This window comes from Salminus brasiliensis, chromosome 19 (assembly GCF_030463535.1).
Source record: "Salminus brasiliensis chromosome 19, fSalBra1.hap2, whole genome shotgun sequence".
NCBI lineage: Eukaryota > Metazoa > Chordata > Actinopteri > Characiformes > Bryconidae > Salminus > Salminus brasiliensis.
The window spans coordinates 25,432,207-25,555,257 of NC_132896.1; the positions used below are offsets into that span (position 1 = coordinate 25,432,207).

At 41.3% G+C, this 123,051-nt stretch overlaps 3 protein-coding genes across 7 annotated transcripts; all 3 read right to left on the reverse strand.

Annotated features, from left to right (window-relative positions):
• Positions 1 to 11,229: 11,229 nt before the first annotated feature.
• Positions 11,230 to 18,418, reverse strand: glod5 (glyoxalase domain containing 5). The gene is made up of 4 exons (XM_072664056.1): positions 18,286 to 18,418; positions 17,731 to 17,886; positions 16,690 to 16,845; positions 11,230 to 15,658 (listed from the first exon to the last, which is right to left on the reverse strand). The coding sequence occupies exons 1-4, from the start codon at positions 18,331 to 18,333 to the stop codon at positions 15,536 to 15,538; spliced, it is 483 nt and encodes a 160-aa protein (XP_072520157.1). The 5' UTR covers positions 18,334 to 18,418; the 3' UTR covers positions 11,230 to 15,535.
• A 2,511-nt stretch (positions 18,419 to 20,929) lies between these two features.
• On the reverse strand, positions 20,930 to 28,582 carry rlim (ring finger protein, LIM domain interacting). 4 transcript variants are annotated; one of them, XM_072663507.1, is made up of 4 exons: positions 28,427 to 28,582; positions 26,931 to 27,132; positions 24,830 to 25,021; positions 20,930 to 24,714 (listed from the first exon to the last, which is right to left on the reverse strand). In XM_072663507.1, exons 2-4 carry the CDS (start codon positions 27,097 to 27,099, stop codon positions 23,078 to 23,080), a joined length of 1,998 nt encoding a protein of 665 aa, XP_072519608.1. In that variant the 5' UTR covers positions 27,100 to 27,132; positions 28,427 to 28,582; the 3' UTR covers positions 20,930 to 23,077. The 4 variants fall into 4 exon arrangements, with proteins under 4 accessions (XP_072519608.1, XP_072519609.1, XP_072519611.1 ...); XM_072663508.1 differs by lacking the exon at positions 28,427 to 28,582 and adding an exon at positions 27,344 to 27,604; XM_072663510.1 differs by lacking the exon at positions 28,427 to 28,582 and having other exon boundaries at positions 25,104 to 27,023.
• A 2,815-nt stretch (positions 28,583 to 31,397) lies between these two features.
• nexmifb (neurite extension and migration factor b) lies at positions 31,398 to 111,170 on the reverse strand. Of its 2 annotated transcripts, XR_011977911.1 has the most exons (4): positions 110,519 to 111,170; positions 44,925 to 45,046; positions 33,101 to 38,381; positions 31,398 to 32,335 (listed from the first exon to the last, which is right to left on the reverse strand). XR_011977911.1 is itself a non-coding variant. In XM_072663766.1 (3 exons), exons 2-3 carry the CDS (start codon positions 44,998 to 45,000, stop codon positions 34,354 to 34,356), a joined length of 4,104 nt encoding a protein of 1,367 aa, XP_072519867.1. In that variant the 5' UTR covers positions 45,001 to 45,046; positions 110,519 to 111,170; the 3' UTR covers positions 31,398 to 34,353. The 2 variants fall into 2 exon arrangements, 1 of the variants encoding a protein (XP_072519867.1); XM_072663766.1 differs by having other exon boundaries at positions 31,398 to 38,381.
• Positions 111,171 to 123,051: the final 11,881 nt, after the last annotated feature.

Below are 123,051 nucleotides of genomic sequence, written 5' to 3' on the forward strand. Positions count from 1 at the left end.
TTAAACAGCTACACAAAAGACTTATCTCACATGCAATGCCTTATCAAAACCAAACCCATATAGGCAGGGTACAAGCCAAAAGGAAAAGGGATGCATGGGGATGCCCCTTGCTGTTGCCAAAAATAAATAAATAAAATAAAAATGATGATACAATGCAGCTCTTTACTCTGTCCACTTAAAAATTCTGTTACAAGTAATATGATTTGAGATGTCGATATGTTCTACCCATATTTAAGATTTAAACACCAAGTTTTCTTGGACAAACAAGGAGTTGCTATTGTAAAACCCACAAGTTACTTTAAAGGCCATAGAAAGAGGGCAGTAAAAAGTGTAAGAAGAAAAATCTATACTATACTTTCCCCATTATATATATATATACACTATACTATACTATACTAATAAATGTAAAATGTACAGTCCTGTGAAAAATGTAAGACAAAAAAACTTTTGTTCTTTTTATTATATTTAAACATAAATATTTGATTTTCATTTAAACAGTATTGAGAGATGGAGGTGATGCAACTAAATGCATACAACTGAAGAAATAATTCGTAAAATGTAACTTAGTAACATTTTTAGTAACTAAAAAGACACCTCCACAATTATTACTATGTAAAACTCCATAAAATTAGACTCAGGAGCACCACATCTCTACAATTATTACTATGCAAAACTCAGGACTCAGGAGCACCATACATCCACATAGATTACTATGTAAAATTCCATAAAATTAGACTCAGGTGCACCACACTTCCGTATTTATTACTTTGTGAATGTCCATAAAAGTTTGTTCTTATTTGTTAAAGTGAGTGGTATCCCCATGGTCAGATCCAAGGAGCTTTCTAAAGCCTTCAGAAAGAAAGTTGAAGATGCATATAAGTCTGGGAAGGGATTTAAAAAGATCTCAACTTAAAACTCAAATTTACAAAACTGCCATTTTTTTCTTTACTGTACTTAGAGTACTTTGATTGGTTGAATATTTTCAATGCATTATACATGTGTCCAAATAATTTATAGTTGGGCTGTCACATAGACACACAGATAAAGAGATTTGTATCTGTCTTTTCTGTCTTTTAATGCAACTACTTTTGTTTATTTGTTTGTAGAATTAAGAAATTACCATAGCTCATGACTCCTCATGAGACTGCTGATGACTCACCGAGACTCATGAAACCAAATGTTGTCTGTACACTTCTATCTCATAAAACTATGAAACAGATGGCATTACACACACACAAACAAAACAAATCCCTTACAGTTGGGCTGTCCAATCTTATCCGCAAAGGTGTGCCTGTAGGCTTTCATTCCCACCAAGCAGGAGCACATCTCCTATAATTAATTAGGTGTTTGACGATTGACTGATCAAACAAGTGGAATCAGATTGCTTCTGTTTGATTGGAAACAAGCTGCAGCCACACCAGCCTTTTTGTGGATAATAACAGTGCAAGCGGACGTCATTCCTCCTGCAGCCAGAAAAAAAGGTTATGAATAATAAGGACCATACCTGAACTCCAAGTCCTGAACTTCTTACGCAATTCACCCACCTCATGAAAAGCATCAGGAAATCCATCAATCAAATCCACAACAGAAATGTCACCAGCTATTCTTCAGATGCATACACACAGTCTGTATAATCTCCATAGAACAGCATTATCTATGGGAAACTTTAAAGCAACTGGATGTGAGCCTAAGGTCAACTTGCCCAATGCAGAGGCATAAAGCATTCCAGTGCTACATTCTCTGCAGTGATGGAGAATCATAGAATATCTTTGGGATCAATTTAAGTGAGGTTAGAGATACAAAACCAGCTATCCAACATCAGTACCTATCTTCATCATTTTTTGTAAGTGAATGCAATCAAATCATTATAGCAATGTTCCATCTTGTGTGTGAGAACTAGAACTAGAAATGCACTTTACAGCCACTGCACTCCAGTACAGTACAACTGAACTGACCCTCTGCAATTAACCCATACATGGACAGTGAACTTCAGCTGTGACGGATGAGGGAAGAGAAGGCATTGTTTCTTCACTCTTCCAGCTTCCCACTTCCTGCCATTCCTGTGGATTGAACATGCAACCTTCTGGTCCCAAGCCACTTCTCTAACCTTTACTCTACATCTGCCCCCAGAAGAACATGCATATTTGATATTTTGTGAGGACCAAATGGTAGTTCAATTAAATAGCCATTATGAGTCAACAGTTCTTAGAAGTACCTGATCTTGGGTCTGCATGTGTTTGGAGGTTTGCAGTTGACAAATGAGACGCATGCCAAACAACTCCTTATAACAACAGAACCTTTCCCAACAAATGAAGAACAATGCTTCATTTTTTTAGAGGTACAGGCCTGTAAACTTGAAAAATAATGAAATACATATCTGTATAGGCATAGGAATTTGTAGTTGGGCCGTCATACAGGCCGATAAAGAGATTTGTATCTTACATAACGACTTTTGTTATAAGTTTGATCCTAGATCAATACTCTACCTGTTCTGCACACTATCTTTATCTGTAATGAACTTGTATTGAATCATCTTATCCACAAAGCCCTGGTGTGGTTGCAGAAGCTTTTCATTCCAATCAAGCAGATGCAAACCTGTTTTTGCTTGTTTAATCAGTTAGTCTCAGTCTTTAAACAGTTAAATAGTTATATGAGGTGAGCCCTTGCTTGATTGAATTGAGCACCTGCTGCCACACCAGCACTCCGGAGATAAGATGATGACCCCTGCCATACTTTCAAGGCCCAGTTAAAGCAGCAGTATGTACATGTTTTACCTTAAAAGCATCTCAATCATTGCTACTCTTTTTTAAAAGACTAAAGTCTAACAAGACTTCTATAAAATTGCAAGACTGCAAATCAATCCTTTTTGAGATTATTTACTATTTATCATGCGCCTGTTGGAAATTTACAAAAAGAGAAACTGTTGAACAGTGGAGCAGAAGCAGAAGTAGCTTTTGACCACAGCTGCCCTTGTATGTACAGTAGTTTGTTTGGAACAAAGTGTAAAAACCATAAGGACATGACCTGTTTGGTGCTGGAGAGAGCTCACCTATTGGTTATTCACAATGTTCACATCACGATTTGCCTAAGCCAAGACCTAAAAGGTTGTTTTTATCAGAGCCTGCTGCAACTGTAGCACTGAGACTAGTGGTTTTATTAACACAGAAACTTTGGTGTTAGGCCATCATTAGAGATTGCAAGAGTACTGATATTTACTATAGTAAGAAACCATATAAGGTCTGTTTTTAAAGCCCACTGGTTACTTGGCTTGTAGAATAATTAATTTATAATTCTCCTCAAGAGAAATGTTTTAGGCATTTGTTGGCATTTGTGCCTGATCTTCTCTTTCATTTTAGAAAATGAACCCTCCTGGAGTTTCCCACCCCAGAATTATAGTTATTGAATATTAGATTAGAATATTGGATATTTTAAAATATGTAGTTAAATCTATCTATCTGTTGGTCTGCCTATCTGTTTCCATGGCCTCAAAACAGCTAAAGTACAAAGAAACTACTGTTCGTTATTATGAATACTCTGTACTCTGAAAGCTCTGTAATTCTCTTTCAGATCATGAGAGAAAAATCTAAGGTCACTAGACTGTGGCCCAGTGGAACTGCATTCTTTAGAGTCATGGAGTTTCATTCAATATCTCTAGGATGAGCTGGAGTGGCATTTAAGATCCAGAATATATCATCCAACACTAGTACTTGACTTCACAAATACTCTAGTAGCTAAATGCTAAGTCCTCACAGCAATATTTCAACATCTAGACTTGCCATAAAAGTTTACTGTGGTGGTTGGTGTGGTGCAACAGATAACACCACTACCTGCCAATGAGCTGCTACACCATGTGGGAGGCTGGGGTTCGATTCCTGGACTATGCTGTGCTACATCAAGAAGAGTCCTTGGGCAAGACTCCTAACACTACATTGGCCCACCTCTGTAATATGAGTAACCTTGTAAGTCGCTCTGGATAAGAGCGTCAGCTAAATGCCGTAGATGTAAATTGCTATCAACACTTTTAGTTTCAGAAGAAACAGTGGATATGCAAGTGTCTGCAAACTTTTGGACATGTGGTGTATGATTTTCCAGGATGCGCACTAAAGTTTAGGTCATTAAGGAAGGATCTTAAGTGTGTGTGCAGGTTTTGTACAAATTATAGGAATTTGCACATTTGGTGTTTTTGAACCAAATGCTAGAGCTAGTTGAATAGCTGCCTTGAGCCAGCAGTTCCTAGAAGTGTCTGATCTTGGGCCTGTAGTGTGTTTTGGGGGTTGCAGTTAACAAAGGAGGCACCTGGTAAACAGGGGTTACCGTACCGGACAAACAATGCCAGTTAATTAAGAATTGTACTTCATTTTAAACACACAGGCATGTAAATCTGAAAAAACAAAGAAATGCAATTAGATACATACACATGTCAAAGGAATTCATAGGTGGACCATAATACATACACATAAAGAGATTTGTACCTGTCTTATGTAACCACTTTGTACAGACGTTTGTACAGTGAAGGTTGAAAACAATCAATAGATCAATAATCTACCTCCTCTGCACACACAATTTTGTTATCTTTAGTGAACTTATATTGAGTGTAAACAAAGACGGAATATTGACAGTACACTTCTTTCTCATTGAACAATAGAACTGATGACTAATGACGTATCACGCACGCAATTACATACACCAAACATAGAGGTGGACACCAACCCTAATTCCAAAGGGCTGATTTGGCTGCAGGTTTTCATTCCAATCAAGCAGAGTCTTCTAAGGTGAGCTCCGGCTCTGTATGACTGAACACCTGCAGTCACACAAGGCTACTTCACATTCAGTTAAAAAGGGAGAAGACCTGAATGCTTCTATTGTACACCCTACTATAGAAGTATCCAGGCCTTCTCCTAAAAATGGATGTTTCCACCCTTATCTAATATTCTAATCCAGGATTGGGGAACTCTGGATGTTGACACTGAAATGGGTATAAAATATGTATTTGTGTCTGTCCTTCTGTCTCCATGGCCTTATCCCAGTGGTATGACTGTCAAATATGCTTCAGCTAGATCACTGTAATCATTCAATTTGAACTAGCTGGTCATCCTGGTCATCAACAGAAAAAGCACAAGGAGACTAATTTCTCATTTTTAATTTCTACTAATAATTTTTAGTAGAAAGGAATTTCAAGTGGATATTGAATACAGTCCAAATTTTAAGTATTCTGTTTTAATATTACTCAAGTAAAGTATCAATCATCCCAAAAAAAACTTCAGTTCAATGTGTAAACAATGTACAATGTCCGAAGTAACTCTTTATAGAAGTATACACCTTTCTTACTGATTGTTTGAATCCGCCACCTCCTTTGACTATGAACTCAATGTCCTGCTCTTTTCACTTAGGATCTCCTGCTCCTAAGTAAAAGGCATCTGAAAATAAATCCACAACAGAAATGTAACCAGCTGTTGCATAAGAATTCTGCGCAGCTGCTCATGCACAGCTTTATGATTCCCATAGATTAGCATTGTAAATAGAATAGAATGACATGGAGCCATGCTCAAGGTCACCATGGCAAAAGTCACTATGTCCAGTGTCAAGCACTGGTTAGAGGGGTATAAAGCCCTCCCGCTTTGGGCTGTGGAGCAAAGGAAATACCTCTGGGATGAGCTGGAGCAGCATTTAAGATTCAAAACTAATTAACCAACACCAATACCTGACCTTACCAATGCTCTGGTACCTGAATGCAATCAAATCCTTTCAGCAATGTTCCACTGTTTGTCAAGAAAATCTTTTTTGACTGCAAAAAACCTCAGGAACATTAAGCAGATTCTGGAGTGGTGGTGCACTGGTGGTGCACTATGCATAACCTTCTTTAAAGATTCATTCCTGTCTCCTCACCAATACAGCATCAAACCTTTTCTGAAATAAAAAATTTGTTCACAATTTGAGCAAAACAGGTGTAGATTATAATGAAAAAACACTTGTGCAGAAGGTCCTGCTTTGGCCTTGTTTAGAATTAGTGTGGAACACACTTACAGGACAGTACAACACAATTTAACCTCCACATAACCTCCACATGAATAGTGGCAGAGAGCACACAGTAAACCCACTTCTCTAAACGTAGGGTCATGGCTGCTCCCATGTTGTGTTGCAGCTTACATTTCAAAGCGGATGCTTGACAAACAGGGTGTTACTAAGTACTAACCATAAGGGTGCTCAAATACTTACTCTGGGCCCTTTTAGAGTTTTCTTGTAATTTTGAAACTGTAAAAGATGGAAATAATATCATAGTGTGTGTTTACTGCATGGGTGGGTTAGAGGTGGATGTCGAATTCCATTCATGCAACTTAACAAAAATTTTCATAAACAATAAACCTGCCTAACACACAAGATGAATGACCTTTTGGGAGTAATCACTAACTATAATGATGAAAGTTGCTATTTGAAGGATGGGTTTGTTCAACAGCAGCTTGTTTCATTTCTTACCAGCCAGTTTCTGTTTCTTAGAAATACAGTTTCGGTGTTGCACACCCATTCACATCTACCAGCCTAAAAGGATCTTGTGTAATTCTCTATGACAACATTTCCATAACCCCACCATCCTAAAACAGGAAAATAGGACTGCAAGATCGACTTAAAAAAATGCAGTAGACTGTGTTAACCCCTTAATGCAGAAATGCTTATTACACATTATTACTAACTACAGGGACTTCTGTACAAACTGGTGGCACTATTCTTTGGTAATAGAAGTTTGTAATGACACTTTTGGCCAGTGCCCAACACAAAGGGTAGTTGTAGATGTCTGGTCTTACTGTAATCTTGCTTAAAACATATATAACAAAATGTTATATCTTTACCTTTATGCCTTTTGGAATTCAGGACATCTTTTACTTACTTAACTATTCCCAGCAACATACATTTGGATCAGTTTGCATGCCACTGTACATGTGTCATAGGAATATGCAGCAGGGCCATCACATGGGAAGATAGAGAGATTTGTTGTTTGAACTGTGTTTCAACATAAATACTTTTATATATTTTATTGAGCACTGAAGGCTAAAAATTACCCCAAATCAAGACTGCGACACACCCCAATCTCTTAATCTCCACCATGGCATCATATCAATTAAATAAATATGTGCAGAGTGTAAATAATACATGAAATATTTGCAGTACATCGTTTTCTCATTAAGCGATTAAACAGATGACTTCACAAACACGCAACGACTTAGCACAGTCAGTCCACAGCTTAATGTGACCAGTTTACATAAGAACTGCGTAGTTGCGGTCAATTCCACACGCACAGCTTGTACGATGTCCATGTGAAGGCACTGCGCGCATGAGCACATGCAAAGCATATCTATCTATGCATGATATTGAAAAGTTCTAATTATGACAATAAGAAAAGCTGTGTAATATTGACCTCACCCTTAGAGTAAAATTTTTTTTCACTTTAATATGTCATACAGAATCATTCATGCCATCATCAGATAGCACTGGATGTTTTGTTCAGTGTATATGGATCCTCCTCTGCCATTAATCATGGTTGGTGTGGTGCAACAGATAACACCACTCAGCTACCACACCATGTGGGAGACTGGAGTTCGATTCCTGGTCTGGGTGACTATGCTGCGCTACACCAATAAGAGTCCTTGGGCAAGACTCCTAACACTACACTGACCCACCTCTGTAAGTCGCTCTGGATAAGGGCGTCTGCTAAATGCCATAAATGTAAATGTAAATAATCAGATTGATCCAACTATTCTGGCCTTAGATATTTGCAATCTGTGGAAAGATTAAAAGGAAGCCTTCATGAAATGGTTAAAGCAACATTATGCAGCATTTCTATCTTAAAATAACAGCTTCAAAATCATGACTGTAATATTACTGACTGCAAGAATAGAAGGAGGGGAGATTATAGGGAGAATAGAAGAATAGAGTCTCAGCTGTACTCCAGGCTCCGCACACTGCTAACTGCACTATGTAACTTTGGAGAAATTGGCAGAACAACGCTCACGAGAACTGCTTAATCTTTTTTGTGTAAAATCTTGTAATATTAATTAGCTACATCCGTCCACATGCGTCTTTCAGCTCTTAAAGGTCCAGAAATGCATCTGGACATGTACTTCTTAAGGGGTGACTCAAAGCACGAATTAGTCTGCTCAATTGCAGGGGAACCCTCATTTTTGCATAACGCTGCTTTAAAATTCTTTTAAATGTACAGTCATTGGCCATAAGACACCTTGTTGATACATCTTGCAGGTAGACAATTAAAGACTGTAGCTCATCTATTGGTGCACAGTATAAGTCACTTATCTTGTTCATCAGGGGTCAGTTTCTGACCACAAGACCGCAGTTGGCTGTGATGGACTGTGTTTAACCCGCTAGTGACACTAACGTGTATATAATGCCTGGTCCACACTACAGGAAAAAAATTCTAAAAGGTGAGAGACCTCGCACACCTTGGTTGTTGTTGGTTATGCAAGTGAACAAGAGTCCTGACCAATGGCTCTGAAGCTCAAACACTCACTGGAGTTTCTCACAAAATGCTACATCACACAGGCAAAGACAAACTTCTACCGTAGATTAATATTTATCTAAAAATAAGAAGAAGATTTCATAAGAGTTTATAGGAAGTTTTATTTTAGTGCTTTAATGCAATGTAAGTATGTATGTATGCATGTATGTATGTGTTCCAGCTCTAAGAAAAAGGAAGTTCTTAAAATACCCCATGTGACCTTTACCTTATGCACCAATCCTAGATACTACCTGTAATGCAGCTGTAGATGTAATATTACATGCAGATGATCACTAGAGTCAATCATATTGCACTTTAACAAGAGTTGTTCTTACTGCTTATAAATAATAAACCTGCCTAACATATGAGATGAGTGTTCTTTTGGGTGTAATCACTGACTATGAAGGATGGTGATTCAGCCAGATTCTGTTTTTGCAGAATTACAGTTTTGGTGCTACCCTGCCCTTTTGCGAGGTAAGAGTTCTTCCCTGCCCTTTCGCGAGATAAGAGTTCTTCCCTGCCCTTTCGCGAGATAAGAATTCTTCCCTGCCCTTTTCGCGAGAAAAGAGTTCTTCCCTGCCCTTTCGCGAGAAAAGAGTCCAATGTTGGAATGTCTGAGGTCCTTCATCTTCCTGGTCTTTGTTCAGCACCACTCGCTGTAGATAGTCTACAAGTCAGTGAGCTTGGCCCTGATGTTGCGATACCTGGTCGTACCGAAAGCTTGTCTCTCCTGTTTGATGCAGTCCACAAACTAAGCTGTGATGTCCCCCACAAGGATGCTTTCAGTGGTGAAGGCGTAGAAGTTCCGTAGCAATTACAAGGGAAGTTTGAAGTCCCTCAAGTGTCAGAGGGGTATAGAACCTTATTAAGAAGAAAACATAGAAATATAGATTTTAGTAGACCATTAAAGTACTATTTCATTAAGGTGCTATTTATGATTACTCATCATATTCTGTATTAGACTGGCCCCAGGTGAACTCTCTATGTGATTGTGTGAGCTCATGCATGAGTGTATGACCCTGAAGTTTGGCTCTAAAGAAGAAGAAGGTGCCTCATCACACAATTATGGTACCAGGTGTATTAAGGGCACATTAGTACACACGTGCACTATCAGCACAGTTAAGGTCCTAATCCAAGAAACAGAAGTGCTAGGAGGAGTCAAGAGCCTTGACCTGGCCGAAACTCATGAGGAGATTTTCCTAGAAATAAAGTAGTCACACGGTTCACTGGATCATTGGAAGGAGAAGTTAAAAAAATAAAAATAAAAAAAAAGACAAATAAATTTTTCTAAATTAATATGTATAACATTTTTATGATTCTGACAAAATTCATGCAATAAACTAGACTACACTAGTACTAAGAACTTCGAATACGGAACAATTAAGGTGCACTCGCATGCATTGTCTGGACAGCTTAGATCAGGTCATTTAACAGTGTCCTATTTTCATTACCGGTATCTGTTCTGAGAGATGCAAACATGTTTAATGTCAAGACAGTTTATGTCACATGCTAATATAAAGTAATGACATCAAACATCATAGTATCTGTCATGATAGTTACCAGTAATGGTACCACTGGACATAATCTTCCTGCAAGAAAAAACTCAGGTACAAGATCAGCTTTTGCTGTTAGCTGGTTCCAGATGGTCCAACCTGGTATTTCAAGTCAAGTCAAGTCAAGTCAAGTCAAGTGGGTTTATTGTCATTTCAACTACATACAGAGTACACAGTGAAACGAAACAACATTCCTCCAGGACCATGGTGCAACATAGACAGTGCATACAAGACACAAGTGCAACACAAACAAACAAGTGCGGACAGACAACACAACACAGTACAGACAGAGGATAATAAATAATGACGGTTGCTCATCCAGAAGAAAACATGTTTGACCAGCTTAGCTCTTAAAGCAGCATATCATATGTTTTCTTTTGTGTAGCAAATAGTTTTGTTGGTTTATCAGCATGACCAATTGACCAAGCCGGTTGTCAAGCAGATCTTACTGGTTAACTAGTTTGGTCAAGCTGGTCAAACTACTGTGCCAGCATTGTGAGGCTGGTCATGCTGGTCAACCAGCTGGTCATGTTTAGCAGACAGAGGATTCTCCTCTCATAAGGGCACTGTTAGTCCTTCAATTGTTTTTGGTGCTTTGTATTAACATTTGGTATTTGTATTAATTAATTATTATTTTACATTATTTTACAATTAATTATTATTTTTATTTTACATTATTTTACAAGTTAAGAACATTTTTGCCTTCTACTTTTCTGCAGTTTTCTTTGTTTTTATGTCATTTTTAACATAAAGAGTGAAAAATCTCGATGAAAAAATGATGTGAATAAAACTCAAAGCACTTTCCTTCCTAAGGACATGACAATGTAACATCAGTGCCATCAGGGAAAGGAAAATGTTTATCTAATGAATGTGCAACATGAATGTTTGTCCTGGCCCAAGATGAACAATGAACCAAATATAAAGTAAATATGTTTGACAAGACTTGACACAATGAGGTGACACATGTGAGCAGAAGTCATTTATCAGGAATCAGGAAACTATCAAATGGAAAAATATGTACTGTAAGTTAAATTATGAAATACGTCAACAGGAAAGATGAGGCAGCTGATATCTGTGTTTGCAGACATAAAATGAGGCTCAAGCGCACTGAAAATTACACAACATCATTTAAATTACACCACTCTACATAACAATGGCAGTAACTAATAATTTTATTTAGGTCAATGGAAAAAGTTTTTATTCCAAGTCATTTGTGGAACATTTCTTTGGGGCCTGAAATCACAAAATGTTGACACAATGTAAAAAAAAAAACGTGTAAAGCTGTGTTCTCATGATAGTGATGACATGCAGTTTACTGCTAGGTTTTGTTGTTTAGCAGTAAAATATCACATGTATCTGACTCACTTACTGACTCAGGTTTACAAAGCTTTCCAAGACTAAAGCTCAAATTGCTATTGGTGGTTCGCATGGATCAGCCAAATATTGTAAAAACCTTTCTCTTTACCCTAAATGTAGTTTAAATATGTTATTTGTGGTGTCAAAGTTTGTTTCTTTAGTGTTGAAAAGGAGCTATACTAATGTACATGTTAATGTACATATGGATACTTGCAAAATGGGATACATATAGCCACCAGTTAGCCTCATAATAACTGCATATTTTAAACGCAAACCACATTATGTTAAAAAATCTTAAAATGACTTGCCTTAAAGGTTTCTGACAGTGTATTATATACTGTACCAAAAAATGGACATAATCACATCTCACATCTAAAATCCAATAGTAGCAGTATTTTAAAGCCCTTATAGCTAACCATAGTTTTGTAAGTGTCAGAAAAAGCATAATCACACAGACTAGTGCAAAAAAGGTTTCTGTTAGGTAAGCTACATTAGTACTGTAGCTTCACTTTAAAACTAAAGAAGAAAACAGGGCAGAAAGGGTGTCTAGACATGTTGGACAATTTGTGTTTTTTGTGGTGGCAGATTAAGATTGTTTTAAACAAGCGAAAATGTTATGGTCTACTGTAGAATTTACTTTAAATGTAAATACTTTCGGGTTTCCTAGTTTTTAACAGATACAAAGCACAGCATGGATCTACCTTAATTCACTCACTTTATCACACTCATGTTTAGCAGACAGTAGATTCTGTACCACGAGGGACACTATTTGTATTTTGTATTAACAACAGTTTAGAGTACAGCTTTTTAGTGATCTTAATAAAAACAGCATTGCACTATTAAACAACTACACCAAACTTTTTAGCAGTCACATGCACTCATGCCAGTCTTTAAGATCACACTGCTGGTAGTAAACAAAACATATACTACACAAAGACAATATTGTTGCTGTTCAATGCAAAACATGTTTTTAGTTTTCTCCTTCGTTTGAACCCCGTAGTTGCTCTGTACACTGTGAACATACTTGTGGATGAATCATTAGAAATTCTCTAAATCCCTTCTAAAGATTCTATTCAAAGTTAAGAACATTTTTGCCTTCTCCTGTAAACTCACCATTTTGAAGATACATGTTTTTATATTGGACAGCGACGATATGCTGAAAGGCAAATGCCAAAGGCAAATGCCAACAAGGTTTTTACTGTTTTCAAATGGAAAATGCATTTAAAATATTTGAAGCTAAGAATGAGAAGTTAAATAACATAACAAACATAAAAGAGACTAAACTGTTCTTCTCAAAACTGTGTGTCATGTCATAAAAACACTAATCTTAGATTGCTGCAGTGTACCAAGGTTTCCCATTACAATGGTTTGCGCTGTGTGACAATCAAGGCCTTGGCATCTGGGCAAACAACTGATACATTGACAGCTAATGACAGGTAACGATAAGAATGGGGAAAGCAGTGTCCATGCTTTCCAGTGCATGACACATTGGACATGTCTTCCAAAAATAGCCTTGGGGTAAGAGGAAATGCAAGGTTAAGGAAAAAATGTCTGATTAGTTTTCTCAAAAACAGCATCAGGAAAATGCCACACAATGAAGTGCAGGAACACTACTGCACGGGAAATACGGGACTATGAGGTCCAGAGTTTAGGATATATTGTGGATTAGGATAAATCTGCAGTATTCTTTGTTTTTATGTCATTTATAACTTAAAAAGAGAAAATCAAACATCTCTAAATGGATGTTCTGAAATAAAACTGAAAGCACCTTCCTGAGGATATGATAATACATGTGACTTACAAATTACATATTGGCCTTAAGTGCCATCACTGATCTGATGAATGTGCAGCATGAATGTTTGTTCTGGCCCAAGAGAAAATCAATAAACCAAACATAAAGTAATATGTTTGACAAGACTTGACAATGGGGTGACAAATGTGAGCAGAAGTCATTTATAAAAGACATTAGAAATGTAGATTTTACCATTTTAACATGTTAAAACATGTTAAAAACTAAAATAATTATATAATAAGCAATTAACACAGCTCCAGCATGGTTGACCAGCATACCATCATTCCAAAGGATGCCAATGTATTACATACTGTATCTAAAATATATGGACAAAAGCTTGTCATGGCTAAAAAAACAAAAACTAAATACCCTATACTGGTAAGCCGGCTGGTTAACCAGCTCTCGGCCAACATAGTGTATGTAGTCATAATGGTCAAGCAGTGTCGTCAGCTTGGTGATGCTGGTCTACCAGCTTCTTGACAAGTTTGGACATGCTGATCATGCCGATAGGCCAGCTTCGTCTTGCTTGGTCAAGCTTGGTCATACTGGTTGTCTCGCTTGATTAGGTTGATCATGCTTTTTTATCATAGCTATGTAAATTAAATGATTTGGGTAAACTTTTTTTTAAAGTTTTTATTCTGCAAGTTTCATTTCTATTCTGGACCTAAAGGCTCTTTTGTGTATGTGCTGTTCTGTTCCACAGTAGCGACTGCCAGCATTCCAGGCATGTGTGCTGTTCACTCTCAATCCACATAGTGGAAGACATAATGTGGCCCTGGGTAGCAAACAGTGTTTGACAGAAACATAACATGGCAACATGAGACATGCACTGGCACAGGGCGTCGCTGAGTGACTCAGTGTCCAGTATCCTTTCGCTTCTCTTCAGAGCCTGAGGATGATGCCTAGAACTGCACGTCCACGTTGCCTAGCACAAAAACACACACTAGGGTGAAACCAATATATACAGTTTTGTCACTGATACTGACATGAAGGAACGTAAAGTCAACAGACTTTCATACTGTCTGATAAGATTATCAACTAAGTGGTCAACTGGGACTATTTTTAGCTTATTGGGCAAATAGAAACCCGAAACTCCCAAAGTCTTAATCTGACATTTCAAAATACAGAAGTTTGATGCAATATATGAACATTGTTAAAGCTTCAAAGCATATCATTCATTTCCCAGTCCATATTTTCTTAATAAAAGCCTGTTTTTAATTAATAATATCACAAAAACAGTGCATACAGGTCCATAAACTTCCTACCTGTTGCAAAAGGTATAGCTTTGAGGATTAATCATGTTTATAAACTAGTAAAATGTAACTAATAGAAATGCCATTATCTTATGAGGAACAAGTTAAAACACCCAACGTGGTATTACTACTTAGCATGCCTAAAATTAGAATCAGGTACAGCACATTAGCTGCAGATGCTTAGAACATGTTTAGAGAAGATTCTGTGACATTTAGTTTGGTTTGCTCTTGATAGTTTCACCATGGCAAGACCCAAAGTGCTCTCTGAGGCCTTTAGGAAGACGGTTGTAGATGCATACATGTCTGAGAAGAAGTTTAAAAAGATCTCAGAACAATTAGAAATCAGCCATTCCACTGTCCAGAAAACAATCTGCAAGTGGAACAACTGCTAACATGGCCAGGTCAGCCCAAGAGCAGACCACAAAATGCATAAAGGTAGTCGCCAACAAACCTACAACGTCATCGCGGGACCTATAGGTAGATCTCACCACAGTTGATGTCAAGGTACAGCATCTACCATCAGAAAGAGACTGCACAAGTTTGATGTTCATAGGACGTGTTCCATTGCAGAGAACATCTAGACAAGGACCAGGACCTTGAACGATGTGCATTTGAATCAAGCTAAATATATTCATAATTCATCCCATCCTCCGTTTACTCACACTCACCCTAACACCTCATGCCTTCACACCAAATTCTCTCAAACTACACTTTATGAGGATGTGATAAGACAAGCACATGTTGTTGGAGAAAAGTGCTTCTTATGCATCATCAGAAATAACACTCAAACTGTTGACTTTACCCAAAGAGTCATTACGTCCTGGCACATGTGACCGATTCTATCTGCCTGAGAAGGCTAGTTTTGTTTTCACCAAAGTTGCGTGAGAAGCAAAGAACCACCCAAAACGCACGTAGACGGCAATGCTGAGTTCGGGAGAAAGGTTTCTTTAATGTAACCCGAATGACCTTCTTCCTTTCATTTACAGTTAAGAACGTGTGTTTATAAATGTTCTAGTCAGCACAGATTCAGCAGCACAGACCACGCCAAGAAAGGTCAACAGCTCCCCCCTCTGGTCTAGTGGTTGTAGTTGGAGACTTCGATCAGGTTGTTGTCAGGATCTCTGAAGTAAAGAGAGGTGATAGGACCAGCTGCTCCTGTCCTCTCGACCGGTCCCTCCTCAATACTCACACCACATTCCTGGACACAGTGACAATAAGATGTGCTTCACTAGAAAGTCAGTTCTTGATCTGCTGATGTGTCTTTGTTCACATTTACATTTATATGTACATTAAAGGCGTTTAGCAGACGCTCTTATCCAGAGTGATTAACAAAAGCGCTTCGCTGTTTACTCAGAAAAATTGTAGACAGCGAGCAACGTTTAGTCCAGTCAGGTAAGGATTATACCAGGCTCTTTAGTTTCTGTCCATTCAGGTCCACTATTCCACAAACTGGGTGCACATTTAGCTGCTGATCCATTTTACTGGCCAGTCAAAGGGTTCCAGAGTTTCACTGTTTTAAGAGACTGGTGTAATCCTTACCTGACAGGACTGATGATCTTATTATGGCAAAGGAACACATAACCAAAGCATCTGATAAGAAATAATGCATGTGATGTTTGCAAATTATTTGTAGTTTTTGTACACTTTTATAAACTAAGGTTCTTAAAGCAGCTTTATGACATTTTTTTACCTTAAAATAACAGCTTCAAAATCATTGTGATGTCCCACTGACCCGTAATAGGGACAACAGTATCTCTAGCAACTTTGGAGAATTGGGCAGGACAATGCTTGCGAGAACTGCATTTTGCTGCATAACCCGAGTCACATTTGTGCAGAATCCTGTAATATTCCTCTGCCGCCTCAGTCCACATGCTTCTTTCACTTCTAGTGACAGTTCTGTATCTCTCAGCTCGTCCAGAAACATGCGTCCTTTTGGGTTGGCTCAAAGTGTGAATTACACTTCCTGACTTTAGGAGAGCCAAGGAGCAAGAAATAATAATTCTCCATAATGCTGCTTTAAATATTTCTTGGCCTGCATGTACAACTCTGGGGGAAGGGGAAGTTCCTAACACTTCAGAAAACCCTTCATACTCACATATCACATGAACAAAAATTCAAAGAACCCTTTCTTTCTTTCTTGACTCTTTTCTTTATTTTTAAGAGCCCTGCCTACATTTACACACTAGAAATGCTTGACTATGTTTGGTTAAACGAACGATGATGAGTTACCTTTAAATGAGCAGCAACTGATGCCAATGGTGTCTTCGTTATAAGGCAAAGGTCTGCTGAGCCTGGCATAGGAGTTCTGGCTTTTGGCTCAAATTCCTTGCCAGCTTCATGCAAGTTGAATTTCTGACTTCCAAAACTCAAAGCTTTGCGGTCTCCCTACAAGAGACAGGTGGGCAGTAAGTGTTTTTGTATGACATGCTGGACAGACACATGTTGCAGAGTAAAGTAATGAGAACATAATGATGACTGACTTCTGAACAATTCCCGAACTAGATCATTCAAGAAGCTAAAAGTCCTGTATGCGTACTTGCCTGTATGAGAGTTACAGAACCTTTCAAAAGTATTCAACCTCTTTAAAGAGACACCAGATTCTTCTGGATAATTACAAATCATAGTTTGATTTTTGTCCTGTGTCACATTATATTTCAGAGTTGATAAATGTGATGTTGGTTTTGTGTAATAAAATAAAATTCATTAAATAAATAAATTAATTTATTTATTTATTTATTTATTTTAATTCATTAGAAATACAGGTTTTTTAATAAATGCTGTGTTGTGGAAGCTTGGCTTAACAAGGACACAATTGGATTACAATTTGCCTCTACTTGTAAAAGTCCCAAACTCATGAAACCAAACTGGATAAAATACTGTTAATAATTGCAGTTAATTTTTTTACACTACAGGACTGTAATTTTCCTAAACAGTTTCATAAATGTAGCTTATATATATATATATATATATATATATATATATATATATATATATATATATATATATATATATATATGTATATATATATATATATATTTACTGTATTTTCCTTCATCTCACCGTTAGCCTGAGCATGAGCTTGGTTTTATTCAGAAGCTAATTTGTTGGGGTTTCTTGTGCAAGAGCGCCACCGTGTGGCACGTTTGTAGCGCATGAACCTCCAATAATAAACAGATGTAAACAGCTCAAACTTCTTCCATAAACATTACCATTAACAACACTGCATATTTGTTGGGTGAAGGGTGATCTGGTGGGGCTTGGGCTAGCTACCTTAAAAGTGACCACTTCCATTCCCAAGACGGAGGAGTAGAAATGAGTGGTTTTCTTCAAATCCCGAACCGTCAGAACCAGATGGTCCAAATGACTGATTTCAACTGGACATGAGCTTTTGAGGCGGGCTGCAGATGGAGCCCTGAAGACGGCCGACTTTATGAGGGGAAAAGGACACATCCAAGAGAGGAAGTGTTGTTATAAGGTTAGTTCAATCACAAACCCACATGCTTAGCAGTGGCTCTGTTTGACGCAACGCAGTACGGCTAGGCTAGAAGTTATGTGACGCCTTATTCGAGTAATTACGGTACAAGGAAATTCGCCCGTTCAGGAAGGTAATAAGTACCAAGTATATACTTTTATCTATAGAGACTAAGTAGCTAACTACTGTTAATAAGACCCATTTAATTACTATATCTGTACACAAGTAAACCAACCAACCCATGACTTGAAACGTGAAGGCATTCGCTTTTGGAGGGTCAGGGTTCTGCTTATCGTAGCTCCTCATTAATCGTAATGGAGAAATGAATAAAAGCACATGTTGCGATACGTTACCGTGAGAGAGAGCGCATGGCGAAAAACACCGGGGATTCTCAGGGTCATTGCACGTCTAGATGGCCAGACTACACTATAAATGTAACCTACTCCACAGTGCTGTAGGACTAACGAATCGTGAGTGTTTCCAGTGTTGATTCGTTTGCAGTGTTGCGCTATGCCTTACCGTAATCACTCGACTCCTACCTGTTGCTTTAATGAACGTGGAAAAGTTTTGGGACACCTGCTCATTTACTGGTTTTATTCTTTCCAAATCAAAAGTATTTCAAAACGTTTATGCTGCTTTAGTTGGAGTAGCTGTCTCTACTGCCTTAGCCTCATTTTCACCCCCCCATCCCAAAAGTATCGGATTCAGAACACAGTCCCACTGCCCCAGAGCTCAATGCTGAGGGGGGCTTTATATGGGTCCAATGGGTTCATGCCTATCTGCTTATATGTCCTATTCTATTGGCAGGACAGGGACAGGGCAAGCTATATGTGTGTGTGTGTGTGTGTGTGTGCATTTGTATATCTATGTCAGCAGTGGTTGCAACTTGAAGTAGCTGAATGCATTCATTAGAAGGGGTGTCCACAAACATTTGGACATGTAGTGTAATTCTTCAAATCCAGGCCTGAAGGCACAGTGTCCCACAGTTTGGTGATTTTCCTGCTCAAACACACCAAGTACACCTAGTAATTAACAGACCGTTTGATCCAGGTGTGTCCAACTGGAGAAATCACCAAACCGTGTTGGACCCTGGTCCTCCAGAGCTGGATCTGAAAAACACTGAACTACAGCAACCGCGACCAGTAAATACTACTGAAGCTAAGTAACTAAAAACTAGTAAAGCTCACTGTAACTGTAACTAACAACTGTGTCTATTAAAGATAACTAACTTTTGAAGCCTACCGACAGTATGTAGTAAATGTCACTAGAGGTAACTATAGCCAACCTGAAAAGTCAATGAATTGTAATGAATACACTATTAGCATTTATTAAATGTAACTAGTAAAGGCTACTAAAGGTAAGTCATTTTAACTAATGACCAATAGTAAGGTTTTCGTATGCTGTAGCGTTCACTGTGGTTAGGATGTTGTGGCCTGGAAGCTTCAAAAAGCAGGCCAACAGGTGCAGAACTGTGGCAGTGTGAAGTTGGGAAAGTGTTAAATACCTCCAAAACCATTTATGAACATTAATACATTTAATAAACATCTATTAATTGATCAGGACTGATAAATAGCATTAATAACTTCTAAAAACTTCTATTATTAAAAAAAATAATAAAAATAAAATAAAAACTTTTTATTTATGTAACTCCTCTGTCTTACAAGTAAAATAAAAATAACAATAAAAACATATACATACTGCTGTACTGCTGTTTAATGTTCATGCAAAATAGAAAAAAAGAATAAAAAAGAAACATAAATAAAATAATGTCAGTTTCCATAATAATCCACTAGCCTGCTACATTAGACACAGTTTAGTCCTCCGGGTGTTTCTGATTGGCTATAACTGTGTTTGACACAAATGAATTGATGTCTGATTTGCAACTTCTTTTTTTCTTTTACATTAATCTTTTTTACTCCTGTTAACCAGCTCTCTCTCTTTCTGGGAAGCAGTTTAATGAACTGGCAATCCTGGTCAAGATACGGGATATAGATTTTAAGTGCACGTCTTCTACGGAGAGCACACTTCAATACATTTTACAGCATAATTCATGTTGGTCTAATTGCAAAATAAATAAATACATAAATGTGGTGTATGAAAAATAAATACAAACACGTTATGTTTTTTTCTTTCAGTGGGTTACGTTTAGAAAATAAACTGGAAGTGTGTCTAAAATGTGCAGAAAACATTTTGGTGCCCAAACGTTTGCATATGACAACATATAAGGTTAAAGGAAAAGACCTGTCTGAATTAACGGTAGATTCATATGCAGGTGTTTAAAACAGGCAATTCCTGCATATGGTACTAAGCCACTGTGTAAAGTTTTGTGTAATGCATTTCTATCCTAAATATTCCAGAATAACAAAGGTCCCATCCACAAACCATTGCTCACATCTCTACCTCAAATACAGACAGTATGTGTTTCAGTGTTTCTGTAATGGCAAAGACACCCATTCTCAAAATCCCTGTTCCACAAGGTATTCCACCAGTTGTAATCTTTTGATAACACACACTGACCCACAGGTTCATAAATTAAGCTGCAGAAAAAGCGTTGCATGTTTACTGTTTGTATGTGTGTTCCTATATTGCAAGTTAAAGTAACACTTATAAGCGACAGGCTTGCTTATCTGGCTTCTTACACTGCAGGACATAATTTTATGACTTTTATCTATTAAAAATGACAACAGTCGTCCCACATAAATGGACACCTCGTACATCCTGAACGTTTTTTTTTTTATGTCAAACACCACATTGGCTGATTAGTCTGATTAATAATAATTCTTCATTAGCTACATTAGCCTCGTAGCTCCAGTGCAGTCCTAAAGAAGCAAACGTAAGGCACCAAATGCTTCTAAGCTAATAGCCTGATTATTGCCAGTATTCAATTTTCAGAGAAAATCTGGCCAAATTCTCCCTGTTGCTGAGATCAGCCATCCAGGGTTGGGTAACATATGCAGCTCCCAACAGTGTCATATTCCATAGAGACAATTAGGCCACTGTGGTTGCACATATCTTTATTGTAATATACAAATAACATTGTGGCTTGATGAAGCCAGAACAGACTAGTTTGTAGCTGGTTCTCAGCTCAGCAGACTGCAGAAATGTCCAAACGAATGTGGAGAAAACAGGTGGTGCAAAACAGATCCCCCAGAAGAACTTAGTGGCAATGAACACAAAGTCAACATAAAAGTCACAGCCCCCTGAAACTGCTACTCCAGGAACAGTGTATTGATGAAAACCCACCTCTAAAACTCATGCTTAAGCTTGATTTAAGACAGTGCTCCAAGCCCACACACTGTCTCCTGAGGTTTAGAAGATCACAGCATGACTCATTTGGGTTAATAATAGAGCAAACTGAACACAAGGTGAAAAAACATGAGAAAATACTGACAACGTGCAGAGCTAGAAACCATTTCATGATGATGGGTGGAAGGAGCCCTGCTTTGTAAATTGTTAAATGTCACCACTGCAAATTAACACCTAAGAAAGGATGTAATATTGGATTCAATTTGCACAAAACACTGGTCTGTGGTGCATAGTTAAAGTGGTCAGTTGGTGAGCAGGTAATTGATATTCATCCCTTCCCACACACACACACACACCTGAACGTGGAACAATACAGATAATGCAAACAGGGGGGGAAGAATGAGACCCTAACATTTAATTTTAAATGGGTGGAGTGGAAATATTTGAACAGGAAGCCAATGAACAAAAATGCAACTATGCCACCATATTAACTGGAATGCGATTAATATGTAACTTGCATTTAGAAAACCATCTTAATTGAACTATATTAAGGACATCTGGACTAGAGGTCGCATGCCAACAGTGCAAAATACAAAATGTTTCATCCTGCTGTGAACAGTTAAGATATTATACTCCGAGTTGGGCTCCAGTTGAGAAGCACTGATGTGTTGTTATTAATCTATATAATAATTATAATAGTAGTAGTAATAATAATAATAATAATAATAGCTCTTCAACCACAAACTTTTTTTTATTGTCTTGAGAGAAAATTCATACACATAAAAACCCTACTATTTGGATAATATGACAATTCTGATACTCTTCTAAGTGTCTGAGTTCGGCACAAGAGTGTAGTGCTATTGCAATGTACAGAACCTGTAGAGAAGCTTTGTTTATCAGGCGACAATGTCTTCATTTTAAACGTGAATATTCACAGTCTACCACAAGTTTGACAAATTCATACAGGTCAAATTCTTTACAGTCTTCCCCATTCGTAAATATTGCACCAACATCTGTGATATGTAGGCAAGTCTCCTCATGTCTGCAGTGAATGAAATGGTACAGAAGTCAGTATCTTTGTATACCACCGTCAAAGCTGATAAGCCTCAGAAGCGAATGCATTTCAATGGCAACATAATGCTTCGCCCCTTAAATTTGTAAATAATTGTCGAATTCACAACACATCCTCAGTTGCTTTTTAACCCTGAGGAATGTTTTTTTTCAGCAGAGATTTAAGCAGGAGGAGCAAGAGGTTGAGTCTAAAAATGAAATTTTCCCTTGACCGCTCCATTAAACTGGGTGTAATCTGGAAACCCAATCCAAATCTGAAGGAAAGGTTTTTATTATGCCAAACCCAAACCTAGCCTATATAAAAGCATTTAATAACATTACGTTTTCTACATTTGTGTATACTTAAGTAATAATGATGCTGGTTAATGTTTGAGAACCTAACATTGTGGACAGTGGGATCCACAATGGATCCAGACAACGCTTTTGATAGTCCAAAGGGAAGGGGGAAGAAAAAAAAAAAAAGAAAAAAAAAAGTATATAAATAGATCCTTCAAACATCAAAATGCCATCTAAACATTGCACTTGAACTCATTTATGAGCACAAATGATTAGTTCTTAATTCTTGATGTAATTAAACTGTTACCTTTTTGGATAACATAATATTCAATGGACTCTGTGTATGAGTCAATGCAAGCAAAAGAAAGAATATTATAAGAACACGTCAAAGTATGCCACTGCAAATATACTCTGCACATCTGGTAAAACTTTCCAATGGCTTCAGATAGGTTGGGTTTGACAGTGTCTATGAGACACCTCACATCACAAGGTACCAAATGCTATAGTAAGGCGAAAGAATAGTTGCTAATGTGATGGGAGGCTCTGCTGCGGCTAGACAACACTCTCACGATTGGCGGAAACGAGGACCGCCCTGCGGCAAATCGGGCATGTAGAGTTCTCCGAAAGCCAGCGGTCAATACAGTGCACATGGTATTCGTGCGAGCAGGGCAACTTCCGGAGCTTGTTACCCTCCGCGTACTCCGTGATGCAGACGCTACAGGTCTTGAGCGCATCACTCTCGCCAAAGTTACGCATTGAGAGGTTGTCGATCTGCTCTTTGGTGAGGCCCCTGGGCTGGTCATCATCTTCATCGTTGAGTAAGAAGAAATGTGCAAGTCGCAAGAAGGGCAGAGAGGCAGTCTCCTCCAAACTAATAGGAGCCCGCGGCCTTGGCCTGCTCTCTCGTGCCTGGGTGGGAGCTGTGCTTCCCTCCCTTTCCTCTGTCCGTGTTTCTGAGGCACCACCCTCACTTGGGGATCCAACAACATTGGTATTGGAAGGCTCTGCCACAGGGGCACTGGCAGTGCCAGGATTTCCTGGCGTGTCAGCAAGATCTACGGAGGGATTGGACCCGCGGTTTGAGTCCGAAGAGTCCGAATCAGAGTCCATGAAGTAGCTGAGCTCGCCAAAGCCAGTCATGATCTGCCGAATCATGGACTGCAGAGCAAGGGAGGTAGCCTCACCAAGACCAGCATCAGAGATCCTTCTTATGGGGATGCGGATAGTGCTGACATATGTCCTCACTCCTGCCCGCTCGGAACGGGAGAAGGTCCTGCGGAAGCCTCCGCGCTCTGTTTCATACAAGAAAGTGTTGTTGGAGGTCTGAGAGCGGGAGCGGGTGCGGTTAGCAATGCTGTCCCTCTCGCGGTATTCACCTGGTCGCACCCTACGTACCTGCAAGTCCAGCATTATGGTCGGAGGGCGCCTGCCTGAAGCACCTGCTTCTCCAGCAGGCACATCCCCTTGCTGTGGTGCTGCCGGTGCCTCTGGTGCCTCAGCAGCTTCTATAGACTCCTGGCTTTCTGCTTGGACGTTGCTCTGCCTAGACAAAACATGTAATCGAGTCCTGGAACTGCCCTCTACCTGAGCTTCTGGGACAGGCTCATGACTGTGAGAGGGTAGGCCACTGTGGACCTGAGGAAGCCCATCCAACTGATCAAGGTTGAGAGGTAAGCGACTCCTAGCTGTACGGGCCCTGGTCCTGCGCTGTTCTGGGCTTGGGCTACGTGCTCTAATCTGGCCTCTACGTGGGGGCACGTTGGTCTCTACCGGGGTCACACTTGGGGGGGATGGAACTGGATTCGGCGGGCTAGGCTGGCTGGTTATAGGTGGAACTTCAGGAACAGGCAGTTCAGGCTCTACTATAACGGCCATTTCCTCGACCACAGGTTCCTCAACCACCTCAGCTGCCTCCATCGGCGTCTCAGGCTCAGAAACAGCAGCATCTGGAGGGACTTGGTCTCCTTCCAGTCGCTCAGCTTCAGTCTGTGTTTGCTGCTCGACTATGTTGCGATTGACGTTGATCTCCAAGCTGAAGCGAAAGTCTCCGCTGCTTGGGTTGGTTCGGCTCACCGCCCGCCACGACTGGTTTCCCCGGTGACCACTTCTTGTGGTGTTGCCCGTCTGACGCACAGTGTTGAGCCAGTCAAGGAGTGTGTCTCCATTAGATGCTTCTTCCTGTTCTGGGACTAAAGACAACAACTATTTTAATAACTGAATTCTCCAGAGAAATGCAACAGACAGCAAGTCTCATATGTAACCAAGCGATTTACAAATGATTGGAAAAATACAAGGCCAACATACCTCTGGGCTGGTCACTACTGTTTTCAGGGCTGGTGCTGTTACTGTTACTGTTGTTGTTACTGTTGTTGTTGTTGCTGCTGCTGCTGCTGCTGCTGCTGCTGCTGCTTCCGCTTCCGCTTCCATTGTGTGGCTGCTCAGGGCCATCTTTGATTTGCTGAAGGCGGTTCGACAACTCTTCCTCGGTAAGCTCGCCTAATAAAAGAAAAATATGTTGACAGTTAAAAGTGTTGATCTTTAACAGACTCAAGGTTTTCATGTCTGTTATGAGTGTTACATTGAGACCGCATGTCTGCTGGGACAGCTGACGGCTGTAGACAGATGCATTGGCTGCTGAGGCAAGTTGTCCACTTTATTCAACGGCACTCCATACGAATTTTCATGAGGCAAGAATAAAAAAATAAAGTAATTAAGCATGAAATCTTTATTTACAAATACATAATAACAATCCTCTATTTACTGTATAAGCTGATATACAAAATATTGTGAATCATTATATGAAGTCTGGTAAAGCCTCATTTAGACAGGATCAGTTTTACATGAGGATGTGGGGTAGAGTATGTTTCTCAGTGATTTTAGTCCCATCTGACTACACACTCCTGCATCACTAAAGATTCCAGTACCTTTTACCTATTGTAAAATTAGCCATAAAAATATATATATAGCCATTTAATTTTTTCTGTTTTTGATGTTTGTTTTTCTCAAGTAAGGAGACACTCCAGGATGCCCAGAGTTCCGTCATGCATGGCACAGATACTTTGGGTTGTACAAGCCTGTAGGAAACATCAGACAAATCCAGAAGATGAGCCTGAAGTACTCCTCAGAGCCCTGAGGATGCTGGCAGCTTTAGGCCATTAGGTCATTGTTAGCATAGCTCATAGCCTACATGTGTTATGAACATGTGTGTAGGTTATAACTTCCAAACTACAATTTCATTACTATTAGTGCGATATAAGATCACATGTTTTTTGGAGTGCGTATATGGAGTATCCACTCCCATCTCAGTCATTTGTGCCGAAATTTCTTATCCCGTGCGAATCAGTCATAAATTTCCAAGACATCCCGTAGGAAAAATACTCCAAGTACTCCAACTCCCCTTGTAAAAATCATCACGTCCAAACAGGGCTAAAGACTTCCAACATTTACAATCACAATACAGGCAAAATATCTAAGATTCTTGTGAACACCACAAGTATGTGGACAGTCATTTCCTAGAGACCATCTATTTGATGTATTAGTCTGATAATATAATAAAACATAATACATTACCTATGCTTGACTATTCCATGTTTAACTTCTCAAAACACAGTCAAATATGCATAATTTACCCTATGAATAGGTCACCCCCTACTAAAGTACTGTTTAACCGCTGCCAATCTCATGAAACAGCAACAAGACAGTACTAAATGCCACCAGACTTACCAGGACAGGAACTGTCCATTCAATGCCATCTCCTGGCAGGTGCCTCGGCTAAAGGATGCTCCAAAATAACTGTCCTTTCCACTGTCCTGGGACAGAAGTTGATCCGGCGTCTTCAGAGGTCCACAAAATTGTTTGGCAGTTTTAAGTGCATAAACAGAATTTAAACGATTAAAATAATACAAATCACAAGAACACTTGTTTCTTGAGGATGGAGGGCCCAGGTGAAGTGTGTGGACTGTAAGGAACTGTCCGGTGCTCGAAGTGCGGTATTACACTTGAAGGTCTTTGGTTTGAATAGTATCCTCTGTAATTGGCATCTCAAATAACCACAATACAGAAAGGTGAACATCTCAAGAAAGCCGTAAGTAATCAATGTGTACACACGGGCGCACAATTAGCCAAGCGGACTGCCAGTCAGCCTCACGTTATAGCTTCTGCATCACCTAGTTCTGTACGGTGGGACGAAGAAGAACTCACTGCAAGTCGCAAAAGTTCTCGCACCTACAAAGTAACATGCTATTAAAGGAAAAGGAGGTGTGTAATTGTTTGCTCACCTTTCCGGGCCACAAAACAACGCATCCAACTCGAAAGGACATCATTAACAGTCAACATTAGCAATGGCTGACGGCACAATAACATGAACAAGTTTCGTTGGCAGAGCCAATCATGACAGCTTAGTTACCTGGGGTGCCAAGCAGATGGTTGTCTCTCATCAACCTGTAATCTTCCTCACTCAGGTTGTTAACAAACTGGTAGAAAGCCTCTTCTCGGTCCAGTCTATCCAGCTGCTGTCTGCGTTGTGAATCTGTCTGCTCGCTGCCCCCTTGTTCTGCATTGTCTGAGCTCTCCATGGCTGTTAAAGCCAAAATGACTGTCAGCACCACCTGGAGACAGAGGATCAAAGATTTACATCGCAAAGGTGCTTGTCAAGAGAAGCACAAAGGGCAAAGCTTGTATAGCAAAACACAGCATTTGAATGATGACTAAAACAGGACAGTGGTTGTATCTCCAGGCTGCACGAACACATTACGAATACTGTCGAGCTGCTTTAGGAAGGCCTATAGGTTTAAAATGCCATCAAAAATGGATACTAACCGTGAACTACTGCGCCTGCGGGACCGAAGACAAAATGGCATCACGAAAAAAGGCTCCTATCATCAACGCTACCGGTTCCTTTTAAAAGTTGGACTCCTAATAAAATGTTTAAGATGTGTTTTAGGATGTAGCTTCAAAAAATGGACACTAATTGTACGGCACTGCGCCAGCGGGCGAGAAAACAAAATGGCATCAAGAAAGAAGGCCGACACACAGGCTAATCTAGCCCGCTAGCTCGGCTAGCTCCACAGACCGCTCGCTAAGGTAGCTAGCTAGATAGTTAGCTAGCTAGCTAGCCAGCCAGCTACCTGCCGCTAGCTTAGCTTAGCTTAGCCGACCAGAGGTGAAAAGCAACTGTCCAAGACAGTTGATCCAATTAGCTAAGCAGCTAGCAAGCAAGCTAGCTAATTAACCAACAAGAACAACTTCGGGTCAAAGTCATTTAGCTAGTACCTCCACAAGCTGGCCAGCTATTTCTACAGCCCAATTAGCCAAGTTAGCCAGCTAGCATTTTCCCCTTTCACACAATAATCTGGAAATCAGAACTTGGTGCCATTCCTGTTGTCATACATAACGAGCCGCTATCGCTAGCTGTGCTTATTTCAGACAACTGTAAGGGGTTAACGTTAGTGTCTTCTACAGCCAGGTTAATATCCTGGACATGTCATTTCAGCCATTTCAGCCGGTCAGCGGTCCAACACCGCGCCTTGCTGCTGATCCGCCGCTCACTGCGAGTCGCTCCTCCGGTCAGAAGAGAACAGCTGAACGTTTACTGGGAGCTGTTGTTAGCCTCGTTAGCCAGCACTAGCTAGCTAAGGGACTGCGTTTAAGGCCTCCAGCTTTCTTAGAAACCAGACAATATTAACAAGGGACTTCGCGGCCTTTTAAAACACGTGATCTTATTTGATCAAATATTAAACGAACGCCGTTTTAACGAGCCACCAAAAAACCCAACAGTACCTTTCTAAACGTATAGCGCATTTAGCCAAAGCATAGCTGGCTAACCTAGCTAGCGCTAGCAAACTGAGCTAGCCACCGTTTCTAAACCCACACCGTTAAAGTCGATCAATGACAGGGTCGTACCTTTTCTAAGCCGCTGATTTCTTCTACTAATCGCCGAACTGTGCTCCGTAGCTGCGTCTTAATAAAATAAAATACCAGTGATCTGCTTTATCCAAGTATTACAAATCTGTTCTCCCCAGCATCGGTTTGTCTGCCCGTCTGTTATCACAGTCCAGATTCCGGTGAACCGGAGTTGTGGGAATACACAAGGCAAGACAAAAGTCGCATTGAGAGGCAAAATGCTTAAAAAAAAATTAAAATGCAGCACTAACTTGTAAATGTCAGATTTTATTGTCTGTCTTAAGACACCGTTCAATAAATATTTGAATCATGTTTAAATAGATTTAAACAGACTGGTGTTACGACGCTAACAGATGCACAGATGCAGAATTACAGATTGTAGCTAGATGGTCCACGACTTAGGTCAAAATACATTACTGAAGCATGGACGACTGGAGGTCAACGTTAGGTCCAAAATTTATATATAAAAAAAAATCAAGTCTGTAAGACTTGATGTAAGATGTAAGAACTGACATGTCTATAACTGCTTCAACAGGGGTCCCCTCCCAAACCAGAATTAATTCCTTAAATATATTTGGTGGAAACTTAACCGAAGAGAAAGGCAACTGATGATTCAGGAGAAAATAGCAGGTCTAAATATCAGGTGAGCCATTAGTTGTCCAAAACCTGGGCGGTGCTGACGGTGTCTTATGGTCAGCAGAAAATTATAAGGTGAAAATTATAAGGCGAATCAATTTTATTTTATATTACTTTATTGATTAAGCAACACAAAAGCCTCGATTAAATGCAATTACAGAAAAACAAAGTACAACTTCTAAAAATACACTGTTCATGTAATTGACTTGCGTTTAATTAATGACTAAGAAGCTTTATTTTTGCTTTTTTATGTTAGGTGTGTGTCATATTAAGGGCACAGCGTGTATCGATTTCTCTATTAATTAATGACGTTCATTTTTAAGTGTTTATTATTTTGCGCTGTGTTGCGGTGAAACTTTTATTTTGAAACGCAAAGATGTTGCAACAGGAAGTCAGCTTCCGCCTTCAACATTTGCTAGTCCGTTGTTGATGTTTTTGTGCTTCTGCGGCGCAAAAGCAAACAAATACTCTCACAGACCTCATCGCAGCCACATGGCCGTCAATTCAGCCTTTATATTCCTGTTTACTGCTGATTCTTAAGGCTGTTTAACTTAGTTAGCCGCTTAATCAGAGAGGAAGAGGAGTCGTCTTATAAAAGCTGCTGATCGAAACATGCGGGAAATCGCCCATAATCTGAGCTTCAGAAAACCAGATTTACTTTATAAGCACATCCTTTAACCAGTAAACCCAGCGTTTAAACCAAACAAGGTCATTGGGCATTCTCATGAAACTGCCTTAAATCATTATAAATGAGTGTCAGAGTAATCGTACAGATGTGTGGTAATTACGAACAGCGTCCATGTAGTAGATCAACTGAAGCTCGGTGTGGGACAAAATTACTAGCTACCTTATAAGGGGTTTTATTTTCAGAACTTTGGTAGGAACATAAAGCTTTTACGATGCATAAAATAACCTATTTACACTATATTTAGAATTATTGTTGATAAGGTACATGGGGAGAATGGATGTAATTTCTACCTTATTCACACTCTGGTACTGGTTGCCAGTGTTTGAGGGAAATCATGCTTTTTTAAAAATGTCATGTTGAATAAATATACATACTCTGTATTCTAATTAATGCCAGTTTCCTAATTCTCAATCTTACGGCCAAATATCTTTTTACAATCCTCTCAACTTTATTTTTATTTGTTTATATTTACAAATCTGTTTATTCCAGGTTGGATACCAGTATTCGTAATGTTTAGTGTGGACAACTCATAAACAAACTCATTTCTTATCAACAACAAAAATGTAAAATAAGAGCTACAAAAGTCTTTCTTCTACTTCTACATTTTGCTGAGCTGGTATTCAGAGAGCCTACTGAGCCACATCTGTGCATTTGGATGTTTTTATTGATTTGATATGTTCCTGATGATTAAAGTGTCTGATCTTGATGTCTGTGTCTGTTGTAACATTTACAGTATTTTTTTTTTCTTTTCTTGCGAACCCCTGTTCTAGATAGATCTTACATACCCATATGGATTTTGGAAGTGAGGCTATGCGTGCTACGTGATAAACTAACAAATAAAATGTGAAACTGAATCTTTCAACCCCTTTATTTTGCTTCAAGTAGAACATGTTGCAGGTTGGTGGAAGTAATACTGAGTAGTTCTGACCGAAGGCTTAAGCATATTAGTTATGAATGTCATTCTTATGCAGTGTTTGCATTTGTCAAGAGTTAATCCATCAAAAAAAAAAAAAGGAAAAAGTAGCCTTAGAGCTCCCCCACATGGCAGTGGTGGCTTGGTGGTAAGAGCACTTGGCTTTTGATCATAGGGTTATGGGATCAGTATCTGCATTTGCTAAGCTGCCACTGTTGGGCCCTTGAGCACCCCCTCCAGGGGTGCCGTAGTATAGCTTTCCAAGCTGGGATATGCTTATGAATAGAAGGATTTGTTTGTTCTGTCCATGTAAAGACAATAAAGCTAATTAATTAACAAATGAACCACCTAACAAATGTTAATTAGGCTTGCACTTAAAATGCCCATATCATGCAAAAATGCAAATTTTCCTTTCCTTACAGTTGATGTGGTTTATGAACATTGTTAATGTTTCATTAAAAGATTAAACCCAATGCATTTACATATATATGCCTATTTAACCAATAGCAGTTTAGCCCCACACATTCACACTAAAGTACAGCCTGTTGAATTTTAAGAGATGAAGAAATAATGGTCATGAAACTGGTCAAAAGAAACACACACAAATGTCATATGTTTACCTCAGGGAAATAAACAAAATAGTAGAAAATGTAGAATATGGGCTTAGCTTAGCACATGGAAGTCAAGTAAGCCATCAAAAACAGTGACAGAAGAAAACCGACAATTTCCAAAAGCAGCATTCAAAATCTCATTTTAATTTGTATATTTACTCCATAAACATTATTACAAAACTCAGCAAATTACCAATATTACATTATCACCATACAGGCGGGTTCACAAATATTTAAAACCTTTGCAACAGTTACAACATAAACAAAATAATACTAGAATAATTTACATGAAAAATCTATAAAACAGCAAGTAGTTCACAAATTTAATGGGTTTGTTTTTTTCGTCATTTTTCTTTGTTTGCCTATTTGTGTTTTCCACATTAACACAATACTCCCACAACAAGGTCAATTTTCTCGTACAAAACTCCCAACAAAAATGTAGATTTTTTTTGTGTTACTTAATGGTTTGGTTTTTAAAACCAGAAACTTTTTCGTTATACATCCTTTTCACTGCCTACAGAGGCGCAAAAAAGGTTACTCACACACACTAATACTTCACAGCACTTTCTAAGAAAAATATACACTTACAAAATATGTTACAAATTGGCACAGAGAAAAATATACAGTATTTTTTGTCATGTCAAGAGTTCATTAAGAATCCCTCTGGTATCAACTCTAGACAATATTTATAAAGCTCAATACTCTTTTCAACAAAAAGGCAAAAAGTAATAATCCCAATTAATGTCAAATAATTATGGCGTGAATACATCAAACATAACCATATATTATACATTCATAAAGAGAGGATTAGGGCTTTGTATTCTATATTTTCTCTTTTTTTACTTTCTTTCTTTTTTTTGTCATATCTGGGAAGGAACAAAAAAAAAGTTTGCTTTCTTAGCACCAGTATAAGGAGGCAGCTCAACAGTGGCACACTGTACAAATCTTGAAGAAGTACATTCAATTGAAAATAGGCAGAAACAAGAAGGCAGGCAAGTGGGCGTGATGGCCCGTGTGCGGTTTCCCCATCACCAGCGTGTCCTGGTCCTTTACATGGCAAGCTAGACAGAACAAAGAGAGGCAGAAGGATACAGAGCAGAACTATGTTATGGTAACATTCGGGAGTAAGGAACGAATGCACCTGAGGCATCAAACCACTCGAGATGTTTTTTTTTTTTTTGCTAACTCTGTTGTAGAATATCACATTTTTCATATTTTGAGAAAATACTAGCCTACTGGAGACTACTGTTATTAATGTTTAGTGTCATGTGCAAAACGTTTGGATAGCCAATAAGGAAGAGAACCAAAGCATCAAATATATCATCCTCCTTCATAACAAGCAAATGTCTAAATGGTTAAGGATGTTTGCAAGTCCACAAACTTATGGTCCACGACTCTCTGTTCTCTGTATACACAGAGATAAACTACAAGTACCACAGTCCATGACCATATACCTGGTAATCTGAGGGCCTGGTAATCTGTTAAACTACAACAGGAAACCTGGATAGTTCTAGTGTAAATGTCTTGATGCTGAAAATCACCAAAGAGTTGGATCATGTTGGTGCTCTTTTGCAAGTAATACGCTAGTTGTTCTCATGAGAGACAAAGCACCTCATGGACCTGGCTTGTAACTCCGTCACAGACACACTCACTCATTCTCTCATTCGCGTTCACCAAGGCAAAGATTTTCCACAAGGTGGTGCTATTGGTACTCGAGTAGCTTTTGGTGCTTTGCATCAATGACACTGTGTGTCCGTGTTGTTGTTTTTATGTCACTGGATTAACCTGACAAACTTTTCCACAAACATGCTCATGACAGTGCTTACCATCCGATGGCAGACGTTGTTCCCTATCCAGAAAGAACACTGTCCGCATCTTCTTCCGTGCTTTTTCGCTAAGAAGCGTCTCCACTTTTTTGTCTTTTTTAATCTCATAGCCAAGTGATTCTGAGGTAAACTGAATTTGGCGAGGAGGTGGAAAAAGGAGGAAAGTTCAGAGCAAGTGTTGTTTTGGTTAAGTGAGTGGTTATGTACCACTGTCAGCTGCAGGGTGCTCTTCACCATATAGGGTCCCAAAAGAAAAACTGGGGTCCGGAATGTCAACTCTTGCAGAGTCTTATAACAGAAAGGCCATAATGCCATAATTCATATGGACAGTAAAAGGAACAGCCAGTATTCAGTATTCATTGATAATAATTTTGCACAGTTTACATTTGGCACACTGATTTTTAGAATTCACGTTTTCATTAAATAGTGCATTTTTGTACAGGGACACTGCCAAAAAAAGAAAAAAAAATTGAAGCATTTTGGATTTCCATGGCTTAGAATTGTCCCTCTAAGATAAGTTCCAGTAAAACTCCTGTAAAAGCATAGTAAAAGCATAGGAAGAAAATGATTAAGAAAAAAAAGGACAATACGTTAATCTGATATGTCTTAAATACAAAACGGTCCCATTATGTGCTATTGGTGTTTTGGGGCCTGCTAAGGATGTTGAGTATCCTAGATAGGAGGCTCTGCATTTCTCACTTTAAAAAGTCAGGCAGTACGGAGAGGTTATCCTGTTCTGCATATAAAACCTAATGGGGGACCTTCCTTTCCACGAGCATTTTTATCCAAGTAGCTACATGTTTCCAGCGAGGAGTATAGTTACATAAGTTCAGGGCAGCAAAATTCACTTTTTAAAAAACAAAAAATATATATCATTAAAAAAAGTCTCCCCCCGAAACAAAAAACAAAAAAACATGTATTTATCAAGGCTTTGTTTTCTCTTCAGACATAAAGAACCAAAACAACTACAAGGAAAAAACAGCAAAAGCAAGAGGAAAATGCAGCCATCGTAGTTTAAATCTCAATCAAGCCGTACACAATCACTCAATAGGTAGTTTGCAAGTACAAGAAGTTTCTCATGCAAGATATCTATATCTTCTTCAGGGGGGCAAAAATAAGGAGGGTGGGTCAGGGGTAGTGTGATTTCCATGCATCTCTGGCATTGAGTCAGTGCAGGTATGTCAGGGACTAAGGGCTGAGCAGGAAGTGGGGGGGAAAGTGAGGAACGTGCATCAGCAGCTAGTTACAAAATATTACCTCAGTTTTTCAAAAGAGGTCATCAGTGCTATGTCCTTATTTGGGTCTCGCTCAGCCAGCTTGCCCTTAAGGTTTTCGATCCGGGGGAATTTTGCACTGGTTTTGTGGCGATACATCTTTTTGTGCGCAGGCCCGTTTATGCCATGGACGCCAAGGTTCGGCTTGTCGAACATGTTACAACCCAGGGCCAACTGGGGGAAAAAGGGATGAGTGGCATTGAACTTGGCCTGATTTTTGCCACCTTTCCCTCCCGCTTTCCTTCCTTTTGCGCCCCCGGCAGAGGCTGCACCTTTCTTCTTGGGGTCAGACGAGGTCCCTGCCAGGATTTTCAGAGTCTTTAACTTCAGGCTGTTTGCCTCCGAGGGCAAACAGATGTTTGCTGCAGGGCCCCATATCGGCTCAATAGAGGCCATCATGAAACGCTGCACTTCGGCCATCCCTGATACTATGTTTGAAAGGATGTTCGACGGCTCTTCAAACTCTCGCTGGTCGTCAGCCTGACTGTTGCCCTCCGACAAGCCCATTCCTGGCCAGTCTTCAGAGCCGCTATCTGCCGGCTGGTGTGTTGTACACTTGGAGCCCCCAAGCTGGCCTTTACCACCCTTTTCATCCAATAAGGCCTTTAGCTTTTTGGACGCTCGTGAATTCTGTCGTGGGGTCTTGGCCTTTTCCCCCTTCACAGCTTTTGGTGCTTTGCTTTTTTTAGTGCCCTGACCTGCAGTTTGCTTGTTGCTACTTTTCCTCTTTGACTTTGAACCTTTTGCCCCACCGTTCGCGTCAGCAGCTGGCTCCTCAAAGTCTGCTTGATTTGCGGCCTTCTTTTCCAAGCTTAAGCGGTCGCCCTCATTAAAGCTGTGCGACGGATACTGGTGACTATCTACTGCGAATCCAGTCAGATGCTCTTGCTGCTCTATCATGTTGCAGTTCCATTTCATTTCTTGAGTGCCCTCCAGGGTCATCTCAGACCCATTCTGGAGATCCTTGGCTTTCCACACTATCTTCATCTCTCGGCCCATGACCTGGGGGGATAAATTGGGCGTCTCAGGGGGCGAGAGCTCCGACAGTGATGTGTGTCGGAATTTATCCGGAGTGAAGTTGGAGATATCCAGCAAGTCTGTGGATTCCCGCAGGGGGGTGATTGCGTCGATACTCTGCTGAATCACCAGTTTGGGACTGCAGTGGGCCAGAAAGTTCTCGTTCACATCATCCTCACCACCACCATCCTTCTCACAGGACTTGAGACTCAGAGAGCTGTAATTGCTGGAAGTAGCTGACAGCGAGCCAACTGAGTCGAAACTGATGAGCCTGCCGTTGTCAGTGTGCAGTGTGCTTCTTTGAAACTGTAGCTGGCCCTCCACGCAGGGAACCTGACATGCTTGAAATTCCGCATCAGGCGGCAGTGCCTGCTCAGGCATGTAATTTTTTTCATAAAGCATTCTGTTGCTCTCCAGCCCCAGCTGGCTGTACCCTGGCACTGGCAGGCTCTCTGACATTGGCATGGGCACGGTGCTAGTGAAGTTGTTAGGCAAGATGGCCGTCTCAGGGATATCGGCGGCAAACTGCTGGTTTGGGCCAAGCTGGGAGTGCCACATCTGGGTGAGACTGGGACAATTCTGGGGCGACTGCTGGAGCTCTGATTCAGAAGGTGGGGAAAGTACACAGCTCTGGGCCAGCTGAAGAGAAGCAAATTGTTGCTCTTCCAACGAGAGACCTAGCGAGTGTTGCCTGGGGGTCTGCTGAGGGAAAAAAGAGCCACCAGAGCCACCAGAGGAATCTGAGGCATCTAACAATGTCTGTAAGTAGCCCCCGGGGATAACGGCCACATTTGCAGCCACATCCTCAGATGACGTAGCATTGTTAGGGGAGCAGGTGGCGGGCATGAAAGCAAATTTTTCAGTGGCCTCGGCTGTTTGACTCTCACACAACTGGGGACTGGAAGCAGCGGCGTTGATCTCTGTTTCTTTCCCGCCCCCTGCCGTGTCCTTGTTTTCTAGCCCAGCGCAAGCATCGGTCAGGTTTGTCATGCCTTCACCACTCTCCTCGAGCTCTTTCATTTTCTTGCTTCTTAGCCTAGCTTCGCTTTTGAATTTACGTATTCTGACCATTTTATTCCCCATTCTGCTCTCCTCCCTTACTTGTGATCTGCTCTTTTTGGTAGTGCTGTGTATGATGTCACTTGGGTCTAATGCGCTTGCACAGCTGGGGGCTGCTATTGTTAATGGCCTTGCCATGGGGGCAGCCTCTTCTTTAGAATCCGCTTCCTGCTTAGGATCAGAGGGAGAGGGGCTCTGCTTGTGGGGTACGTGCTCCACAGTTTGAATCCTCTGAATCCTAAGTCTGTTCGCTAGCTTGTATTTCCTTTTGGGAGGACTGGAACTAAAGGGTCGATGGCGGCCGTTAAGATGGAAACTGTGGTTATCTCCGGCAGCCAGCCTAAGCTGTTCCTCTTGCTCCCTCTGTTTCTCCTGCCAGAAATCCTTCAGAGGAGCCAGCTTTTCATATTCACTGATGGTGTCCTTGTTTAAGCTTACAGTCGTGACTGCTGGATCAATTTTGCTGAGCTTCACACACATGTGCTTTTCTCCTTTGAACCTGTTTATAATAATATATTTGATTATCACGGGTGGCTCCTTGCGGGAAGATTTTCTTCTCTTTTTAGGACACCAGTCGTCGTCCTGTTCTTCTTTTGGATCGGAAGGTGCTTTTTCTCGCTTTTCGTTGTTTCGTTCGCTTTCTATGGAGTCAACATCGTAAAGGTAGTCGTCACTGAACCTGGCTTTTCTTTTTGCTCGCAGTCCATAGTTTAGTGGGCTGGAGGAGCATACATTCTTTCGGGAAAATGAGTTTCTATGTTTATCCATATGGAAGGTGTCAATGAAGGAACCATTACTTGAGCTGTCATCACTGTACTCCCCTGAGTCTTCAGCTGAGTTGCTGTAATCAACGAAGTAGTTCATTTTTGGACTGTAATCGAGTGTCCTGTCTAAGGAACTGTCACTGATATCTTCTTTACTTTCATTTTCGAGTCCAAGTTCTTCAGGTTTGGTTATGAGTCCATCCGCACTTCTCCTGACCACGCTGCTTTCTTTTTTCGTGCAGTTCACCAGGACACTGGGGAAAAAGTTGAACTGCGTTTCCTCCTGAAGGACATTGGTCTTTTCCCTCATGTTGTCCTGGAAAGACTCATAGCGGATCTTTAGGGAGCACACGTCGCTGCTCAGCGTTGAATCGTCGTCATCATCAAACATGTAGTTGTCTACATCCTCCTCGGAGAAAAGGTTCACTGAGAGCTCATTTTTGGAGCAGAGGTCCAGCAGCTCCATTTTACTCTCACTGATGAAGGACTCAAAGTATCCCCAGTCCTGGTTTGAATTGGTGAGCAGACCTTCTTCTCCATTGCACTTGTCCAGCAGCAGGCCCTCGTACAAGTTTTTTGTTGTCTGATCTGGGTCGCTTTCTGCTTTTTCTGCATCCTTTTTCTCCCCCAAATGAACCTTGGGTATGGGAAAGCTCAGAAGCTGATCAGACAAGAGCTGATCCCCATAATTGCCTGTCTCGCTGGTGCTCATGCACTGCATGCTAATGTCAGAGATGGAGCAAGCGTCGTACTCCCGGTTTATGTCAGCCATTTTTAGACTGATGCTTGGCTCAGCATCTGAGGCATCCTTGGTCTCAATGACGCAACCCAGGCAGGTGCGGCTCTGCTGGATCAGGCAGTCCTCGCTCAGTCCGGAGACACCCATCGGTTCCATCATGGTGAAGGGAGGCTTGTCGCTGTCCTCTGACAGGGACCAAGAGTTTAAACTCTTGGTGACGCAGGACGGGAGGGATATGGCGTGGCTAGAGGACTCATCAGTAGGCTGCTTAGGGGCCTCGGTGAGAGTCTGTGGTGAAGGTGGACTCGGGAGGCGATACTCCCTTAACGCCAACGCCACCTTATGGCTGTCTGAACCCCCTCGTTGGACACTCAATGCAGCATCTGCAGCACCATACAGCTTCAGATTACCTCTCGGCTCACGTAACTCTAGAAAAAGAGAAACAAAACCAATATCAGTGCTTTGTGGCGACATATGCCTAGTAATAATACACAACAACATAAAAAAGTATTTTTAACTCTCCCCTATCCTCAAAGTAAATATCAACAATTAATTCAGTGTCATCAACAGAGGACATTCGTAGGTATGGCAGTGGTGGGAAGCTGGTTTACACAAAAAGATAGGCTTGTTTGCTTTGAATAATAAGTCCACAGCAGCTGAGAGAGATGCGTACATACACGAGGGAAAAGACAAACCCATATGTTGGAAACAATATAACCAATACCACATCCACCTGCGCCCCTCATTATCTGCAAGCTGTTGAATTAAGTACTAAAAACAGCAATGTACAAAACTTTACAGAAGGGAACAGAAAGTGAACTCTATACAGTGCAACACAAAACCTGATAACTGGAAGTTGATTGCAAGTACAGAGACAAAATGATCTGTTAAAATTTATTTATATATGTTTGGGTCTTAGATGGTGAGATGCTTTGAGCCATCAACAAGCAACACCTACATATGTGTAAATAAAATAGTTGCACAGTAGGAAATAAAGCATGTTATGCTGTTTAAATAAATATTGTTTTGACTTGCGATGTAACTCACAAAGCAAAACACCTAAAATTACCTCATGACATGCTTTGAAGGCACTAATTTCAGTGTCAAATAAATACCACTGTTGCTGCCTTCAGAAAATACGCATTCCTCCCTGCCTGTTTCTCGTTGCGTTAATTTAAAATTTCCTGACAGACATTTTCGAAAAAGGATTAACGCCATAAGCAAATATATATATTTTTTTTGCTTTTCTAAAATGTTTTTTTTCCCTTTTTCTCCCAATTTGGTACTGTCAATTAACCCACCTCCTAGCACTAGCAATGCTCCCGACACTAGGAGGGTGAGGACTAAACACATGTCTCCTCCGATACATGTGAAGCCAGCCACTGCCTCTTTTTGAGGAAAGCGTTAGGTCCACAGCTCCACTGCACCAGCTAACAGCCTGTGCCGGCCAACACTGCTTTAAGAGTGATGATGGGAGAGAGGGTCATCTACCCACCCCTAGAGAGCGCAGCCAATTGTGCTCTCTCTTACTCTGTCTGCTGATGGCAAAGCGCTATGGCTCTGGATTTGAACTTGGGACCCTTGGGTCATTGTGGCAGCTGAGGCACTCAGACCCATACAAATCTATTTTCTATCTTTAAATCAAGTTGTACATTCAGGTCCATAAGTATTTGTACAGTGACACAATTTTGGTCAAGTCTTTCAGTCATTAGTAAGAGAAAAGTTTCTCAATTAGTATGAGGTCAAATGACTGACTTTGACATTTAAGAACATTCTTTGGTTTCTTTTGTGGTGTGTTTTGGGTCATTGTCAATCTGTAGCTAGAAGTTTCATCCTATCAGTTTTGCAGCATCTGACTGAATCGGAGAAGAAAGTATAGCTTCACACACTCAGAGTTCATCTTTATACTTCTATTAGTAGTTACATCTTCAATAAACACCAGTAGCCCTGTTCCATTGGCAGCAGTACATGCCCATGCCATTGCAGTGCTGCCACCAAGTTTGACAGATGATATAGTTCGCTTTAGATTATGAACCCCATCTTTCTTCATTTTATCTTGGTTTTATCTGTCTAAACAGTCTTGTTCCACATCTGGACATCACTTGGAATCAACACCAGACTGAGAACTGAGAGGGACCAGACCAGCCACACATGACCATGAAACTGCTTATCAGTTAATTGTCCATTTACCTTTAAGCCTGGAGGGACTATGTAAATAAATGACTGTAACTCATAAACGATTGTGCTAATATTTAACCCTCTAAATTAAATCTGACATTCTAACCTTCAATCACATCTTGATTGCTTCATTTCAAGTCCACTGAGGTACATTACAACAAAATGAATACAAAATGTGTCACTGGTTAAATACTTATGGACCTGACTGTAGGTTTGTAACTAAACAATCATTATTTGAGGGATGTGTTTAGGCCCTGTATACTTTCCTGCATAGCATAAAATGAATACATAATGATTCAAACTAGATGAGTTCATTTAAATAAATAAAGTGATGTTTGAAATATGCTTAGTAAACAATTTCCTGTCTAATGTCTAATAAATTCTCTCCTGGACACATTGTATATGCGTGTGTGTGCATACTCATGACTGGGTAGCTGTAAGGCAGTGCAGCAACAGAACAGCTGAGAAGATAATGGTCCAGCTGAAAACAGCTTGACCGATGATAGCACCATAACCCTCCAAGCTGAAAAACTAACCAAAGCATGAATGCACACATATATGCGTATGGCCAACAATGACAGGCGTAGTCACACTGTTTTGCAGAAGCTCTTGTAAGAATGGTAAGAGCGGCGAGACAATCACTGCCCGGGTGGGCTTGAATTGCAAAACTGTGAAAAGGTGAAAAATAAATGTTATACTTAGCAACTATGTAAAAACCTAAAGTTGTAGGACGTGCCTAAGCCTGGTTCTGGTTATCTACCACCCTGCCGAGTTTAGTTTCAACCCTGATCTAACAAACCTGCTGTAGGTAATAAGGCCTTTGGGGGGGCAGCTGAATATAGAGCCAGGTGAAAATAAAAAGAAAATAAAAGGAAAATATATATAACAAAAACGTCAGACAAATACCTTCTATATCCAGTTTTGACATTTTCCACTTTGTTTCCACAGTGTGAATGTGGAAGTTGTTCTTTACATTGTGTCAAATGTTCATGATAAATGCACCAATGGAAAAGCTCCAAAATGACTGTAATAAAATAATAAAATCTTTTTACATTGACTTTTTAGTTAAGAAGTGACTTTCATGACTTCCAGCGTTTCCCTTTTTCCTAAAGTTGCATTTTAGAGATACAAGGTTTTATATATAATGCAGTGTCAATACCAATGCAGTGAAGACTGTTTCTTCTGGTCCCAGTAAGCACCCGAGCCACCACATTCAAGGACCAACTGCAACCGTGCTCCATGGCGTAAATAAGACATTACAATAATCAAAACATGATACCCAAGCATAGATAATTCTCTCTGTATCCCAAATTATTTTTCTGATTTTATATATACCTCAATTGAAGATGATTGGCCTGTACCAGCTTCCTTATATGAAAATATTATATTAAAAAAAGTTTCATTAAGAGTTCAATCCAGAGTGCATTGGACCTGAGCTATCCAGGGTGGTAGATCTCCAGGATCTAGATTAAACCCATGACCTGCCATACTGTCCCTGAATAATCTTCAAATCTCTCAAATCTGGTATTGCATTAATGTAGCATTATTGTTCTTTGCAGAGTTTTGTGTTAGCTGGCTTTGATCCAGTACAGTCACTGTGGAAAGATGTAGCACAGACACTGACACTGTTGGCACGCACATTATCAGACGTCTCTTGAGTACTGAATGTACAAGGACGTGATCTTAGACTGGTCTAAAGCAAAAAACAGTTCTTTTATTTGATAAAAAGCATCCATAGTGTGAATTACAAGAGGCTGCAATTTGCTATCTAATGTAACAGTTTTAGTTTTTATGTCTTGGAACAGATTTTACATGTTAGTCTAGAATCCTTAGCTGTTCCAAAAGGCAACTGCTGCTCTTTCTGCCAAGCTGTGGAGCAGAGTATCACGGGGAGTTGACAGAAGCTGACTAATTGGTTCTGACATCGGAGGGTGTGAGGGAAGTAATGTCACACTTTCCACTTGCTATCAAAAATCTGCAACATTCAGCGTGTTCTTATAAAAACAGAAAGTGTGGATTTTCAGATGGCTGTTCATTTATCCTATGCTTGATGTAGCACTCAATAGTATTCTGTCGGCAGCCACAAAAGAGCATATGGGGTAATCCTAACCATCGTTGCTATGTGTGGTGTATTATTTGCACACGCATGAACAAATTCAGATCAGAATATGATTATGACTAATAATGAATAACTTTTGAGACTCTAGAGATTCCGATCAAGGATGCTCTCCAGGGCCAGAAGTAAAAAAGAAATAAGCAGTGTTGGTTTAGCAAAGTGATTTGGACCCAGGTTGGTGTTGGGACCCCCCGAGTCATCTGATTTCCAGTCCGTCTGCGAGTCCTGTTCCAGGTCTGGTTTCTGCCAGATAGCTCTGTGCATAAATGACCACATGCCTGCCTGTTTTGACATGGTGGAATGGAGGTCCCGGTTTGTACGCTTTGTTTCAGAGAAACAAATTTCCCCTGTATTGATTTGAGATGAGCCAAAACAGCATGTCAATGCATCTCACAGGCTTTGTAGGCTTGTTCACTAACCATCACCCATCTTCATTTTCTTGGTGCTGTCTCAGAATAACATTTCTGTAAAATTTCTAAAAATCTTTAAAAGATTATTTACTAATTAGCAATGGAAAACTGATCTATTAATGTTGTTGCAATAATTTAGATCTCTGTGTTTAGCATACATAGAAAGAAGTGAATAGTAGGCCTGGGCCGTATAAGGGTAATACTGTATACCGCAGTATACAGTAATGTTGACGTGTCTGATGTGTCAAATGTCTGTTCTCTGTCTATCTAGTACTCAGCAAAAAAGCACATTCCGCCATGTTCATTTAAGGGAGCCACAGGGTGGGGGAACTATGGGTGCTCATTGATTGGTGATGTCACGCTCTGAAAACAGGTGAGAAAAAATGAGGCCACTGTAGTTGCAAGTGTATTGACGCTGACTTTGACTGAAAGACAGAGCAAGGAAACCTGGATGAAGCTTGTAAATGTACCTGAAAACAGTCGAAAACACTCCTAAGACCACTCACTGGACTTTGTCCTCACAATATATGAGACATGAGGCATCATCTTTGCATCATAATGACAACTACAAAAGGCAAACTAGAGGCAAATCATAATGTCTAGTATTAGGACACACGCCACCATATGGTGTTTATTACAGGTTAGCATTAGTGACGTAACTACTTGATACTGACTCAGCTCACGTACCATTTGCACTACACTCTCTCCTGTATTCATAATGTACATCATGCATGATTTCAGAAGGATCCTGTAGGTTTATAAACCTATATTTATACATGAATATTTATAACTTAAGTTTTTTATATTTAATAATCAAATCATAAATGATAAGATTTATAACTCTAAAATCTTATGATCAAAATGTTTTCGTTAAAATAATATATCTATTAACACATGCAAAATTGTGTAATTTTAAAGGATTAGATTTTAAGGGTGGGGGAGGGTCATTTGCTCACTATAATATTTAAGTTTTATAGGTCAATCACTACTAAGATAATGTTACTGAAATCGAAAACAAATTTTTATTTTCTTATATTTAGACTTTACTTTCTTCACCAGCTTTCTAGCTAGTATAAATTGTCATTGTTAGCCACCAAGACAAACTTTCATTTAGTTTTTGACTGAAGTTGGTGCACAGCAAATTGATTCTGTGGCTTTGTATAACTGCTGTGAAATCAGAGCAACCATTTGTATGAATGTTTAAATAAAATGTGTATTTTTTCTAAATATCTGTATCACACAGCAAGTGTTCCTGGAAATCAATGTAATCCTGTGGCAGCTAAATTGGATATATAATTACTGTTCTAAATAGGTAGTTTAGCCTAACAAGGTGTAACAGGTAAGCTAACACTTGAGTTAATGCTTAACATTAGATACTTGTGAGTGAAGTTTCAGGTTTCGAGAGCTTCAGCTTGTTTGTGACTAAAGAACAATTAGTAAACAAGCAAATCACACCCAAGTGAAGACATCTGGATAATACAAAGCCACGATGGACTAAAACCATTTTCTTTCATGACATTTCCACTGGTCCCCTCCTCTCTTTCCTTCCAATGCCACCACACTGAGGCACTTAAATTCCAGAGGTGTGGAGAACGGCATTGCGGGAGAGCGAGCGGTTCCTGCGCATTTGTTAAAGCAGCTGGCAGTCCAGTCCTTAATGGTCTCTGGCATTTGTGAATGGTGGCGAAAGATCAATTTATCTGTACCGGATGTTGGTAATGAGAGTCGAGTAACTGTGGGATGATTCATCACCAACCCCCCCCCTGAAAAAAAAGGCTCCAATCCGAATCCGAATGGTGCTGTTTTTCATTTGCTGAGAGCAAGGACTTGCTCTGTTACTTATCTCTGTGATTGTGACAGAGGGGTCTGCCCACCTCGGGGCTCCAAGTCCCTCAGCCGGAGCAGAGCAGGGGTCCACTGGTGATAAACTAAAGCCTGACGGGCTCACAGGCACGGCAAAGCGGAGCTACCAGCGCTGGAGCATGCTGCCATAGGCCAAGCGAATGAGGAAACCAGTGTCCAAAGATTGGAGATTAATGCTGCAATGTGTTAAATCCAGCTGGAATAGAGTGGAATTTCACGCCTGCTGCACTAACTCAAAAGTGGTTTCAGCTTCTTTTTTTTCTTTTTTTTTTTTTTTTTAGAAAAGGAAGATAAATACCTTGATAGAACACAAAACAGGAGTGTTGTCTTATTGCAGAATGGCAACAAGTTCAGTTGTAACAGAGTTAGAAGGTAAAACAAGATCTCTGCAGATGTTTTCTTACCGGCCTGGTCCAGTGCATTGGACTGCGTTGAGTTCAAAGCCTGCACAATGAGACTGGAGTCTTTAAGGACATCCATCAATGGGAGACATCAATCCATTTGTGCATCATCTCCACTGTGCCACCTGAGGAAACACCAAAGAAAGAAAGTATTACCACTCACACAATTGCATACATTCTTCTGGCCATGGCCGTAGGAGGACATATTTGTGGAGGGGACACGTGTTCCCCTACCATTAAAACAATAAAACCTTCACCCCCACCCTAACTCCTATTAGTTCTAGTATGTGTTTAATGTGTGTAGGGATGTGCCGATCCCATCCAGTGACTTGGGATCAGGGGCTGATGCAGGCATTTCTTAATGGGAAGGCATTTCTTAATGCCAGATCCAACCCGTTCCTTGGTTTTGTTGTAGTAGAGCGCCCTCTGCCGTCCTCTAGGCGCCGTTAACAGACATGATTGAAGCTGCTGCCTGCAGCAGTGAGGAACTCGAAAAGTACCCTAAATATTGTTCATCTGTTGACTCTTACTTACCTATTTAAGGTGTGGAATGGAGAGCTAGCATTAGACGCTTGATCAGGATTTCACATGAATAATCAATAAACAGCAACAGCTATCAGTTCAAAGTGTGCATTACTATATACCCCCCCCCCCACACACACACACACACACACACACGCATGCAAAATGATTTGACTGCAGTGCTTTAAAGGAACTGGGAGCTGAATGGTCAGGTAGGTCAGTCAGACTGGATTATAACACATTAAACATTGTAAAGTTTTACACAGTCATTACAAAAAAAGCTGCTACCAAACAAACTAAATGAATTTAGGATCAGGTCTGATTATATAAACTGTTCATTAAAAATACAGTGATTTTATTTGTGTTTGCTCACGTTAATTACCAGCACATCTTACATAAGTAATATTTACAGAAATTATTTATTATTTTTTATGTGTCTAAATCAGATTTGACATCACAACACAGAAAGTTTTATTTATTTTTTTCTGCTCATGTTGAAGGTTAATCTGTTCACACCAGCTGTGCGAGTTTCTCAGAGTAGCCTCCAGTAGGCTCACACACTATACAACAAGACACAGTAAGATTAATGATGAGAAATCAAGCGGAAAAAAAGAGAACATTCATCCCTGGTTGTCAGTTGCTGTAGCGTATTCACGTCTGCTGAGTTCCAGTTTTTTGGATGTAGCAGTTTTTACAATGGATATCTCAAAGCAGCTTTACAGAGATCCAGGTCCGAGCCTCTTTTGAGGGAAACACCACCACCTTTCCTGTGGTAAACTAGGGTTCCATTCCCTGGCTGGGCAAGCACACTAAGCTACAATATAGAGCTACCAATAAGAGTCCTTGGGCAAGACCTGTAACACTACAATTCCCTACCCGTGTAACATGCTTTTTATGCAAGGTGCTCCGGATGAAAGCATCGGCCAAATGCTAGTTAACTTCCAACCAGGAGGGAAGCTTATCTCCCCTAAAACAAGCGAAATCTGAAGCTATTGTTATTTTAAACAACATATTTCTACTTGGTGTTGTTCTTATGTACACATGTGACAACCATAACAATAACACCACCTCCTTGTTTCTACATTTACTGTCCATTATATCAGCTCCACTTATCATACAGGAGCACTGTGTAGTTCTATAATTACAGACTGCAGTCCATCTGTTTCTCTGCACACGTTATTAGCCTTGCCATCTTTCACCCTGTTATTTAATGGTCAGGACCCCACAGACCACCACAGAGCAGGTAGTATTTGGGTGGTGGCTCATTCTCAGCACTGCAGTGACACAGACAGGGTGGTGGTGTGTTAGTGTGTGTTGCGCTGGTTCAGGTGGATCAAAAACAGGTGTGCTGTGTCCACTCACTGTCCACTCTAGTAGACAAGTCAGAGACAGAAGCTCATCTGTTGCTGCACATTTTGTGTTGGTCATCCTCTAGTGTCAGTCCTTCATCAGTGGTCACAGAATGCTGCCCACAGGACGCATTTGGTTGAATAGTTCTGGTTGGTGGACTGTTCTCAGGCCAGCCGTGACGCTGAGGTGTTTAAAAACTCCAGCAGCACTGCTACTAACACACTACTAACACACCCCCACCATGTCAGGCAGTGTCCCTGCAGTGGTGAGAATGACCCACCACTTAAATAATACCTGCTCTGTGGTGGTCCAGTGAGGTCCTGACCATTGAAGAACAGGGTGAAATGGTAAGGCAGTAGGCAGAAAAAAGGTGGATTACAGTCTGGAATTACAGAACTACAAAGTGCTCCTATATGATAAGTGGCACTGATAGAATGGGCAGTGAGTACAGAAAGAAGGAGACAGTGTTAATGTTATGGCTGATCTGGTAGTTAATTTGGAGGTAATTCTCCCTTTTGCATGCCGTTGTGAACATCGTGTACAGTCTCCATTTAAGCGAGTCACGAACCCAAGTAACTCACAGTATGAACTTTAAGTCTGCGAGGCGAGAAGTTCGTAAAAGAATCACAGCTACCATCACCAAGGCAACGCAATGAAACACTTTCGCTATTTTAATCTCAATTTCACATTGACATTAGAGTCGTTAACCCCTGTAAACCTAGTACGTATATATAGCTTTTAATTTATTTATTAAGTATTTATAAGTCAAGCAGTCCTGCGAGTCCACCCGCCTCCGGTATTTAGCCAATGGGCTGAACAGACACAGACGGCTGCCGACTTGAAGAGGGGAGCTCATAGGAAGCGCAGTGCAGGACTCAGAGACTGGGTAGGGCAGAAATGAAGGATACACACGCTTCTCCTGAGCAACTGAAATTTCCATGTCTGAGCCATTCGCCACTCTAGCACTGCAGCGAAGAGCAGAACAAAGCAGAGGGAATGGGACAGGCCACACATCATGCCTAATGAGCAAAACGGGAAGTAGAAAAGGGAAAACGAGATAAGAGTAAAAATTGTCTTCAAAAGAAAAGATGAACCTGAGCAGGGAAGTTTATGAGCAGGGAAGTCAGCCATGAGGCTAAAATAATACAGTTTGGACTGTGCATTGCGGATGCTGTCAGTGAAGGGTAGAGGGCTGCCTGAAGCGGTAGAGAGAGAGAGAGAGAGGGCCTCTGCAGTCGAGCAGTCATGCACACGTTGTATTAAATGTCAGTTGAGAGATGTTGATTGCACAGAATAGCATCCCTCTGGCTTATGTATTCAGCTGCAGAAGAAACCAACATCCAGCAATGTTGTCCCTGTCCCCCCAGCACAGGGACACAGTCTATGATCGGGCTTGTGTTCAGTTAGCTTTCTACTCACCTTTCACAGTGTTTATTTAACCTTTGTGTAATAAAGCTTGCCAATTAAGATCCAAATCCTATTTAAATGAACTCACTCCAAACAAACCATTCCTCAGTCTCCTCACTTCCTAGCCTTACCAACCAACCATAAAAATATACCAAATAACCATTAGCTGCTAATTTAAGGGCTGTATCAAGCATGGTCTACTGAAATCTTTTTTATAACCTGAACGTTCAGGTCAAATATACATCCAGAGCGATTTGACGTAAGGCTTTATAGAAAGCCTTGATTGCAAATAAACATTTACCTACACAAGACCATTTAAATAACTGCAGCATTCAGAAGTCAACTGCGGGGCCTCGTCTCCAGCTCGAGGTGGAACAAAAGATGAGGGACGGCGTGGGAGGGGGGCGCCCAATTTCTCAGCGCGCCAGGCCTCATTGGGTCAGCAAGTAATTACTATGTGGTGCATGACGAGCCTTGTCTGTCAGGTGCGCAAAGTCAATGATGCTGTTTTACATTCCTGTCGGTGGGCACAGCGGCTTCTGGAGAGGTAGAGGAGGCAGACACTGAGAGGGGCGACGTACGCAGCGGAAAACCCCAACCCTGCCGAGCGTCTCGTCTGGCAGGACGCCGGGGTGAGAGCAAAGTCATCGGGATAGACAACTGCGGGAATCTGAGAGATATTTCTTTTCTGGCACTTCATCAGAGATATTTTCCAATTGTAGGCGGGAAAAGGCAAGCGACCCAGGGGCACCAAAAGTGTTTTTCTATAGCTGCGAAAGGAAATTTCACTGATTTTTCCAAATGTATGCATATTAAACGGTCCATATGTAAACAAAGTCATTTAGAAGGGTTTGATGTGATGCGCCGTGCTAGAGAAGCGGAGTCTGAATTGTTCACAGTGGTGGTGATAGGAAGCGGACGTCTGAAGGGTTTAATATCTCTAAAAGCTCCCTTGCAGACAGTTACTACATCAAATGGATGCGATTACGCTGCCTAATGCCTCAGGCATTGTTTTACAATAGTTCTGAGAGAACTTTTTGGACTGAAACAAAAGAGCAAATAGCTCCCAAAGGAGATGCATTTTGCAAATGCTATTTTGGATTTACTCCTTTTTCTCCATTTTCAATATTGCATAAAAAACTCAGAAGACGTGTAGGTTCACCGTTTCTCTAGAACGGAGGGGATTAAATCAGTGGAATTTCCCCTTAAAAGGGCCCAAGAATGTCAAACTGTATTGTCCCTGGCATAGTTGAATAATGAGAGTTTGTAGAACATGGAACACACACTATGAACCTCAAACACTGTTCAGAAGAAAAGCATATTCAAGACAGTGCTGGAAAATGGGCCAGTTCCAAACCCCCAAAACTGTTTTGTAACAGTCCTGGCTGATTAAATATACGCCCCCTAAAAAGTACATACACCCAGTTCCCTCACAAAAGCCCAAGTAAAAGCAACTGTGACTTATCATGAGAGAATTTGGATACTGGAGAGCAGCACATCAGCACCAGACTCGTTCTAGTTCTAGGAAAACAGGTTGTTACATGAACCAGGTTTCATAACCATGGATTTTCCACAGAAGGGGAGCTTAAACTCTGCACACCATGAAACAACGGCCAATGTCTTAAAGCTAACTCTAGCATTAACCACATTTCTTTTCTCTATCATCCACTCTCACGAAAAAACAAACTGGACCACCTCAGCTGACTACCAAACTGGCTTTTTGTTCCCTGTAAGACTCGAGAAAGCCAAACTTGGCAGATGGAATGGGGGCTAGGCTAAAAGCTAACCCGGCTACGATCTCTTTAGCTTGCCAACAGCACATCATGCTGAGCGCACACAACAAGAAGACACTTTCCGCTATCCCAGTTTTAGGAATAATTACAGTGTTTTTGTTATAGGGTTAAAACTACGCTATAATAGGTGGCGTCTGTGAGTTTTGCTGGTGCTGTAAATCAGCCAAAGTAGAGGTCATCAGAGCCTTCCATAAAAGCAAATTCAGTGTTTTATTCTGAGGCAAAATAACAGGGTGTAAATATAGTATATATAAGTAAACATGTTCAATGACATCTAAGCATTTTCCGCCCCAACCCAAAAGTCACATGCTTACTACTTATACGCCAAAGCACAATTACGATAAAAATACTTGGTAAATGCATTCTTTGGCACCTTGAACTAAAGGTGGATGCCGTGTATGAATCCATGAATTACCATTTTAATACACTGACACTGACGAGCCGATATGACTACAGAAATACAGCTAGTTCACATTCAAGTCATTCCCAGGAATTTTCTATGCACACAACATGACTAAACAAAGCGTGGTGTTAAAAGAGAGAGAGAGAGAGAGAGAGAGAGAGAGAGAGAGAGAGTAGCGCACAAATGATGACTTAAAGGGATAAAAGCGATGCCTCTGAGGCTGGGTAACGGTGTCTGACAGCACGGGAGAGCAGAGAGAGTGGCGTAAACACAAAGCTAACAGGCCTGGACGGGAAAGAGAGAGAGAGAGAGAGAGGGAGAGATGGAGAGAGTGATTCATCAGAGCGGGCCCTGAACTCTCATTATTAGCCGTCCACAAAGTCTGCCATTTAGACACCCAGACGCATGCATCACTCTTGGTCCCTCCTCGTCCACGGCCACAATTACCAACATGGCTTCTGGTTCATTCATACCTCCACACACATATAGCGCTTGACTTGAGTGACCATTCACACGTGCCTCTGCAGCAGCAGCAGCAGCAGAGGTGTTATAGGAAAGGAATGAAAGTGAGGGAAAAATAACACAGACAAAGAATCGGCATGCGTCAGAAGCACAGCCTCGCTAATGCAAGGCACCAGCTCCAAGCATGTAATAAGCAAAATAAGCCATATATAGATCTCTGAAGCAGACAGTTCTGGATATGGTGCTGCTATGTTGTACGAGCATGTTCTTGTTTTTCCAGACGAGCTGCTCGAGGCTGACGACCTGATCTTGTGATTTGAAATAGAACGCTGATCTGTGTATGCTTTACTGAGCAAATTCTGATCCTGCAGAGAATCTTTTCCACATGGCTAAATACTGCAGTGAGGTTTTATAGCATGATAAGACAAACAGGATCGCTGCTCAGGGAACTTATCTGACGCAGAGCAATGATGGAACAAAGTTGTCTTTGCCGGCTCAATCTACACAAAACCTTATCAAGCAAACACGCCTGTTTGTTCTGTACAATGGGCATGCGAGTGCTGGAACTGGTCCTTGATGCAGCGATAAAGGGTCACTGGTTGGGTGTGTGTACAACATGTACCTAGGGAAGTGATGGCACCAGGTTGAGAGTGTGACGCTCTGGACAACGTTCAGCTTGGAAACCCTGGGAAGTCAGGTTATCATGTGCAGCCCTTCCTAAACATGGTTACAGGCCAGGCACACCCCTTCAGCACAGGCATGTTCCCAATGGCAGTGGCCTCTTCCAGAAGGACAATGAGTCCTTCCACACTGCACACATTGTTCGGGAATGGTTTGAGGAACATGACAGAATGCTCAAGCCTGCCCTGGCCTCCGGTTGCCCCAGATCTCGGTCCAGTCAGTGTCTGTGGGATGTGCTGGAGCAATCTACAATCCAATGGTCCAATCCACAGCAGGCTTAAAATGATCAACTGCTAACTAACATCTTGGTGCCAGACACCTAAGAGCACCTTCAGAGATGTTGCATGTCCATGCCATGGTGGACAGCACTTCTTTTCAAACCACTCCCCTGCCAAGGTTCTGAATCACTGTTAAGTGCTTGGTTCTGTATATTGTGTGAATCTGGAACTGAGCAAAGATAACTTAAGAGACATATTTGAAATGAAAGCTTATTTTTCTTATTTTTCATTAGTTCTCTTGAAGTTATAACAGATTATCTTAAAGCTAAAGATTAGGGTTTGACACATTCTACATCCATCCATTTTCTTCTGGGTCTGTCAGGGTCGTGGTGGGTCTAGAGCCTACCCAGAATCATTGGCGCAAGGCAGAAATAGTTCTATGGTCGCCTTATTGTATTGTGTTTAGCAATGTCTAAGCTTGGAGGTATATTTTGTATTATTAGTCTATTCTAACTAGCTAAGGCTTTTCTTGGGTAAATAGCAAAGCACTTTGTAAGTCGCTCTGGATAAGAGCGTCTGCTAAATGCCGTAAATGTAAATGTAAATGTAAATAGTTCCTGGATAGGACACCACACACACACATTCACTTACACAGTCACACCTAGGGGCAATTTAGCATAGCCAATTCACCTACCACACATTTGTCTGGGTGATGAGGAAAAAATATGTAAAGTACCTGGAGGAAACCCATGCAGACATGGGAATAACACTGCACTACACATGTTATTCATTATTTTTATGGTGTTCACTAGTTCACTCTGAATTGCTGCTTCACAGATGAGTAATTGCTTACTGTTTACTGTTTAGCAGGAAACTGGCATAACAACATGCTACCATTAGGGTCGTCAGAAATGGGTGATCATGCTCATAATAGATTTGTCGGTTTAGTACTGTAGAAAATAAGACATTTAAGACACTGTCACACAAAAACCTTCTATAACCATTTTCACTTTTTAGAATTTTGTATTTATATATTTATATATATACAGTACTTATATACATGCATATAGATACAAAGCCTAATGCAAATAAATGCATTATGAGAAGCCTCCATAGCTTATCAAAAATTAAACACAAAAGCCTAACGCAATAGATTCTTTCATCACATAAAAACAGAAGGAAAAAAATATATAAATGAAAAATAAGTTTTTAGTTAGATTCAGTACTTAGTAAATGCCCCATTTGGTAGAACTCACAGCTTGCAAGTGCTTTTTGTAGCAGCTAAATTTTTCACTTCTTGTAGGCCTCTAGTCCGGACATATTTTGATTTATGTGTGATTAGATACAAAATCGGTGTTTACTCAATAAAAAAATTAAACATGTACATTAGCAAAAAAAACCATGAAAAGTGTCATGTGCAGAAAACTGATCTCTGAAATGTGCCAAAAATCTTAGCATTTGAGTTGATCCTGTAGAAGAGTTACTATACACTTATTTTCACTTAAAAATGTGTCCTGCTGACTGCCCACAAAACTTCATTACTACATTTCCTAGCTTTACTCTCCACTTCTTCCTTTCCCACATTATTAACACACCAAAATCAGGCATGTTATAATGTTCCAAGTCTGCAAACAAAATTAAGCAAAATGTAAGATTTCAAGATTTCCAGCGAAACATAACAATATGCTGCCTTTGGGGGAAAGACTTTGGGGGCTAGCCAATCACCTAATTCTAACTACACCGGAAACTATTTTCTTACCTAAAGCCACAACCTCCACATGTTCCTCCATGTTTTCTATTTCATTTCAGAAATAACATAGAGCTTTGTGCCATCTCCTAGACAAAACACTTTAGAGTTCTACCACCCCCGCTGTATCCTCCTCACCCTTCAAAAAATCCTTAAACCTTGTCAAGTCTGTCTCATTTCAGTTGTGGCCTGATTTCCAACTGTTACCTCTCTATAGCATGGTCGTGATACCAGTATTTTGATATCAGTACCAGGTGTAGTATTACATTGATTGAAACCAGTGGGGAATCCTCAGGGCCTTCCTGGCCTTCAGAGAAGGTCTAATGATAATCGGTTTAACAACCAACACAATTGGGAACTGACAAAGGAATCAACCACAACAACTGGGTCCATTTTGGGCCAAAATAGAAATACTGCACAAACATTTCACACGGCTCTAGGCTGGATGTGGGCCACATGTAACCAAGGGATCGAATGCCATTATAACCCCTAACTCTGGCTGGCATAGCCGGGCCAATTCTGGACCACAATACTGTTGCCGCTGCCGTAACTGACCTGTAAGCACTTTAATTGTAAATTATTGTAATAAATAATAAATTCTGCCTGTTTTTGGTACATAAACCCACACACATGGCATAAGTGGACTACTGTAGAAGCTGGTTATAGACACACTACACTACTACACACTACTGCTTCAACAATAAATGTACTGGATACAATATAACATAGTTCTAGAGAACTGCAAAAGCAGCAATGGTATTACTATGCATCGCTCATCTGACCAATCCGGAGTTGACTTCTCCATCTCAGGTCAATCACTCATTATGATGAACAACACAGACCATAAATAGCATACTTCAACCTCACTGCCCACAAACCCAAACACAATCACTAGCTCTCACATTTTCCCTGTGGTTGACTGCCTCATTGTGGCCTTCATCACACATGTTAATGCTAATAAACAGGAAATATTGATCGTTATATATCGATATGTTGAAAGTTTAAACCTTAATCTTAATAATCTTCAAATTTGTGTAGCAATTTCTGTGAAAAATAGCATCCTGGACAAGACTAAATCCACAAGCCCAAACAGCTTATCAAGCAAGGGTCCTTTCTACCGGCCATGACGAGTCAATTATTTGTGTATTTGAGTAGCATGGCTAATTTGAGTGATCCAATTCAGAGCTTCGCAGTGGACTTAGTAAATCCACATTGTTCACAGTTGCACAGGCTTTTGGGAAATGCTAGCTGCAGACAGAAGGCGACGGCGTGCACTGACGCAATTCCCAGCTGGGTGCTTTTTCTTGGAAATAGCTTTGCTGTTAGTGGCAGTAATGTGTCATCATACAAACTGTAAGTAACCATTTCTGCCTTTTAAAGATCACATCCATAACAATGTCCCTTTAAGAAAAATGCAGTAGCTTTAACAGTAAGGAACAAAAGCTGCCGTATTGCTCTTCTGTCCTTCTGTTCTCCCTTTCTAAACATGATTAATGCCGGTAATGCCAAAATGACGGCTGTAAGGGCAAGTCTTCAAGTGCAATACAATACAAATAGTAAATACAATGACATTGTGCTGCATTTGTTCTAACTACATAATGATGTATGAGTGACTAATACAGTACACGCATGGTCTTGCTTCCCACATTAGGCTCTAGTGATCAGAGGGTAGATGTTCGGCTGCTAATAGTTACATCAGAAAAGTGAAATGTCTGAAAATGAAATGTTAAGATGCCAAGAAAGTCTTTCAAATTAATTTGATGTGAGATGCTTAGTTCTAGAGAAACTTTAGAGGAAATTAGAATTGTTCACAGAGGTGGTAATAGGACTCAAATATCAGCCGTTGAATGAGTGTAAATGATACTGCACAGAAACGTATTAGATTAGTTATCACAAAAACATTTCCTAAAGACTGAGACACTGTTTTCCTGCAGATTTGACCAGAAGTGGATTTTAAAAATCCAGTTTAAAGACTTCCAACGTATTCAACAATTCTTCCTGTTGTTCTTCTTCTTCTTATTATTATTATTTTACTTGACCTGTTTGGAACGAAAACAGGGTTTGATGATTGACCCTTTTCTAGTTAATGCTTGAAGCAATTAAGTAATGGAAGTAGTGCTATATGTGAAATGATAAATATGTACACTATTTTGTTTCCATTTAATTATTACTTTCATTATGGATTAATTTGCTAATCATTACTATTCACATTAATTGATTGATTGTTTGTTTTTTAAACTGGTTGGACTGGATGGTCGGTATTAACCAAACATACACGGTATGATAACCCTCCATTTTCATACCACTGTATAACTAACAACAGTATACTGCTATGACCCTACTTAACAGTCAGCTAGTGTAATTACAGTTGCGTCTTCACCCTTTCAGGCATGTGTGTAACAACAAATCCTTGGCAATGCACTCACAGACTTGGCTTTAGATGTGAGTATCAAGGTATAACATACATATTTAATCATCAACACCAGCAAAATCTTCATATTTTACAGTCCTGTTAAAGCATAAAGTCATTGTTTGGGCTGTTTATTCTGTTTACTCTGTTAAATCTCCCTGAGTGAGTGATTTCAGGGCTAAAAAACTGGCACTTCGAGTGGTTACCTGAGTCCTCAAGTACTCATAAACATCTATAATCCAGTACTCATGAAGAGGAGGAGGTGAGAGGTACATGCAGTGTTTTGTAAGGTAAAATGGCACCCAAAGAAAACATATTTTTGGCCAGATTGTTCACTAATTTTACACTAGGAAACATAGGATAGATTCATAGGTCATTCTAAACAGCTAATGAAATGGCTACATTTGCGATGTCTGGTTCCCATCACCACCACTGTAAAGAGTCTGAAAGTTTATCTACAATGAACCGTTTCACATCAGACCACTCTTGATGATTTTGTTTATTTCTCAATGACTAAATAATGCAGAAATTATTTTTTTTGTGTCTTACAGAATGCCTTAGCCACAATGTACGGTTAGAAAGGTACTTTAGCATGTCAATGTTTTACAAACTCAGACGTTTCATTTCTTTCTTATTTCTCCAGATCTCACACTGTCCCTGGCATTATCAAGTACACTTAAATCAGCAGGCCAGTATCATTTCTGCAATCAATCAATCAATCAATCAATCAATACCGGGAGTCTTCATTATGTGTCTTGCAAGGCTTGCTTGTCTGAACATGGTGCCTAGAACATAACACCCCCATGAAGTTAGATTTGTAAACAAACCTATACTAGCCATACACTACACTCGTGAGTTGTAATATTCTACAGACTGTGCATTGATGCTGCCATCGATTCCTCCTGCTTTGGGCTGTGAAATCCTGCGTGCTGCATATCCGTCTGCATGCTCAAGCCAAGGGGACGAGGAAGGGTTGAGTTTCACCATCTGTTCTTATCTGCCTCTCATTATCCCACTGTTGACATTCACTTGTTAATTGATGGGTGGCTTGGAGAGCCCTTCTCATAGCCTCTTATTGTATCCCTTCTTGTACTGCAACAGGAATCTGAGAAAAGGGGCCTCTGTGTATGGCTGGCAGGAGTAAGCCTTCCTATTGTTTGTTCTTCCAAAGGTCAAGAAAGAGGAGTGGAAGAGTGACCTTTCCCTTTCAGCGCTACGGATACGGTGCGGCCTCCGTCACCGAGCTGCTCCCTACGGTTGGAGTAGGAAAGCCTATAGCCACGTCACTTCTGCTTTAGTCCAAACGTCTAAATAATCCTGGATAGGCGAACAGACAGCGGCACATAAACGCATTGTCAAGAAAGATAACAATGCCCGCTGCGTGCGTGCCGAGCGCCTATTACTCCCTCCTAATTCAACATCCGCTCCCTGACGAGTCGACTCTCTGCGTTTCTCTGTTTCCAACAAAGCCTTCACCTTTGACAGACGACAATACTGATAAAACTATATTGTGAGGGAGGGTTTTGACAAGGCACGCAATGGAAGAAGAAAGGAGGCTGAGAAGCAGTGGCAGGCGCTAACAATAGCTTTCAGAATCTTGCCTATGCAGAGGCAGCAGCGCAACAAATAACCACCCTCTGAGCGCGCGAGATGGTCAAAACAGAACAGCCGCCTCTACAGAGAAGATCATACAGCCTTATTTGGTTCTGCCTTTACCAGACCTCAAGCAAGCGTTCGCCATAACACGTTCTCTCTTTCATTCCACCTCTCAGAACAGGAAAATACAGATCCTCTCGAACCGCATGGTCACCCCAGGGCCTGACTCACTCGTATCGAGCCGCTTTGGGGTGATTCCGGTTACTGGCCATCTTCCTCCCTGCCGCGCCGGGCTGAGAAGATCCAGCGAGGTGTTAAAAGTTGATTAGGTGTCTAAAGGTCACATACCCAAGGCCGTGTCAGCATCCCAGTGGGCCACAGTCTCCCAGTTAATGAGCCAAAGCCTGCTGCATTCAGTAATGGAGCCGCAGCTCGACGGTCACCAAGGTCTGGACAGGGAGGGCAGCGTGGCAGAGGATGCACTGATTGAGGAAACGCTGTGGCCAGAGAAATAATAACAATAATTGACAGAAAAACAGCCAGTGCATCTCACCCGTCTTGATCAAGCATGAGGGGGAAATAAAAATACATGGCCCCCTCGCAGTAATAATCACAGCTGTATGCACCGCACGCATTAAAATGATATCTAACAGGGGTTGAAAAAAAAAGGTCATCCATCTGAGATGTAATTATCATACTTGCAGGCTTGGTTATCTGTTTGCTCGCCAGAATCTAAATCATGAGCAATGGGGGCAGGGTGCGGTAATACTGCAGTGATCACCACTAATACAAGGGACATAATGTCCTGGAGGTGTTGCAGGCGGCTCAGGCATTCAGTCAATGTCCTTTTCTATTCACGCGCTATCGGACTGACACATTACGGCTCGACGCAATCGATATTTTTTATTACTGCCACTTTGTTCTGCCTTTCGTGCGCAGCCTGTGAACGAATCGACATTTTTGCAATTGGAGGAGAAGCTGCCTCTTCCAGGAATGTTTTGGTGGGTGTCTAAGTGTGTACGGCAGTGCAAGAGCCTAACAGAAGATGTTATAATCGACTCCAGTGCCCATTTCTCCTTTTAGGCTCAGGGTTAAAGTAAAAAGAGCGTCAGAGCTTCAGAGTCATCAATTGGTAGTAATGTTGGCCCACAGTCTACAGAACTCGATAGGTAGAACTGGACATCTAACTTCAGGCATATAGAATGCATATTGCCACTGTTCACTTTTTAACATAATGTGAAACAAGCAGCTGTGTTTTACACTGTGTAAGTTTCATGATGAACAGACCAATAGAAATAGAACACTGACTTCCACTGAATATGTAGATGGTAAAAACAGATAAATAAACAGAAATGCGGTGGTCAGTCGGTGGTCAGAATGGGGTATATGTTGCTCAGAAGAACACAGGTTTGATTGCCAACTTCTCTTTGGGCTTTAGCCACTGTATACATTTCAGCTCACCTGATTTGCTATAATGAGGACCTGATTGGATGGAAATAAAATAAACATACTGGACTTCCTCATAGAGAGATTTGTAAATGGTTAAGCTAATACACTCTCACACACACACACACACACACACACACACACACATCACTTCACAAATGTGTAACTCATTTGTTTATGCGTAATTAATCTAATGCCTGTGGGGTTTTTTTTTACAAACAGTAATAATCTTTTTAGCTCCAATATGATAACATTCTTGTAGCAGCTGTCAGCACCTAAACTCATTAGGGAAAGTGCAAAAATAAGACATACTCTTAACAACTATGCAGGTGAAAACAGGAGGACTGCAGGCAAGCTGGTCATGAAGAAGGAAAATGCATCGACATTCAGAATATAGACCTATACCATATAGACAATATGATATCTATATGTTAATATCATGCAGCCATATGTATACCCTTCAATATAAAGGTGCTTCAAATGGTTCTTGGATGCTATAGAACCCAGATCTTCAAATCTGGCCAGTGACTGAGTCTAGTTTCCAGTCCTGGATTTTGTACTTACTGGAAGTGAAGGGAATAGTTAATGCAAATGATTGGCCATTTGGTGTCACACCAACCAGAGTGTGAAGAACCTTTTAAAGGTCTAAAGAGTCTTCATTTGATGTAAAGGATGTAAAGGTTCTTCACACTCACACATTACAAACTATTACAAACATGCTTTTTTAGGGAACCAATAGTGGTTCTACCAAGGCCAGTCACAATAACCAAGTAATAGAAGTAACAACGTACACTATATGTCCAAATGTTTGTGGACACCCCCTCTAATAAATGTATTCAGCAACTTTAAGTTCCACCCATTGCTGCCGCAGATTTGCGAATGCACACACACGGCTCGTCTAGTCCCTGTAGAGAATGTATTTTCTGGAGCAGATACACACAAACCTATTGGCACTATGCCTAATGCCAGGCGTGGGCTAGACAGGTAGAAAGCCCCCGGCACTGAGCTGTGGAGCAGTGGAACTGTGTTCTCTGGAATGATGAATGATGCTCCATCCAATACCTTTACGGTGCGTAGGGGAGTTGAAGATGAGGTGGGATGGTGATCATCCAGCATCCTGACCTCACTAACATTCTTGTCGCTGAATGCAACCAAATCCTCACAGTAATGCTCCAGAAATTGTTACAGGATATACTCTTTTTTAATACCCTTGATTAGCAAAGAAACAATGAATAAGAAGTGTCCCAATATTTTTGTCCGTGTAGTGTAGTAGCTATAAGTAAGAGCAGAGTACTACTTGTAACGTAAACAAACACGCAAGTAACTGCGGTGAGCAATATTGAGGTCAGCAAAAATAACCGAGGTCACGTCTATATATTGTACAATCAGTCGATAGCTCTTCTATGGCGCCGCTCATTAAGAACCCTTTACAAGCTCTTGTATTTCTGAGAGTGTAGTCATGTGATGTTTAATTTGAAGCAGCAGAAGAACACAGATCTTTTCAGCTCCAATTTGCTACGCATTTTTACACAGACCCAAGCAAATCACACTCTGTCAGTGTCTAAGCCAAAGCGCAGAAAAAGCACAACCTCTCGTCGACATCCTGTCGTCTCAGCGCGGTCAAAGTCTATCCAGGTGAAAACCAGACTGCAGGCAAGCCGGCCATGAAGACATAGGAAAAAGCGCCAGGCAGGTGTGAAAATAACCTTAACCATGACAGTGGTGTTGCACCAGTCAGTCACCCTTAATTTGCTGCAGTGCCTGAATATCTCCGCAGAAGTGAAAAATAACACGCAGCCCTAGCGTTGACGAGGGCGGCATGGGGGAATCACACTCAATTTCGAAGTTGACTTCCACTGGAATCAATGTAAAACTGACGCTCCCCGCTCTCCCGAGGGAACTTGCTCGGGTCCAATGGAGTCGGATGCCCCTTGTGCTTCTGCGTCAGACATGAAACTGATGAAATCTGCCCTGAAACATCTTGTCTATCTTTAGGTGAAAGACCTGCCATGCTGTTCAGGCCCAATCGACAGGCACGGACCAGCAGTAGCCCCAGAAGGCTCTATCTGCTCTCTAGGGACAGTGGCTGTTCATTCGTTTATTGAGGTTGGGGTGTGACCCTTGACCCGACCGGGCCTTGGCTGATTAAGAACGTCTGTGTTAAAACATCTGCTCCACCACTATAGATGTAAGCCCAGTCACGTATGAGACCACTTCCAACGTAATTACACTCTGATCACAAACAGATCTATATAGCACAGAAAGCCTAGTGCTATATTATTAGAGCATATATTATTAGAGCTATATTTTTGAATCTACTAAAGATGTTCCACCAATATGAAGAACTCTTTAAGACTCTAAAGGGTTAATTGAGTTGTTATGGTTCTATATATTAGTCTTTACCAAAAAAAGAACTCTTTTTAAAGCAGTACTATGTGAAAATGGGCAGTTCTTGCTCCGTGGCTCCCCCTACAATCGGGAAGTGTAATTCATGCTTTGCTGAGTCGCAAGGATAGCAGCTCTGTTCCCTCTGTTACAGGTTAATCTAGCTTTAACAGATAGATCTACCTGAGCAGCACACGAGGGCTGCACAATGTGCATCGTTTCAGCTTCAGTATCACATATGCGACATGTGCAATAGTTACATGGCGGGACGTGCAATGTGATGTACGGCAATTTCATTCAATGTTGCTTGATTAGAAGCCACCTTGAGCCTTTTGGTGCTAGCTGATAACCTCACCGCACTTATCAGTTTAAAAAAAGTCATTTTTTGTTTTATTTTGTTCACAAATGAACATTTTTAATGAAAGCTTTCTTTAAAAATATTTTCCTCACTGTGGCAGGCAGCTAGGTGGAACGGAGAAAGACTGCAGTCAGGGTAAGGCTAAACAGTCTTTTAGACAGATTAATAAGATATTAAGCACACTATGAGGGTTAAAACGTCACAAAAAAGATGCTACCAAATTTAATAAATGTAGAAAAGGTCAAAAAATAAAGGCAGAAATACTTTAAACTTATTTTCATACATACATACAAATTTTCCCTTCCATTTTGGTACTGCCACATTCTTTAACCAACATGTTCACAGCTCCTGCTAGCGCTAGCAATGCTCCCAACACTAGGGGGCGATAATGACTTAACAAATACACCTCCAATACAAACAAAGCCAGTCACCGCCTCTTTTCTAACTTCCAGGGCATCCAACAAGCTCAGAGGAAAGTGCTGGGTCCGCCACTCTATCAAACCAGCTAACAGACACCTGTGCGAACATCACTATATCCACTATAACATCACATTTCATGATACTTAATTTTTTAAAACTTTGACCCTTTGGCCTAATATGAAGACACTGCCCGTACCCTCTAGTGGTCACATGACAACATTACACTCAATTGATTAAAAATAAGATGGCAGAAATCCCAGTCAAAGGTTTCTACAGCCAGTCCAGACAGAAACATGGGTCAGGTAAAAATTCTCGTCTAAATTTGTGTCTAAAACTAGATCATTTAGCTTCATATGGTGGTTGGTGTGGCGCAACAGATAACACCACTACCTGCCACTGAGCTACCACACCACATGGGAGACTGGGGTTCAATTCCCGGTCTGGGTGACTATGCTGCGCTACACCAATAAGAGTCCTTGGGCAAGACTCCTAACACTACACTGACCCACCTCTGTAATACAGGTAACCTTGTAAGTCGCTCTGGATAAGAGCGTCAGCTAAATGGCACAAATGTAAATATGGCATGCATTTATGACCAATTTTAGCAATAATAAGCAGCTACAGCGCCCGTAAAGATGGAGTACTCGTTTGAGGACAGTGGGACTATATCACGTCATTGGTTGTGCTTCATTTGATAAGTACAGGGAGAATTTCAATGTTAAAAGCAATTGAGCAACAATTGCTCAGTGCTTAAAGTGTTTTTGTGCATTCATATTTTGATATGAGATGTATGGTGTTGATTTTGGTACATTTTGCCCTGTAGTACTGTAATAAAGTACAGATTTTTTTATTTATTTGTGCTTTCATTTTGTTTTATCATACTTTATACCTCTACTTTGCAGCATTACAGAGGCAGATATTATGTATATTGTACTCTGAAAACATTTATTTGTCAGCTACTGACTCATAATAATAACACTGCACTATTGTATAGCCATATTTAGGGCTTGAAATAAACAGTTCTGCACTTTTGTTATTGCGTGTACTTTGTAAGCCAATTGTTTTGTTATTTTATCACACAGTAAGATATACCTATTGTCCACTTATGAGGACATTGTTTTTTGCATTTAGTTAAGTCCTACTAATCCCAAATAGCTAGGAGAAATTAAAAATGCACGGCAAGCAACAGTCAGGATCTCAGGAGGTTAAGAGCAATGAGTAAAAGAGCGTCATATACCCGCCAATCGTGCTCTCTCTGATTCCGGATGCTGATGGCAAAGCAGCATGCCCCCCCCCCCACCCCGACCATAGTGGCAGCTATGGCATAGTGTATTAGCTGTCATTTTGCATTATTGACAAAAGCCCTGTAACACCAGCACAAAACTAAAGAAGCAAACTTCTGAGGCCAAACATGTCCTTTCGGATTGAATGTGTTTTGGCGTAAAAAGAAAGAGATTTTTGACACACTGTCTCTCTTAATTCGACTGCACTGTATAAACAAATAACACAGCAATTAAACCAATTCAGATGTTATTTATAGTCTCTGTTAATTCAATAAGCACACGCTCCACAGTGTAACACAGCTCAGCTCCCAAAGTGTTTCTAAGACACAGAAATACTAAGATGCTACATAAATAGCTGTACACGACCAGTGCATCAGTTCTAATACCAGCAGCATCTGTGCACCTAGACAAATGAAAATAACGAGGAGGTGGGAATTTATAAACCACAGACAAAACTGCTGTAACTGTGCCCTCTTTCCGAAAACACCACAGTTACAAATCAAAAAATTGACAGAGGGAGCAGTAATTAGTGCTTAATCTCAACATCTCTCCAATCTGCGTCTCATTTCAATCACACCTCTGTATTGATTAACACGCACATTAGAGTTGCTAATTAATGAAATAGCCATTCTAATAAATCCTTCTGAAAGCCCCACCTGGGCTTTACTCTGTGCCTGCCTATAGCGGCTGGAGCCAGCCAATTACTCAGAAATTTATTGGACCCTGCTGCATCTGAAGTGTGATTGGAATAACAACGAATCTCCAAATGGCACATTTCAGCTCCTTCGCCCGTCGCCGCATGGCAAAGTGTGCAGAATGCGGCTCGGAAATTTTGGTGCAAGGAGGCTCCCTGGCAACGCGACGACTGAGGCCAGAAATGGGGGGGGGGGAGGAGCACAAACAGAGAAAACAAAAAAAAAAAAAGAAAACTGAATAAAAGGGACAGAAGAGGAGGAAAGAAAGAGATTAGCAGATAAAAAAACATGCAGAGATAAAAAATAAAGTTGATCAAAGAAAAAACTAAAGATTTTAAAAGAAAGAGAGGAGAGAAAGAGAGAGGAAAGAGAGAGGGATAGAGAGAGCACTAAGTAAAGGAAGGATGGAAGCAAGGTGAGAGAGAGAGAGAGAGAGAGAGAGAGAGAGAGAGAGAGAGAGAGAGCGATGAAGAAAGAGAGAGAGACAAAAAAGACAAGAGAGAGGAAGAAAGAGAAGAATGAGGGAGGGAGAGAAAGAAAGACATGAAGTGAGAAAGAAAGAGAAGAAAGAACGAAAAAGGAAAGGGGGAGAGAGAGTTAAAGACACAGAGAGAGACAGAAAAAGAGAAGGAGAAGAAAGAGAGAGGAAGAGAGACAGAGAGAGAGAGATGAAGAAAGAGATAGAGAAGGAGAGAGAGACAGAAAAGACAAGAGAGAGAAAGTAAGAGAGTGAGAAGGAGAAGAAAGAGGGAGAGAGAGAGAGAGAGAGAGAGAGAGAGAGAGAGAGAGAGAGATGAAAAAAGAGATAGAGAAGGAGAGAGAGACAGAAAAGACAAGAGAGAGAAAGTAAGAGAGTGAGAAGGAGAAGAAAGAGGGAGGGAGAGAGAGAGAGAGAGAGAGAGAGAGAGAGAGATGAAAAAAGAGAGATGATGAAGAAAGAGAGAGAGAGAGACAGAGAGAGAGAGAGGGAGAGAGAGAGAAAGAGAGAGAGAGAGAGAGAGAGAGATAAAAAAAAGGAGAGATGAAAATAGAGAGATGATGAAGAAAGAGAGAGAGAGACAGAGAGAGAGAGGGAGAGATGAAAAAAGAGAGTGAGAGATGATGAAGAAAGAGAGGGAGAGAGACAGAGATAGAGGGAGAGAGAGACAGACAGGACAAGAGAGAGAAAGTAAGAGATACCAAGAAGAAGAAGAAAGAGAGAGAGAGTGGGAGAGATGGAGAACGAGAGTGAGGGAGAGGGAGACAGAAAGAGAAAGAAAGGACATGATACACTTAGTAATAAGGGATGTACTACTGAATGAGGTTCTTTGACTCATTACGATAGTGGAACCCTTTTTTCATGCTACATGGAACCATTTCCAAAAGCCAGACATCTGAAGAACCCTTTCTAACCAGGCAAAGAAAGATTTACACATTCTTATGGTTCTCCGGGTTGGCCAAAAAGAACCACTGCCTTCACTAAAGAACCCTCAATGAGGGTGGTGTGGAGAGACTATCCAAGATAAGTAGGAAAGGGGAGAAAGTGAGGGAGACAGGGCGAGAGAGAAAGAGAGAGAGGAGGGGTGAATGAGTGACACTCTCACTCATATCTCCACTCGAGGGAAATAACCTCTTAATCCAGCACGCACTATTACACTGACAGCGGAGCAGCTTCCTCCACCCAGGATATGAAAGCGTTCTCCTGTGATTCAAATAGCAGGGAAAGCAACGAAAATAGGGTGACGCAATGATCCAGGAGCGGGGCAATTTACCTCAACCACACACACATACACACACACACACACACACACACACACACAGACAGAGCCCACTACCACCACAGCTGATAGAGCTCTTACATGTGGAAGTCACTGGCTTGCCTTAAAGCAGCAGTATGCAAGAATTGGTATCTCTTGCTCCTGGGTACCCCCTACAGTCTGGAAGTAGCATTTGCGCTTTGTGTATCAGATATTGGAGGACGTCTGCCATGTCATCTCTCTGCTACCTGCTAGTGCAGCTGACACAGCCCTCTCCACCTATTTGTTTCCCCGTACTTCACGTCCACTGCCGATCCTGGTTCCTCTCATTATCTTCTGAACCAACGCTGCTCCTCAAGAGACAGCACTGTGTGTGCAGAGGTGTTGGTGGTGGAGAAGGTAATAGTGGGGTAGGAGGGTGCCTCTGGCATGTGGGTGGCTATGGTTTGAGAAGAAATCTCCTACAGGTCAGCAAGACAACAGTTCGTCCTTCACTGAATGCATCTCCAGTCTTTTGAAGGCCATGCTTCTGAGATTTAATGACATTAAAGCTAATACGTCGAAACCGACGCTGATAATGAGGCGCCGACTCGAGAATCTGATCCGATTAAAAGATCCCGGAAGGTTGCGACCTGTTTGTGGGATTTTATAACATTCCATCCCATCTGATATTTCCTTTGAGACCGCATTAAAGATGTGCCTTTTCAGAACATATGAAGCCAGCGTGTTATACATTGTGCCGCACGTCTCAAGCCTGAGTTAATTAACCGAACGCTGTGCCGGGGCAATAAAAGAAAAAAAAAATCAAAGAAGACTAGGCCTCCCCGAGCCCTCGCACATCGCGTAGAATAACCCGCCAGCAACGTCGGCTTTTCAGACATGTCTGAGGGTGGTCATTTTTTTTCTTCCTCTCCGTAACTCCTGTTAAATCGTTCCATGGCAGAAAGGCTGCCCGGCACACAGAAAGCAGCGCCTGAGCTGGCCCTTGCACCGTTTGATATTATATTAGCATTACAAAGGTTTTCCCACCATCTGTGACACAGCCAGCAGAACAGGGAGGGGGGAGGAAATCACTTAGCTTTCGGTGCCAGAAAATTGTTGTTTCCATAGGAATTCGTGGCCTGGGTTGATAGAGCCGACGTCAGGGTAAAGAGACCCGAGAATGTCTACATATCTTATTGTTATCTTTTCTCGGCACATTCAATGTTTGGGTGGTTCCACGATTAGAGTGTTTCAGTGATATTACATTTATAAATAAGTGTGTAAAGTAAAGGTTAAAGATAATTTAGACATTCACTCTAAGCAAACTGGGGTTCTATACTGTACTGAAAAAGGGGTATTTTATGGCACTATATAGAATCTTTTTCAAAACAATTGAGATGTTGTTAACTTAAAAAACATTTTCTTTAGTACAAAAAGACCCTGTAGAACCCCTTTTTAGGTGTTAGTAGGGATGTCATATGAACAGATACTTTTGGTTTTAAAGTGATACTAAAAATAGTCGGTTTATAAAGTACCGGAAGGAACCAGAACTACTGCAGGCGCCATTTTTACTCGGGATTGTAATTCCTCCAGAACTGATGGGGGCAGCATTAAAAGCCTACTTATGTGGGGGGTGGAGGGGGGGGGCAGGGGGTGTCGAATGGTGGTGTCGGGAGTTCAGTCAGTTCACATTAAAGGATTTTGACTTGGTGACTTCCAAAATCTGTCGGCGAGCGGAAAATCAGGGCTAAAATCATGTAGTGTAACTCGGCATAAGCACAAAGGCAGACACAGAATTCAAGCCGAGCTAGTTTCACCAAAACGTTCATAACAGTGCTGACCCCTTATAGTTACACACATCCAGCCCACTAGTGAAAGCCTTTAGGGCTACAAGCTAATGCTACACACTTAAGCTGTTCTCAGCCCTGTTCCATGAACACTTCCACCCCTGTGAAATACAGGACTCATGTTCAGAAAGGAACTGGAAGTTCAATCATCTGGATGTCCTGAAGATCATAAGAAGGAGATTATTCATAATTTTCTTAATTTCATTTGTGTATTTGCTAATTATCAAACCCCAAACCAATGTCAGCAAAGTAAGTATTTAACAAGGGCTAAATGGCTTCTCAGTTGTTGAATAGGCCGTTTACTGTACTGGAGAGGGCTGCCGGTCATGCTGCGATTGTACAGCTGGCCTTCAAATCCCAGGTTGCAGTGCAATAGGGGCTCGACAGAAAGCCAGCACAGAGGCCACTTCTTATAAGAAACTGTTTGAACACGCTGTAAAAGCAAAGCAATACTTCTCACACTCAGAGCCACGAGCGCACGGTTCCTTCCAGCGTATATTTAGGGAGGGAACACTGCTTGGCATGGCTCCGCTAGTCAGAAGAATAGACTTGGCACTTCCACGCGGATCTCTCTCTACTATCGGCTGTTGTCGCTAGCCCCTGGTCGCGTGCCAGTCGCCTACTTGGCAGAGCCGGCGTCCCCACAAAGAAGCTGGCAGGTCCGAGGAATAATTCTGATGAAGTGCGATAATGCGGCCTCGCTTTCATTCCGGGAGACAGCGAGGAGACAAAGGGACGTGCTGGCAACATCGCCGGAACGCATCCAGTGCCGGCCTTTAAGTCAGCACCACCGTCGCGGAGCTGAGCGCCACCACGGGCTCCCTGTCTCACTGGTCAAATACGTAAAACTTCCAGTGACTGGGTCATTATCAGGCTAAGAAGACTTCATTTTGGTGGGAGAGGGGAGCAACATACAAGAATCCCACTACCGCAGGAATGCATTGGGACCCTGCTAGCAATACATTAGCTAAATAAAGGAGTAGGGCGTTTATGGAAAAGCATGCCTAATGTAGAGGAGCTAGATATGCTAGATACTAGACTTGTGTTGAATGATTTGTTGAAACAGTAAAGCACAGCATGCTTAATGCTCTCTCTACACGTGGCATCAAGAGGGAGAGAGATGAGAGAGAAAAGTAGGAGGAGGGGACAAACAAGACTACAGTTAAGCGGTGACATCATCAAGCCATTTCTTAGCTTGTACACTCAAAACACTTGTTTGTCACTTTTGGCCTATATGTCAATCAAAACCTATTAAAAGATGTTTAGTGACAGGCCAGCTAAGTAAAACACAATAAACTGTGGCTTGGCCAAAGTCGAGTTTTGATTGTTATGGTAGAAGACCAGATGCATCAGTTTCTAGTGAAGTTATATCACCCGTGGAAAAGATCCCATGTTAATGCTAAGCTAATGCTAGTCTTTACTCTCAGATTAAGGACAGGTCTCCCAAACAAAGATTTTCCTTTCAATGAAGAATCTCAAATCAGGAGGACGTGTAGTCCAGGAAACCAGCCCTGAGAGTTTAGATGTCACTGAAAGCATAAACATATTTCTGAGTAGCTCACAAGTCACTTTGTAGGCCAGTGCGAGGGCGTCTGTCTGGTTTACATTTTTAAAATGTGGTCGAATCAGTGGATGTTTGGCAATGAATTTTTTATTGAGAGTTGTAGGAGTTCATTGATGCTGGTTGTTTACTCATATACTCCGCGAAACTCTACATCTGCAAATGATTCAGAGGGTTTCAGTGAATGATTCATTCATGAACAAATCGCTGAGAAGAATGGCAATGCCCACCATTACAACATCCACTGGAGTGCAAAACAAATGGCTCAGATGTTATACACTGATGTTTAGCAAATGTTCTGGATGTGTTTAAAGGCTTCTATCCAACACAAATGGCCTAATAAACCAACACGACAATGCGAGATGCCATACTGTGCCATACTTATCAAGTGAAGGAAAGAGGAAGCTCAGGATTTTACGTTCCCCCATCTCCCCCAACATTCAGGCTGTGTCTGAAACTTAAAGCAGTTGCCTTGACGCCCTGCTGTCTCTGCTGTACCTTATAAGGCAGCATTGTAATGAAGGTACCTACAAATGAACCGTGTTCAAGATGAACTTTGAAGACAGAAATAAGTCATGATGTGGCCTGGTCAGCTGGTGGTGTAACTAATTACAATAGTTAGACATAAAAATCCAAAATTTGGATATTACTCACAAAAAACTCATAGATTGCACAGACTGATGCTTTTTGCTTTTTGTCTCACTAATCCACATGATCATGGGACACGCAGAGCAGTAAAGTGTACTTCTACAGGGCTGTGCAATTAATTGAAAATGAAGCGAAACCGACATTCAGAACCTGTAATCAACGTAACCTTGCCCATGTAGATTATTTCATCTTTTACAATTCTGCTAATATTTCCCCACTGTCTGTGTTCATGTACTGTCCCCATGTATTCACATGACTCTGTCCTGTCCAGTCTGCAACATGGAAGCAACATGGAGGAGAACTCGAACACAGAGCCAGCTGAGCAACTCGAGCAGCTTATATAATTCCTCATTAATCGTCATCAGAGTAAAATTTTTAATTAATCCTGATACTAATTTGAGGTCATATAGCCCATCACTATTTAGCAGGCAGCATTTGATCCAAACTTTGGATTTGGACAGGACTCTATACTTTCCTGCCTGAGTAAGCAACATTTATTACGTTTCAGACACAGCATCAGAATGATGCTAGCCAGCACAGGCATCACTTATGCTAACCATTCACTAGAAGACCTTGAAAAGACTCTGAATGTACTTTTTAGTTTTTAGTCATAGACTATGATTTTGCAAAGTCTGAGAATCTTGCAGGGTCACTATATGCCAGACTTCAACTAAAATCCTTTTGAGATTGATCATTTTTAATTTATTGTAAATGTATTTATTAAAATTCATTTGAATTGTTTTTGTATGTATGTATGTATATATGTATAATTGTATTTTACTATTTCCCTATTATTTAAATTATTTCTTTTATGAGGCCTCCCACCAGAGAACTGTTCCTGTAGCCGCGTTGCTGCTTCTTGTTTGGTGCTGGAGAGAGTTCACTATTGACTATTCACAATGTCCACGTCACAGCTTGCATGAGCCAAGACTAAAACCTTGACTGTGTTCAGACAGCTTACACCAAATGACAGAGATGATGGGAGCGTGCTGCAATTCTCAGACTCATATAATTTAATTCTGACATTGAAAATGTGTGAACTCTCATTGCGTTCTCCTCCAAGAGTGTTCAGCTGTCAAGTGACACTGTATTAGCGGCACCTTTGACCGGCTTTATGTGAAAAAAAAACAAGTTAGCCTTCACCCTTGGATGGGAACTGGGGAGACAACTATGGGAAAATAATCCAACTATTATAGGAGGTGTGTGGACATTGGTGAGGAAGAAACCTTTGACGAAACAGTGTGAGGCAGTCATCAAGACCAGAAGAGGACCTACAGGATACTGATAGACTCCCTTAGTTGACCGCTTTTCGTTTCTTCATTCAATTAAACTCATTGCAAACTGCATTCGAGCAGTTCTGCTGTTAGCCTGCGTAGGAACAGAGCCACACATTGTGTCACAGACACAGACTCAGCCTAGTGGTTCAGTTCCCTTCAACAAATCCCATGGCTAGTCAGAAGCATCCCAGCTACCGTGCCTCTTGAAACCGAACAAAACTCCAAGCACAGCGACCAGCTCCAAAGCTAAACCCAGGAAAAAATAAACAAGACAAGAAGGTGAAAATCACGAAGTTGCTGACAACCACAAGAAACCATAAACAATACTCATTACATTTAAAAACCTGTTGACAAAGGCACGTTCAATTCCATTGCTGTAACGTGAATGTCAATTAGAGCAGACTATCTTTAGTTCTGCACGAGGAGAACGTACAGTGGCGTGCAGGGAGCAGAGAGGGGGAGCGAAAGAGAGAGAGAGAAAGATACTTGTCAATCACAGCAAGATGGGCATAATGAAAGTGCTAGAGGTAGACTGGTAAAAGTATTCTCTTTCAGAAGTGAAATATGAGTGAGAATGACTGTGATTGCAGGTCTTCCACTCAAAAAAAAAAAAACCCATAAAGCACAATTTAAGACCACCACTTACAATAATAATGAGTCCTGGTACCAAATCATTTTTTCACTGTGCCGTATTTCCCTTAAGGCCCTGGCGATAATGTGGAACGTGATAGTCATGCATGCTCAACTATAAGAATTCTAGCCAATAGTTGAACCTGTGTAATCAAATTCTGGTAGTAGCACACAGCAGAACATCAGCCGTACCAATCTACTAAAAGGCACTGCAGTGTCAGTCGACTGTTTGTTCCTTTCGCGGCCGTTGCCCTGTTACGAATGTGGCGAGAGACGCCCTGGAGTCAAAACATAGCTCCTTTAGAAACCACGACAACGCGGCTGCTGTGGCGGATGGTGGTCAGCGACTCTCATTAAATGACTGCGGCCCGTTTGTTACACTCCCCCACTGCTATTTTACTGCTAAAAGTCCAACCCCCCGCACCTCAAAAACCCTTTGCATTGAAAATGGTGCCTCGTTAGTAAGATTGGGACTGAACATTTCGTTTGAAAGCCCAAAGCCAGCGCGTGTCAGTGTCAGGATGGAAGCAGAACAGCCTGGTGCTGCAGCTAAACACGCTGACCTCCTGGTACGCGGAAGCCTATTACGCTGCCTTTGGCCTCCGACCTCACACACCCGTGCCCACCTCATGTCAGCAACTTGCCTTAAGGGGAAGAATTACTGCAAATATTCATGTTAGCAACAGAACTGTGTAAAATCCTTCTTCATTTCTCAGTTCAGTTCATTGTCAAAATGAAGCAATGAGGTAATTCACTGATTAGACTTGGTTGCTTTTTTAGGGCTGGACCAGACAGAATTTTGAAGGCTTTGTGGTATTTCTAAACCTGAGTATTCATTCTCAAAACAATTACATGTATATAATTATTCATATGTTCATTAAGGGTGGGCAATATGGCAAAAATCTATCATCTATCAAATCTATCATAATCCGACATGCGATATGCATAACAGTATTGCAATCTCAAAAAAAGAGTGCCAGAACTGGAACTTTTCAGGCCTATGGATCAGAAGTATGTCTGAAAGCATGCGCTGAAAAAAACAGTCAGCCTACAGTGATGCATGGTGGTGGCTTGGTAATGCTCTGGGGCTGCTTTGCTTCCTCTGGCACTATAACCTGCAGTGTATGCAGGGCAAGATGGATTCAATTAAATAAACGTCAGAGGAAGAACTTCATATGAACTTCCAACAGGACAATGGGAAATCCCAAGTACATCTCCACCAAGGCTTGCTTTCAGAAGAAGTCCTGGAAGATTCTGAAGAGGCCATCATAGTGGCCTGGCTTGAATCCCATAGATGATATCTGGTGAGATTTGGTGGCGGTTGCAGCACATAACCTAAGACTTTTAGTGAACTGGAGGTCGTTGCCCATGAGGAACAGGCTAAGATTCCGCAGGATCGCTGCCAGAAGCTTATGTCTTGCAGCAGGCCATAACAGCAAAAGGGTGCTCTACTAGGCACTGAAGATGCTTGTCCTGAAGGGGTTGAAGAATTCTAAGACTGCATTCATTGTTAAAAGTGGTATTTTGTGGTGAACATGGAGAAAGCACTCGTTCTATTAGTTGTGTTGACTTAAATTGGTCTTGTTCGATTGGTTTATTGCAAACAGCTAAACGTTTGTACATTTTGCTAATTACCTCATTTGTAATGAGGTTTGAATCATTTCCACTGCAGATGTAACTTTTGTTTTTTTTGTACTTTTGGTAAAGGCAATGCTTCCATGTACACATATGACAACACAAAGACCTATTTGAAAGCATACATGTTTCTTAGTCTGGTTAAATAGTTGTTCTTAATCTCCCTGTGCGACTGTGCTATACTGAAAAGTGTAAACCAAGCTTAAACAAAGGTTAATGAATGACTGATTGAATGAACAGAGCCCAGCAATCAAAGATTCTTAAATGGCAGAGAAATAATTACTCACTTCCTTTACTAGGCCGATTCATTTTAACACTCAGATGCTTTTGGAAACTGAAAAAGAAAGAATGACTTACAGTGTAAACCTACTGTATACAGTTATGATGAAAATGTGCTTTAACAGCAGTGCCACATTTCAGCCGTGTGTATAATAAAAATCCAGACACTTGGGCTTGGGCATTATTGGACTTTGCAACAGGACAATGATCCCAAGCAAACCTTAAAGTCCAACAAGGTTTGATTTTTAGAAGAAGTCCTGAAAGTTGGGGTTTCTCAGTGTGGCAAAACAAGCATCAGTTGGACATAAAAGGTGTACACAAGTGTGGTGAACAGTGTCAGTACATCCGAATTATATGGAATATCCATTTCACCAGACAACAACCATTTAAGCATTCAAATGGTTCTTTGAGACGTCATGGTTGTACATAGAACCCTTGCCTTTACTGAATTTTTAGATACCTTAAAGATCTGCTTTTTTTGTGTAGCTCAGTTCTGTGTGTAAATCTGACAAAACACAACATAAGGGATATATGTGATACAATTTTAGAAAAAAGGAAAAATCCCAGCAGGGTGGTTTGAATCTATCTGACCATGCAGTGCACAGAAGATGAAAAGAATGAAGCACAACATGAATCCCTGCAGAGGCTGTTTTTATAGCAAGCAGGCCTAAAAACTACAATTGTGAACATAGCCTGGAAACCTTATTAAACGTGTCAATGCTGTAAATAGAAATTTTAAAAAATCAATCCATAAATTCCACAATCTAAACCATTTAAATAATAGTATCTTACAGCTGAAAAAAATTGGACAAGCAGACAACTGACATGGTGGTAAATAAATGAACAAATGCAACTGTGGGGAAACAAAAATACAAAAGTACAAAAAACCCTCTTGCTGAACAACACTAACAGACAAAGCAACAAGCCACACTATCCACACTGTGTGCTTGGATTTCATGGTATTGCCAAAAAACAAGGAGCACAAACAAGCCTGTCCTGTGTTGTGTGCAATCTGGCTAGCAGGTGACGCTCTCCTGCTGACCCAAAGCTGTGATGCCACATTTTGCAATAGTTGAAAGGCATTTTGGTTCATCCCAGGGGGGATTAATTTTCCCTTTACTAACCATGCAGCACTCCAACTCAGACCTCTCGAAGAAACAATATGGCTGTTCCCTCAGTGAACAGTCCAGTTTTCAGTGTTCTTAAGTGATTTAGGTGGGAACATCTGCTTCTAATGTAAGAAGTTGCAACAAGTGCCTTTAAAGAATTCCTGTAAGTGGTGTTACAGAACTACAGAGCTAAAAACTGAATATGGAAGATGAAAAAACATGTGATTGTGTGCATCAGTCCACATTTCCCATATAGTGCACCCCTACTACTTACTTTTTTATCTTATGGTAAGACTTGAGGCTAGATAGATAGATACAGTTATACAATTCGCCATAGATTCATTAATGATTGCACAGTTTATTAGAAGTTATTCTAGAATACATTAAATTAAAGTACATAAAAGCTTCTTTTGTCATGCAGAAACCCTGTAACTGCATTTCTGCCATTTAAAAATATAGTCATATCAGACAATTACAACCACCCCTGGTTTGGAAGGAATTCGGCCCATTATACCAGCTCTTTACAGCTGGATAATTACAGACTGTAGTCCATCTGTTTCTCTGCATACATCGTTAGCCTCCTTTTACCCTGTTCTTCAATGGTCAGGACCCCTTAGGAGTGACCACCACAGAGCAGGTATTATTTGGGTGGTGGGTCATTCTCAGCACTGCAGTGACACTAACAGGGTGGTGGCTTGTTAGTGCTTAGAGTTGCGCTAAGTCAAGTGGATCAGACGCAGCAATGCTGCTGGATTTTTAAAACACTGTGTCCACTCACTCATACCTAGTTGATCCACCTTGCTCATCTGTTGCTGCACAGTTCGCGTAGGTCATACTCTAGTCAGTCCTTCATCAGTGGTCACAGGACACTGCCCACAGGACACTGTTGGCTGGATAGTTCTTTTGGTGGACTGTTCTCGGGCCAGCAGTGAAGCTGAGGTGTTTAAAAACTCCAGCAGCACTGCTGTGCCTGATCCACTCGAACCAGCGCGGCACACACTACTAACACACCCCACTATGTCAGTGTCACTGCAGTGCAGAGAATGAGCCACCACCCAAATACTACCTGCTCTGTGGTGGTCACTCCTATGGAGTCCAGACCATTGAAGAACAGGAAAAAAGGAGGCTAACAGCCTGTAATTTCAGAACTACAGAGTGCTCCTGTATGTTAAGTGGAGCTGATAAAATGGACATATAGAGATAACAGCAAATGCTTTGACTATTACTGAGGTTAATAGCAACCTAGGCCGGGACTAAAAAGAATTTTCAATAGTTACCGCACTGGCACTGCAATGTAGTCCAAGGCACACAGAGCCCCGTCATCCACCCGTGTTCAGCTCTGCTGAGATGGTCATACTGACGCAGACTTGTGTCTGCAAACTCGGTTTAGGTTTTATATTTGTTGTCGCTATATTTGTGGTCACTGCAGTCCGAATTTCAAATTCTGCTGCAGCAAACACGCTGACCTCTTAGAATCTCTGCGAGTACCGCGGGAGCTTTCCAACTGCAACAGGGCCATTTCCATGTCTTGTTAAATTTAATGGAGAGAACATGACATTACTGTGTTCGCACTCTGCTCATGGGGTGCGTGTGTATGTGTGTAGGAGAGAACGAATCCGTAAGAGTGTGAATGAAGGAGAGGGAGATAGAGATCCAAAGCATTCTCTTTGCCTGCTGGCAGTCAGAGCTGAAGCAGCCCAGATGACAGCCTCACACACAAACACACCACACATCGTTAAGTCATCTAGGCTCATACACTTGCAGCCCCCATGCACTGCACCCCCCCTTCCCCCCCACCACCACACACACACACACACACACACACACACACACACAATCTCCGCAGAGCTTTTTCTGTTTTGCGTACATTTTACAAGCCTTCATTTTTCGTCTAGATAACACCAACCCCTTGACTGTGCCTGGATTTCCTCTCTGCAGTACAATTATGCTGACCACTGTTCACATCAAACACTTAAACCCAGCTCCTCACTGGAAGCCGCTTAAAGCCATAACCTGTCAAAAGCTATTTCTTATGGACTTGCCTTTTCGGAATGACTGAAATAAGACGTACTCTGCATTCTTACGGGGCATAAGCTAAAAATAGGGGACGGTCTCAGCTGTTGGGTCTCCAAGCATTCATAAACGCATTGCAGAGGCACAAAATAACAGTCTAGAACTACCAGGTCTTTTTCGTTAAGTGGGCAGGATAGTAGCTGGTCGGATATTCGCTAGAGGCTAAACAAAATTTAATGAAAACAAAGCAGTATTTGAGCTTGATTTTGCTGTGGGTACTTACGGGGTATCTACAATCTAACATTCTAGTCACGATACACTGATACAATACAATTCATTGGCTGCTGGGTGATATAGTGGTTGTTTGGTCCAGTTGTAGTGGGTAACATCAATACCTCCCACTCAGAAGACTGGGGTTTGATTGGCACCCAAGAAAAAATGTCTGCATATTTTTCCTATATTACTTACTAAGACACCATAGCCCAAATGTATACATCAGCGCTTAGCAGTGATACACTATTTTTTGCATTTCTTGTCGCCGCGTGAAATGGGGGTGTCTGAAATTTGTGATGTAAACGTGATGTAAAGTCCCCTACTTTGGTTCAGCAGTGTTCTAAAAACCGAGTCAGAACAGCAGCGCTGTCAGAGACACACCTTTGTCAAAGTGTATGAGATTTTGCATGGGACATTTTGCGGCCAAAACCCAGCAGGCCACTGCTTTAACACAACCAGCACCACCTAACCAAATGTTGTGGAAGCCAACTTTTGACATTTGCATAATGTGTTGTATCCTGTATCATGATGTTGTATTTTGGAAATATCACCCAACCCCACTCTCCAGGTAAATGAGTCCAGCTTGAATCAACAACACAAAAAGACATGAACACCTAAGACCACTAGTGAGCAAGCCAAAGACGATAGTGGCAGGAAAAACTCACTCAGAGCTGAAGAAAGAAACCTTGGGAGGAACCAAGACTCACAATATGGATCCATCCTACTCTGATCAACTGCAAACAGTTCTTCTACAGCAGCAGTTCTTCTTCAGAGCTTCTACAGAAGGACAAAGACCCTAAACATACCTCAAAATCCACAGTGTTCTACCTCAGGGATGCAGGCTGAAGGTTTTGCCATGTTTGAATGACGAGTCTCTCTTTCCTCATCACTCTTGAAGCAATGTTGGCATTAGCTGGTGTGGCCAGAGCTCTGGACCAGGCACCCGAATGGCAATGCCACCTCAACAGCAGTTTGAAAAGAGGCAGTAGCTGAATTTGCATGTATCGAAGGACACGTGTGTTAAGTCCTTACCCTCCTAGTGTTGCGAGCATTAAGGGGTGGGTTAATTGGCAATACCAAATTAGGAGCACATTTTGTAAGATATTATCTGCTGATAGTGATCAGTGGGATACATGCTGTTGTTGTAGACCAAGCTTCTGCACAGGAGTGGTCAAAGCAGGAAAGGTGCGCTGGACACTAGCAGGGGCTGCAGGACTCGCAGTGCTTAATTCACATCAAGGTCTCCAGGAGCCATGTCAAAGGCTCTGAAAGCCACTTTGCCCGCCGCTTTCTTGTTGACCTTGTTAGGCGTCTTTAAATCATCACCCGTCGGCCCGCATTTTTCCTGCCGGCTGCGGCCTCGCCTCCTCCATCCAACGCTGCCGGGACTTTGAGTGACAGGCGCTAACGACCCCGTGCGTCACCGGAGCTATGTAATTCCCCATTTTGGAGAGTGCTTTTAGAGAAAAACACAGAGTAAGGAGAGCAGAGAGAACAAACACACCCAGCAGAGCTGCTCCCTATTCAGCCAGTCATCACTAGAGCTTTATGTGGGGGAGAAAAAAAAAGAAAAACCTACACAGAGAGAGAGAGACACACACACACATACTCAACTCACTACCTGCTCCCATATGGCACTCACAACTAACACCATCTGCAACGGATTCAGTTAGTTTTCAATTACCACTGTGTTTTTAAGAGAGACACAGAACTGTCTCTGGGTCCGCAAATTACGACGGAGGGTAGAAGAGGAAAAAAAGGAGGGGGGGGGGAGAAAGCGCTCGTCCCAATTACAAGGGGCTACATTAAAATTTCATTACAAAGAAAACGCAACGAGCTGCCACTTCAGTCAATATGTGCGAATGGCAAAGGAAAAAACGAGAGAGAGAGCGAGAAAAAGAAGGAAACACGTTCTGCGCTCTTAAACATGGGGGTGGAAGCTTTGGCTGGAGCTTGGCGTGTCTCCAAGTGTGCCGCAATGCGTGGCCGGTGCCTCGGCGGGCGCGGACAGAGCGGCTGGCACGTTTGGAGCTGGACTAGGGCAGGGAGACGCTGCCGCATTGAGAGAGGAAAAGCCTCACTAATTGTGATTCAGTCTCTCCTCTCGCGCTACACTCAAGCAGCTGCCTCCATTTATGCAGGGCACATTTCAAATGACAGGAGAGAAGGAGAGGGAGGGGGTGAGAGAGCGAGAGAGAGAGAGAGAGAGAGAGAGAGAGAGAGAGAGAAAGAGAGAATGAGGGAGGGAAGGAGGAGGGTATTGGGACTTGGCTCGATGGAGGAAAGAGGGGGAGGGAGACAAAAGGTTGCACAACGATTGCACAGTAATTCTTAAGACTCAGGACACTGAATGGAGAAAAAAAAATCCTCGGCAATAGACAGACACTCCTCGAGTTAGGCCGGCCTCTGGTGAGTCTATAAGAGCACATGCATGAGCGTTCTTGACCATTAAATAGGAAGGAAACCTGTGCCCCATTCAGCTGCATCTCGTCTGTCCTTTCATCCTTGTTTTTTGATTTAGGATAACCCTGCAATGAACATGAATGCACTAAGTACATCTGACAGATGCTGATGTTAACGAGTTAAATGTTCACAGTACTGATAGCTTCCGCATATATGGACTTTCTGTTGGCAGCCCCATTAGTTTGCAATCTGCATGATGATAAAACATATTTATTAGATCCCTTCCTGGGCTCCTCCTTTTATAACTATAAAGAACTATTACTCTAGTATTTAAAAACCTGCAGAAGGCCCTGCATGGCTTGTTACTGTTCAGGTAAGGCTACCAAACAATCAAAGAGCTCCATTCAGTGACCCACTCAGGCCCATCAGACTTAGGCTTTAAATCTCCCATATGACGAGTCAACACTGGCCAGGGTAAAATGTATCATTATGGACATTTGGGAGTTTTCAGTGTGCTACTGTTTTCAGTCACTATAGAAAAAAAGGACAGGCCTTGCTGTATTGTTTGATACACTGTGATTTGGGTTTTTTCAGAGCACAATTCAAATTGCAGAGGGCTTCTCATTGTGTTGTTTAATCAGAGTCACAATACAGCTTGACTGATTTGTAACATATTCATATTCATGTTTCCTTGTTGAAAAAGGCAGTGTGTGACAGACATAACAAAATCTGAATCATGGGCTTCAGCAGATCCTGTTATATATCTGCGTTCTGAAGCAGAAATCTTGTATCTCCAAAGTGTCGACTTTACAGGAGAAGGAAACAACCTTCTTAACTTGCAATGGAAGTCAGTGTAAAAAGGTTTGATTTGGAGCTGGAAAATGAATCGAAAACGAATCGAAAAGACATTCAGAACCTCTGATCGACTTAACTTTGCCCATGGCGGCCATGGCATTTGTTTTACATAATATTCTGTAAAATATTAATAGAATTCTGCCCATGCAGACTGCGACATGGAACCAACAAGGAGGACAACACCACGCCAACTGAGCAACTGTAAAATAATCATCAATTTATTGTTATTGAGCTTAAATGTTCAATTCACTGTGATACTGATGTGAGGTCATATCGGCCAGCACTCATTTCATTGCAACTTCATTTTGGAGCATTTCTATTGGTCCATTCATCATAAGATTTGGACTCACTGATTTGGATTCAAATGTTGATGGTTCTATAAGAGGGGTGTAAGTAAACATTGATATACCAGAGTTGTGATTTTATGACCCTGTTTACACCTGGTCACTTCATACGACTAGTATCTGGATTACATCCTGATACTATTTTAGCCACATGCATTTACACTTAGTAGTCAAATGCATCTCTGGTCAACCTGATCGCTGTGTAGGATGGAATATGCAAAGCTTGCTGAGCAACGATTATTACTGGTGTTTCGGTTCTGCTGACAGGGGTTTTGGTTGTTGAATGTGTCTTGAAGAGACGGATACATTTGCTTTACCACTATAACGTGGCTCAAATGCATCTCAGACCACCTCCTGAAGTGGATTGAGTGATCGGATATGCATCTTGGGTGCGTTTACACTTGCATTTTATGTGGTATTTCCTGCTCGGGATATAATCCTGATGCTTAAGATGCATGAAGTCACCAGCTGTAAACAGGGTCTATGTTTTGCAATACTGGATTGCTTCTTAAACCAAGTACTGATATTAAATGAATATAAAAGATTGGTGGAGGACAGTGGTTCATTTCATGTGCTGTGATTAAACCCTGGCCGCTAGATAGCGATTTTATGCATAGGGTGCTGTGTTTTTATACTATGACAGTTTTCCTGAAATATCGCAATTTATTGTCTTACAGTATCGCAATATATCACAACCCCCGTTTCCTGATACATATCCTTTCGCCACAGCCCTATTCTACACAGCACTAAGCAGGGTCCACTACTTTTTCAGTTCAATACAGAACCCGTATTGCTTAGAGTGTACAGTGAGAACACTCTGTGCTCAGACATCTCTGTGCCTCTTTTCGGAAACATGGCACTGAGCAGGCCACAATGAGGAGAAAGGAAAAAGTGTAAGTGAGTGGTGTGTGGGCCCGTGCGAAAGATTGCATTCTGGTGTGTCTGTGTGTGTGTGTCTTGTGTTTGTCAGCCACTGAGGAATCTCTTGGCACAGCCCTTGCTGGGTACGCCACAGAGAGGGATCAATGGGATTCTTCTCTTTGTCTCCTCTTCACATCTCCTCGCGTTGCGGGGACCCGCGGCAACACACGGCGCTCTCACGTCTCAAGCAGCTCCGACACATGACATTTGATGCAAGTAAGCAGTCCATTTATCAAATCAAATGAAGCTAGCTGTCCACTGTTATCAACTGTACTGAGCAGCAGTCTCTGCTACTGCACGGACCAAACCATGTAAAACCTCTCTGCGCACCGAGCGCTGGCCTTGTTTACTACATCAAACCATTTGGCACAAATGGCTGAGAAAGCTGTGAGGTTTCAAATCTTTAGTCCTTATGCGTCATTCTGTCTCTGATGGAAGTCTTCCGAATCCTGGGATTCTCCAATGCTGCTGATCGTGGACTTTCACGATTTTGTACTGATACTAAAACAGAAATGTTCCAAACTCAACATGAACAACTGACTGGATTCTCTGAATCACAAGGTCTGAATTAGGTACTGAAATAGTTGTAAGAAAGAAAGTAGTTGAAATGTGAATAATAAACAGCATATCGCTGCTGTCACGTAAAATTTCCATTTTTTCCATTTCCTTTGCCATAATTTTGACATAATATAAATCTGGTTATATAATATAAATCTTAGTTGTTCTTCACATGGTGTCAGAATTTCATCACGAATGGACCAACAGAAACGCTCCAACATTTGGAATTGGAATACAGTCTTGTACATTGATTTCCATTGAATGTCAAGATGTTTTTTCCCTATTCCTGTAAAAAGGTTTTTGTGTGACAGTTACAATATTCATAAATGCTAGAGTGCTACATGCTAAGGCTAACACTCCGACACATGTAAAGAAACTGCTATTAAACTTCAGCATTATAATAAAACAACAGGGATGTTCTTATCCAGTTGTTTGTGGATCTATCTGACCTGTGTACCTTAATTTTGAGTATCACCTAATACCAAGCAGTGCTGGGCTTCCCAAAAGCATCCAAGAGGACAAAAAGACAAAGATTATTCTTAAATGGCTAAGAGAGCATTACAATGAACACTCTTGTTCTCTATGTATATAATCTCACATTATGGATTTATGCACTTTGGATTGATGCATCACATTTACAGCTAACATTCTTAGAAATAACCAGATTATAGCAAGTAATATCAATTATAGCAAGACAATCTGACCCAATGGATGGACCAGCCCCTCTGTACTTGATGGCAATGGTCAAAAGCTGATCTGTACCAAGATGGCTCGACCCGCCATCCTTTAAGATCCACGGCAGACAAGCATCCAGTGTTTTTCTGTCCTGGCACCGAAGTGGTGGAACAAACTTCCCCAGGGTGTCCAAACAGCCGCTCGCTCAAGTCGCTCGCTGTCTTCAAACACAGACTGAAGATCCACCTCTTCTGAGAGTACTTGGGCAAATAGTAGAGTTCTATGGTCTCCATATTGACTTGTGTTTAGTAGTGTCCAAACTTTGAGGAATTTTTGTCTATTCAAACTAGCTGAGGTTATTCTTGGGTAAATAGCGAAGCACTTTTGTAAGTCTCTCTGGATAAGAGTGTCGTCTAAATGCCTTAAATGTAAATGTAATGTACATGTCTCCTTTGATACATGCGAAGCCAGCAATATCCTCTTTTCGAACTTCCACCAATGCAGCATCGCTAGGCAGCCAACACGATCGTAGGAAAACGCTGGGTCCTCAGCTCCACTGCTGACCATCATCGCTCGAGAGCAGCGTGGGGAGAGATTGCCTTCTACCCATCCGGAGTAGTGCAGCCAATTGTGCTCTTTCCGACTACAGCCGCTGATGGCGAAGTGTCATGGCTCGGAATTTGAACTTGCTACCCTCAGGCCTAAGTGGTAATGCATTAATACCCCTGAGCCATTCAGAGCCCCCAAAAGTTGTTTTTTTTTTTTAAACCAACCATAATTCAAGAGTGGGTGCAGTGACAGAAGCGCATTTCCCACATGGTTCTGGTAGCAAAGTGCTGCAGTCAAAACACTGGAACTACAGGTAGTCATTAAGTTCTGCTGTACAAATCACCATACACCTCACACTAGGCTTGGGTGATAGTGTAAATTTAGATTACTATCATCTCTTGAATTACGATGACAATATTATCATGATGGTTATTCAGTTATGAAGTTCCTCATGTGGACGTCTTTCATTTGCATCAGTCATTAGAGGCTGAGGCCAATGATTTGCTGCATCTCAGTGGTAGAGCGATGGATAGTGAATGGAAATCCTCTCATTTTTCATGCTTGTGAGCTCTTGCTGATTCACAGCCGTTCCTTGCTTTTAAAAGTTGCACACAAAAACAGCTTGCATGCTGATAGCGCCCCCTACTGGGGATGCTTTTACACTGATCAGTACATTTACACTTGTTCAAGTTTTCAAACAAAACAAGGTATTTCCACCATTATAGTATAGCAGGTCTGGAATTCAGTTGTACTCTTAAATAATCATGGTGCTACACATGGCTCTTTGAGTCATGCAATAGAAGAACCATATTTGTTATGAAGAACCTTTTACATGAAGTGAAGGTCCATATCTATCGTAAACGTAAACATAATCTTGTATTAGACTTTTTTTTTGCAAACTGAAAAAGACAGCGGCAACGAACCAAGATGAGATAGGTGACAGCCTAGGCCCAGTGTTTGTTACCTATGTTACCCCCTCTGCCATCTTCCGTTGCAAACTAAAGAAGCACATGTCAGATACGAAGCATAGAGTCTCGGCTGGTTAACCACGCATCTGGCGTAAGTGATAAATCATGTTCATTTAAGTTTATTTTGCTGAACGAGTCCTTTTAAAAAATAACAGGGAAGATCATTTAGGGAGGGGGTACTATCACGGTCGCCACACCAGTTTGCAGATTGATATGTCTTTGCCAAGCATCAACCATACTGATCCAATTGTAATATGATGCACTGCAATATACTGAATTGTGAGGAGTATTGTATAATGAGCAAGCTGTCAATACCCAGCCTTAGTCTCAAACAGACTTGCCCAAAACTGCTGAGTCCAAAGCACACAGTCTCAGTTAGAAATGAACAGTAGCTGCCTAATGACACAGATGGACATCTCTGCCACCCTCAGATCTTTAATTTCCTCAGCACCGGTGCAGAAGGGTTCACGAGAGACACCATCCCCCATTCCCTAACCCCAGCAGCACTGATCGTAATTACACATCCACCACATCTCCCAGAACCTAAAGCCGCTGCACCCAGAACAGCTTTCTGTAATACAACTCAAGTCCACTGATTTTATGGATCATCGGTGAAACTGAGAACCTGCCAACCACAGGACGAGTTGGTGCAATCATCAAAGGGATGCAGAATTTTTCTACTGAAAGCAGCTTGTAAATGCAGCTCGTGGACATGGCATAAATACGCTCGCAAGCTCGAGCTGTTGGGTTCCTCCTGTGTACTAGGTGAGGACATTCTTTGTCGTTTACACAAACCATCCTGTCTCATCAGTTGTCGTTTGAGTCCCGACATCCATGGAGGAAAAAAATAAAAACCCTAATTAAGTGGCACATTTCTTTGTTTTGCTCCGAGATCCAGAGATTCTTTGCCTTAGCTTAAGAAAACAGCCCTTTCAGCTGGCTTCACACCAAGGACATTTCTTGATGATGGTATAACTTCACGGGTTCTTTCTAACCTCAAAACCACAAACCGAGACACGCTTACAGGATCGCAACTGTACCGTTGCCTCTAGCATTGCCTTTGATACGCTTTTGCCTGTGCGCATCTGCTGATGTGATTATTTTTGATACATGACTCAAATAGCAAACCCACGTAGTCTGATGTGTGCACAACAAACAGGCCCATTCAATTCTGTCAGGGCTTGGTTTGCATCTTAATTGACTAGGTTTGACTACATATGTGGTATGCAAAAGTCTGGGCACCCTTGGTAGGAATTTCTGTTACTGTGAACAGCTAAGTAAGTCGAAGATCTTAGAACTCATCTCCAAAAGGCAGAAAGTTAAAGATGAAACATTATTTTTATCATTTATTTTTATCATGTACAATTGTGTAGTGAAAAAAGAAATGAGGGCCGTGTAAAACCCAAGAAACTCCAAGAGACAATAGCAAAGCAAAGCAATAGAAGACTATAAGAAGATCATGTAGCCGTTTTCTCAGTTCATAATGTAGTCATTACATGGCACTTAACAGGAACGGTGGAAGTCAAGCTGAGGTCTGAAAGACCAAGGAAGGTTTCCAGGAGCACCCCCGTTTGACTGCAAAATACCTTCACAAAGATTCAGCAGACTCTAAATGGAGTGGCGGTGCACTGTTCTACTGTGCAGCGGCACCTGCACAAATGAGAAGAAAACCTTTACTCTGTTATCACTTTAAAATCAGAAGCATCTAAAGTTTTTTTCATGCTTTGGCAGTAATGAGTGAAGGTATGTTTGGAGAAATAAGGGTGCAGAATTTAATGAAAAGAACACCTCTCCAGCTCTCCAACAGGAGTGGATCCATCATGTTTTGGGCTTCTGTTGCAGCCAGTGGCACACTGAACATTTCCCTGCTAGAGGAAAAAATGGATTCAATAAAATACCAGCAAATTCTGAAAGAAACCACCATACCATTAAAAGAGGGCGGCTTCTACAGCAGGATAATGATCCTAAATACATGAACAAAGAAGCAACACATTGGACTACCTCAATGGCTATTCCTCAAGTCCTCAGACCTAAACACATTTGAAAATCTGTGGATAGGCCCAAGACTCTCACAAAACTCGAAAGCTGTTTCAAGCAATAATGAATAAAAACTCTCCAAACAAGAATGGAAAGACTCTTAGCTGCTACAGAAAAGCGCTTACAAGCTGTGAAACTTGACAAAGTGGGTGTTAATAAGGAGTGGCCATGCAGGGTGCCCGAATCTTTGCTTCTCTGGCCCTTTTCCTTTTGTGCTATTTTGAGACTGTAAAATATAGAAATAAAAAAAGTAATTTTGCTTACATTATCAAAGAAATTACATCTTTAACCTCTAGTCATCTTTTACGAGCTTCACTATTCACAGTAACAGATATATTGTGTATACAGTGTATACCGCTGTACCGCTGTATACATATACTGTATATGTGTACCGCTGCTGTCATTTTTGGCATTTTTCCTCCACTGTTTGAGCCCTGTAGGTGCTATGTACACTGTGGAAATACTTCTGGATAAATAGACCAATAGAAATGCTCTAAATCCTTTCAAATAAACTCTTCTTTTGCATTGATGTCCATTCAAAGTTAAGAACATTTTTGCCTTCTCCTGTAAAGTCACCACTTTGGACAGAGATGATCTACACTATATTGACAAAAATATCAGCACACCTGCTTATTAATTGTTTCTTCCTAATTCAAGGCCAATAAAAAGTTTTTGTTGGAATAACTGTTCTTCTGTGCAAGGAAGGCTTTATACAAGAATTTGGAGCATTGCTGTGAGGATAATAGCATTCACCACCCTACCTCATCTCCAACTTCCCAACTCATCCCAAAACTGGAGAGGCACAGAGAACACAGTTCCACTGCTCAGCAGCTCAATGCTAGGGGGGCTTTATTATACCTCTCTAGCCCCCGCCTGGCGTTAGGCATGCAGCTCCAGAGAGTCTTGTTCTATTGGCAACACTTCTAGAGTTTAGATTCTCTGCCTGAGCCCAAGCCTGAGCCCGGTTCGAGTTTTCCCACCACTTTCCTCGGGCCCTGTCGGGTTGGGCTCAAGAAAATGGTCTTTGAGGTAGGCCTTTTAATGCTAGTAATCACGCAGCACAGTCCTGTGCAATGCACACACGTGAGCTCCTCAACTTGTCTGCATTACATTTGACCTTAACATCAATCTAAACAGATTTCGGTCCTTCAAACAACTCGGAATTGTGGTAAAAAGTTCAGTTTTAATGACAGTTTATGGGGCGGGGCAGGCCGGGGCAGGCCCAGACAGAACGTGCACAAGCTCGGGTAGGTTCAGGCTGGATTTTTGGGGCCAGATCTAAGCTCTAATTTGCATATCTGTGTCAACAACGGGTGTAACTTGAGGTAACTAAATGCACTGCCTTTGAAGGGGTGTCCACAAACATTTGGACATAAAGTGAATGTATGAAACCATTCTCAATTTGTTTTGTTTTCTGTATTTTTGTGTCCATTCAAAGAATAGCTTCAGAGAATGACAAGGAACAAAAAGAAGAGTATTCCATTATGTATGTCATGATGCTGTCTCGCTACTTTCAACAGGCAAGTTCTCAATAAAATGTCTCAGAATATCCATGTGGCAGATCACAGGAAGAAGTGTGCATGCAGGAGAATGCAGTGTTTCCCACACTACAAGCTCCAGTAATAATGTTCATGATCAAGAGTTTCGACAAAGTTACTATGAGGAGAATTTTTGTCTGTCCACCGAGGCGTGAGTTTACAATGTGTGTAATATGTATTTGATAGTAGTGGTGGTGGGGGGGGGGCAGCTTTTTCCAATTGGTTTTAATACATTAATGAATGTAATTGATATAAAAGCTGTCTAAGGTGCGTATAAATCACCCCAAAAGCACCCGGAAGGGCTCCAAAATAAGGTGAACTTCTCCTTTATACCAATTATCTTTCAGAAATACATACCAGATGAATCTTTCATTACTTTACATTATTCGGTCATTAGTGCGATGCAATGACATGATCGCACACCAACACAAAGCGCTAAAATAAGAACCCTGAGTTAATGAGTTATCGAGCTTAACCGAGTAAAGTTAATCAGTGTAAGATCGTGTTGCAGATCATTAGTTCAAATGCGGCACGTGTTAACATTCCATGAAATTACCGAAATGAGAGGCCGCTTTAGGCTAGGCAACATACCTGCAGGGCAATCCTTCAGGAGAACAAATGAGGCCGGAGCCTCTGGTCTTTTCTCTTTCGCAATCAACTGTATTGATTGGTCCGTGTGGGAGCTTTCCGAAGGGCTTTGTGCAGTCCTGGATCGGAGCATATACGTCGAGGTATTAGGCAGATTTATTTGGGACAATACCCCCTCTGAGTGAGGTGATTAAAAGCGCCTTTCTATTGAACTATCCCTCCCTCCTCCGTCCCCACAATCGATGCCTCTGTGTGACCCTGAACACCGTGGATAGGCAGCCTCCAAACAGCACTCTGCAGGCCTTGCGGGCCCAGCGCAAGGGCTAAAAGGTGCCGATTCCCATTCACACAGTGGCTCGTAAAGGGACTTGCCATTTTAGGCTCTGCAATGGCCAATTAAGCAAGCCTAATGCAGGGAAAAGGGGGAGGGGGTGCAGTCGTTTCATTAAGTGGATAAGGTTAATGAGTTATTTCTATGGTTGACGTCTTCTAGCAGTTTAAAAGGTTAGACGCCTCTATCCAGCTGCCCTTTGGAGTTATGGCGAAAACTCCCGCATTTACACGCTCTCCCAAGCAACCATAATGAGGGTCACGGCGCTCTGCGTGGAACGCTGAAAAGCTCATGGAGCGAGCAGGCCGGAGAGAGCTTAACGCAGATGCCGCTCCTGCCGGCCCACCTTCTTTCCTGACAAGAGGGCTTTTACTGCTGTTTCAAAGCCATTGTGTGCTCGACACAAGGTTACCGAAGCCATTTCCGCTCAGAGGTGACCGCGGCTGGAGCTTCTTGTCAATTTCAGCTCTCCGTTCCATACGGAAAAGCTGCTCAAAAGCAAACAAATTGATGCCGTGGACTGTTTTCGGGAGTGCTTTTCAATTTGCTTGACTCCGAGTCAAACGCACAGCTTTATGTAATTGAACAGGAGTGTAAACGATACAACAACGAAGCTCTAATCACCACATATGGCTTCTCTCTCTCTCACCCAGTCGCTCCCATGCGACCAAACATTGCGTCGATGCGGCCTGATTCAATTGGCTGGGATAAGGATGAGAGGCAGCTCTGAAAGCCTATGTTTTTTTCTTCCTCTTCTCTTTTTGGTCAGGCCCATCATATGAATGGGCAGCGGGTGCTTCTTAAGAGCAAGTATTGGACAAACACAAACAAATGAGGCAGCTTGCAGTGACTCAGTGCTCTAATGAACCAGAGTATTGACTCACTGAATTCGCTCTCTGTCTGCAATGTCTGTGTGGATCCCAGCTGCCACTCTGAATACCAATTACTGTGTGCTCACGGACGGACGGGCGATGGGGGGTGGCCATAATGCGGCCGCGTGAACGCAACGGTGACCAGGAAGCCCTGAGCTTCACAGGAGGACGCGGGATCAGCATGGAGGAACACTGTAGTAAATGACTTAAAAATGAAGACGCAGTGTTTGTTGTTGGCACAGCTGCTGCTAGGATAGGACTGGAATTTAAAACAAACATCTGTAATAAACCTACCCTATCTTTGCTGCTGCAATTACTAAAAGTAAAGTATTTCAGCAAATACATACTTATTTTTTATAATTCATCAAAATAATACTGTTTTTGATTAAGGTGTGAGGCAGATAAAATAACAGCAAAATTTTTTTTTTATAAAGTTGCCAAAAAATGTGTTTACAGAGTATTTAAAGGATGTGACTTTGGTTGGAATTAAAAATGCTCATTTACTAAGCCCATTTAAAATCCGTTTATTTTGCCTGGGAATGAATCAGGTTGATTTCCCTTTTACGGAAAAAAAACTCTTGTGTTTGGCCGGTTTACTGTATCAGCAAAGCTTGCTAAACGTGTGCGATGTGCTGTTAGTAAGCTGAAGAGATCGTTGTCGGTCAACTTTTAGTGTGTTTAGCTCCAGCTTTATTCAGTTGAAGTAGTCCAGTTTGTTTTCGGGGGAGCAAACGCTGGAGAGAAGAGATTATAAATATTAGCTTTTAGCCTAGCACAGATCCCCATTCGCTCCCTCGCTGTGTCGAGTTTGAGCTCCTCTTCTGCGGACACTAGCACAGAAAAAGCTGCGATCTCGAGGCCTGGTTTGCTGAGTAACCCATATTCCCATAACTAGACAGAGTCAGGTGGTGATGTGTTGTTCTCTAATAACAACAACACCATATTCTCCCGTCCGGGTCACATTCTGCAGCTTTGCCAGCTTTGAAAATCACGAAAACATGCCAATTTCCTACGGATGTTTTTAAATATTAATATTTTCAAACGTGTTCCAGTGTGGTGTTCTTTAGCTCCTTAAAACCCTTAAACTTTTACTAAGTTAATCTGGACGATAACAATGAGTCTGAACGCGCATCCCTATTCTACTCGATAAGCAGCTAAATAACATAGGTCGCATCGTCCCCTAACGCTAGCCCTTCATCTAAAGCACTGCGATGTGACAAAATGACAGTGCACATCACAAGAACATCAGAGAGCATTTTTTATGCAAACATTTCCACATCAACAATTTTTCTGGATCATCGTCATTAACTTCGTCAACTAACTGTTGTATTTGCGCACTGTAACGAGTGCCAGCCTCCCCCTCCAAGGCATCAGGGACATTGAGAAATATTAAACCAGAAAAAGACCCTGACCACACAGGTCCTGCCGAGAGCCAGCAACAGTCACCGCGATCCAGCCACTTTACAATTCTCATGACAACCTTAATGAGCATCCTCGCATTCCGCACGATACCACTAATTTGAGAAATTTCCAGCACAAAGACATAATTAGACAAACTAATTAGACGCAGACTTCGCTGCAACAGAGATCCTCCGCAGTTCAAGCTATCCGCCTACCTGCAGCGTGCTAAAATAAGAAGAAGCCATCAAGAACATGTATGCTAATTCTCTTCGGCAAGTGCACCTTGGTGTACATGGAAGGGCACACACAGAAGAAGCACCCAGATGACTAACCCCCTCCCAAACTCCCTTCGACCACTAACACGTTTTCAGAACCACAGAGCATGGCAGATCTCGCTGAACCCGACATGAACACGGTTCCCATTTACACCCTCAACATACAAAGAGTTGACATACAGGGGGAGACATATGGGCATTACACATGTCATATGCCCATGTAGGTCCAAGAACGTGCAATGTGCAAATAGTCAACTCTAAGAGAGAAATTACAAGAAAATCAATAGCTCACAGAAGGCAAGCACGGACATTTAGGTCTCCAGAGGATTCATTATTCATTGCAAATTGCCCCTGGAAGAGTCTTTAAAAAAAAAAAAAAAGCCACAGAACTGAAAAACCTGAACCGGAGAGCAGCAGCGGAGAGGCCATGGGAGAATGGGAGACGCATGGGAGGAGGAAGAAGTAATTGATTTAAAAAGTGATGGGGAAAGCCACGGTCTCCGGGGGAATCTAGAGCTCATCACCGCAGAAGTGGCAGGGGAACATGGCTCTATGAAAATTACAATTAAGATTCAGTCAGTATTAAGCACTCTCCTAAAACAGACGTCTTAGCATAGAAAACGCAAAGAACGAGAAGCCGTGAGGCAGAGAACGATGAAATTAAATGAAACCCTTAGAGCTTAAACATTGTCTTATTTTAGAAGTTTGAATCAATGTTCCCCCAAAAAATGTTTACAGATTAAATCAAATTCAGCAGAACTTACACTCAAGTTCCCCAAACAAAGAATATGACATATCATATGTTAGCCAACATAACTGTCACTGCTGTAGGTCAAGCTTTGGTAGGGCTGCACCGATATGGGAATAGTGAGTAGATGAGGATACTGGATCACTGCCATGTACATCTCTACTGATGCTGATGCATATGTAAAATGTAGAAATCTACACTGCATTGAATTTCTGCATTTGTGAATTAGCATTAATCTGGATAACATTATGTACTGTACACTGTATACAAATAAAGGTGCTCCAAAATGTTATTTGAGAAAAGCCATAGAAAAAACATTTTGGTTCCAAAAAGAGACATTTTTGTAAAAGAGGTGAGTGTGAAGAACCTTCACATCCACTTCTTAAACCCTTTAAAAGGTTCTACACACACACACTTTCTCTCATAACTGTTTATTTATGAAACCAAAAATGGCATCCCTCAAAGAACCCTTTATATTGTTCAAGAGTTAATATATCATAAAATATCAATTTCAATTTTATCAGTCAAATCTACCCGATAGCAATACGTAAGAAAATCTGCTGATTGTGACCTGATTCCAGGAATATTATCATCGATCCCTAGCATTTGGTTGCAAAATCTAATTAGTATAACTAGGGCTGGGCTACTTTGAATGTTCTGTGGCCAATACCGATTTTAGGGTATTACAATTCAACAATTACAATAGCCAATAATATCTGCCAAGATTCACTATATTGAAAAAAGTATTGGGACACCTGCTCACCTCACAATGAGTTTCTCCTGCTTTTGCTGGAGTAACTGTCTCTACCGTCCAGGGATTTCATTGCATTCAGCAATAAGAGTGTTAGTGAGGTCATTATGTTGGATGATTACCACCCCAATTCATCATCCCAACTCCCCAGTTCATTTCAAAAACATTGTTTAGAGCACCATCATTCCAGAGAACACAGTTCCACTACTCCACAGCTCAATGCTGGGGCTCTTTATACCTCTCTAGCCCACACCTGGCATTAGGCAATAATGCCTTTTCAAAGAGTCTCCCAAGCCTTTTCCTTCTTGCGTATTCAGCAGAAGGTACCACCACTCACTTTTCACCTGCACAACACGCTTCACCTATTTAAAACATGCATTTATGTGGTAAACAACATCCCTTATCCATGCTGAAAAGACATACTCATCCACAGTTGACCAATTAATCGAGCCTTCTCATAACCCAATACTCGGCACAAAGGTTACAGGAGTGTGAACATACAGAAAGTAAAAGTTAATAAGTTTAAGAACTGTCAATTGCTATTAACAGACACGTACATATGGAATACTGGATATTGGGGTCAGCCCACAATTCCCATAATGGTACATCCCTTCATAAGACGTCACACAGTCTCATTACAATCCTTCTTTGTGCTAGCCTTGGGATTCACACGGCAATGCCAACTCAATCCGGCTCCTACATACTTATGCAGAGTATGCAGCTGTTGCTTAATTGGCCATTTGTGCTGGTGTCAAAAACAAAGCTGGCACTGGTGAAATTTATCTCCCTGTGACCACCTTGCACCGGTCACATGCCACGCCCACTAGAGATGAGCAATGCAGCAAAGCTAGCCGGACTAATTATTTCTCTCTGTGGTGCATGAATCATGTAGGTCCACCAAAGAGCTTTTCCCATTTCCCAGAAAGGAACCACGTTAAGCAATATGATAAGATATAAGATCAATGATAAATCGGTAAAGAATTAGATGTGGTCCTATTTACTACGAATCGAACCCAGTGAGAGTTTATGATATCCTCCCTCAGTCATCACTTCCAAAACACTTTGCCCAACCCCAAAAAGGAGGCCCAAGCTTCTCTGTTTGCCAGGTTCCAGGAGGCAGCCCACAGTCTTGGCAAGTGACGTTATCAGACCACTGCAATAAATGGACTGCATTCATTAACAGACCCAGGAGCCAAGGGGGATCTTAGAAAATCCCCCGAGCTGGATGTGTCGTCCCTCACTTTCATGTGCTAAAGATTAAAGCTAAAGGCCACCTCCCCTGCGCTCACTCGCACACCCATTTTTATTTCTCCTGTCTCTTTCCCTGTGCTTAACTGTTGTTCCGTCGCCAGCTTTTCTCCTCATCTCGCTCAGGCTCGGGGAGCGCGGCATAGCGCGGCTTCTCGATTTTTGGCTGTGGAGAGATATTAGAAAGATGACGTTTGCATCATCCTTAATGCATCCTATAAGGGCCTGACAAACAAGGAAAAGATTGGGGACGTGTTCTCTGTTGGATCGTTTGCTTGGGGGAGGGTGTTTTTCTACCCAGCCTTCTCCCATATGTCCCACTCCAGAGTCAGTGCCTGGAGCTGCTCAAACATGTCACGTTGATGCTTGTCTCTCGGAGGGGAGGACATACATCAAAACATGAGACAAACACGGAATAGCCCCGGTCATCTCTCATGTTCTCTTTTGCTCTTAGGCACGGGCGTACTTTGGATTATTAGAATTTGAGATGGTGTTTCGTGAGACGGTCCCCCTATAGAGGACTACTGCTTTGGAAATATATAGATGTCAAATAATGTAATTGGTTCCCAGCTCTGCGGTGGGATAATGCAGTCTTAGCACAACCAAGTGCAGAAAAACAAACAGATTGGAACGTGTTAAGTGGTGTACTTTTTGCAATTACAAACAAATGCGGCGAGTATTCGTAATTCCACAGCCCACAGGTTCATCAAAGAGTACGCTCGCACAGCAGAGCCCAGAAACTAAGCAAATTGGGGCCTGACAGGAAAATTAATTGGCCAAGCCAAAGGTGATGTAACAGTTTAAACGGATTAACGAATGAAACCAGCTAGGTTTCTTTCTCTCTCTCTCTCTCTCTCTCTCTCTCTCCAGGCCACCCTGGACCTCCGAGCTGTTTCAGATGCCTCATGTTTCCTTTCCCCTGAGCAAACTGAGGATGAGCCATGAAGGGAGGGGTGGGGAAAAAAAAAAACGACATAATCAGACAGTCCAGGCCTTGACAGTAAAACCCTGACAGGTCCCAATGTGGCGATGCATGCTGATTTCATCCATGCCTTGCCAGACAGCCCAGAGATATCTTGGCCAAGACTGTGTTGGCAAACAGGTGAAACCTTCATGAGCATAATCGCTTTAATCGCCTGAACTCTCTCCATTCGCATCTGTGACACACAGTACCTTCATCTAATCATGCTGACCATTTTCTTCAAGACTCAAACATTCTTACAGGGATAACCATAAATGAAAGCTTGTGCAATCTGTGATTGGATTGTGAGCGGTTCAAAGAAAGTCACAGCAACGGATCTACATACAGTTGGAATCTGCGATGCAACTGGAGTCGCAGCAGTGAGAGGATGCCAGAGACTGTTCTTTGGAACAATTGTTGCCATTTATTGACAAGATTGATCCAAACGACCTGACCACAACGAGTTGAAATGCCATCACTGCTGCCTCCAACCTCGTTCTTGGACATTGTGGTTGTGGTTGGACTGTGAAAGGTTCATAAACTATAAATGAAGCCCATGGACATTTCATGGGTGCAGGATTGGTTTACATGCGGGCCGAAAGAGCGCAACCACACAGTGCTAACAGTAAAGGTAAGGAAATTTTCCTCCCATTAAAGCAAGATATTACATATGTTACAACCACAGGCCACAATGATAATGCTATTGTACTAAAGCACAGCCCTAAAGTACACCAGAAACACTGTTCAACCCATATAAATAAAGTAAACAAGAGAATGTCATCCTTACGATGGCACAGTACATAGTAAAGCAGAGGACTGCAGGATATTTTACAGTCTTAACAAAACCAAATAAACCCTGCTGCCCTGCATCAGTGTCTGATTTACTTTGGATTACCGCTGCTTTAAAAGACAGAAACTCACAGAACACACATCACAAGGTACAATTCACCTATAAATAAAAGCAAATAAAATCTGAACAACACTGACCACAAAACTGATCACAGAATACCTCAAAAAATGGTACTGGTTGTGGTTGCAAATTCCTGAGCAATATGAAGTTCTGATCTGTTGCGATCTGTTTCTAATGAAACTGTAAGGAGCGTAAAGGCAACCGCACACCGGATGGGCTGGACGCAGCAAGCAGGAACTCAACACTATAGTTTTTAATGTGCACATGCTACCTGAGTTTTACTGAGAGTCCCAGCACACCAGTCAGCACACAAATCAGCAGCTTAATCTAAATGAAACCCAGAACTGCTTTAGTAAGTGAAGGACAGTCAGTCTTAAGTCCTGAAAATAAATACCATCTGTTACTTCAGCTAACTTTATGCAATACGGTGTTGCACAGCGCTTAACAGTCCAATACAAGCCTCTCAATTCAAATAGCATGGGTATCCAACGGGATATGGTAATGTCTGCATTTTCAGTTTATTAATGCTACCAACATTATAAAAGTAGGACATCTGAAACAAAAGCTGAGCTTTATAGTGTCCCAATCCTAACACCCTACCCACCTGCTGATGCACTGTATGTCCAAATGTTTGTGGATCGCCTTCTAATAAATGCATGTAGGCGCGTTAAGTTGCACCCATTGCTGACACAAATGCATTGGCTAGAGGGTAATAAAGCCAGTTAGCACTGAGCTATGGAGCACTGAAATTCTGATGGTGCTCCATCCAATACTTTTGGGTTGGGGAGTTTGGGGTGAGTTGGGGATGAGGTGGGGTGGTGATCATCATCAACATCCCGACTTCACTAGCACTCTGAGTGCAGTCCTCACAGCAAAAACTCTTTTTCTAATACCTTTGATTATGAAAAAAAATGAATGAGCAGGTGTCCCAATACTTTTGCCCAAGGCTAATATACAGTAGGCACTAAGCAAACATGCTAGTCATGTGACAACAATACAGCACAATATAAAATAATGCAACACAATTCAGTTAAATTCCACACGATGCATTTTTACATTTCCACTACATTCACAATAAGCAGATATTAATATTTTTTTTATGTACATTGCACGCTCTAATAAACTTAAAGATATAAAAATAATAAAAGTCGATTTTAGAGAATTTTCTTGTTTCTTTCTAATGTTTATCTAATCTAATCAGATTAATAGCTTTCCTTTTATTCTCCTTTCCTCTTTTTCAGCTAATACATGTGAAAAGCCAAGCACCTAAGCCAAGGAGTGTTTAATTTTTCACAACATACTTTTTGAAATATATATATGCGACATAGCTCGTCTTAAAATACAGCACACCTGCAATGCAGTCAGGTCTATACTGAAAAACAACATAGTTGAAAACATATGATGCAACAGGGCTCATCTCACAGAACAGCACAACACACACAACTGAATTCTCAGTATAACTTTCAGTGAGTGTTTTCAGAGTCAGACAATTTGAAAACTTTATATTGGTACCAGGCCAAAAACACAGGGTCATCAATAAAATATGCTGCGGCCTCCTCCCATTTATAGACAATATGCTCTCTGACATGATGACTAATTCAACATTCTTGTGTATGTTGTAATGATCAAGACCTATAAAGTTGATCATATTGCTGATGCCACAAAAAAGCATGCATCTCCAAAATACAAAACTTTACTGAAGGCAAAAATGTTCTTCACTCTTATTGTACATTAAAGTAGTCGATTTATATATTATCATGAAATATTTACATAATGTTAAATGAGTTTAAGAATGCATTTACTTAATCTGAAGTTGTTCTTTGCTGTAGAAACAATAACTATGAGAGATGAGGTGAACATGCTCAGATACATTTTACAAGCCTGTTTACAACCCTGTTATTTTGCTCAGAAGGAAACATGCTGTTTTTCATTTTCTGCTTTTATTGGCTGGTTTACGTCCCTAAAACTGTCCAGAGCCGCATCGCACAGCTTAGCTTAGCCTTGTCTAGCTTAGCACTGTAACAAGAACACACTATAAATTGCAGCAATGCGCAAACAAATATACACATATAAGTGTTGCTGTCGCTGTCCTCTCTGGGTCCAATCAGTGTCCAGTCGGCACAGTGTGTGGTTAGCTAACTGAAGAGATTGTAGTAAGGTCTGGCGGGATGAGCTTTAAGCGTCCCTGCCCGGCTGTAGCTTCTGGCTGGCTTTATCGGCTTCTATTCAATCAGCTGTAGCCCTAGAATCCCTAGAAGCTAGCTGATGCTACAGCCACCCCTGGACAGTGTGTAGCCGAGAAGCCGATGAAGCTAGCCGGGAACTACGGCCGTACCCACCATGTTGCTGGCTCCAGTCCTCCCAGTTATTCTCTGCTTTCGCTAATGGGCTGAGTATGTATATTTTTGCTGGTATAAATAAATTGAGCCAAGACTGTAACGGAACAGTTTTGGGGGTTAGAAATTTGTTAGTTTTACTGTAGGACACAGTGTTTAAAATTCATGGTATGTCGCTTTCAATGTAGGGAAAATACAGCACATAGCAGCTGTTCTGTTCATGATACATAAACAGCAACAAAAATAGAAATACATGTTTTTGTGAGGGGTTTCGGACAGCCACAGTATTTAGTTACCGCATCCATCTTAAACTCCAACATACAGTCTCCATCACGTGTAACCTGACTGTGTATTTTTATTATTTTATTTTATTTTATTTTATTATTATGGTGTTATTTTACAGCAACGTTTGATCACTATTCATGCGAACATCAGAACCTTCCTGAAGCTGTAGAATAGGTGAAAGTCATCTCACACAACCGCGACTTTGAGCCAAACTATTCATTTATTATATTTGTGCAACATGAAAATGAATTTCTTTTTTAACATGGACAATCTGTGAGTGCAATGCAGGAGCCTCATCGTATTCATTAATGCAGCTAATTATATTTCATGCATTTAGCGCCGTAATTAATGCAGAAATTAATTATGAATTGAAGTCATGGTTGCGTCTAATTGAGGAGGATGTTAAAACTTGGAGGGGGAAAAAAACATGAATTTACCTGACTGCCTGGCAAAATATGCTTCCAGATGAAGGGGTGCTTATGTAAACACTTTTGGACATGCAGCATTTGCTGAGGATAAAATCAGCCTGATTTAATGTTAGTGTGGGTTGCTTTTTCATCACCTTTCTCAGCACTTCTCTCAGCGTTCCCTCTAAAGCTGGATGGAATGGTACACTTCAATAAGACAACATTTCCCAAAAATATCAAGGTAGCAGATGACATTTAAGTTTGTATTCATAAAGTTAATGAAGCCATGCTTCCTGAGTACTGCTACTGTTTTAGTGGAAGGACGTGTTCACTAGGCAACATGACACCTACAGTGGCATGCAAAGGTTTAGGCACCCCATGTCAAATGTTCTGTCACTGTGAACAGCTAAGTAAGTAAAAGGTGACCTCTTTTTCAAAAAGCACAAAGTAGAAGTTGCCATTTCTGCAATGCAATTTAAGCCATTTCTTTTTTTATTTCCATTGTTCACAGTTGTTGTGCATGTGTTGATGCACAGTAGAACAGTGCACCGCCACTGCAGAATCTAAAGCTCTGCAGAAGCGAAATCTTCCTGAATTTTGTAGGTAAACACGTTTTGACTTGCTATAATAGCAATCCTACAAGCAATCCTCTCGGAAAGTTTTCTTGGTCTTCCAGACCTCAACCCGACCTCCAACTTCACTGTTAACTGCTAAAATTGTCCAAAACAAACTAAAATAATACACCTAATCTCTTAAAGTGACACGGGAACCGTACAAAGTAAATTTACGTAAATAGTACTGTAAACTGTAAGTTGTAGGCAGTTCCTGGAGAAACACTGTATAAGACAAGAATAAATGTAAATAAACATAAATACAGTAAAGCAACAAATGCACTGTTTTTAGTATTAGTTGCAAGTTAGTGTATTGATGTCGTCACCTTCATGCAAAATAGCTTTGAGAAAAAAAAAAAAATTGGTCCATTCACCATTAGGTGGACTGGAGGTTTGTGTCCGACAGCAACGCTATGTTTGTTAGAGAAATACATTTTGAAGAACAGAAGTTCTGGTTTCTGATCATTCTGTGAATTCCGTCAGCAGCTCACCTGATTTACTTTAATGACAAACTAAAAGGTTAAATTAGGTTTTCCATGGTAACTGGAAACGCTAGGTGTTTACACTTGTAGTTTTATGTGGTTTGGCCTGATCCAGATATAATCCTAATGCTCAAGACGCATGAAGGGACCTGGTGTAAACAGAGTTTAAGTTTAAATTCACAAAATATCACTAAAAAACAACTAACTTACATATAACTGTCTATTCAGTCTGCAGTAGTTTAGCCAAAATAGCCAATTTGATTAACTAAAATCCATAATAAATGTAGAATATGGAGATTGGAGGTTTGTGTCCGACAGCGACGTTATGTTTGTTAGAAAAAGAAGTCGTTTTGTTTTCTAATGTCTTGGTAAAATCACGACTGTCTATGGATTAGTTCAGCTCCGCCAGCAGCTCACTTGATTTACTTTATTAACTAATAAATAGGTTAAATTCACAATGTATTGTTTAGTTGTTGGTTTGTATTTATGGTAAATTATTTTTTAATTTTCTAATTTTATTTTATTTATTTTTTTTAAGAAATGCATACAGCGTATATAAGCTTCACATATCAAGGCATTTGCACAGTACTGCACATTACAGACAAGTATGTTTCTAGGTTTTATCAATATCAAAATCTACATTAATCAACATCACTCAATGTTAAACCAATGCTGGTACACTGTAATAGATGTTACACTGCACTAATTCCCACTACACACATCCGGCATGTTGTGTTATGGTGGTTGAGAAAGAAATAAAGTGCGCTCCTTCTTCCTGCCCCTCACATTCCTCCATTCACCAAGGACAAAACCACCTTTGGAGAAAAATGAGAAGTGCAGGAAACATCCTTACAACATCCCTTTTTTTGGCCCCCCCACCCTGTCCCTCCTCTTCCACAATCGGCCTCTTTGGCCACCTCCTCTGCAACTCCATGCCAATGCCTGAAACAAGAGAGTGCAGAATAAAAGGCCTAGGCACACAAAGAACCTCCTGTCATTCTGCAGGCTACTTCTCACAGGAGAACCTGCCCATTGCTGATCCTGGGAGACACCGAAACCCCCCCCACTCACACTATCCTGCTTCTTACAATGCTCTGTGAGTAGGACGTGCACTGGCGCAGGCCTGCCTACAAATCAAAGGTCTCTGGCGAAGGCCTGCTGACTTATGGACCAACTATTAACTGTCTCTAGCTATGGTATTTTTTTTATTTATGATTCCAACACTCTTATTGTTTCTTATTGTACTCTTATTGTTATTCAAACCTAAAGTATATACAACACATGCTATCTAGACTCATTTTGTTACTGTCTGTGCCTTTAAGATGAGCTCTGATTGGCTGCTCTTTTTTTTGCCTTACTCCAAAAGCACTCGAGGGTTGAAACACTCTTTATAACTTCAGTATGAAGGTGGAGCTAAGCTGCTGTAGGTAAAATAAGCAAAATATGTAAATGTGACATTTATGACAACGGTGAACAGGCGCACATGAACTGGAGATTAACGATAGCAATATTTACATACTACACCATACTCTTCCATTTCAAAAAGGCAAGGAATATATGTCCTTAAATGATATGGGCCCTTTATGATTGTAGTCTAAGTCATTTATAATGAATTTCCCATTCTGCCAAGAATACCAAGCATGGTGTGTAACATAGATGGAAACCTATGTAACATCAAGGCCAAACATGCCAGAAAAAAGCATTTGCAGCCCTTCCCGTGCTGTTGACTCACTATATAAGAAATTATCCGTTCTGGTGCACCTGCATCCACCCTTATCTGAGTCATTTTCCTGTTGACAACTGTAAAGTGTCACATGATGGGGACATGATTTAATCAAGAAGCTCTTGACCACAGCAGCTAAAGTAGAGTAATTTACATGCGGTGTAAAAACTCTAATGCACTATTCACATGAAAGGGAAAAACAAGCTGCCATAGGCTTCAATGGAACTGGATGCCACTGCCTATTCAGCTGTAGAAGACCACTACACAAGTTGCTGCAGTAGTGTGTATTTCATTAGGAAACAGGTTCGTACATCCCGTCGCCAGAACACAGTGTTTTCTCGAACGGACAGTGAGCGAACACATGGGTGGATTAATAATGGACTTGTCGAACGTAGAGGAAAACCACAATATCTGCGCTTTGGTGTGTGTGCCAGTCACGCTTTTGGGTGAGCGATGCCTGCTTATCTGTCTGGCAGAAAAAGGGAGAAACACCACGGCTAAGTCTCTAAGCATGGCTTGCTTACACTGCGGCAGGATCAGGCAGAGGATGACTGACATCAAACCCCGACAGCGCCGCCCAATCAAAAATGAGCCTCTGTTACGTCTTCAGTAGATGCACAATGGCTCTGTGCCTTTCATTCCCAAAGAAGCTCACGCTGGAACAGTATCAAAAACATCCTTTCATTCAGGTATGCTATGCCAAAGCCAGACCCAGAGCCTTAGTCTGAGTAAATTACAGGGTCTGTCTTCTACAGGTTCGACATTTGCTACATGCTACTGTGCTTTTAAGACTCATATGTCCATTTTTTTAGTTCTGATTGGCTGCCCTGTATTGCGTCTCATCCAAAAGGCAGTCCAGAACAAATAGTGGAGTTCAGACACAATAGTGTCAAAATAATGGAAACTTTTGCATGTTGGGGCCGATCACATTGAGGCGCATATATATATATATATATATATATATATATATATATATATATATATATATATATATATATAACTGACATTCCTTACTCTCACAAAACCACCTCAGAAGGTAGCTGCCTTACACATTGATCTTTACTTATACTGCCTAATCATGGTATATATTTTTGTTATAACAACATCCTTAAAATAATATCTTTATAAATAAATATGTATACATGTATAACATCTAAAAAAATACTGTCCGACAAAACCCCTATACAACAAAAAGGGTAACCTTTATAACTTTCAATGAAAGTCAATGTGAAAAGATTTTATTCCAAGTCATTTGAAAGCATTTCTATTGGTCCATTCATCATGACATTTTGACAAAACATAAAGAACAACTGACAGATTCATATTTTGTCAAAAAATGTAAAAAAAAAACAAACAAGGAGATACAAGAATTTTGTGACAGTGACAATATATTTTAGCAAAATGTGTCAAACAATAATGTTATGTATTACTGCGACCGAGGAATAAGAATAATGAGCAAACAAGCAAATTAAATTGTCTTTATTTTATGAATTAAAAGTAATTTACTTATGGGCGTTCTTTTTTTCCTTGTTTTGCACTGGGACCCATGAGATTGTAGTCACGCCAAAGGCTAAAGTGTAGCACATTCATAATGTTAATTAAGGCATCGTTCCTGAGTAGTGATGAAAAATGTCTCCAGTTTACATTTGTGACAATATCATGCGACTTCTCTGACAAACTACTGCTAACATGCTGGCACATAAGCTACTGAGGAGAAAATATCTTGCATAGAAGCTGACCATTCTTCATTAGCATGCATTAGCATCTAGTAGTAGTAAGCCAGATCATTTAAGATATTTATACTGAGCTGATGTGGCAATATTAGACCGCTACTGTTCTGAACTCTGACGCATATTTATCTCCTATTAGTACACATTCACTGATGCTAGCACCCTTCGCCGGTCCCCTTCTATCATGCCCTTTTGCACATCAGTCAAATCGCTTGCTTTGCCCATGGAAGTTGCTTTGCACTCTGCTACAACTGACTGGTGTGCTCGCTTATTTACACATGCAGTACACCATGTCACTCAGCATCTGCGACATCCCAGGTCGAATTCATTCCCAACCAGGGGTGGTCATAATATTCTGATACGACTGTGACAGGGCGGGAAGGGTAGTAGTGGGATATTCTAAAGTCGTAGTGAAGGTGTACTGTGAAAGGACTTCTCGCACCTTGAGTGCCCCAAAATGGCCTAACAGTAGTGCCACACAAGCCACTGATGCCAGGGGGGGCTGATGACTGGTACAGCGCCTGGTATTATATATATATATATAATACCAGGCGCTGTACCAGTCATATATATATATATATATATAGTATGATATGACTGTGCAATTGCAAGATCATTTTATGCTGCTGATATCTTAATAATAGTATAGCATAATAATTTTATTTTAAAGAGCAATGAACTAGCAATTAAAAATAATTTAGGGAGATGTATTTTTTGGCAACGCTGCCTATTTTTAAATGCTAAAATTAACACCTATTAGCCTGTCACCTGTCGTGCCCCAACATTTATTCTCATGTAAACAAATGTAAACCATATGTGCAATATTGAGGTCAGCAAAAATGATTGCGGTCATGTCCGTATACTGTAACACAAGTCAAAAGGTAATGAGGCCTAGGGACGTACTGATCCGGGTACTGTGGATATTAATGGTGAAGTCACACAAAAACTTTGTATTTATATCTTGTTTCTTAATTTTTTCCATATTTCACTTTTTGAGATTTTGAATCTGGCAGCTGTTCTTTACATCATATCATGATTGACTTGGATGAAAATCTTTATCCTTTAAAGGTTAAGAAGGTTTTCCTTCTAATGTAAAGTTGCTATTTTTGAGATAAATGGATTTACATAGACCCACATGACAGCAACGCTATATAGAGTTACGAACTCTATATAGCATTGTAGAAAATGTAGATTTTAGGACAGTAGCTCAGCATCACCTAAACACTTCACTCTTCCAGAAAAGCATTATTCCAGGATATTGTTTGAAATTTAATTCACACCGTGATTCTCCCAATTCTACCAATATCAGTAAGATTCTAAAGTCCCTAATCGCAAGTTTCTACATTTGATCTAGGGAATTTCTATATGATTTACGTTGAAACCTCTCATGTTAGAAAAGCAAGGACAATTTGCTTTTCCATGCTACAAAACAAGACTGAAAGGCAAATCTAAGCGAGCCAGAAGGCAGGCACAGGGAAGTGTGGAAGGCAGGGACAAACACCGTTAAGGGTTTGACACCGGCTCCTTCCCCGGGGGGGTTGCGGCCCACGCTCCTTCCCCCTCTGGCCATGAAAAGCAATCAAGGCGCTGAGCAATCTCCCCTGGTCCTCACCTCTGTTTAATTACAGAGCGCTCCAGCAGACGCTGCCGGGGGCCCGCCGAGCCGCTCGTGTAGCACGGGGGCGAGAGACATGGTGCAATAGTGCTCTCATTTAAAACACGGCGCGGGACAGGGACCCGGCCAGCCTCGTCAGCGTTTCTCTGCCAACGTCCATGGCCCACTTCAAAACGTTTCAGTGTTGGGATTTTTTTTACCGCCCGGCTCTTTCTGACACAGCACGAGCAGCGGCCTTCGAGAGGCTGCATCCACGGCATGGCGAGGAAGAGATGAAAGAGCAAGCTTACGATTCAGCCAGTGAACCTTTGGCTTAAGATTGCGATTTATTCATTTTCCCCTCAAATACTGTGTACTTGATGCTCTGCGGCACATCCCACTACTGTCACTTGGGAATGCTCCAATATGGGAATCGTGGACCAATGCTGATTTCTGATATTTTAGAGTGCTAATATCTGCCAATGTCAATGCTGATACAGATGCTGGTGAAATAAACACTTATAAAACGCTGAAATTGAGACTAGATTCAAAAAGTACAAAAAAGGATGCATACATTTAGGAATTCTAAGCCATAATACCATAAAATACCATATTTAAAAGGATATTTTTATACATTCAAACTGAAACGCAGTTTCAAAGGATGATCGTGATTCACTCTACACACAGACACAGTGTTTCTTTTAAATAAGCCAATGATGTTTTGACCATAATTCTGAAAAAAGCCACATATCACGAGCTATAAAGCCTATAATCAGACTTCCGCCATCATTACCTTTTAAATGGGGAGGGTGGTCGCAAATTATAATTAGCAGCATTATTGTTAATAAGAAAGCCAATCTTCTGAATCAACTGATCAAGTTGATTAAGCCAATCAACTGAATTCGATCTAGAACATGTTCATTTCCATGGACTGCTGATACTGCTATACAAGCTAACATGTGGAAGTAATCGGGGTCCAAGCACCACGTGCCCTAATGAAGCCAGTATGATATCTTCTACTAAGAATATCCTCTATTTAAAATGCAGTCTCACAAGAAATGAGACATTCAGGACTGACTGATTTAGTGTGTGTTAATTCTTATAATCCAGTCTGACTTCTCCCTGACCATTCAGCTCCCAGTACACACTCTGGACTCATATCTGTTGTTGTTTGTCAACTACTGTTGTAAAATAACTAAAGACTCCAAACTCTTTTATATACCTTCTGAGAGTGCTCCTCAGCGCTGCCAGCTGGGCAATAATGTCCGTTAATGAAGCCTTGAGGCCAACATATGGCGCTCTGAACACTGTGGTCAAAACAAAGACTCGAAACTGGATTGGGATTAAAATAGCCAATACCCAATTCATTAAAATATGCCTCGATGGGGACATCCTGGATTGGGACATCACAATAATGCTGGTGGATCCCGCTACAGAGAACTTGCCCCTTTTTTAGTGCCCATGCGTCATTGTTTTCTGTTGTAGTGCAGTAGCCCAGCATCACCTACACATTCTGCTCTTCTGCAATACAACAAATATATCCTCATGTATTCAGTTAAACTATCGATCATATCTAAACATCTGTCTGTTGCCAGTATTTCTTTTTTAGCAAAGGTCTGTCAATACCAATACAATCCTTGCTGTCCTTGCTTGTCCTACGTCTACAAACATAAATCCAGAAAAGACTGAGCTTCTGTCGTTGAGCCAAATAAGACAGAAGAGAAGAAGTTTGAATCTGCAGTGTGAAATTGTTCCTAATTAAATTAACAAACTAAACCTATTTTTGAAATGTTGCCATGCCAAAGCCTACTGTCGTCCTGCAAATCACTGCAGCAGCGTGAATCAGAGTATTGTTCTAACTGATAACAAGTGAGCGCTGGGGTGTGGATCGTAAATAACACAGGAAAACTGCTGTTCGTGTTGTTTTGATCTGACTAATAAGAGACTTTTTTTTCCTCTCGTCACAATCACTCTCTAAAGCTGTGCTTAAGGCCAAGGCCTTTTCAGCAACTGTCTTTATTTACCAGTGAATGCACTATATGACAGTGACGTGAAGAGGAGGCTCAGGCAAATGAAGAACGTGAGCGGTTTTGTTCTGCTTGGAAGTAGGACTGAAAGAAGATGAGCCAAACAAAACGGCACCAGAAAAGACACAGCGTGTGTTTAAGCAGGATCCGACTGGTATGGGTCTATATGCATTAGGCTAACACGGGCCAAAGATTGAGCAAGAAGCACAAATGTTGCTGAAAGCCAGACCCCCACCTGCATGCGAGACTAGTTGGATGCACAGGGTGTTGAATCAACAGTAGCTGTCAGCTTACTTCAGAGTGAAGGGAATCGATGTAGAGGCCTGAGTTTGTCCGTGTAATTGATTCGGATGGAGCAGTGGATTGGCTGATAACTAGCTGAAGTGCAGTTTCCAATTTCACAACCAAATCTGATGCAGGGGAGAGCACAGCACCTAACACTTTTTGGTTTTGACTATTTATGTAAGCAAAGGGCATGTAAGACCCCAGTTGTCACTAGGCGGTCTGGTAAACTGATACAAGCACATTAGAAGCTCATTAAATATAAAATTGTTTGACCCAAATTAGTTTTCCAACTTCCAAATATACAACATAATTAGTGAAAAGTTGTGTCAAACATGCCAAATGTATTTTACAAAATACAGCAAAATAAAATGTACAAATATTTTATTTATATTTATAACATATGTAATATGTTTTGATAAACTTGTGCATTAAAAAAGAGAATTACTGTTATTAGAAATGAGGCTTATACGCAACAAAGGCCACTTTGGGAGAACAGATTTTGGGAGTATTTTTGATTCTTTATGTCTGGACATTTCCAGTGCCAGTGTCCACGCAAGAGCAGAGTAAGCTAGAGAAAAAGGATCAGTGCTAGGCCAAACTAACGCTAGCCAACGGATCTCTTCTCTCCAATGTCCGCTCCCTTGAAAACAAACTGGACTACCGCAGACTAGCACTAGCCACACATTAGAAGTGGACCTTAAAAGCGTTGTGCTATGTGAGGAAGCCAAACTGCATGAGGAAGCAAGTGAGTGGGTGCTAGGCTAAAAGCTAAACCAGCAGACTCACTGTAACCTCTTCAGCTATCCTCTTCATCTAACTGCAACACTGTCCCGTGGAATAATTACGAAAAACGATTAATGCTCTTGTTACAGTGCTAAAAACTAAACAATGCTGTAGTATGCGAGGCCACACTAGCACCTTGTGAGCCCACCATCAACAGAAAAGGAGCAAAAAAGTTTAATTCTGAGATAAAATAACAGGGTTGTAAATGGCCATCCAATACTGCATACTATTCATGTATCAAATATCAACTTAAAATTCTCAATTAATTCACTGTGTGTTATCTTTAAGGTGCAAAAACAAAGTATTCAGGGTGAATTTCTGGAGGTGGTCAAAAATGACAGATGACGTTGCTCTTGGAATACAAGAAGACCAACCAAAAGCATCTTCAGCTTGGATGTTTTACTCAGCGCTACCCCTTCTCTCCTAATTACGAAAATGTTAAAAATCCACACAAGCTTGTCATCCCGTTGTGAGGCGCCTGCTTGATTTCCAGCAGCGTGATTTTCTCTCCCTGCATTTCTGTCTCTCGTCACGCATCTCAGCTTAGTTCCTGGTTCAACCACCATTTGACTTTGCCATCTGCTGCCCCTCTAAATAAATTCATATTCGTGGCCATCGTTTAAGCGGCCATTGTTGTGATGACCACAGAGAAAACAAACAAGCACACATGACTAAACGCGGAGAGGGTGGAAGGAAAAAAAAAAAAAAGGAAAAAAGAAGAGACTGCCCCATTGATGGACTCGTGAGTCAGTCAGCCAGCGAAACAGATTGGGAGTGATATAATACTTGAGGCTGGAAACTGAGAGCAGAATTCAGCCGAGCCTTAAAGTGGGAATTCCAATCATTTTCCAGAATCTGTGCACAAATCCAGTCACTGATGGGTAGGTGAGGTCTTTCAGAGAAGTTGCATGTGAAATGGCTATTTGGAGAGCAACTGACTGAAGAGAACCAGGAATCACAATGTCTACATTGCAGTTATAGCCATTGGGTTAATTATCCAAACCCACCAGTTAAGCTACACTTATCATCTGAAGAAAAACATTTTTAATATATTATATATATAGTTTTATTTGGGACCTATTTTTCATTAAGTACCCTGCATGTATCCCTCCACACTGCTGATCATATATTTTAAGCTAAATGCTTATTGAAAACTACCCCCCCTCCACCCAACCACCCACTAAATAAAAACAACATGTCCTTTTCGGTTAAATACATTCAGTGTTGGAGCTTTTAGAGGCTTTTAGAGGCATGAAACTCTCAGGACGTCTGGTTCCCATCACCACCACTGTGACCAAATCTGACCGAGAGAGTTTTTTCTCCAAAACAGAGCGTTAACCACACAAACACTCTGAACGACTGGTTTATGATGGCTTATACGCAACCATTGAATCACTTGCGACCTTTCGGGAAACAGGTGGAATTCTCCTTTAAGCATGAAACCGCTCCACCACCAGAGATGAATATCAGGATCACTGTCAGCACATCAGCTCATGCATTTGCCTGCATTTTCTCCTGCTTATCCTTCTTATCCCTGCAAGGCTTTCTGGATGGTTATTGTACAAACCAGGGGGCTTAAACATGTTCTTTATCCGTAGCGAAGCACTGCGGAGTAGAATTCCTGATACTGATCACTAGTTACCCACTCAGACTGTCCTGCAGGGGCCTGAAGGGGCTCAGATTCCAATTCTAAATGACGAGAAGAAAGACTGGCCGAAAAAAAGAGGTACACAATTAGGGCAAATGACATTTTCACTGAAATGGGTTCATATAACAAGCAGTCTGACCATGGTTAAAAAAAAGGGGTACAGAAATACCCCCCCCCCTCTCTCTCTCTCTCTCTCTCTCTCTCCTTCTCCTGTTCCTCCTTTCCCCAATGTGAATGGCTACAGATCTGTGTCCTGGAAAGACTGCTGAATGCTCCATGCTGCTTTCCCAATCCCACCAGTTCCCAGAAGGTGCACAGTATTATCCAACACTTTGTGCGCACTGCATTATCTCACCAAGCCAAAAGTGTCCCTGCGAAAACAGCCTACGTCCACTGTCTAAATACAAACTGCAGCCAAAATGGTCAGAACTGAACCCCCGCCTTCACGCAGCCCACCATCCCACCATCCTGTAGCTTCCCAGGGTTTAAGAACTCCTGCTTAAAGACGGGGACGCACTGCACAAGAGCTAAAAGCTGACATGTTTGTTTCCCCAGCAGTGAACAGCAGCAGGACGGGCTCTCCTTACCTCAGCACCTCCAGCGCTCGCTGACAAGACTGACAGGGGCTTTTTTTTTGGGGGGGGGGGGGCTTTTTTTTCTTCTTCTCGACGCCTCCTCTGTCAACATGAAAATAAGCTCGGACCCTTCCTCGGACAATTCCTCCCCCCTTTCAACGCAGGCACTTCTCCATGTTTCTCTCCTTTCCACCTCCTCTTCCTCCTCCTCTTCTTCTGCTGCTGCTTCTTCTTCTTCTTCCTCCTCCTCCTCCTCCGAGCCTGGGCCTCCTCTATTAGCAGGTGGACGCGCCTCCCAGTGATGGAGCCAGCCCGCTTCTCTTCCCCCTAGAGCTCCATTTTAAATGACAGCACCAGTTGTACTCCACCATGGCTCACAATGGCAGTGAAGCCTGCGTTTCTGTCTCCAACTCCCGCAGCGTGCAGCTCCCCTCCCTCGACTACCAGGTGCTGGATGGTGCCATTGTTGAGGCGTTATCTGTTCTCTATCTCTCTTTATTGCAGCCGGACCTCTCGCTCGCTCTCTCTCGCTCTCGCTCTCTGCCTCTCGTGCCCCCCTCCCACCTTGCTCGTAGGGCGCAGTCTCGTTAACTTGCTGCTCCTCTTTCCTCGTCTCTTTTTTCCCTATCCGACCTATGAAAGAGCGCGTAGAGCGCCAGTGTTTTCTTTCCCCACCCGTTTTCCGGAAAGCCCTGCTCTCCCAAGGCAGGACCGGTTAGACCCGCCTTCTGAACACAGTCGACCAACCAACACTTAGAACCCACCTGTGTTCCGGATAGCTCCGCCCATCTGCGCCGACATTCGCTAACCATCCACCGACTTTGGCTCAGTAGGCGGGGTTAAACTACCGCTAGCCAAGACGGAGCGGGGGGCGTGGTCTTTTCTGAATACAGGTGGGGAGGGGGAGGGGGGGCACTACAACACGCTCTCTCAGCGCGTACAGAACACACACCGCGCTGCTATTGGCTGACTGCGTGTGAGTGGCTAATCGAGGCGCCGTAGGCGGAGCTTGCCGGAACACCAGTGGGAAAAGAAACGTGAGGCATGCAAGAAATACACGAAGTACAGATTGAATGTGACAGACATACATCCCAGAGAGGCAAACTGATATTGCACAAGCCTAGTTAACAATAGCAATATATTATATATAATAATAAATAATAATAATCCAGGCTTAATTATGTCTGCACTGATAGATCTAAACATTACTTAAATAGAACATTTCCAGCAATGTGAAATTAGAGCTAAAATGTCTCAGCATACAGCCTGTTATGCCACATAAAATAATAACAATAATAATAATAATAATAATAATAATAATAAGGAAGAAAGTTATTAATAACAGTCTGACAAGGGTTAGAAAGTCCTCTCTACTGCTTTGGGACTTGCAGCGAATCACAGTGAAAGCATAATCTCCCTAATGGAGAAAACTTTTAAAACCTCCCAGAAATGGCCAGTCTAATAAAATTCCTCCAAATGTGCAGCAAGAATCATCCATGAAGTCATTAAAGAACCTAGATGACCATTTAAGGAACCTCAGGCCTCATTCATGTCAGATCAATGACTGTTGTAGACATGGACCCCGTGTTTACATTCCCTTAGGTTCTATAGAAAGGAAGTCAAAACTGTCCGTCATGTTGTCAAAAAATAAATACTATACTACCTAGTCCATCATGTCTAACTTACACTACCGTTAGCTGGCTGGCTAACAGCTAATTAGATCACATATGCCATTTTATGATAATATCAGACTTACCAGAAAGAACTTTGTACAGAGTGTCTGTTAGTGCGACTAACAGTTTAACACCACATGATCAGTAATAATATGATTACCCTGCTAGCTCAACTACAACTGATCCTGCCCCATGCAATGAACAGAACAATCCTGCAGACTGTCTCTTCCAGCCAAGGCTGTCAATCACTTCATTCCTAAGTGTAACCCCGCCTTCTAACAATATATAGCACAATAATGTTTTACAAACTGATATCTGCAGGAATAAACTGTGCCAATATTAGCACTGGGAGAACTGACTGTTGGAATTAGACACTGGAGATAGAAAGACAGTTTAGAGGAGAAAAATGGAAGATGGAAAAAGCACTGTCCATGCTTTCCTACAGCCATTGCTTCAGATAATGGGAAAAAAACTATATCCATGGAGGAAAAAAGACACCTTGATGAACTCCAAGCTTTTGTGACTTTTTCGGAAGACAGGGAGTCCTGTTACATCTGGCATAAAGACAACTCGACAATAAAAACACCATGCCAACAGTCAAACATGGTGGAGGTAGTATAATCGTGTGGGGATGCTTTGCTGCTTCAGGGCCGAGGTGAATCGTCATAATCGACATGATAGCGCCGTGAATTCTACTCTCTACCAGAGCAGGAAAACACCTGGTCATCAGTCCACAGATCTGAAACTCAAGCAAGCATGGGTTCTGCAGCTAGACAACAATTTCAAGCACAGAAGCAAGGCCATGACCCCTCTTCAGAGATACAATTGCAGCTGTTGTTGAGTTATTAAGTTTAGGAGGGCAATTACATTTTTACAAAAGCTGCTGCAAAGCTTTATGTAATAAACATGCAAAAAAAAGATTTTTTTCATAGCACTGTATAGCAACATATGTTGACCATTATGTGCTTAGCACAACCCCTCTGAGCTCTACTGTCCCACTTTACAAGGACACCCCTAGTTGTTGCACCACTCAGTCATAAATTGTTGAAGGATGGACCTTTCCATCTGACATATGCTCAGACGACTAGGAGTCAGGCAATGAATTAATTAGACAGAGATGAGGCGAAGGCCGAAAGCCAACACAGCTAAACCGAGAGTCCAATTTACTCAAACCAAGCCACAATGAGAAGCCAGTGCTTTGTCTTCAGTTCTTTCAGTTCTTTGAAACACCAACAAAGCCTACAGCAGCTTGTAATCTCCCCAGCATCCTCGCTGAGCCCTTTAAAATCGGACAGGTTAGTATGTTCCCTGCAATCGCAGCCATTAATTTCCAGTACTAAACGAGTGCTCGCTGCCTTATGAGTAAATAATTGTATAAATGGAACAAATAAACGGTTTTATCTCAATTACAACAAAGGCCTTGAATGGTACTCATCGCCTTTGCGCATCTTTAAAAAGGAAAGCGCTTCTTCTGTTCGTTCACTCAGCAACGAGACCTTTGTTCTTAATGATCGTACATCTGAACACACTCAGACTAGACTGTGTGAAGCCTGGGTGAATAAGGGTGCTACTATTGTTCTAAGCCAATTAATGCTAAGAGGGGAAAAAGGCAGTAGGACAGACACTGTTTGCTAATGCTCTTCAATGCAGACAAAATCAGCAGGAGAAAATTATGACAACGCAATTATCATACTAAAAAAAACTTAACATGTCTAGAAAAAAAAATTAAATGCTTTGAGCGATTCTATGGAAGAGCCATTTTTGTAAAAAGAAATGTGTGAAGAACCTTGAAAATGGTAAATTTGCATTAAATGAAGGTTCTTCACACTCACAGATCTCATTTACCAAAATGCTTCTTCTAATTGGGCATCGCTCAAAGAACCCTTTGTAGCACCTTCATCTTTTGGAGTGTAGGTGATTGTAATCTGAACAGTGGAGCTGACGCAGAAGGACTTTGGGACTTAAGGAGTTGAGGATTATTTCTTGGTGTCTGGATTTTAATGAACAGGTTACATTGTTTCTAACAGCGACTGCAGGCTTTAATTGTGGCCCAAGCTCTGCTGTAATCCGTGTTGTCGATGCGTCCCTTTCATTATCGCCGCTTTCCTGTTCACAGTGATGTCCACAGCACAGTTGTGAAGAAACACTGTCACCTCTGCGGTTCTGGAGGACTGAATTGTACAGGTCAGTGACACAGCCTCACCTTCTGCTGCGTCCTTTTCTTATACAGGTTTAGTCAACAACATGAACAGCAAATTAAATGTAGTGCTTTTACTTTCAGTCTTTGCTCCAATTAATCAGGAGCTTAACCACTCTGGAAAGCAGCAATACACTTGGAGTCTATTACGTACTTCAACCCACTCTGATCATGTTGAGGAAGAAGAAAAGGAGAAAATTAAGGAAGAAAAAGACAGTTAATTGTGTGGTAACGTGTACATGAGTCTGACACCCTGCCTTATTCTGAAATTTGAATTTTCTCACTGTGACTTTTTAATTTAAGCAGTTAGAGCCACCCTTAAGGCCAATGAGCCAGACCCTTCATCCTCACCTGTCCCCTGGGTGCCGCAGCAATGTATGCCTACTGCTCCGGGCATGTGTGCTCACTGTCACTGTGTGTTTTTGATCCCTTCACCCTCCTGGCAGCGAGGGCTGACCACCATGCTAGGCCCAAGTGATTACTGCCACTGCATGTGTTTTTAATAATAATATTAATATGTAATATTATTTTAATTATATAATATTATATAATAATAATAATAATAATAATAATATAATTAAATTATTAGATATAAATCATTATTTTTGTAGTGATAATATTATAGAATAATAGAATATTTTAAAATGATAACAGTATTATTATTATTATTATTACTACTACTACGAAAGGTAATGTAAGTAATAAAGGATTCTTAAGCTAATCTTAAGTGTTGCAAAATATACACAAGTATAAAAAGAAAAGGAAAAAAAAAAAATATATATATATACATATACATATATATATATATATATATATATATATATATATATATATATATATTACCTTTATTTATAGGGATTCTTTCATACACATGGTAGCTACAAGGTAGTGATGACCAAAAAATCATAAAATAAATTATGTGAACTGATAAGCTGTAATTATAAAAGACACTAGAATAAAGTGGCGCAACTGAGAGCCGACTCCAACATCAGGAGATCATCATTTCACAGCCATCTGTGACCAGGAGCTACAAGATCACCATGCCCAATGCCAAGCGCCAGCTACCATGGTGCAAACCCAGTACTGGGGTATGAACCCAGTCGTGTTTGTGATTCAGAGCTCATCATCCAACATCAGTATGTGACCCAACTAATGCCTTTGTGGCTGAGTTTGATCAAATCCTGCAATCCAGTGATGTTTTAGGATCTAGTGTAAAGCTCTTCTTGAAACGTAGCGGCTGTTACTGGAAGGGAAGACCATATTTACCATTTGTGACGGACACAGACGGAATTTGGCTTCCGCTTTTATCCCATCCATGAAGTGAACACACACATACACACCAGTGAAACACACACAGTGGACAGTGAGCACACATGCCCGGAGCGGTGGGCAGCCATTGCTGCAGCACATGAGGAGCAGGTGAAGGGCCTTGCTCAATGACCCAACAGTGGCAGCTTGCGGAGCCCGGGTATCAAACCCACAACCCTTTCATCAGTAGCCTGGAGCTCTAACTGCTGAGCCACCACTGCCCACAAAAGGGGGTGTTGGTGGCAAATTCTCTTTTAATACCCTTGGTATTGAAATAAATGTTGGATGGGGAGGGTGTCTACAAACATTTGGACAAGTATTGAATAAGGTTTGAATTAAATTTGATCTGTTTAGTCAGACAAACTGAGCTGAGTACTCACAAACACCTATAAACACTGGTGTCCCAAACATTAGGGTGGCTTGAAACAAAGGACTATGTATCAAAATGCTGTGATTTCCACATGCTAAAACCAAGATGTAGAAAAATACCCTTCATGCAATTTGAGAATGTTCACATTTAGAGCTTTGGGGTACAGGGCTCTTCTCTAACTGTTGGCCCCATCATTAGGAGATTGCCGGTTCAATCCCCCAATTGATGACACAGCCATCTGTGGCCAATTACGCTCTCAGAGAGAGGCTCTTCAATCTCTCTAGGTGAGTAGAATGACTCTCTATTCCCACTCTAGAATGATTATTAAAGTGACCCTCTTTCTCACTCAGCGCAGTGCTAGCCAGTGGAGGCGTCTGTTAGCTGACGTAACTGAACTGGTAGTTAGTGATCTCCTCCAAGAGTGTTGAGCGGTCACATGACAATGCATCAGCAGCAGTTTAAAAACTATGCGGTCGGCTGGCTTTGTGTGACTTAGAGTAAGCGCATGCTGTCTTTACATAATAATAATAATAATAATAATAATAATAATAATAATAATGTAATTGTATTGTATTGCTATATGTCTGTGATTTCTATTATTTATATGATATTTTAAAGAAAATTCAACAAAAAGTAACAACAAAAAAAAAAACAAGTTCCAACACCGCTGGGTTAAATGACCCATCACAAGACCCTGCAAACTGCAGCTGAAAATGTTGACGTGGTGTTCAGCCCTGCCCTCGATCAGTATCAGCAATGGGCGAATCGTACTGAAAGATGTTGGTTATCGGCCCCAAAAACACTGAACAGTCAATCTCTAATAAAATCTTAAATCTTCTTTTTAAAAAATTAGCGTTCATATATTCTTTTTGTTCAAACCTTTGAACAAAAGACATTAACAGTTAAAGTTTATGCAAACAGTATATTTGATTAAATAGCTACAAAAGTAGCCAACAAATACAAGTGGTAGGCTAATGTTGGCCAACTACATTAAAATTTCACAGATAACAATAATGTCCTTATATGACCTGATATTTAGCTCTTTTGAATAACATCAAAAATGGGCTCTAACCACCAAAATACATTAAAATCAAACATTATAGCTACCATTAGCACAATATAGCAAGCTAACATTAGCAAGTTCAGTAATCAGTCACACATCAACAGCTCACTTAATTAGCAATAGAAAAACACCCATATTGCACAGTTTACTTACCGATTTCTGTCAACTATGACTTTGTACTGCCTGCTGAAGAAAAGCTGTTTAGCTGACTCTGTTGTAACTGCTGTAATTGGCTTCCACAGGTTCTGTTCAATTACAGAAAACTGACCCATTGGCTAGGTGGTTGCAGTCACAATCAGCACTAAACTCAATGGCTGGGCTACACCAAAACGTCTTAGAAACTACTCAGAATTGTAGAAATGACTTCCATATTTCGGGGGAAAAAACAACCCAGTAGATTTTAGCAGTATAAGACTGCAAACCCCCCCCCCCCCCCCCCAAAAAAAAAAAAAACAAACAAAAAAAACATCACAGCATGGACAAAAAGTATACTGCAGTATTGATGTGATTATGACAACTCACCTATATTTTATGATGTTATATTATATTATATTATATTATATATATTATGATGCCACAATAATAATTGTAAAAATGCAGCGTCATCCGAAGATGAATGCTAATTTGCTGTAGGGCTGGGTGATATGGTAAAAACACCATCACAATATTTAAAGACATTTTTTCTTTTTACATGACACACGTAACCACAGACTAAATACTTAATTAGTGACAGATACTAATATTCAGATACTCTCCTATTCTGAGTACAGTGATTTGTATTCTACTAAACCTAGTTTAATTACACCACTTGCAGTTGATCGATGTTCTTTACATTTACAGAAAAGTACCCTTTAATATCCAAGTCAGCATGGGACCAAAGTACTCTGCACTACACTTTGCCCAAGTACTCCTGGAAAAGGTGGGTCTTTAGTCTGCGTTTGAAGAGAGTGAACGACTCCAGGGGAAGTCCGATCCACCACTTTGGTTCTTTAAGCGCGAACAATATTGCCAATATGCTTAGAAAAGTATATCGTGCAACACGATAACAATCGCCATATTGCCCAGCTTTAATTTGCTGCTATATAAAAGTCCTGATTTAATGTACCTGTTAACAAGAGACTCGACACAGGATATAATTAGGTGGAGGTTAGCAAGGCAAAAAAGCCTAATTGACATGGGTCAAAAATCACTGGCATGCACTTAATATGAGCTCTGCACACATAATCAATTAAACAAGATAACGCAGAAAAATTATGAATCCATTGCAATTTAATTAGCACACCAATGCGATCCCAGCACCGGCATGTCCTCAGTAAGCCCAGATAAACCGCTACTTGCACACAGCGCACAGAAAATCACCACAGTTGGCGTGCCAGTTGTAGCGGGTTTTTGCTATTGACTTCACCTCGCATGCTGCTCTGTGGTGCTCAGTAACTTCAGGGCAGATGAAGAGTTTTATCTCCATGTGCATATTCATATCCATTTGACCGGAAGCGCCGACACTGTACACACGGATTACACACACAAATTTCCCCTCCTACACAAAGCTCTGGGAATAAGTACATCTTTTCACAGGCTAGGATGCATATTCATCGTGTGCATTCACTCATGCATGCGTGCACACATCACAACACACACACACACACACACACACACAAGCACACACATGCACTAAACGCCTGTAGCGCTCTATTGTATTAAAATGAAGATAAGCTGCTTGCCTGATGCTTAGCGTTAACCTTTGCTTGTGCTTACTTTGCTTATTTCCAGTGTGAAGAAAAAGACATCTTAGGGCTATTGTCAATAGGGGCATTCAAAACTGCACAGTCCTGCACATTACAGGCTTTACAGACTCAGCCTGTCCAGTGACTGGACCTATTTTGAGGGGATGTAGCACTAGCCCCGTACATGGGGAACATGCCTGTGTTTCTATTAAGATCAGCATCTCGTTAGCATCGGTGCTAGCTCTCCCACCAACCTGGACCACCCCACCCCCCGTATCCACACTCACACACACACACATATGGCCTTATTAGAGTCTTTTGTGTGATTTCCTGCCTATATTGAAGCATTATCCAAGCAAACAGTGAAAGATGGTCCTCATTATGTTCTGATCTCCTGAAGCAACGCAGATCGGCACATCATGGCCAACGTGGACATCTGCAGCTGGTACAGTTCATTTACCCTTCCTTCACAAACCAGCTAAACTGGCAAATGTTGCCTCACACAAACAGCTTTATCTCTAGGCAGAGCTCAAAAGGGGCAAACAGGCAGCAGCAATTACAAAAAAAGGGCCTCGCTTACAAGCCTCATGGGATCTAACATGAGAAACACAATCGTCTGAGAAAATGGGACAAACAGTTGACGTTTGTCCACTGACCACTGACCTGCATAGAATATACACTATATGGACCAAAGTATTGGGACATCTGCTCATTCATTGTTTCTTCCGAATCAAGGGTATTAAACACGAGTTTCTCCTGCTTTTGCTATCCAGGGAACGCTTTCTACTAGATTTTGGAGAAGCATTGCTGCAAGGAGTTGATTGCATTCAGCGACAGGAGCGTTAGTAAGTTCAGGATGTTAGCTAGATGATAAAATCCCCAACTCAGCCCAGAAGTATTGGATAGAGCAGTATCGTTCCAGTGAACACTGTTCCATACTGAGGGTTGAATACTTCTTTTTTTTAGAGTAGAAACTGTAGTTCCAGATATTTACACTGTAATAGTTCTAGTTTTAGATATCAGTGTTCTTCTTAATAGTCAAACCCAAAATAAAGGGTAGATATCAAAAACGGCACTGTAAAACCTAACTGCGACTTTTGGCAAGTTATCATTTTCCCTGCTGCCAAGTGTGGCGCTATGCTAGATGGATGCTACAGTGTCACTCGTGCACTCATGGAGGATTAAGATGATCTTCACACTAAAATGGTTTTGGGGAAACTGGGCCCTGATCAGATTCTGGCCTTTGGCATGCTTTAGAGAGAGTAGTTAATCTATCAGCAGCTGTAATTTTCATAAACATGAGTTTTGTTAGGCAGCGCTGCCAAATGTAGGTCCGCTATGTGTACACACTTGGCAGGAAATTGAGTTTTTGCTTGTTAATTTGATGAAAAATGAAGCATTTGTTATTCACTTGAAGAGTCCAGAACTGCATCAAAGGTTAAATAAAACTACAATTTAAATGTGTCCTACTTTCGGGTTTTGGGCCCATGGGAACAAGAAACCCAGACTGTTTTTAATATTGGAATGTTCATGTCTCATATTGTCACAGATGATGTGCATCTGATTACACACTATATTATAGATTATTATAGCAACACAGTTTTGTCTTCCCGTTTCTTTGCTTTAGCAATAATTACACTATATGGACATATATATTGGGACACCTGCTCATTCATTGTTTCTTCTGAAATCAAGGGCATTAAAAAGTCTGTCCTGCTTTTGTCTCTACTGTCCAGGGACGAGTTTCTACTAGAATTTGGAGCATTGCTGCGAGGACCTGCTTGCATTCAGTATTCAGGTCAGGATGTTGGATTAGCTCATCCCAAAAGTATTGAATGCATCATTCCAGAGAACACCAAGCTCAATGCTGGGGGGCCTTGGACCCCTCTAGCCCCTCTGCTCTAGAGAGTGCTATTTTATTGGCAGTACTTCTCTGCAGGGACTAGGCATTTATTAGGAGGGGTGTCCACAAACATGTGGACAAGTAGTATACAAATCAAAGAGAGTTAAAAGAGTAATTAGATATAAAACACTTTGGCAACACCAAGAGAGGTAGGACACCCAGAACTGCAGTGTTGAGGTCATCAGACTCTTAGATCATCACCTATTAACCTGCAGGTTCACTGCACTACAGCTCAATGCTGGGGGGGCTTCACACACCTATCACATAACTTTTCTATTGGCAATACTTCAATACAAAGATCTAGAGAAGCTATGTTTGTGCATTTGCACATCTGTGTCTGTAATGGGTGCAACCGGACCACAAGAAGAGAAACCGGGGTCCACTAAGTTATCAAAGAACTAATTTTTACCATGACATCTTAAGCCATGACATCTCAAAGAAACATTCAGTTCCTTGCCTGGTTGTACACTCAAGAAAAACCAAAGCGGGACTCCTGGAACACACTGAAGATCACGAAGATTCCCATATTATTTAGTGACTATGTTGTCCATGACATCACTTCAGCTTCTTAAACCCACTCCATCATTTGTCAGTCTTGTTGGCGTAAAGAGGAGATGGAAGGACGGATGGGCCTCCATGATATGTCAACGTTTGTGATGGGTGAGCGAGTTTGGCTTTATCTTAATTGAGGTGGAAACCAGCTCTAGAAGAGGCTCTCAGTTCAAGGCACTTGTAGCTCCTGAGGAGTGCTTGTTCTCTTTCAGAAAACCGCACAAAGCCCGGACGCACTAAAGCCCTGCTTCAAAAGGAGACGACATCGAAAGTACAAATGCATCGACAAATACATCACATGTTTATACCGAGCATGGCTCATCAGGCTCTACAGGTCTCATTTAAAGGGTTACGATTCTGCTTGTAGCAACAGGAGCCAGAGGGAGGGTTTTGGGTTGGACTAAATACATTACTGAGAAGAGTTTGGGCAGAAACAAAGCAGCTCTGTGTTATTCAGTGCTGGAACAATGGGAGCGGGAGGGGAGCTGCTCAAGCTTTTATGTGCCTGGAGACTGCCCAGTGAAAAACCTGAAGATTCCATTTGCAAAAAGGAAAAAAAAAAGGAAAGAAAAAGACGGCATCAGTGAGTGCTCGCATCAGCAAGAGCGACCTGACCAAAGGGTTCAGCTGAAATAGGGAGTAATGCGCGCCCTTAATGTCGGCTTTCGGATAAGCTGTATATCTGAAAGGAAAGACAGAAAACAGAAGGCTTGTTATATTTCACTTCAGTCAATAAAGACCCCCGGTGTCAGTTATTTCAGTCTTATTCTGGGGGATTTCACTTACTGGATTGGAGTAAATCTGGTTAATTAATTGGCCGATTCAAGGATTTAGTTCAACCCAAAAGCCTAAATCTGATTAGGGAACTGTTTAAAAGCAAGCTCTTGCTGATTAAGTTAGGTATATCGGAGAATATAGACAAAACAACCCCTGTGTTTTCATGCATTTTGTGACTCGTGTGGATGTTATTTACTCCTGTGTTCATCTACTACAACACATCCACCAATCACTGAACCTGTAATTAACACCTAATTAAAGAGTGAGTTAAAGTTTAACCCACTATTTGCTTAAAGACTGTTCTAGCAGGTTTGTGAATGGCAATTTCAAAACAACCGAATTGATCCTGCATGGAAGGAAAAACCACGGCGCTAATTGCGGCATCTCTGCTCCACAAACGTATGGATTTCCAAGCATGTGTGCAATAAGACGAAGACAAGAACATCTGTTCTAATAATATCCTGCTGCACACCTACGCTCCACCCGAAGGCTGTCAAATTAGACCTCCGATCACATTCATACATTAATCATAAACTACGGTGACACATTTATCATCGCAAATCAATTAGAACAAATAAGCCTACTCACAATTTACATAGTTATTTGTTTTCCTTTCTTATTTGCTTTATTTGCCATACCTGACAGTCCCAGACAATTTACTGGTGGTTCCACAAATAGGATGTCATCACAAAGCTCAAGCATACCTCACAGTTACGCTGTTTCTTTAAGGATATTGGTGATTTTTTATTTTTAATATAAATATAGATCCTCCAGTTTCTCAGGCTCAAAAGTGATCAGACATATAAACCAATATAAATAAAAGGGTTATGGTAAAGCATTTGCAGTCCACCCATGAACATCACCCTTGAGATGCTTAGCCAGGCCTATACTGCAACCGTCTTTAGTTGCTGCTTGTTTGTGGAGCTCTCTGCCTGCAGTTTTGCCTTCAGTTAGAGTAAATCCTGCATGATTGCGCTA

Coding starts and splice junctions, on each gene's coding strand:
- glod5 (XM_072664056.1), bottom strand. CDS start 18,333: ATGACCCTGAGAATCCCCGGTGTTTTTCGCCATGCGCTCTCTCTCACG. Junction 17,887..18,285: donor GCCATGCGCTCTCTCTCACG/GTAACGTATCGC, acceptor CCCCTCATAAAG/TCGGCCGTCTTCAGGGCTCC. Junction 15,659..16,689: donor CAGTTGCTGCTCATTTAAAG/GTAACTCATCAT, acceptor CACTGTGTCCAG/GAATGTGGTGTGAGTATTGA.
- nexmifb (XM_072663766.1), bottom strand. CDS start 45,000: ATGGATGTCCTTAAAGACTCCAGTCTCATTGTGCAGGCTTTGAACTCA. Junction 38,382..44,924: donor CAATGCACTGGACCAGGCCG/GTAAGAAAACAT, acceptor CTCTTTTTCTAG/AGTTACGTGAGCCGAGAGGT.
- rlim (XM_072663507.1), bottom strand. CDS start 27,099: ATGGAGAGCTCAGACAATGCAGAACAAGGGGGCAGCGAGCAGACAGAT. Junction 25,022..26,930: donor CCATCTGCTTGGCACCCCAG/GTAACTAAGCTG, acceptor TTCTTTTATTAG/GCGAGCTTACCGAGGAAGAG. Junction 24,715..24,829: donor CAGTAGTGACCAGCCCAGAG/GTATGTTGGCCT, acceptor TGTTGTCTTTAG/TCCCAGAACAGGAAGAAGCA.